Below are 121,806 nucleotides of genomic sequence, written 5' to 3'. Positions count from 1 at the left end.
GTGTTTTAGATGGCGAAAATATTCATGTTTTGGCAATGTCATATCCAAAATAATAATCATAATAATAATCCTTGACCAATATAATCTATCATTTAATGCGGTCTTCAGGCTCCTATACTTATTTTGTGGAACGTTTTAATACTTCTTATGAAAAATAGTAAAAAATATAAGAAGTTTGACTCTCGTATAATGAAAATTGACCAAGATTTATAATTTCAAAATTTGCAATTTTTAATGTCATTTTCAACTTGCTTCGAGAGATTGGTTATTCGAGTTTTATTAATTCGATGAAATTAGTTTAAATGAAATGACGCCAAAAATGTGTATAATACATCTTAAAAGGAAATACTTAGATCTTAAAATAGATTTTAAAAGGAAGTCATATGGTGTTCACTTCAGACATTTTTAGACTTAAAATCCAGACTCGTTCTATTCTTAACTTATAGCGTTAGTGAAGAGTAACATAATTCTAAATTAATCAATAATTATTAATTTTATAAGCGAACAATCCAGACACACTGACGAAGTCAGAAAACCTCGATCAATACATTAATTTTAAAATGAGTAAGAAGAGATATATTTCCCTTTTCAATTATTTAAAAAATTGTTGCGGAGTTGAATTGAAAAATGAAATGCAAGCAAAGAAGTATCACATAGTGAGCGATGATAAGCGACAATTCAAGAATTCTAAATGACCAACAGTAAACACGAAGCTCATCCACAAAATTCTACTTCTATAGGTACTTTTGATTTTATTTACAAAAATTTAGCATACATCAGGAATTTTTTACTTTAGAAATGTGCATAAACATAAATGAATGAAAATTACATACATTCGTGCTGTCTTGATTTGATGTGGCGCATTCACATGGTCACATCATCTTGACCTCACATGATATTTCCATCGAATTGGCAAATGTATCTGTATATAATTTTAACACAAATGTGTGGTTACAAATGAAAGGAAAGTTAACTTATTAGCATATTTGTCCATATATTTTAAAATTTTGACGAGGATTACATGATTTCGTAGTAATTTCATTTCTCAGTTAAGATATGTAAACCCAAAGTGATTATTTTTCAATTATATAAAAATAAAATTATAATCCTCCTACCTAAAAATTTTTAAAAAGTACATGTTACAATATTTTGTGGATGACAAAGGTGTACTTTAACATTTTGATACTTGGAACATAAAATAAAAGTAGTGATTACTTTATCAAGGGTATCGAAAGAACAAATTTTTATGTTTATAAGGAAATAGTTAATTATAAGGAAATTGAGGTATAAAGTGTGTTATTTTGCGATATTTCGACATTTTAAAGGTACTTTTAAGTTATTTTTCAGTCTTTGCGCATAACATTTTTACTAAAATCTATATTTTTGTAGTCCTGTAACTTAACATTTTATAAAACAAATTCATAATCAAAATCGCTTTTGCAGATTATCGAAAAATAACGAAGATGTGATTTTTGCGTAAATACTACTAAACTATACGAACTGCTATTATCCATCCAACAATGAATGTTTCTCATATGCGGAAGTGTCCCCGTCTTTTCGATTTGTGTGGAACTGTCCATATGTGGAAATACTATCAAAGCGCTGTCAAGGATAATCTGGGTATAAACAAAATGCTCCCGCTCCTGGAGACCAAAGCTTGGAAGCACTGCGTTAGTCGTAGGTTGGCGCCTCCTTTTATTCTTACCTCCATGCCAGGAGATATGCAGAACAATCAAACAAGGCAATTAGTGTACAGGCCTATTAGCAACGGAAGAAAATCTAGAGAAATATTCCATAAACCACCAAGAGGACAAATATCATAATCATTCCGTATTATCTGCTTATATTTAAAAAGTTATCGTTCTTGGCCACAAACAATCCATAGCTGACGTAGTTGATATCGTCAGGTCTTGTCAGTGCCAATCTCATACATCGCAAAACGCTTATTCCTATAATAAAAACGGTGCAGGATTTACGTATAAGCTACACAAGCTATAGCTTAGGGGCCCCACTTTCTTGGGCAGCCCCCCAAAATTAAAATGCAGTATAAATGTTACCGGCAAAGTTTGAAATCCGGTATTCTATAGAATGCTTAGGCATTATATATAATGCGTAAAACTAGCCGGCAAAGTATAAAACGATTCATATTTCATACATTTCCTAGGCATTCTGTAAAATGCCAAATAAGAAACTGGCAAAGTATGAATGACATTCCCGATTCGTTTGGAAGAACCGATATTACATACCAGAATTTAATAAACGATGCAGAAAAGCTAAAATGGCTACTAAGAATGAACCACGGGCTGCCGAATCGCTAAGATGTGATGTTTGTGAGAAGCAAATATATATTCATTTATCCTGTTAAAGTCTCAGTACTATACAGTATTATGTCACGAACGCCGAGTTATTTCCCGTACTGCACGAAAATTCATTTGAGTACTGCATACGGACGACGTGACAGAATTTTCAACCAAATACAAAAAGTTACACGTAATGATATTGAACTCTACAACCATCTTTGTGAGCCCTGCCAGAAAAACGAAAAGGTATTAAACAAGGCATTTTTGTAAAACTTTTGGTTGTTTATGAATTTAATTTCCGTCGTCAGGTAGATCTTACCGATTCCCAGTCTCAGCAAGATTGAAAATATAAATTTATTATGGTGTATCAAGAGCAGCTCACTATTTTTTTACATATTTCGAATAACAGTTTTTGAATGTCACTCTTTCATTAATTTTTCGAAAACAACATTTGCATTTTTGAGGAATGAACGTCTTTTAAGCAATAGCCTTATCATAACCTTTTTTCATACTTTTTCCTAAAGAGCATTTGCCATGCTATAGAATGCCTAGGTATTATATACAGTGCCCAGGGAAAGTATGTAATAATTCTCATATTTCATACGTTGCCTAAAAACGTCCAGCATGATATACAATGCCTAGGCATTCTACAGAACGCCGGCGTTTCATACTTTGCCGGTATTTTCTTCCTTCACGTTCGTACGGGGTTCGCAGATTTAGAGTGAATAACGACGACACTTGATGAAGTATCGAAAACAGTTTTATTATTTTATTAACCAATATTAACCAGATAGCTCCAAAATCACTTTTACAGTCGTCGAACTGTTATAAACAAGCTGATACGTTCAGCGACACGGCCTTCACACTATCAGGCAATAGCGGTGGAGACAGCTTCACCGCAAAGCACCCGAGTACAGCTCTTAACTATGCTTGGTCGTTATCGGAACTCCACGTACTCTCAAGACTCTCCCCGCGATGCACTCGACGATACACGAGAGTATAGCTCTCGACTCAGCACAGTCTAAGACAAAACTCGACGATGCCCTAAAAGACTCTCTCGATGCACTCGACGACCCACTCGGCGCTAGACTTTGAGACACTCGCTCAATGACTGACTATTAGCTCGCTAGACGAGGCACACACACTAAATGACTGCGGACCAGCAAGGTTTATATAGCTTTCGGCTTGTGTTCGAGAACATTTCGGGCTAAACCGGTAAGAATTCGTTCCAGAAGGTTCTCCATCCGTCCATGGCATATCGCAATTTTGGCGACAAATGTTGCCAAATGTGCGATTTCTCGCCAAATGTGGCAACACTGCCTTCCTTTGGCATTTTATGGCAACCCTGCTTTGCAGGGAAGCCATCTTATCGCGCCTGTACATTTCGTAACAATATAACAGACTTATAAAGGGCCCCATATCTCAAATAGCCTTATCAAGTCTAAATCCGACTCTGAATAAATAAATAAAAAAATGATCATGCGTGAGGGAAATGTATTTTCCTATAGAGGTCACTGTAATTTTGGGAAAACGAATGCAAATGATGATAGTGTGTAATCGCATCAGAATGAAGGAAATTTCGGCCAACTCCTCAGATTTCGAAGGGATGCAGATGATGCATTAAAAAATAATTTTCAATCTTGTAAGTATAACGCAACGTATATTTCGCCAAAAATATAAAATGAAGACATAAATACATGCAGTAATGTAGTTTTGGAACATATTGTTGCGTGCGTATATTAATGTATTAATCATCTCGGAAATAACTTTTTATTTAATCTATCCTTCCTGTTTACTAGCTCGGACAAGTTTATTTCCACTATCTTTTGGATTCTAAATAATTTTACTATTCAGGGTAATTTTATTCGTTCCTGTATTTTCTATCAAATGCAATGCATTTACTGCACAGAGCGGTTTGATTTTATATAACCACTGGTCAAGAGTACTCTAATCGACAAGTAAAAACCCTTGGATTGAGTATTTGAAGCACTAACAAATCACAAATCACGTAGTTTGAATGCGCCTAAAACCGATAGTAGCTTCATAATATTTTATCAAAAGAAAATCTTCACAGTTTTGGAACACAGCTCTTGATAGTATCACAGAATACAATCGATAATTACATTTACTAAACTACTAAGAATTTTAAGCGCATCTAAAAGGCAAAGCGCTTTCGGACATCTCAATGCTCAGAATTCAGCTATAAACTAGCAACAAATGAGAGCAGATGCTCTGTCAGTCCAGAGATTTTTAGTCGGCCGCAGAGAGATTTCTAGTAAATTCCATTTCTCGAAGTTACTGTAAGGTATATACGGTTAAAGTCACATCTAAGGGTTGAATACGGTTACAATTGCATATATAGATTAATTACATTTATTCAATTGCAATACCCATTACAGTTATACAGGCACCCGACCAAAATGTTGCCAAATTGGCAATTTATAGCCAAATTTGGCGTTGAAAATAGTCGCCAAAACTATGATTAACTTGGCAATATCTCGCCAATTTAATCAGACAGTCATTTTACCTTAATGTTTAATAGACTCGCCCCTGTAACCTTATTTTTTCGGCAAGGCTTCGTCTCTTTCAAGCATTTGTTGTCTTGTCCATGAATTCTATGGAAAAATGGTTGCCATAGCCCGAAGGAGGTTGGACTTTTATTGCACCCCAATTTTGAGAGAGAACACCCCGGTTCTCCTACCCCTATCTATTACCACCAATCCGCACGAGAGGACTTTTGGCTCGCCATATATTTAGAGTACCCCCATGCTGCAAAGGCACTATACATTTACAAATATCCATGCCTTCTCCGGGATTCGAACACAGGCCCTTCGGTAGCACAGTAGGCTTCCCTAACAATTATACTGTCTGGGTGGTCTTTCAAGTATTTCATCTGACATTATAACAAAATACTATAATTTCCACATTATGATTTAACTAAAATTAGCTACTTATATATACAAAAGTTCATAACATTATCGTTGAAAAAGTGAATGGAAGCTAATGCTTTTTAATGACAGGAGATTAAACTGGAGGCATTTCTTTAAAAGCTAGTACTGATTTGTGTGGGATATATGGAGGAAAAAAAATAAAAACTATTTTAATAGTTTCTCTCTCTCTCTTTTTTTATAATTATAATATAGGTGAAACCAGTGTGGCCGCCCCGGGAGGCAAAATTTAAATGGGAGGGAACAAAATGAAAAAAAAAAGTTTAGGTAACACAATAAAGATAAATACTATTTTTAAAAGAAATAAATAAGCGGCAAACAAACAAATAAAAATAGCAGTAAAAAAATAAATAGGCAATAGTGTTTTAAAAATTAGGTTCAACGGTATTAGATGCATTCATGCCTATCGTTATTTTACCACGCACAGTTTTCATTTAAGACTCAGAGAAAATAATACTAAAATCCTTCCAATGTATAACCATAACTATTGCTCCCCAGAAAATCTCAAGTGACCTATGGTCATGTAAATGCCAAGTCACTTATGTAACTGTTTGATGTTTTATCATTTTATAATGCATTTTTTCAATTGTCAATCCTGATCCCATTTATAGGAGTTTGTATGTACTTTTTTACAATGAACCTGTGTGCATCTCTGAAGTATTTGAACCATGCTAGTGAAATAATTTTGAATTTTAGTATTTTATACCTAATAACTTGGACCTGTGAATAATTTTAAATTTTACGATGAGTTTCGACATAGGTTGAGCCCTGTGTCCTAGTACCCTACCATTCAAACTCCTGTGAATGTGATGAATTTGAAATACGCTTTTTCATCGTCGAAAGAGATGCCGTAGAGTGACTACCCCCAAATCTAGCGCGAAGCAATTCTTGACGAATGACTTTTTTATAAGGTGTAGAACTGAGCTATTCTAAAGGAGGCTCTTGAGCCTATAACCTGTGCTTTACAGCTGTCGAGTTGTTAGAATAAATTACTCAATTTCATTTCATGATCTTTCGAGCACACATTTTTAATGATATCTCGTTACTACTTTGAAAGGTTTAACACAATTAATTAAGCATCACTAGCGTCATTTTGCGATTTCCTTACGTCCCTCGAAACGGAGTAGTACCGATTTTATTACATTGAATACACTTATTTTTAGATTTACAGTTTCTAGATGTGTGACCTATTCGTAAAAAACAAAAACAGTCTCCTTTTTAATCAAAATCTTATATTCAAGTCTCAAGTTTATAGCCATAAAACACTCCTGACTTAAATGACTTTATCACTAAATAAAAAATTAAAATGTCACCTACCGTTTTGTAGAGATCATTTGGCGCGAGAGACTTCAGCGGCTCCCAAGTGAATAGTTGTTTGCTCGTGTCGCCATCTATTAGGTCCAGTGAGAAGTGCTGCAGCTCACGAGTTTCGCATGTCCTTGAAGACGGTAATGACCTTGGGTTTCGATCCCGGGTCTCTTTAATGCGAGTCAAATTCTCTACCACTAGCACAAAAGAATATCACCTTTAGCTTCGTTGATTAGTCATGCTACCCAATGGCGCGGAGGAAGGTATTCTAGTGTACTTTTCTGGTCTCTTTTTTCTTAACATTTGAGTTAGCTCCAAAATCGCTACGAGAGAGTAAAACCAGTTTCAGAAAACACATTAAGCTTCTCAAAGATCCTTTTTGACAAATCAACACAATTTCTGCTCCTTTCCCACGTAATAAGGACTCATTTAGGTACACACGATTCGATAAGAGGTGTTAAGAAGTCACCATATTTTATTGAGTCTTTCCAAAGGATTGTAATGTTCTGACTTTCCGTTTCGGTTTATCATATAATGTAGGAAGATCCGTTTGAGAACATGCCGACATAGCACTCCTCATAACCATATTCAGATCTCTAACATAAATTTGCATTAGTAGATCTTCGCTAAAAAAATATGCTTTGGGTAATTTGCAGCAGTAGCTGGTAAAATTTCTGTGACTCTTGCAGCTTTCCATTTCGGCACGACATCATGCAATCAGTATTGAAAAAGGCAAACTTCCATCGGTGTGTATTTTTTCGAATTGTAACCAAAACGAGAGAAATTCTTTCGCTTGTCCACTAAACCTCTCTCAATTTTTTTGAGTTTAAAATGTCTTTTTTCGGTATAAAACTCTTCCCGTCGATGATTCCTTAACTTTGTTTCCGATTACACATCATTTTATTTTGCAAGTCAGTTCGTAATACTTATCTCTATATGCTTCGGATTTTGATAACTCTTTATAATTTTGTTTAGAATAGTCGTCAGACTGCAAAATAGCGTTTTCCAATTCCTCTTGGCAGCTTGCCAGCCTTTCGAACTTGTCCTTGAATTGCAATTCTAAACCGAAAATTTGTTGACATCTGGATTTTCTTTCAAAAGTGCAATATTAATTTTATATGAAAACGAAGTAAAATTCGTTCTTAATCCTTTTCGTTTGACTATTAATTTCGGAAAGGACTGCGTCGCAGACTCGCATACATAGTCGAAAATCAAAAACAAAAAAGTCTCTCTTCAGTTCAGTTCTTTTACACTGCTGGAAAAAAGAATTCATATATCGTTTCACTTTAAATCCGGTGAGACTAGTTGGGCTTGGATTGAGGCGAACCGTAAACCACGAAAACCTTAAATTTTGCAAACAATACTAACTTTCAAACAGTTGAATCGTGTCAGGGTAATTTAGAGCTCCACACAGCATGCGAAGTCTGTACTACAAATGTTTCCTCATCATTTCACAGAAACATGGTGGAGATCCGTTAATTCTTTATTTATAGCTTTTATATTCGAACGGGCTATAAAATGGCTGAAAAAAGAAATGATTTTAAATAACAACCAATTTTAGTGACGCCATCCAAAAATAAACAACTGCCTAAAAGCAAAGTATATATTTTTTTTTTCGCTCTTTCTAGTACAAATTGAGCTTTCAGAAAGTTATCAGTTATATGCAAACACAAATTTTGGGATAAACTGCCTAAATAATTATCAAAATTCAGTTTTAACAAGAAATATTGCTAAGATTAAAAATATTTTAAGTAGCAGGTTTATTGCTTGCCACTTATTTCCACTGAGTACATTAAATTTTTTTTATAGTATATGGAATAGACTACTGAAAACCTATTACTGATTAATATTAGATGCTTAAAGAGAATATTATAATATTTTTATTAGAATTCTTGTCAAATAATAATTTATTTCAAGCAGAAGGGCAGAAAAGTTGGCCTTGATCTTGGATGCTCGTATTGAGCAAAATTAATGTGGCAACGCTCCGTTCAGTTTCATTTTTCCACTTTTCCGTATATCCGTTATAACGATTGATAATTAAATTAAAAATATGAAAACCTAATGATTATAAGATATTATAGTATCATATACTTCTGCTATATCTTTCCTTTTACAAAATTGCAATCAATGAGTAATTCTAGATGAATTTCTAACCTCAATGGCGGGAATTCGCAATATTTTGGTGTTGTGTAAGTAAATAATATGCATTTTAGAGCAACTCCGCAGTTTACCGCTAAATCTGCACCGTATTTATTGCATCCTCATGTTAAAACTTTGCATGCGTGTTTCTTTATTTTAATTAATCTAATTGTTGGTTTCAGTGTTAGTGTTGCTTAGTACAGTTGCCAGTAACCGTGTATTAGAGTTAAGCGACCGGTGAGTATTTGATTTTTTACTTCGTAATCTTATTATCCTTTTCAAATTTTTACAGAAGATCTGAAAATATTTTTGTAATTATTTTTAATAGTTTACAACATAAAATATTATTTATTGTTGTATATAGTTACAGAAATAAACAATGACAATATGATAAAGAATATGCCTTCAAGAAATAGTACTGTGTAATCAACTTTGAATATGTAATCAGTCAGAATGTTTTAATGTTAGTGTAGTTCAAAAAATATTAGTTATCATTAATTCAAATATTACTTAATGTTCCACTATATATTGTTACTTTAAGTTCTTTGTTCGTGTTTGTGAGTTTTCATTGAAGCTAATTTGACCCAAGAAACGCTAATCATTTGAAAATTTTAAGACATCAGTCGGCACGTTTCATAAATTCCCTTACTTTTCTTTCAATAAATGGTTTGCCTTTTCATGTAACCAGGGCTGTGGAGTCCGTAGGGAAAATGACTGACCCCAACTCCTGGAATTTTAATGACTCCGACTCCCTCATATATATATATATATGTGTGTGTAAACATATACACATGGGTTACAGCATATTTTTTTTATATAAAAGAAGTAATAGATGCTGAAAAATGGATGGTATAGCAAATTATTTATATTAATTAGCATTTATTATGAAATGGAAAAACTGGCATTAGTTATTTCAAAGAAACAGTATAGCTTCAGCAAGGTTTTCTTTGTTGGAGGGCCATAGATCCGATTTGATAAACTTCAGAGCTGAGAAGAGTCTTTCCATTACTAACTTGAGTAGGAGGAAGAGCTGTTACTGTTAGGGCTACTTCTTTTAACTTTTCAGGATAGATTTTGAGAACTTCTAAAAGAGGAGGCTTGCAAGCACAATCATATTTCTCTATTTCTTCAAAGGCTGTGTAGAAATATTTTTTGTATTTTTTCATTTTTATATCTGAAGGCTCTTGTTTTTTTTATTTTCATTGCTTTGCTTTAACCTTTTCAATATTATCCAAAAATATTTCTCAAAATCTTATTCAGCAGTGGAAAAGGATGATAGAGAATCAGTTGCAATGTCTGACTGTCTTGATTCGAATTCTCCAATTGTTCTGAGAATAATTTCATTCTTAATGTTAATATAAGTTAATAGATGACTTTTGTTTGCCTTTTTAATTTGTTCGTCATCCAAGAAAATTCGGTATTTTGGATTTCCGTATATGGAACCCTGCAAGATCTCATTGTTTAGCAAACTAGTTTTTCTTTTCTTCATTGAAGAAATGATTCCTTCTGCAATAAACCCTCCATTTCAGAAAGAACAAACATTTTATTCTCACCTCGTGTCAATTTTTCAGATTGCGGTTTTTTTGTGGCTATATATGGTATAGAAAGAAGAGTTTCTAATTCTGTAAGATCATTTTACAGTCTTTCTGTCAGTGAAGCATTAGGTTTATATACATCTCCTAAAAACGTTTTTAATTCTAAAAACCTTTTTATCATCCCTTAATCTGCAATCGCCGAAGTCCCGACGAGTCCGGATTACGGACTTTGTTTTGTATTTCAATCAAAGAAAATTCTATCTTATCCTTCTCCAAAATGATGAAATAGATGACTTTTGTTTGCCTTTTAAAGTATGACTGCTTAAAAATCAGAATTAACTTTTTTGCTTTATGAAACATTACATATGCTTACAGAAATTATATATATATATATATACACACACACACACACCCTTTATGAAACATTACATATGCTTACAGAAATTATATATATATATATATATATATACACACACACACACACACCATACTGTGACATCTCATATTCACCTTGCTTTAGTAGTCTTCATTATTTGGCTTTAAATAATTTGAGTATAATGTCTGGTATGGCAAGAGGAAATACAGGTGATGCAGTGATCTTAAAAACACAAAAGAGGGGAAATAATTCTAATAAGCTATACCATGCCCATTTTGAAAATCAAAGCATTAATTTAATTTATAATCAGCATTCCAATTCAAATTAGATGTCACTTTATAGTCTGAAATATTAATAGTTGTCAATATTTTGTCATATCAGGTATGGAGGTTTATTTCTGGTGGAAAAAAGTCTCATTATGACAGTGTCCCTGAAGAGAGCTGATATATTTATTGTTTTACATTATAAACGGAATGTAAAAAGAGATCATATCTCAGGTTTAGAGGTACCATATTCTTACAGATCTTATAAAATCTGTGCTGTTTTGCTAGCATTGCTTTTACATCTTTTTTTCAAAGTTTAAAGAGATAGATTCTCCAAGTTTTTAGGCAATTTAGTTCTTGTATGAATGAAAAATGGCAAACAGAATTGTCTTCCATGATAGAAAAAAAATTGGCTGGAAGAAATAGGTTTTTCTCACCCTCTAAAGTGGAAGAAATGTAATAAATTAATTTTTATACTAATTTCTCATTTATATAGTATTTATACATTAAGTACCACTGTCTTTTTGATAATTAACTTAAATATTTTCATAACGTGTGTAATTTAATTAGCATAATTTCTAAACTTGTAGTAACCTCTTTTTATTTTCAATAAAATCTCTCTCTGTGCATATTTAAAACATTTTTTCTCTCTATATATGTAAAGTATAAAAAAAAACGATGGCTTTGCTCTACACGAACAAGCAACCTCTATTTAATTTTCTGCGATTTCAGAATCTTTTTCCTAGACCAATATTTTTTAGAATATTCAAGCATATTACGTAACCATTCCTATAAATGAAGAATTCATGCCATTTGTGTGTCAAAGATTGCTTTTCTTCGCCTACCGCTGTGACAACTTTCTGCTGCCACTCTGTCTTTCTTTTTTTTAATAGTATGGCACAGTAAATTTAAAGTTAATCTTATTTAGTAAAGAATAATGATCAGCTGTTTGAATTGAATAAAGCTATGGAGCTATAAAGTTAAATTCTTCTGTGTCATTATTGGATTACAGTCAGCCACGACAATGTCCGGAATTCTGATGTGACCAGATTGCCAACCTGCACTCATGTGCCCGACTGCCACAATATTACATATATATTCAGAATTAATTTGCCAAGTTATTGTAGAGCAGTAATGTTTAATATAATGAATTTTTCATATCCAAAATGAATTGAATCTACATCATCATTAATAGAATTTAACACAGCATAATGAAACAGATTGCTGTAGCATGCAGTGAAATGTTTTGTAATTTTCAGTTTGTAAATCCGAAAGAAGAGATTTGTTCTAATTCTACTGGGACAGCTTAAAATAACCTTATCTATGTTGTAGAGTTCATGAGCAGTCATATTGGGTTAGCACATCTAGCGACTTGAGACACGAAGATACTTTTCTGAGAAATAAGTTTCTCCCCAGCTCTAATTTAAATGGGAGAGTTCCTAGTTGAAACAGTTATCTTTGAACTATTTCCTGGCTATATACATGAGACATTCTGAGACTTCGGTGAAAATGCTTTGCTATGCATAGTCTGTCTTGCATAGGTCTTTGACAGTGGTTTTTTTACGATTCAACCAATTAGATGTCCTGGAAGCTGAAATTGCCAGAAATAAGTTATTGAGGGTAACTAGTGGGTCTGATTGCAGTTTCAGAAATTGCTTGATTTCCTTTCCACCATATAACAGAATTTAATGTATTGTGGATAGTATCAAGTAGAGTAAGGTTCTGAAAATGACAAATTTGTTGGGAAGGGTTTATTTTTAAAAAATTACTACATGGTAAGAATAATTTCCATATTAAAAATTCTGTCCCACTTTTTATTGGATTGAGAAAGATTTATTATTTACTTTGAATTTTATTACAAAAGTAATAAAGCGTTTATTTTCAAATAAGTCACAGTGTACACTGTATTAGTAAGATTTTATGATTATAAATTTATGAGGATTTAAATTTTTCTTCCTAATAACATATTCAAAATTATTATTATTATTATTATTATTATTTGGTGGGGGAAGCTGGAGGAAGTAAATGAAAAGTAGGTAAACATTGAGTCGGAAATAATTCATTGTATGCAGTTTATTCTTTTTTACTATACTTTTCAGATTTTAATCTCTTACGAATCTCCATATTTGCTCTGTTTGTCCCTTTTCTTCTCCTCCCCACACTTTTTTCAGGTCATGGAAGAAATCCATTCCTGTTGACAAGATGCATATTTAAATTGCTTAATTTTATAATCATTAATGAAGAAATTTTTCTTCATAATAAATGACATGCATGTCATTATAATTTATGCTTTAGGATATTGCAATTAATATTATATTTGAATGAAATCTATCATACATTTTTATCTTCTAGATTTCTTGAAGTTCGTAACAATGGTGTTTGGTTAGTCATGGTAAGTTGAATAGTTTATAAGCAAATATATCTCTTGGTATACCGAAATATATTTAATTCAAAATGGAATAGAGGATTCAGAGCACAGATGCCATAACTCCTCTTTTTTATGGAAACTGAGTCAAAATATACATGTGTATATGTATGAAGCAACAAATTTTCAACTTGCTGTGTAACTAATACCTAATGGATGTCAAGCTTTATTTGCACCTCCTTTTTTTGAAAAACAAGCAAAAAAATCTGTTTGCCCATCACAGGAATGGATTGCAAGAAAATTGCATCATATGTGCTTATTATAAATATATTTTAGGTGATGGATTTTGCTATAGTAATTAGAAAAAGGTATGTTGGTAAACAATACAGTGGCTGAAAGTTAGGAAGCACAGTATCAGTTGCCATAAAATTTTAAAAAAGTTACAACCTAAATGTTAGACTTGATTAAATAGCATTAAAACCATTTAATCAAGTCTAACATTTAGGTTGTAACTTTAACATTTAGGTTTATTAATTTCTAGTGGCTTTTAAAACAGAGATTAAAAAACCAGATGTAATGTGATACTTTTCAAGAAAAATGTGTGTTTAATATCATGAAATGTATTACTTCTTTATGCCATTCACTAAAAAAACTTTCAGTTCTATTAATTTTTGATGAGATTCATTATATCAGATGTCTAATGCAGAAATTGTTGAGCATTGTTTTCCCTCCTAATTTACTCCAAACTGATTCACTAGACACAATATGCTTGCTACTCTGTACAATTTTACCTGAGTGTGTATATGTTGTCAATAAAACTGTTCTGGTTTCCTCATTATTTTTAATTGCAGTTTTAATGAACATGCTATTCTCTCAATAGTATCTGAGAGTCGGTTATGACACTCATGCTCTGAACCCCTCAAATGTAATTAATTAATTAATTTTATTATAACAGTTTGGATTGGTTGGAATCATAGATTTAAATTTTTCATTCTTGTAATAAATATGGTGTAATATATCGGTCTACTTCGTATAATGTTGTTTAAAAACTGTACTATCTTATAGTTAACATGACCTTCAAAAATTTCCTTAAAGCAATATATCATTTATCACTTAAATTGTGTACAGTCAAAAGTCGTTAATCCGGACTCGTCGGGACTTCGGCGATTCCGGATTATCGATTTTTCCGGATTATAGATCATCAGTTTAAATCTCGTAAGATGGCATGCAGAAATTCTAAAATTAAAAATATGAAACCGTAATTTATGAAATAAGGAACAATTATGATCTAAAGGGTATCAAAATTTACAAAAAAAAAAAAAAAAAAAAAAAAAAAGCTTAATATTTATTTGTTTACTTTATTAAACATTTCTTTTAATGTAAGTTGTTTAAACTGCTTCGTTTTATGTGATAATACTTTCTCTTTAATTCTATAAACAGACATAATTTCTTGTTCAGTTACAAAGTTCCGCTGTTCAAGTGCCGTAATTGCTGTGCCGAAAATACCGACTAACTTGTCAATCGAAATTTCTTCGTTTTCACTAACCTCTCTGTCACCTTCTTCATGTCTTTATCCATTTTTTTGCAGCAATTCCACTTTTTGTTTGATGGACATCGAAAGATACTTTCGTTTTCTAGATCCTTTGGGAGCTCCAGCATCGGAAATTCTATTTGACATAATCGAAAGTTCAAGTTTACTTTTATAAAATTGCTCTTACAGTCTGCAAAAAATAATAAGCCGGATCCAATTCGAAGATTAAGGAACAATGCAATCATCAACATTAACTCAAATAGATAATTAGATAATTTTAGCTTATGCTGTCCGTTATACATAAAACGCGCACGCGAAAACGTATTCTGCGCTTGCGCAGTTGTGAAGATCTTACGCGCACGCGTAAATGCCTATGCGCATGTGTCAACGCGGCGCATGCGCAGAAAGTTTTTAGCTTTGAGGTCTGGATTATAGATCATTCCGGATTATGCGTGTCCGAATTAACGACTTTTAACTGTATAAAGAAAATATCACCTCGTGATAAAGCAGGGGTGGATTCACTGATAGTGGATGGTATCACAGTGCTTATTGGGCATTGTTCTTACCCACAAAAGTACATAATCTGAAATGTATAAATATTGGTCAATTATTCATTAAAAGTAAATTACTAAATTCCAAAATGAAATTAGCTGTACAGCTGTTAATGTTCTCTTTCCCATCGACTCCTATTGAACTACAAAAGTAATATTCGGGAGGAGGGACTTTTTCCCCCCCATATGTGCTGTTCTTATTTTTAATGCTCATTTAATTAACATAACCCTATGAACTTTTCCTCCAAATTAAACAGATAAAATATCAATAATTGTTTCTGTTAATTATAATATTGGTTAATCTTCTTACCTGTGTTTTTTCAACTGCGATTAACCACGATTTGGAGTTTACCATGAATGTCATTTCCGGTATTATATTATGCGGTTAACTGGGTGTCTACTATATTTAATTTTTAATGAAAATGTGATATTTATATCAGTAATTAGCTTTCTTGTAAAATTTCTTAAAACATATTAAACTCTCATAGGCAAGACCGTCTTAGGAACTTTTCTATTCATGGGAATGACACTCGGCACAAACCACAGGGGTTGGCATAAAATGTAGTTAGATAGAGGCAATCCTAACGATATGTAAAGCTTTAATGAAAAGAATAACTATTTTATTAAATTCAGACTAAAAGCAAAAAATAAAAACGAATAAAAGATAGAAAATAGATTTAATGTGTGCAATGCTAACTAACTAAGCTGTCTTTGACACTGAATTTGTACAATTCTGTTATGTTTTGGCTTAAAAAATAATCACAATTGCAGGAATTCAGCATCCTGTGCAAATTTGGCAGCTGCCACCCTGTTTACAGAAATTCTTGTCTTTTTCTTTCTCTTTCTTCACTTTTATCTTTGTAAAAAATAATAAAAAATGAGAAAGCATTTTGTGAAATGGATATTTTTCTTGATGCCCGTGCATATGTATGTACATATGTATCTCACATAATTAAAAAAACGATTAGCTGTAGAGCATTGAAACTTCATATATGGGACTGCTGTAACATCTAGTTGCACCTCCCTATTTGGTTGCAATCGCGAGTACCGAAAGTATGTATATGTATCCACCCTCTTTATTCGCTATCAGTATTCACAATTGTTGCTCATAGTCATATACTTCCAATTACAGAATTGTTTTAAAGGATGAAAATATTCATGTTTTTGTAACTTCAAATTTAAAAAAAAAAGAAACTAATTTAAAATTAATAACGAAATTTAAATTTTTGCGTGGTCTTCTGATTTTTATACTTATATTTGGGTAAGTTTTATGCTCGTTATGAAAAACTAAAATTATAAGAAATTTGAGTCCCATACGACAAAAATCGACCATGATGTTTAAATTCAAATTTGCGATGTTTATTTTGCAAAAATTTGCAATGCTTGATGTCATTTTCTAATTTCCTTGAGACACTAGCACAAGAGGGAGGAAATAAGTTTAAATGAAGTACAGCAAAAAAATATGTATAATTTTACATATTTTTTACTGTACAAGGAAGTCATGCAATGTCCACATCAGATTTTTTTTTTATGCTTTACCCATGTGCATTGGATATGTAGCCACTTTTTGCTTGGCATGCATCTCAAACTGAAGCATTTTACATCATAACATCAATGATTTTACACCTACTGAATAATATATATCTCTGACACCAATGTAGCGAATCATCATTTCTTACTTTTTGCTTTTGTCACAGCATGACCATCAACCACGCTAGGTGATAATTATACTGCGCTGTGAAGTGTTAAGGAGAAGGAAATTAAAATAATTTTTTTCTTTTCATATGGGAAAAAAAAAGTAGATTTTTTAAATGATACTTATATAGGCTATTTAGTGCAATTTCAGTTGAGGATAACTGATTTGTTATTCAGATAAACCCAGGGCCGATGGCAGAATTTAGAGAAAGCAAAATGGGTTGATCTTTAAATTATGGTAACTTGGCAATTTTTTGGCGAAAATTTGGCGACCTACTCTGCTACAGCAACCCTCTATTTTTTTTTTTCGCCGCCATATTGTCTTCACGAAGTAAAGACATGTTTCTTTTCTTTTTATTTACTGAACACTTTTTCCAACAATGTACTAGCCGAATTACACTTATGCTAGAAATTTTATGTAACAAAACTGCTTAATCATGACAAATATTAACTGCAAAATTGGAAAAAAGTGCACAATCGCAAACTCCTTGCGCGTTTTTCAGAATAGCACATACACATAAACCATTTACACGTCGACTTATTTTTACTTAAAAAAACATTCCAGAATTGCACAAAAATGGCATTGCACACACTCTTAACTTTATCCATCTACACTGCTATTTTCTCATAAATTACAAAAATTTGCACGAAAATGCAAAAAAATTCTGTGAATCTTTAAACTCGGTAAAAAGCACATATATGAAATTACCTGATCGCGGAAAAGTATATACCCTTTCCAAGGATGAACATTTCCACGTATAAAATAAATAAAATATTCAAAAACTTTTACCTCTAAATTATCTATTATACAGTCAAACGTCGTTAATTCGGACACCCATAATCCGGAATGATCTATAATCCGGACCTCAAAGCTAAAATCTTTCTGCGCATGCGCCGCATTTACGCTTGCGCATAGGCATTTTACGCGTGCGCGCAAGACATTTATGACTGCGCATATGCGTCTGCGGAAGCGCAGAATACGTTTTCGCGTGCGCGTTTTATGTATGACGGACAGCATAAGCTAAAATTATCTAATTATCTATTTGAGTTAATGTTGATGATTGCATTGTTCCTTAATCTTCGAATTGGATCCGGCTTATTATTTTTTGCAGACTGTAAGAGCAATTTTATAAAAGTAAACTTGAACTTTCGATTATGTCAAATAGAATTTCCGATGCTGGAGCTCCCAAAGGATCTAGAAAACGAAAGTATGTTTCGATGTCCATCAAACAAAAAACGAATTGCTACAAAAAATGCATTAAGGCATATCCTTTGTTTATCTAACCGCACCGAAATCTGTTTATCAATTTCACGCTGTTCTGCGCGGGGGGGATGTCTTGGCGCGCAATGAACTGGAAGTTGATCTGTCAGCACTATCGTTATCTTCAGGGCAGATTTATTGTTTTTTTTTTAAGTTTAGATGTTTAAAATGATCTGATGTTTTTATTTTATTCGGCTTATAACTCCTGACTAAATGTAGTATTTAATCTCGATGTACTCTGTCTTTGATATGATTTAAATCAAATTCATCGTCATTATAAATATCACGAATACAAATCAAATAGTTTTCTGGTTGCAATTTTCTAATTTCGGCTATGCATAAGGTATGCTTTACGCATGCGCGTGTTGAAAGAAATGTTTAATAAAGTAAACAAATAAATATTAAGCTTCTTTCTTTGTAAACTTTGATACCCTTTCGATCATAATTGCTCATTATTTTATAAATTACGGTTTCATATTTTTAATTTTATAATTTCTGCATGCCATCTTACCAGATTTAAACTGATGATCTATAATCTGGAAAAATCGATAATCTGGAATAGGCGAAGTCCCGACGAGTCTGGATCAAAGACTTTTGACTGTATTATAAACGTCACCAACGAATTCATACCGCAAACATTACAAATGTTTACAAATACTTAGTGTCAGATATTTAAATTATTTCCATACACGTTTACTTCAACTGAAACGTATACCAAATTCCTACAAACATAAAATTCACAAAATAACTATCATTTAATTAAAATATCACTAAACCATGTACACGTTGACTTATTTTTACTTAAAAAAACATCCCAGAATTGCACAAAAATGGCATTGCACACACTCTTCACTATATCCATGTACACTGCTTTTTTCTCATAAATTAGAAAAATTTCACGAAAATGCATAACAATTTTCTGAATCTTTAAACCCGGTAAAAAGAACATATATGAAATTACCTGATCGCGAAAAAGTATATACCGTTTCCAAATATGAACATTTCCCCGTATAAAATAAATAAAATATTCAAAAACTTTTACCTCTACATTATCTATTATATTACAAACGTCACTAACTAATTCATACCGCAAATATTACAAATGGTTACAAATACTTAGTGTCAAATATTTAAATTATTTCCATGCACGTTTACGCAAATTACTTTACTTCCACCTTACATTTAGAACAAATGCATAAAAATAATATCCTCAAATAATTAAAAATACTAACTTACCTATTCTTCTTCAGAATCTTGATTACGTGTCCGATAAACTTTTCTTATTTCTGTTTCAGGATCTTTAAAATCATACTTATAGTTCACACCAAGGTACCAGGTAAAATAAATAACTTAATAAAACATCTTCACTTCTATCTCACACAACCTTAAAGAAACACTGGTTGATCTTTACATTATGGTAACTTGGCGATTTTTTGGCGAAAATTTGGCAACCAACTCTCCTACAGCAACCCTCTATTTTTTTCCCCGCCGCCATTTTGTCTTCACGAAGTAAAGACATGTTTCTTTTCTTTTAATCTACTGAACACTTCTTCCAACAATCTACTAGCCGAATTACACTTATGCTAGAAATTGTATCAAACAAAACTGCTTAATCATGACAAATATTCACTGCAAAATTGGGAAAAAGTGCACAATACCATACTCCTTACGCGTTTTTCAAAATAACACATACACATAAACCATGTACACGCCGACTTATTTTTACTTAAAAAAACATCCCAGAATTGCACAAAAAGGGCATTGCGCACACTCTTCACTATATCCATGTACACTGCTTTTTTCTCATAAATTAGAAAAATTTTACGAAAATGCATGAAAATACTCAACGTATTCTACTCAAACGTATTCCAAAATACTACAAACATATAACTCACAAAATCATGATCATTAAATTAAAATATAATTAAATTAAAAACACTACTTAAAATATAAATAAGCACATACATTAAATTAATAAAAAAGATTACAATTCTAATTACTTTAAACTAAATCATTGCTAATAACAATTTTCCAATAATATCATATTAATTTATTTACTCCTTACATTTAGAACAATGCATAAAAATAATATCCTCAAATGATTAAAAATACTAACTTATCTAATCTTCAGAATCTTCATTACGTGGCACGCACACTTCCACTATTTCACACAACACACAATGAAGCTTAATACAAAATAATATAGTACTACAGTTTTCCAAATTCCCCCCTTTTCCGATTAAAGAACTGTAATTCGTAATGTCACATGACATATCTCATGATCTCTCATTTCCCTCACACAAAATAATGCGTAATCGGAACTGAGTACTTCCAAAGCCCCCTGAAGATAACATTTCAAGCGGCTTTGGTACTTCTCACATTATTACCAAAGTCCTAGGTAGTAACCTTTATCGCCTCAAAAATGTCGCCAAACTACCAGTTACCATATTCCGAAGATCAGCCGCAAAATGTTTAGAATTTTGAGAAATACCAAGTAACAAAGTTAAAAGATGGCAAAATCTTAAGAATTTAAGGAGGCACTTGAACAAAAAATTTAGTGGCAACAAAATTTTTAGAATTTAGGGAGGCACTGGCAACAGAATTTAGGGCATGTAAAAAGCATCGGCCTTGGATAAGTATAGATAGCAATTTATTTATTTAGGATTCAGATAAACATTCAGAATGGGAAGTAGATGTAAGTATAATAAATAACTAAAATGATATAATACAGGGTTAACTCGTCAGCTCGTAAAAGAGCAAAACAAAATTTATCTGAACTACAGGCCTTTAGTTGCCAATCTCATGATACATCGCCAATAGTGTGTAGAGGATGCTGACTAATGTTTATGATTATAGCCACAAATTTGAAGGTTTTCAGATATTGCAAACAAAAAGTGAAATTTTCCAGTTAATGGAATATGGGAAGAAGTGTGGAGACGTGGTAATAAATGAATGTGACATAACAAAAGTTTTTCATAGCGATGACAGTGCCTCAAGCATCAATCAACTAATGCACAACAAAATCTGTAGTATGTAGTAATCTGTAATCTTTTAAATAGTGCATGTTCTTTAGAGTTTTTTAAAAAATTATTTATTTATTATTATTTCTCATAATAATTTATAATTTATTTTAGTTTTATGCTCCATGGTGTGGCCACTGCAAAAATTTAGAACCAATATGGAATCAGGTTGCTCAGTCTTTGGTAGACACAGACATAAGAGTTGGTAGATTAGATTGTACTAGATTTAGCAGTGTTGCAGTTGAATTTTCAGTATCTGGTTTTCCTACAATATTGTTGTAAGTGTAAAATTTTATTTAATGTTTATTCAATTTATAATGTTATAAATTATGTTTTCATCCATTAATAAGAATATCTAAACAAACTTTAAATTGTTTAGACAAGAAATAATTTCCATAGAACATAAGTCAAATTTTTTTGTTTTGTATTTTTTAAATTAAATGAGCTGGTTTATTTTCACTTATTTTAAGAACTTAAAGTTCATTAAATTAATTGTCATTCTTTTGATTTTTTTATACATTTCTGTGCATTGAGTCATTTATATTTGTATTTTTTATAGTATTAAAGGCCACAAGACAGTTGAATATAAAGGAGACAGAGAGCGATACGATATTGTTGAATTTGCTCGAAGAATGGATGGGTAATTTAATTTATTTCTTGTTATATGAAGACTACTGTGTTAAATTGATGTGTGAGTTGAGCAGAATTTTCTAAGGATAATTTGCTTGAAGAATTCTATTACATACTATATTTGTTTTTAACTTTTAAAAACATTTGAAAAAACTTTTTAACTTTGTTTTACTCACAACTCCATCTGCTTATGCTTATCATTGTTACATAATAAAAGAAGAAAACTATTTTATTAAATAAGCATGTTTCTGATGAAATAATATTTTGTTAATGTAATTAGTATGCTATATATAGTTAATGTAATTAGTTTGCTGTATATAGACATAGTAAATGATGTTAACCCTTTGCGGTGCAAAGTCAACCTTTGAAACCACCTGTTAAGAAAAGAATTGTTTTCCTCAGTTGTGTAGTAGTTTTATTGTGGTAATATGTTTTTAACATTCAAAAGAACCAAGAGATGGCAACACTAAACTGAGCCTTTTCCCTGTATTGATTTATGTGTAGATAAAAATTTAATAAACGAAGATGAAAAATAATAATAATAATAATAAAAAAAAAAAAAAAATTGTAACTCCATAAAAAAAAAAGCTTGTAGTTACCCAGGTATAACTTATGAACTTTTTATTTACATATTCTTTTATTTGTAAAAACACTAATATCGAGAGAAATCAGTAATAAATTTTGCATTTCATTATTATTATTCAATATATGGTTTTTCTATTGAAACCACCGTCCTCTTAGAGCTAAAACATTTCTGTGTAATTTTTGATTGCTGGGGTATAATAAAAGACTTCAGACTATCAGTCATAAGGCAAAAGATCAGTGTCCCTTCTGTCACCAAAAAAGACCATCCAATAGTTCGACTGCAGGGAAAAAAAGTCTCATGTGCCTGGAGACTTGTGCATGGCAAAACTGCCTCACATACCAGTAAACAGCACATCATGAAGATGTGCCTTCTGCAGCACAAAAGGGAGCCACACAGAACAAAAACTATATGAATTGTGTTTGTATGCATACCATGTAATTATCATGGTATGAAAAGCATCACATGCTTTCAAAAGTATTATATTTGTAAAGCTGTGTTAATATATGAGTAATGATATATTTTAGATGATTTCTACGTACTAATTTTGTTGAAAATACGAAGATAGAATGATATAAATTTTACATTTTTAGCATTTACTTAGTATATTTGTACATTTAGAATAACATCATATGAAATTTCCTCCTGAAATAAGATCAGAATAAATAGCATTATTGGTATTGTATTTAAAAAATTATTGAGTTAATTTTCATAAGTTATATATTCTTTTAATATTTGACTAATTATATGTATTATTTTGTTGCAAAAATCAGTGTGTAAAAATTTGCAGATTTCATGCTCTACATAGGTTTCATTCCTAAACCACCACTCATCTAACTTCCATGATGTGCAATATTTTTTCCCCAATATATTTCACATTTGTAAAACTCAAAGTTAGTAGTAATCAATTAATTTCATTAAAGCTGAAAAACTTTCAATGTGCTCCTCAAAAGGTTAACTCATTTGTCACCCTTAAGTATTCTAAGACATGGTGGTCTTGCTGATAAAAGTGATCTGTGAAATGATATAAAAAATTATTGCTTCTACTAAGATATAACACAGAAATTTTTGGATTATATCTTCTAATACAGTAAAAAAAAAAAAAAAAAATTGTTGTATGTAAAGTACAGACCAAAAACGTACTGCGTAGTTTGAGAGTGAGAAGTGCTTGTGTCCTTACTTATTAATTAGTGTTTCAAGGCTTTTCATACCAAAGATTAATCTCTAAATCACCCTACAAGACACTATGCAATGTCACTCAAAATCACACAAGCCCTTTCCTCACTGATGCAAAAGAAATAACATTGCAAATCAGAATAGAATTAAATTGCAGGAAACGGAAAACTTCCATTATCAGTAACTTTTGCCCATTTAACTGCAGGAATATATTATTTGTTAAGTATCTTTTGTATTGAATGACTTCAGAGATTTTTAGATTGATTCTTGGTAAGTGATGCATAAGTGAGGCAGTTAATTGCTATCATACTGCTACAATATTGATTTTACATGAGTAAAGTAAAAGGTGAAAAATAATAATTTTAATTAATAAAAGTTAGTACCCACACAAATGTTTTGTGCGGGAAAAAAAAAATTCAAAATGGATTAAACAAAATATTTTTTTATTTCGTTTTTAGTGATTTTGATCAAGATCCATTTCAGTATATAAATTGTGTTGGTTCTTTTATAGTCCAGCAGTTCGTCACTTTGTCAACTGCGAACAGTTTCAAGTCATCAAGAAAGATAAGAAAGTGTTCTTTGTGTACGTGAATGGTGCAAAATTAGGCGAAGGTGAGGAATTAAAGGTATGTATTTTAACATTTTGCATTAAAAGGGTATATACATGAAAGAAAGCATGTTGTATATGTTTGCATAAATGTATTATATACTTGGGGTTCAAAAAAAGGAATAGGGTAGATTTTATTTTTCAAAATTTTTGTTTCATTCTATACAAAAGAATATCTTTATATTATGTATAATATAGAGAATCAGATATGAATATTCTCAAAAGAATATAGAGAATTAAATCAACTGAGGGGAATAAATATAATAATATTTATATAAGTTCACATATTATATAATTCCAAGATGTACAGCTGTGGTGAATAAAAGTTCAATGACAATTGTTCAGAATCTTTTATTTCCATTTGTGGATTTTAAATTATTTCATTATTATTATTAATATTTTATTTCCATTTTGGCTCATTTGCTACTGAATAGCTTTGTCAGAATTTTTTCATTTATGATGCAAAGTATAAACTAAGCTTCTGATATACCTTTAATTAAATATGCAATGTCAATGAAACATTTACAGCAATATAATAAAATTTTTATACTGTTGCATTGGCCCTCCAACCTTGATAAGAATCACTGGGCACCTTATGTCGCTAAAGTAGGTAACTTAGAATTTTATGAAAGTGTATTTATCTGGAAGTGGTTTCTGTTTGTTGTAATTAGTGTGTGTAGTTTTATTTTCTTGTGCAACCACTGTGGGATTTACTTCCTAATGAAATGAAAGTGTTGCATTTTTAAAGAAATATGGCATTTTCCATAGTAATGGAAAGTAAGAATGCATATTCCTTGGAAGTTAATTTGTGCAATTCTTTAATGTTTTTTTTTAATTAAAACATGTCAAAAGGAGAGTTTGCTCTGCAGTGCCAAGAATTCTGCATTCCCATGATATTAAATTAAAACAGATTGCTGTGTGTATTGACAGAAGACAGGAAAAAAAAAAAAAAAGTTAACTATTTTATTATGTGTGTTTTGTTGCATTTTTAATTTAATTAATTTGTTGCTGTTTATGAAATTTTGAGTATTCCATTGTGGATGTCTGATTTATGTAATTTTTTGCATTTCATCATGGATGTTTCTTTTGTTTTTAATTGTGTTAATTTGCTGTTATTTTATATAATTTTTAATGCACTGTTTTTTAAAATGGTTACTATTTTTCATGTGGTGTTAAGTTGGCGAAAAGTTACCCATCAACTTAAGGAGAAGATCGGGCGGATAATGCAAGAGTACCATATTTTTAAAGCTGTACATTTTTCTGTTAATTTTATAAAAGACTATTGTTATTATTCATTAACCTCTTAATGCACTCAACTCAGTTAGCTTGGCTACACTTAACTAAATAATTTTTAGTAAACATGCTCAAGAATTTGTTTTTCGATATGCATGCAACACAACATGTCTGCTACAGTTTTAAAATATAGAAAGGGATTTAAAGAGATTGACTTAAAATAAAAAATAAAAAAATTGGTGGGAGAAGACTATTTTCTGAATTTTGATTGGCTTATTAAGGGGTTAAAAAGTTGATGCAGTCTTTGTCCTTTCTTTTAGGATATTGAGCACTGTTATCCTTAGACACATATTATGCAGTGGGGATAAGAAAACAGGGGGAAAATATTAATGGGAACTGAATTTAATTTCATTACATAGCTTTAATTGCTGTTATTTATTGTTCAAACAATTATGAAAATTTTATAAAAAATTAATATTAAGTTGGAATGACGACTTTTATTTATTTATTTAACATATATGTTAGTAATTTTTTCCTTTTCTATGCTAAAAAGTTCTAGGAAAGTAATAGTAGTACAGATAAACATGTATACATGCTAAAAAGCCAAAACATTATAACTACGTACTCAATAATGCGTTGTGCGACCTTTGGCCTGCAAAACCGCTGCAACTCGCCTTGGTATGGATGTCACAAGTTCTTGGTAGATGACTGGAGACAGGTTGTACCAAATGTAGCAGTGATCACGCGAAGTCAAGATATTCCGACATGTGCTTTATGACATCCCAAATGTTCTCTATCAGGTTAAGATCTGGCGAGTTAGGTAGCCAGGACATTAACTGGAATTCATCCTTATACTTCTCAAACCACTCCAACACAATTCAACATGTGACATTGTGTTCTTCATTGTGACATGGGGCATGGTCCTGCTGGAAGATTGCATTTCGAGTTGGGAAGACAGATGCCATGTAAGGGTGCAACTGATCCACAGTTGTATTTACATAGTACACAGCTTTCATGGTCTATTCTACCAACATTAAGTTAAGTTCTACCACTAGAGCCACCCATGAGAACCTCCCCTCAAAATCATAATACGGCCACTACTAGCCCTTTGTACGGGGGGGGGGCAACTGTTTACCCGAAAGACCCTGACATGACCATTGATGGGGTGAATAAGAAATCGTGATATTTCTGACCAGGGAACTGTCTTTTTCACATAGCAATGGTCCAGTCTCGATATTCCCGGTTCCATTGTAATCATAGCTGACAATGACGCTTGGTCAGCAGAGGCAGACGAGTGGGATATCTGCTGAACAGTCCCATATCTAAAAGTGTTCACTGAACTTTGTATTCCGAGACACTTGCACTTGGACCTTGCATTGTATTGGGGCTGTCAGCTGAGCCATTGTCTTACACCAATTTTGCTGTAACAAGCAGAGCAGTCTCTGGTGTTCTTTTTCTTTGATGACACTTTGGACATCCAATGACTTAGCGTCTATTGCTGGATTCATCTTCATTTATCCACTTTGTATAAATACTAACAACGGCAGATCGTAAACAACCTACCAGTCATACGACTTTGAAGATACTCGGTCTGAGATACTTGGTCTTTATTGTTTTAAAAACCTTTATTAAAAGTCTTTATTACTAAAATAAGTGAGAGTGTTTGTCTTTCTTTCAAGTAAGCATCAAATTATATTTCTGCTAGAGCCAAATTAAAAGTCACGAATGATACTAATCAGAATAAAGACATTAGTCCATTTAAGCAAAAAGAATTCAGAAACAAAATAAATTAGTAAATAATCTTTCAAATTTAAATTGCTCATTAAGAACACAACTAAACTAAACTGAAAACAACTAAAAGGGATGCTTAGTTTAGAAGATGTATCCTCGACACTCTTATTTTCAAACTCAAATCAAGCAAGTAGAATGGAAAATTTACTGAACAGTATTAACATTTAAAGTAAAAAGCAAAAAATTAATTATTTAAAGAAATGAGCTGCCTGCTAAAAAACAAAAAGTATGAAAGTGAGGTGTATATGCGAGGAAGCACTTAATAACTTATATGAACATGAGCATATTAATTTAAAATTAAAAACCTAAATTAATTGAATTAACAGCAGAAATTAAAATTTAATTTAAAGAAAAATTAATGTTTTGTAGAGACATTAGGTTATTTCAAAGCAGGAGAGATGAAAAATGAGCAATGCCCTCGTTGGGACTCGAACCACAGACCTCTTGAATTCGCGTCGAGCGTGCTGACCACTACACTACAAAGGCATGCTAAAAAGGCAGGAGAAATACCTTATAGTTTAAATAATTGATAATTAGCTATCCAGTTTTAAAATTTTTGTTAAAACTAAACTATGAATCTAAGTACAGTCCATAACTTATGAAACCAACAGAGACTGAATTTGTGATGAACATATGTAACTGTGACATCACTAAAATACATGATCTCTGACATCATATGGTACTTTTTGCAGCTTTTGGGTTCTTCTCCTGCTACTTTAATTGAAAAAGTTCTTGCTGCACTGCCAACAGTTATGAAAGTGACCAAGAGATTTTTGAGAATGAAAATATTTTGATGACAGTTTAGTGGGAATTCTCAACACAGCAGTTATATGACTTTGTAATTGAATAAGAATTGATGTGCATCGAAAATTAGAGAGAAAGAATTAGCATAACAAACAAACAGCTTAAAAAACTGGAAGAAATGTTTTATAAAGCAAACAAATACATTTTGAGCTTTTTCTGTAAATTTTGATTCCTTTAAAGTAAAAAATAATTCATTATTTCACAAAAACTCTTTCATATTTTTGATTTTATAATGCCTACATATCATCTTAGTAGATTTAAACTCATGATCTAAAATACGTAAATTTTGGAATCGAGTACGGATCTTGGATTTTGTGTTGTGTATGACTTTTAGGTACTAACATATTATTCCACTGACTGGAAAAGTAGTGCGATTTTATGAGATTTATGGATGACCATGTCCTTTAGAATTCTTCAGTAATGACTGCTGATAATTGCCGAAATTTCCGCCAGTGGTTAATGGGATAATACATAAGTACCAATTTATATTATATGTATATATTTTGTTTTATGTTCAATTATGTTTTATGTATTATCATATCAAATATCTAATGCAAAATGAAGATTCTTTATGCATATACATGTTTTTATTTGTTAGTTTTTTTATATTCATAGGATAATTTCACAAGAATTGCTGAAGAATTCCAAACAGTAATGAATTTTTATACTGTCCCAGCCCAGTGCATTTCTTTGGTTGATGGTGTCGATATGCCTAAAGAACCGTCAATATTCGTTTGTAAGGATGGGTCCTGTTTCCGGTATGAAGGTTTGTTCTTTTTCTACATTAATTGTTATTTGTTTATGAAAATTGTTTCCTGTAACTTTTATTTTAGAATATCTTGTGTATTTTCACATATTACAAACTATTGAAAAATTAAGATTTTTCTTCATTTTCATTTTGAGCAATATTTAGATAAAACATTTTTATAAAATATACATGACATGATTAAGCTTAGAAAAAAAATTTTTTTTTATATAAATACCCTTAAAATATAAGATTTTTAATATTTAAAAAAATTCCATCCTTTAATGACCTACTGGTTGTAATAAATGATATTTGTTCTGGGGGGAGACACGATTGCGTACATAAGGTGCCATGTATTGCATCTAACAGCTTTAAATAATAACAAAAAAACTGTGAAAACCTTGCAACAACTAATGGAGTTGTGAAATAATATTTTACATAAAGGTATATACTGCTGTGTATAATACAGAAAATATGGACATTAATGAGCTTTCTGTTGAGTAGACTTCCATGACATGCCTCACTATGTTCTGCGAAATGGAGTTGGAGTGCAGCCATATTTGTGCTTGCTAGTCTGTTGGAACCAAATTATCCTCCAGTTATTGTGCCCACAATTCTGCCAATCTTCACTCATCTGCTGCAAAACCTACTGAGCATCTGTGACAGAACTTATTTTAACAAAGACATCTACTGCCATAATCTGTAAGTGCAGTAGTGAATGGTGCATGGTATATTAATTAACAGAGGAGTAGTAATTGACTCTCTTCTGTGGTATTATTCCATTGATCGTAAGACTGTCGCCAAGCAGCATGATTTGATGCCAGACATGAATGAGTATGGCATCATGGAACACTCATAATCACTGCACTTTCTTTTGATATAAACTCGATTGATTCTCGATAAACCATCTTTTGTTTTTATGAATCATGATATAAATTTACTGTTTTTGCTATATTTTTTCCTTGTGTTTGGAAAGAAATTTTTAAAATTTAAGGCATGCCTTTTACAGAACAGCAAACAGTGGGTTATTTCCAACCGTGACATCCTACCATGAAAAAAGTGTGTTTTAATAGACAGAATACGGTTAGCTGAATATGGACAACAAAACGGTAATAGATTTAATTTTGTTTGATGTAACCTTGACCAGTTCTCAATAAATAACATTTTGTTTTTGTGAGCAAGGATATGAATAAGCAGTTATTGTTGCATTTTTCTTGCATTAAAAAAAATAAAAGAGTTTGATTGTTGTAGAAACACATTTGTGACTGCATGCCAGTTCAGTTGCAGCCGTTCTGGAGAATTTTTGTCTATTGAATGGGGAAAAAAAAACCCAGCTGGGTATGGATGACAAAACAGTAATAGACTGATTACATCTGGAAGTTTACACTCATAGGATTCTAAGCAGAGCTTCCAGTAAAACCAACTGGAAGGGCCAACAAAATAGTAGAAATCGAAAAAAAGCCATTTTACGAGGCAGAAGAATGAACAGTTGAATGTTATTATATATTAAGTAAAGAGGCATCAGTTCCTTGAGAATTTGATAGGAATGATTGCTACAACTTTTACAGGATATCTGCTAACTTTCACAGTTTGGCGGTAGCCAATTTTTGTGATCAGTGGGAAAATACCTAAATACGGCAGTTTCTGTCATATTATTTTAAAATCTTTACCTCTCATTTTCATAATTTTTAAATGACAGTAAATGTTATATAATGGAGTGTTTAAAATTATTTTTAAGCAAAAGCTAAAAATGTAGTATAATTATGTTAAAATTAATTTTATTTGTTTAATTTTGACCTTTTTATGAAAATTGTTTTTATGTAAATGCTCCAGAATATTCAAATATACCTTAATTTCCTCCATAAAATTTAATGTGCACTTTTTTTCAGAATTTTTTTTAATGATTCTATTTTACATTTCATGAGACTTATTTTGTGCGCATGCCCACCTGGTTTTGTTATAATTCATCTTTAAAATAAGAGATAATAGATCAGCATTGTGAGTCTTGAAATGAACAAGCTATAGTCCGGTTTTGGCAAACATTTTAAATTTTGAAGATGTTATATTGTATGATAAGGTGATAATTTCTTTTTGTCACAATATTTCCTTCTAAACATAGCTACCATATTTTTTGCCTTAACCTTCTGAGCTTTATGGCCGGTTTTATCCGGTCATGAGATTTTTTGTCATTTGTTATATATTAGTTTATAATTTATGATATTTTGCCTTCTTTAATAATATAAATATCATCCTAATAAAGGTAGGTTTATGAAAATAGAGCCTTAAGTAAGAAAATATACAAATTTAGCTAATAAAGTGTCTTTGAATACAGGTCTTCATGACAGATCCAAAAACCTGTGTCGCTCAGAGGGTTAAATATTGTAAGTATATTAGTGCTTGGAGCTTGTTTTAAAAGTCAAAATTTTTTATTTTATCTATAGCAGAAACCCAAAAGAGCAGAAACAAAACATTATACGATTGGGTGAACAAAGAAAGGTTTCCAAGTTTTATTAAAGTCACTCATGGGAATTTTTACCAGTTGATGAAAAGTGGAAAGTATGTGGTAATTGCAGTTTTAGAAGAAAATCAAATAGGTGGGCTAACACTTAGAATGTCTGAGTAAGTATTATTCCTTAATTTATTTTTCAGATGTATATTTTGCTTATTGATGAAAAATGAAATATTTGCATTTTTTTAAACTCGGTCGAGAAACACTCATAATGAGATGGAAAAGCATGTATTAGAAGCTAGGTATCTGAGAAAGCAGTCATTTTTGTATGATTAAATAAATGCTTACAGAATGAAATTACTTTGTCATGTGCGTATATTTTAATCTTTTTATTTCTAGATTCAGGGATGTTTTGGAAGCTATTGCTGTTAATAATAAAGATATATATCACGAGTAAGTAATGATGTAATTTATTCTTATTTTTATTACATCTGTGAGTTTATTTCTAAAATATAAACATCATATATATATCTTCAAGCCCTTCTTGTGATAATGTTTGTTTGAGTTACATTTGAGCACTGTAAGTTCAGATCACATTTGAAAATTATATAAGTCGTGTAATTTAAATTTTTAGTAATAAAACTAAATGCATAAATGCAAATTAAAATTTAATTACTCAACAATGTAATAAAAAGTGAAACACGCTTCATGTCACTCAGTGAGATTTTTCAAAGAGTTTTTCAATAGTGGTATCTTTATTAACATTTTCTATCAACAAGAAAGTTCTAATGCATAAAATTTATGATTACTTTCCAGATTTCTCATTTTCTATTTCTACAGTTCTTTGAACAATTTAAATTATATTTTGTGATTTCGTGTATCGTAATATGTTATCTTAATCAGTATCTGGGCTCACTAGTGGCCGAGCGGTAAAGTCTCCTAATACTGGTAGTTCAGTCCGAGATTCGAATTATGTGAATGGGCTGGATGCACAGGTGTTTTCATAGTTTTTCCCGCATGTAACGTGTATACGAATCCTTCCCCCAGACAGCCCTAGTGTGCTTTGCGAAAATCAAATACGCACATACAGTAATCAGTATCTGTATCATTTTCAACTTTATTAAGCTTGCTCTTACTTGTTTCTTTAATCATATCCAAAAGATCTCTAGTTTTTTTCTTTATTTTTAGGTAATTATTGCAACATTCTAAACATTCAGCAAATTTTTTTGAGAAAATTCAGATTAAAAAAAAATTATCACCTCTGCACTTGTAGCTTATGCTTTATTAAGCATATTCAAGGAATTCAAAATAAAACTTGTCTTTTTAATTTCTTGTGACGTGCGTTTAAATTTTGTTTCTATCAGTTTCATGTCGCTATTTTTGCAGTGGTTCATCTTTGCAGTTCTTTAATAATATTTGAAAACTGATGGTTTTGTAATTTAGAGGGGAATTAATGAAATTATGTTTCTATTCAGGATATTTCATGTTCCAAAATAACACATATTTCAAAATGATGACATGTCAGTGTGCAGTAAAGATAAAGCTTTTCATTCTTAATTCTTTATTCTTCTGATAAAAAAAATCTAGGAAACATTTTTAAATTCATGTAAGCAGTTTCATTGTTTGGGTAGGTGACTGAATGGTTAACTTTTAATTTTTCTAAAGCACTTGGTATTTTTGTAATATACGTTCTTGATAGCATATAAGAAATACAATTATCTATTGCATAACATAATTGCATCTTAATTATTATAAATTTGATGTAGCCTTTAATTTTTGAAATATACTAGTAAGATATTTTCATCTTTTTCTCAGTTGTTTTGTGACCTTTTGTTTTTCCTATTGAGCTTGTAGTGAACTACATTATAGTGCGAGTATTTTGGTCGACTGTACTTCATATGAATAAAATTTTCCTTCAATATTTTTATTAATTCTGCAGCTTTTCACATCAAGACTGCTCTTACAAGTCCCTTTTTTTAAACCTTTTCTCTTATGAATCATTCCAGCAGTAGGCAGTCATCCTTGTTTGATAGCCCATTTTATTTTTACCTCTTATAAACAGAAAATTGATTCTTGAAACATTAAGCTATCTTTTGCAGACTTAGACATACTGAAGAGCATAGTGTCTTAGTGAAACAAAAACTGTTGCCAACTTAAGCCTCTGGCCTCCATTAATCATGTGAAACAGAACCTGATTGGATAATATAAATAATTAAAATTTTATATTTAAAAAAATACCTATTATGATGTTGTGCCTGGATAGTATCTTTTTATTCCTGTATTATGCACTGCATTTTCGTATGCCACAGATATATGAATAATAAATAAAATGTAATTCAGTTTTTATATTTATCATTGCATAGCATTTAATACAAAATAAATAATGTTTCTTGTAATTCTGTTAGTTTTCTTTATAGAAAACTGATCTGTTAATTTTTTTCAATGTGAGTCTTTTAATGTACCAATGTGCACTTTGTTTTTAAAGCCCAAAGGGACAATTTACCCAGGAGGGCTATTAATTTCATTATGGCATTTTTTGTCATCCACTATAAAATGGAGTTTCACTTTTCAAACTGTTGTCATCAAATATTATCAGTCTATATTATATTAACGAAATTAAATAATGAAGAATCTGCATGAATATATGTTTCTCTCGTGAAAAAATGACGGTACTTAGAGCCATCCAATTTTGAATAATGTAATCCTCCATTCGAACATGGGCGTCTAAATGCCCGAATTTTGATTTTTTTTATTATCTATTTCATATTTTGTAAAACTTTAATGAATTTTTGATTAACAAACTCGATGATTTCAAAGCAAGGAGTGGCAACACTGCACAGAAAAAAATCATTTTTATCTGTAGCACGCGAGACTGTCTATTGGAAATTCTAAAGGCAGGCCGTTTTTTAATATTTTTAGCCTAAAGGAATATTAGCTCAAATGCTCTCGAAATGTGTATTTAAATGAAAAAAATGTCCCTTTGGGCATACTATAAAATCCAAAAGCTTTCATTCCCCCCATCTTTAGCTTTAAAATAGCTATATTTTGTGAGATAAATTTTCTTTCCTTCAGTTTAAAAAAAAAGTTTAAATTACCTATGCTTATAGTCATGAATCTTTTGTTTGTTGTCATTATATTGAAATAAAGCTTTGTTTAAAAATTTTTAAACACTATTTGATTATTCTCACATGAGGTAATGATTTTGTAATCTAGGCATTTTATCTTTGGATGGCTTGGGCAACCAGAAGTTGCAAATAATATTGCTATGACAACACTTTCCATACCAAGCCTACTAGTAGTAAATTCTACTACATATGAATATTATTTGCCAGTTTTAGAAGAGGATGAAAAAGTTCCTTCACCCCAGAGTATCTTAGAGCTTTTAGACAAAGTGAAAAATAATAGTGCTGAGGTAAATATAATTTTTACATGTTATAAGTGCAGCTTAAAATATATCATTTTTTTTGCTTAAGTTCATCATTAATTTTATGCTATACACATTTAATTTCATTATTCACAACAGTTATTTTAATATGTGGGGTGTATTTAAAATATGCTGCATAAAAATATTTTACGTGCATCTCTGAGCATCAGATTATTGTTTAGTGCAGGGTTTCTTAAACTGTGGGGGTTGCCAAAACTTTTAGCATTTTTAATATTTCTTTAAATTATTATAATAATTTTACAATTAACAAATATTTTTACACAGTGTATCTGAAAATAGATAAAGAGATAAGATAAAACAGACAAAGGGGAAAAAAAAAAAAAAAAAAAAAACGAAAACGAAAACATTTGGATGCATTCTTTTTATAATATAAACGTTCATTGTCCTTGCTTTGCACGTAATGCTGTCATCTCGTCTGTTACTTATGTAAAATTTTCACATTGTTCTATGTCTTAAAATTAGAAATTAAAGGTAATGATCTAAAACTGCAATAGTATATTACAGTCCAAAAAAAGTGAAAAAACTGACAGTTTCACTCACACACATGTCGGATTTGGGCAATACATACGGTTTCCCACAAAATTTTTGTAAATATTATGGAGCCCTGGGGGGGTCATGAAAGAATCTCAGTGATAAAAGGGGGTCGCGACTGAAAAAAGTTTAAGAGACCCTGGTTTAGTGTGATTTTTATGGTTATAGAGAGTTTACACTTTATAATGAGTTTTCTCTTGATAAACCACTGTAGGTTGAAAATGCATCTAATACAAGATTTAGTGTAATGCATCATATCTACTGTAAGTGTACTTAGAATGCTTAGAACATCAGCTTACAGGCATGCAAAGTCTATTTTATAATTAAATTTAAATATTTGATTTAACTCGTTGAATGTTTTATTGGAAAGGGGGAAAAGGCATGAGTGTATGGTGCTTACTATTAATATATACAACTGAAAACACACTAGGCCTAATAATATTTTAAGTATTAAACTTCAGTCAGTTGCTGAATGGAAAGCCTGCTGGTGTAATGGGATTATCAAGTTTTTTTTTTTTTTTTTTTCAAATAAATAGAAACAACTTGTATGTTAACCAGTTTTGTTTTTTTATTCCTTTGCATGTAGTATTATACCATAATCACAAACACTGGAAACTATATTATACATTCTGCTTTTAACCGCGAGTTTCTATTATCTTTCAACAACTGAGGCAATCTAATAGGCAGAAATAATTAACAGTAAAACAAATAGCAAATGCAAAGGTTCCCCCCCCCAAATGCAATTTAAATAGGCTGAACAATAAACTGGGATAGTTTAGGGTCTGGAAATAATAATATTAATAATAATAGTAAAACTCTTTAAAGACTATAGTACAGTCAAAAGTCGTTAATTCGGACACCCATAATCCGGAATGATCTATAATCTTGATGTACGTGTGAGTAACACGTGCATACGAAAATATCCCTAACATTAACTAGGAAAGCCGAAATCTTAGTTAAGATAGACATGTTACAATTAATAATCAAATTTAATAAGGAAAAGTAACAGTTGCCGGGTATATTATAACGGCTTAAGAAATTCAGAGCACAGTACAGATGCGAGTACACAAGTTTACATATCTCGGCGAAAACAGAGACGCGCACATTTGTTGAAGTAGTTCCACTTGACTGCCGGGGAAAAATCTTCTCTCTCCGTCAGCCTGTAGGTTTGCCAAACGGGTTTACTGTTTCGCCAATTGGCGCTTTTCTGTACAGTTTTTAAGTCTGTATCGCCTGTTTGGCGCTGCCGCTGCATACTCCCTCCGCAGTGTCAACGAAATGTGACATACCGATGCGGGGGTTGGATTAATCGTCCAGAACGGGTGATACAATTGTCCGAAGTTTTTTTCACACTCTTGGAAGCAACTTGAGAAGAGTCCATGGTTACAAAAGCGGGTTTCAGTCTATCTATGGAGATCGTTTGCTTAGTCCCTTGTATTTCGAGATCAAGCGTTTTATCTCGTCTTTCTAGCACCTTAAATGGTCCATCATAAGGAGTTTGAAGTGGTTTTCTAACTCCGTCGTGTCGAACAAACACATATGTGGACTTGTGAAGGCGTGGATGAATGAAACATGTTCGCTGGCCGTGGCTAGAAGTCGTGGTCGGGCGGACACTGGCAAGGTGAGATTTTAAATCCTCCACCAACTGTTTGGGGGACGCATCCGGAGGTGTCGGATTGAAAAATTCTCCTGGGAGACGGATAGTCTTTCCATACACCAGTTCAGAAGTGGTTGCTCCTATGTCCTCTTTGAGAGCGGCGCGGAAACCCATCAGCAGCGTTGGAAGGGCAGCCACCCAGTCACTGGTATCGTGCGCTTTTAAGGCAGCTTTCAAAGGACGGTGGAATTCCTCGATCAGTCCATTTGCCTGTGGGTGGTACGGAGACGTCCTGATCCTCTTGATTCCCAATAATTGGGAAAGGGCTCGAAATAAGCCGCTTTCAAACTGTCGCCCTTGGTCGGTAGTAATAACAGTCAGACAACCAAATCGAGTAATCCAGTGGTCATAGAAAGCCTGTGCTACTGTGCGTGCTGTTATGTCTGGTATGGGTACTGCTTCGGGCCATCTAGTAAATCTATCTATCATAGTTAGACAGTAATAATTATTTTGAGAAGGAGGTAGGGGACCAACAAGGTCAAGGTGGACGTGATCAAACCTCTGTGATTGGTCTGGAAACTTCATTAACGGGGTTCTAGTATGCCTGCTGACTTTTGCTTTCTGGCACGGAATGCACTGCCGTGCCCATTTCGCGCAATCTTTGCGGATGGAAGACCAAACAAACCGTGAACATACTAACTTTGTTGATGCGCGAATGCCAAGGTGAGACAAATTGTGCAAGGTGGCAAAAACTTTCTCACGGAATGCCGGAGGAATGTAAGGGCGGGCGTTACCTGTTGACACATCGCAATATATCGGTAAGCTACAATTCGGTAAGGTAACTTTTTTGAGATGTAGAACTTTTGACTCTTTAAGCAATGTTTGTAATTCTGGGTCGATTTCTTGCATTTTAGCGATTTCCTCATAGTCGATAGGGTTAGGCATGCTTATTGCTTCTATACGCGAAAGTACGTCGGCAGCGATATTCTCCGAACCTTTTATATGGCGAATTTCAGTGGTGAATTGTGAGATAAAGTCTAACTGCCTAGCCTGACGAGGTGAACACTTATCCAAACACTGTCGGAATGCATACGTGAGCGGTTTGTGATCGGTGATTAAAGAAAAGTTCCGTGCTTCCAACATATGCTTAAAATGCCTAATAGCAGCATAAGCTGCCAATAGCTCTCGATCATACGCACTATAGTTCCTTTCCGCCTGCGAAAGCTTTCGTGAGAAAAATGCGAGAGGCTGTAAATTTCTATCAACTATTTGTGATAGCGTTCCACCGATCGCGAAGTCTGACGCATCAACCTGTAAAACCAACTGGGCATCTTTCTTCGGGTGTGCCAAAAGAACAGCATTAGCGATTAGCTGTTTGCACTTTTGAAATTCACTCCGCGCTTCCTCAGACAAATTCAGGATTGTCTTATCATTTTTCTTAGCCCCTTTTAAATACGAAGTTAAATGTATTTGATTCTGGGCTACGTTGGGCAAAAATCGACGGTAAAAATTTAAAAATCCTAAAAATCTCTGCAAATCTTTTACCGTTTTAGGAAGTGGGTAGTTAAGTATCGGTTCCACTTTGTTCGTCAGAGGCTTGGTACCATCTTTATTGATTATATGGCCTAAAAAAGATATTTCCGGAATGCCGAAAACACATTTCGAAGCGTTAATTGTCAATCCATATGAAGTTAATCTTTCAAAAACAGTACGTAGGTGAGATTTATGCTCATCTTCCGTATCACTAAATATCAAAATATCATCTAAGTAGACGTAGGCGAATTTTAGATCTCCAAGAATTTCGTTCATAAACCTTTGAAAGGTTTGAGCTGCTCCGCACAGTCCGAAATTTAAAAACGGAAATTCGAAAAGACCAAACGGTGTGCAAACTGCAGTTTTTGGTATATGATCTGGATGGACTGGTATATGATGATATGCCCGAACGATATCAATTTTTGAAAAAATTGTCTTTCCGCTAAGCGTATTATTAAAATCTTGTAAATGCGGGATAGGGTATCTGTCGGGTTCGGTGCACGCGTTTAGTTTTCGGTAGTCTCCTACTGGCTGTATGTCGCCCGAACTTTTAGAAACTACATGAAGAGGTGATGACCATGCTGATTTTGATGGCCTACAAATACCTTGATCTATCATAAATTGAAATTCTTTTTTTACTGCTTCGTATAACTTAGGGCTTAACCTACGCGGTTTACTGTGCACCGGAGGACCGTTTGTTTCGATGTAATGAACCGTACTATGCTTTACTCTACCCGAATCGGATTTTAACTTCAGTACTTCCGGAAAGTCTTTCAAGATTCTGTGATATGGTGAATCACCAGATATTAACTTTACCGAAAAATAATTTTTAGAATCGGAAAGAGAACCAATACGAGTTAATTTCGTAGTATTATTGATAAGCCTACCTCGTTTTAAATCGATTAAAAGATCAAAATGCCTTAAAAAGTCGACTCCTATTATAGGCACTGGTACATCGGCGATTAAAAACTTCCACGAAAAGTTTCGTCTAAGTCCTAAATTCACAGTTAACAATTTTGTTCCATACGTAGAAATTCTAGAATTATTCGCGGCAAATAATTGAAGTGAATCAGGATGCATTTTCTTAAACTTAGAAGTCGGTGTCACACATGAAACATCCGAGCCCGAATCAATCAAAAAGTTTAAATTTAATCTGTTATCGTAAACATGTAAACGACATGAATGCGCGACTGCCAATGAATTTCGATCGACAGCCGCTACTACTAGTTTGCCTGGGCCGTAGTGTTCTGAGAAAAGGAACAAGGTGCTCGACATTTTCGTGCATTATTACCGAATCGCGAATGAAAATAACAATAATTGTTCACACGCTCTCGGGAATGCCCACGCGAAAAACTACGTGCTGTGTTATGTTGATCCCGGGGGAAATTATTCCTCGTTTTTCCGCGGGAGAGTCGCTCGACTTGTTTACTTAGGGCAGAGATTTCACTCCTTAAGGCCTTAAGCTCCTCGAGGGGGGCACCAGAATCGTTAGGGTTTCTGGGGGAACTCGCCGAAGCTGCCTGGACCGTGAACACGCTGTTGTTCGTTGGCGTGCGCACTTCAGCTATCTTATCAGCCATTTTTGCTAAATTGTCTAAGGATTCCGAACTTATTGATAAAATGGCATGCACCTCGGAAGGTAACCTTTGCAGCCATAATGATTTTAAAAATTCGTCAGTTATACAGTTTCCACCTAATTCTCTCATTTTTCTCAATAAGTGAGATGGTTTGTCGTCCCCTAAATGCAATTCAGAAATAAGTCTGCGTATTTGCTCGCTTTCCGAATCTGAGAATTCTACTATTAACCTAGCTTTAAGGGCATCATATTTAGCCGTCGCTGGGGGATTAAATAAAATATCTGATACTGCGGAAAGAGTTTCAGGGTCTATCGAAGAAACCACGTGGTTGTATTTTGTACTATCGCTACTAATCTTCGCTAAAGCAAAGTTACTTTCAACTTGAATAAACCAAAGTTTAACATTTTTTTTCCATAAAGGGGAAATTTTAACTGCCACGTGTGAGATTTGTGGCTCCTGAACCGCCATATTCGATTCCTCGTTGGTTTGGCCTTCCGATCCTGGCATGGTTGCCAATTATAAATATATCGTAAATCGTAAACTTAATGTTTTGCACTATACCTTATCAAAATAGTATCAATTTAGAATAAAATAATGAAGACATTCAATATCTCAATAAAAGTGTGAGCACGAATATTACCCAAAGATCAATTTTAAACAATCAATAATTAAATTAAAACTATAATTTTAGAGCAAAACATATCACAAAAACATAATTAAGACCAATCACAGATAATTAAAAAAATTTGACCACATACCTGTAAATCCTCCTTAAGTGTGATAAACCACGTGTAATCCGTACGATAAAATGAGGAGGCAATAAATAGGGTTGAGCCTTTATCAGTCATAAGGAAGAGCATTGGCATCAAAATAAGGCATATTTTTAGTTTTTTAACAAAGATTGAGACAGATAGTCATTAGGGATCGAAACAGAAGGAGCGAGGGACAGGGTCACCAATGATGTACGTGTGAGTAACACGTGCATACGAAAATATCCCTAACATTAACTAGGAAAGCCGAAATCTTAGTTAAGATAGACATGTTACAATTAATAATCAAATTTAATAAGGAAAAGTAACAGTTGCCGGGTACATTATAACGGCTTAAGAAATTCAGAGCACAGTACAGATGCGAGTACACAAGTTTACATATCTCGGCGAAAACAGAGACGCGCACATTTGTTGAAGTAGTTCCACTTGACTGCCGGGGAAAAATCTTCTCTCTCCGTCAGCCTGTAGGTTTGCCAAACGGGTTTACTGTTTCGCCAATTGGCGCTTTTCTGTACAGCTTTTAAGTCCATATCGCCTGTTTGGCGCTGCCGCTGCAATCTGGACCTCAAAGCTACAAACTTTCTGCGCATGCGTCGCGTAAGACCTGCGGCTGCGAATTTGCGTGTGCGCGTGCGCAAAATACATTTACGAATGCGCGTTTAATGTATAACGGACGGAATAAGCTAAGCTAAAATTATCTAATTATCTATTTCAGTTAATGTTGCAGATTGCGTTGTTCCTTAATCTTTGAATTGGATCCGGCTTATTATTTTTTGCAGACTGTTAGACCAATTTTATAAAAGTAAGCTTGAACTTTCGATTATGTCAAATAGAATTTCCGATTTATATTTATTAATATGTAACGGATCTACAAAGCGAAAGAATGTTTCAGAGTCCATTAAACAAAAAGTGGAATTGCTGCAAAAAATGAATAAAGGCATATCCTTTGTTTATCTAAACTTTAACGTTTGTTTATCTTTAACACCGCGGGGGGCGCGTGCAATGAATTGGAAGTTGATCTGTCAGCAGGGCAGATGTTTTTATTTTATTTGGCTTATAATTGCTTACTAAATGTAGTATTTCATTTCGATGTACTCTGTCTTTGATATGATTTAAATCAAATGCCTCGTCATTATAATTCGCTTCCAATAGCGAAGAAAGCGACAGAGGTTATTGAAAACGAAAAAATTTCGATTGACAAATTAGTCGATATTCTCGACACAGCAGTTATAGGACTTGAACAGCGGAACTTTGTAACTGAACTGATTATGTCTGTTTATAGAATTAAAGAGAATGTATTATTACATAAAAAACAAAGCAACTTAAACAACTTACATTGAAAGAAATGTTTAGTAAAGTAAACAAATAAATATTAAGCTTTTTTTTTGTGAATTTTGATACACTTTAGATCATAATTGTTCTTTATTTCATAAATTATGGTTTCATATTTTTAATTTTATAATTTCTGCATGCCATTTTACCAGATTTAAACTGATGATCTATAATCCGGAATCGCCGAAGTCCCGACAAGTCCGGATTAACGACTTTTGACTGTACTACGTTGTCAAATAAACTAAACAGTAAAAAGTTTCATTCAGAAATCTCTGTGCAAGTTTGGTAACTGTGGGATATGCTCTGTTTGATGAATAAATTTATATAGCAGTTTATGGTTTCATGTACCGGTATGTAAAATGATAAAAAAAAAAAAAAAAAAAAAAAAAATTATAGATACTAGAAAGTTAGGGTGATATGGCTGAAGACTGCTTAGTAACATTTAATTTGAATATTATAAATTTTCTGCATATGTAGGAAGGAAGCTAAGGATTTAAAATGTGACAAGTTTTCAACTATGCACTATAATAAAAATGAGTTTTCAGTATTGACTGGGAGGAATGGAAATCATTATCTATCTATTCTGCTGTCTGTTACAACAGCAGTTGCAAGGCTGATGGACAATTGAAATCACGCCATACTGATGTCACAAAAGAGATCGGAATTAATTGTACAGCTTCTACTGAATGTGTGAACTGTGCAATAATTTTGCATTTTTAAGCTAAAAAGTATTGTTTTTATTAAAAGAAATTGTAAGATTTTGATTCTTTCACCAAAATATTTGTATTTTTTTTTCTGATAGCTTTTATTTTTACAACTAATAAAGTCTTTACAAACAATTAGTCTTTTAAGTTTGGCACCCCGGTGATTACTCGTACTTCTTATATGGGCAGTGAACATGTTAAAGTAGTTATGAGCAAACTTCTTTGGGAATAGGCCAAAAAAAGAATGAAAAAATAACAGGTCAATATAATTTATTCTAAAACTGAAAAAGAGATTGTACAAATATTAATGTGATGAATGAAACTGCAATTGCATTTTTAAATTCAGGTTTGAACTGTGATGTGATGTTAACTGCTCACTTGTCAGTGTAATTTTTCCATCTAATGGAATTGTTTACGTGTATAGCAACATAGCACTAATTTTCTGTAAATGAGGTATTAAATTTGTAACGATTTGTAACGAAATTTGTAATCTATAATAATTTGTAAAACTCTGATTTTGGAACACTGAGAAACAACTGCTTGAAATGATTGTTAGAGTGTATCTGGCCTCATTGCTTCACAATTTAAGTTGAAAGGCATGTTGAAAATATCCAGTTCTTTGAATGGCATTCATATCGTCAAATCTGCATTCAGACTCAAAATGCAAAATTTTTTAGATAAGTTTACAGTCTCAAATCCTTTTCCTTTCATACAACATCATAAACATGGACACATCACAAACATGCACTGTTTAATGACTTTATTATTTTTAGCAGTATTTTATACTAGAATGTGACCTGCATATATAGCTTCTTCCTGGATACTGTTTACTTTCTTAAAATAAATTTTCTTCTTTCAACCTTTTTTTTTTGAACGAAAAGTATATTATATAAAGTAATTAAAATTAGGACTTTATATAATAAAATCTAGCACTTAATCAGCTTAGATTGTTTGAAGTTTAATTTTTATAAATATAATTTTTCACACTAAAAAGATTATACTTGTTTTAATGTAGAAAACAATTAAATATAATACATATTTTTTTTTAAATTTGTGTTAAGCCCTAGTTTGCCCCTCGTGGTTTAAAGTGTTAAGAACCATATCATTAAACTATCAGCATCTACTTACATAATATGTAAAGTGAGAAAAATTGGTAATACTTAATTTAGTAACATGAAGTTGATCCATGATGTGTTAGGGCTTTGCATTTTCAATTTTCAGTAATGTTAAACTGTTTAACCTTTCGAGGCTGGGGCTTTGGTAGCAGTAAAAGCTACCAAAGGACGGGGAATCTTGAACCGAATGCTTTCCCCCCTTTAAGAAATCACCTCCTATTTGCAACAAAGATTCTGTGTAGTTTAATGGATTTTCAGAGGGGTGCATCTATGTCGCAAAAGGAAGACCTTTGAAAGAGAGAAGTGGTTAAAACCCCAGGGATGTCAAATTTGACATTTCACCCCACTTTTCAGCCTGGAAAATGGGGGAAAAAGACATGGCCACTAAAGTGGACAACCCCGTCTTTTCAAAGAGAGGACTCTATGGCCACTATAATGGCCATCCCGTCTTCAAAAGGTTAAATTAGTTATACTTTCAATTTTCAGTAATGTTTAACTGTTTTAAAATCGGTTATAATATGTGAATTTTATATTCATCTATGTCATATTGGAAAAATTTTCTTTCTCGCAAAATAAAATGCTGCTGCAATTTTATGAAGTACCTAAAATTTGCATATTGCATATGTATATTTTATGACCAAAAATATATGAACAGACCAAAGGTCTGCTTGGAATTAATTTACAGAAATTTTCTAAAATTTTTTTTGTGTAGCTTTTATAAACTTTCTTGAAGGCCGTCCACTATGTCTGTCCATGGACTGAGGTTGATTTATTGTTCAGTGCTTACTGTGTTCCTTGCAAAAGCTTTGCTTGTGATAACATCTATGGGGCAAAATCAGAAAAGCAGTACGAAAGATTGGATTGACCTTGATGTATGGAACCTGGGTCTGTTTCATGCAGTTGGAATTCTCTGCCACTAGCGCAAAAGAGCTCGTGTGTGCTAAATTCAAGAATTCCAGTTCTTTCAAATTTGCGAGATTTGAGTGGCTGCACAGATATCACACAAGCAGTTTGAAGCATTAATATATAACAAATTTAAAATTGTAAAAATGTTTAAACAATTAAAAAAAGCATCATCTTTACATTACTTTTACTAATTTTTGCATAAATATAAATTCCCCAATAAAAAAATGAAGTTGGGGAGAATTTAGAGTAGAGTATAAGCTGCAATTTATATCACTGATAATTATTTTTTCATTATTATTGATACAGGTTCAGTTTTAAGCCCTTTTTCCCTTACAAATAAATATATAAACAAATGATTAAAAATATTTTACAGTTATTTAAACAATTTACTCATTGTTTGATTTTGTATATAGGCTCATGGAGGTGAAACATTCTTTTACCGATTGTATAGAACATACTATGGCGCTAAAACTTCCTTGATGGTAAGTTAGATTTTATTGTATAGATAAAATAGTAATTTTAGTGGAAAGGTTCATTATCTGTGTAATAAGAACTGATTTCTTATTTGAAGATGAATATGTGAACAAGTTTCTGATTATGATTGATGTATTAGAAACAATTACACAAATTAAAATGCCAATATTGTAAAAACCAATATTATAATAATGAAGATGAAATTTTAGAATGAGGCATTAGCTGTATTCATTAATTTATTTGCTTTTTGAACAGAAATAAAGATTTGCATGCATTATTGAAGGATTTATTTTAGATTTTTTTCTTTTTTATTGAAGGGTATGTGGAAAGGGAATCCAGTTCTAACTACTGTACTTCTTGGGCTTCCTTTAGGCCTCTTTAGTATTATCTGTTACACAACCTGTTGCACTGACCTTTTAGACGCAGGTGATGAAGATGATGAAACAGAGACAGGTAAGTCCTTTTGAATACATCTGTTACAATCTGTATGCTAAATATATTTATGAGTGAACAAAAAATTAAAAGAAATTACCACTTCTGTTATGCAAGCCTTGTGATCATTTACTGAAGTTTTGAGTAAGGTGCTCACAAAGTCTGTACAGTAGTCTCACAGTTTGATGTGTAATCTGATCTACACATCAAACATCTGTTGCAGTTGTGTGAGAATAGTGTTTTGATTGGGCAGAACTGATTTCTCCAGATAAATGAATGTACTCTGTATCATATCGTAGTTCAGTTTAAGGTATAGATGAACACTACATATTCATATATGTTTTGTTTACTATGAAGTTCTATAAAGGTCTATTTCAGTACATTATTTGCTGCATAGTTGTAGCATGTAATTGGGAATTTTTCCAGCAAACAAAAGCTATGAATAACAAAGGCAATTAATTTTGTATCAGTTCTGTTACCATTAGAAGACTGTGGATTTGCTGATATGTCTAAATATGTTTATTATATAATCTAATTACAGTCTCTACTGAACACCATTCAAGTCTAAGATAATTTTTTATTTCTGTACTTTCATTATAAAACTGTAGGTGAAATCTGAAGTTAAAGAAGTTTTGAAAAGTTAATTTTAGTATATATTTTTTCAGAATTGAAATGTAAATTTTAAAATTAATCTACAGAATATTTACACATTTTTAGTAGAAAATAAACAACAATAAACAATATTCTGAATATAAATTGCTGTTATCAGTGACATTAAATGAAGGTTAGTTTGATTTTTTATTAGAATAATAGTCAAATCTCTGTAAATGCACATTCCACTTTCAGTCATTTTTAGTTAACGGACAATTTCTGAATCCCCAGGTCTTACAAGCAGAAGCTGTACACTCCCTTATAAGAAACAAAAGCATAGGTTCCATGAGTATATGCTAACAGGAGGTTCAACTGCATGTATTTATAAAACATATAGTGTAGAAAAATATGGCTCCATCTATAAAATTATAGTTGATGTATTGGAAAGATTTTTGTGAAGTTTAATGGAGGTGCTCTTTTCCTTTCAAATTAAAAGTTGTGATGTGAAGAAAATTTATATTGTTATAATACTGTCACAAATTCAATATGCCTGATGTCTAATATTTTATATTGTGGAATATTTTTACAATAAATGTCTGTGACAGTTGTGAATAATTTGTGAACTATAGTCAAGTTATAACAAAATAAATTTTTTTTTTCAAATTTTTCAGTACATTATTTTTTATGTTTTCATTCAAAAGTACTTTGTGAATAAATTTTCTGATCAAAATAAAATAGCATTTGTGGGACTCTGATTTGAACTGGCAGCATCTTGTTCATAACACTGTATAATACCTACCATACAGCACTGATGATACATAATATTGGTGCCTTTATTAAAGGGAAAAATTTAAATAACTTGAATGTTATTCAGAACTTAAGTGTTATTTTTATTTTATTTGTTGAAGTGTATGCTTTTACTTTACATGTATACTTTCATTAGGTTTTGTATAATAGGCAAAATATAAATGAAATCATTGAATCCAAGTTATTGCCGAGATAAATTTATTCGGAAATACTTCGCAATTTTTTTTACATCATTTCTAATTGGAATTTTGGCTCTATGAGATACCATTTAAAATTTAGATTTTACATTCCGAGAACTCTGCCGTCCAGATTGCTGAAGCTATTTTTGTGTTAAATCTTTGTCATATTTTGAAGAACTTAGTAAGTGGGAGGCACATGTCTAGGATTAATATCCAAGGGGAAAAAAAGGCCTATACCACCGTTTTTAAACATGTTTAAATAAACCGACCAATAAAATTTATATAAAATTAACATTCATTCTAAAATTTAATAATCATTATTGTAAACATGTAATTTAGAGATACAATTTTTGTTTTCAGTGGATGAAAGACATCAGAAGAGAGAATAACACTTATCTGCTGTGATATTGACAAGTATTTTTTATCGCTTGTATTATTTTGTAGAAATATGCATATTTATTTCTGTACAAATGTATATTTGTTTTTTATTCATATGCATAAGTAATCTGATTTTTTAACTGCAGTATTGAATTCGATTTATGAAAAAAAAATATCTGAAGACATATCTGCAATATATATAATGCATTTTTCTTTTGACATCATCATATGACTTGAATTAAAACCATTCTGTTGGAAATATGCTAAAAGAAAATAGTTGTATAATACAGAAATGTTTTGTACATGGCAACTTAGCAAATATAAAAAGCTTATTCATTCTGAAAAATACTCAATGTAGAAAATTTTTTCAAGTTGAATAAATATTTTATAAGTGCTCATACATAAAGTCATGGTTAAATTATTTCAATTGATATCTTTAACTTTTTGTGAATTCTTGGCGTTTTAAGTGTAATATTTGCACAGAATTTCATACAAGAGCGTGTTGTAAAATAATAAAACTTAAATCGTCAAAGTGGTTTCGTCAGTATAATTCTTTTTAGAATATTTTACATGCAAGGAAGAAAAATAATAAAAAGCCACAATCTATAAAATGAATATTATTATAGCACCTTTAATATGTATCTGTTTTAAGATGCACAAGTAGAGAAGTTTTCTTTTAAGCTGTATTTAATTAAACTTCTGCATGAATGAAAATTAAATAATTATGGCAAACATTACTAATTTTATCCTAAATGTATACTTATTTCTAACATATTATTGATAATTTCATTCGTATAATGGATTCCCCCCCCACATACCACATTTTCTAATATTAAAACTATTTTGAAAACATAAATCATTTTAAATTTAAGTATTACTGAATGGTACTTCTGTATTCTCCTGCTGACCATTGCCAGAAATTTTGGCAATGATTGCAGTCTTTACTGCGGAATTCTAATTCTGTTGTCATCTATATTAATAATAAATTGTGCTACTTGGCCAGTCGATGGGATAATGCATAAATACGTATTTCATAATTCAGCTTAAAAAAATTAAGATCAATTTTTGAAAGAAGTAAACCCAAGATTGTTATTGTTAGCAAATATGGTATTTTTATTTCTTGTATTACTGTTTTAAAAAGTGTGTAATAGGCCCACCAGCGGCCGAGCGGTAAAGTCGCTGAACACTGGTAGTTCGGTCCGAGGTTCGAATCCCGCGAACGGGCTGGCTGCATGGGCGTTTTCGTGGTTTTCCCCATGTGTAACGTGTATACGAGCCAGTTTCCCTTAGAAAGTCCTCCACGAAAGGCATCCCTCCCCTTAGGCAGATAGCCCTCGTGTGCTTTGCCATAATTAAATACACACACATTAAAAAGTGTGTACGCAGAGACATTTTCTGACAATCTTGGAAGTTACACGATATTATTTCTTAACCATGCAACATTTATTAAGAAAATGATAGAAAAATGCTAATAAAATAGCTAATGAACTCAAAATAAAGTGCGAAAACTCATGGATGATGAACATCCCTAAAGATGTGCGAGGTACTGACTTGAGAAGTTTCTAGCTCTAAACTTTCATTACCAATTAACATGAGACAGTATTGTTACGAATTTGGTATTTAATTAGTTAATGTTAGTAGATTTATAAATAAAATTGTTTTACCCGTGCAGTGCAGTGCATGACGTATATTAAAAGAAGGCTAAGTTGGAAAATTAAAAATACAAGAGCGCGTGCATTTAACATTTAATAAATAAATCTCTCTTTTTGATTTTGAGAAAATACCAGAAAGTTCTCGCACATTTAAAAAGCTTATATAAGCGGCATGAAAACCTCTCAATTCATTGTTATTTAGTCGATTGTTGTTTTAGGAGTTTGTTTAGAAAACTGCTCTTGTTGACTGTAGCGAATTTGCGGATTACTTTCTCTAGCTGTTTTGAATTAAGTTCTGTTGAACGTTCGAGTATTTGACAGATAACTACTGTGAGATATTGTAATGCAGCACGAATATCTGAGGAAATTTAAGAGTTTTGTTTTATTTATTTGTGATAATAATAAATCTTATTCATTTTTTTCATCGGACTTGTGCATTCAATTCATAACGAACCTGTACACATGCAACAATTTTTGGTGTCAGGAGTGGGGTTTGAATGCCGATAACAAGAGCGATGGAAGAACGGTTAAGACAATTGATAGTAGCATTTGCCTTGTTTAAAGTAGAGATGAATCTAGCCAGGAAACGATGGAAGCTGGCCAAGCATTATTTAAAGAAGACATGAAAGATTCTGTTAAAGCAGAGATGACATGCGTTAAAGAAGAGATTAATGCGAGACAGGAAGCCGTTCAAGAAAAGATGGAAGCTGTTAAAGCAGAAATGAAAGTGGGCTAAGAGAAAATTAATAGAGAAATCACATGCCATAATAGAAAACAAATTTGAAGCTGTAGAAGACAAAATTGACAAGGTTTAAAACAGAGTTGGAGAAATTAAAGAAAAGGTTTCTGCTGTCCAACAACAAATTGATGACAGGGTTTCTGCTGCTGTCGCCAAAGAAGTTGACAGCCTAAAGAAGTGCATAGTGACGGCAGGAAACAATTCTGAAGGTTTTTAATTTCTATCTATGCCTGCTCATCCCTCTCTGAAGCTATCTACATATGATGGGAAGACCTCCTGGCAAGTATATATGACACAGTTTTCTATAGTTGCAGAAGCAAATGGCCTGTCATCTTGCTGCTTCTTTGAGAGCAGACGTGGCGGATATCCTTCAGACTCTTCCTGAAAGCAAAAGGCTAGATTTCGAAGCTCTGTCCGGCACGTTGGAGCTCCACTTTGGGAAGAAGTGTTTAAAAGACTACAGCAGGCTTTAATTAAAATCTCGACAACAGAGGCCCACTGAAATACTTCAGGAGCTCGCCACGGGTATTGAAAGGCTGTCCCATCTCGCCTTTTCGAAGTGCCCGACAGAAACAAGAGAAATCCTGTCCCTGCAATACTTCATCGACAGCATCCGGGATTCTGAAATACAGAAAGCTCTGCGAATGGCAGATGTTAAAAGATGTAAAAAGCGTTCTCTTGTACGCTGTGAAATTGGAGGCAGTTCAGCAAGCAACTCGTAGAGAGAGCTGTGCGAGTACACTAGCCAGTCAGAGCTGTGCGAGTACACTAGCCAGTGAATCAATTGATGGCTCGTTTAGATGATTTATCCAGACAAGTCAATGCTTTACGCTGTAGGAATGAGAACAAAGTGGCTCTAAGGTGTTGGAAATGTGGTGCTGAAGGGCACATGCGACGGCATTGCAGAATACCCCAGGGCACGTATAATAAAACAGATGATTTAACAAGACCCGTGAATGCCTTGAGATGGAATATTGGTGAGAAGAAACTCTAAAGTGCTGGGACTATGGGGTTAAAGGCCACATATGAAGGAACTGCAGAACACCCCACAGCACGGAAAATAAGAGAGGCGGGTTAAATAGACAATTAAATGCCATGGGACAGAAAAGGATTGACAAGAAACCAAAGTGCTGGTACTGTGGAACTGAAGGCCACGTAGCCAAGAATTGCAGAACACCCCAGAGTACGGAAATTGAGACCATTTCTCAGCAACGACGCAGGAAACAAATTAATGATCATATCAAGGAACGGAGGTTGCCAGATAATGAGAAACCTTGTTTTAAAGCACTCAATATTTCTAGAGTGAGTGGCAACAATAACGGACTGCCCATCAATGGGCATATCGATGAAATTATTTGCAATATGATCATTGACACAGGAGCTAACGTCACCATCATTCAGAAAGATTTAGCTCAACAGTTTTAAGATAAACTCATTTGGACGCCATCCTGTGTTACCCTCCAAAATGCTTCTGGCTAAAAAAATCTCCATAGCTGGGAAGTTAAACGTGAACATCACGTTTGGAAGTGCCGCCTACCATCGCACGTCATATGTGGCGGATATTACAGATCCATGCATACTCGGCCTAGACTTTTTAAGGAAATACAATATTTCCTTAGATTTCAAAAACAACAAACTGCTTTCAGCATCTGAGGACATGACTATCCAACCTCAGAAGGGATCCTCACCAGAAAATGCCGACGCCTTGTCTGAAAGATCCAGTTCAGAAAGCTGTCAAAATCATACTAGGATCGGAGAGAAACACCAGACTACCGGCTATTCTCCATCCCAGATGCTCTTCGGTCCAGACCTTTGTCTGCCTTGTGACCGCCTATTTGTTCGCCCTACGGATGCACCTTCATCGTCTGAAGAATACATCCAAGATGTCCAGGCCCGGTTTGAAGTGATGCACCATTCCGCATGAGAGCGAGTCAACTTGGCGACGGAGAAGGTGAAGACCAGATACGACACGAGAGCTATTGGACATCAATTCTAGGAAGGAGACAAGGTGTGGTTGTGGAACCCGATTCGACGAAAAAGACTCTGGCCTAAATTACAGTCACCTTGGGATGGTCCGTACACAGTCCTAAACAGGCTGAATGACATCGTAGTTCGGATCCGTAAGTCATCGAATTCTAAACCTAAAGTCGTTCATTACGACAGGTTAGCTCATTACTATGGCCATAGTACGTAGTGTAAATAGTATTAGACCATGGTTCTGTTTTGTTTCTAAATGTATATTTGATTTGTATTTAGCATTTCATTTGTTTAAGTTAGTTATTGCATTTATCGTTCATGTTGTTTGATATTGTAAAGTAATGTTTATGCCTCAGTTGTAAATTTGGCTTCCTGTCCAGGGATTGTACTGCCCCTGATGTGCAGTCCTTGGGAAGGGGGCAGTGTTACGGATTTGGTATTTAATTAGTTAATGTTAGTAAAATTATTTTATTCCCCATGCAGTGCAGCACGTGATGTATATGAAAAGAATGCTAAGCCAGAAAATTAAAAATAACAAGAGCGCGTGCATTTAACATTTAATAAATAAATATCTCTTTTTGATTTTGAGAAAATACCAGAAAGTTCTCGCACATTTAAAAAGCTTATATAAGCGGCATGAAAACCTCTCAATTCATTGTTATTTAGTCGATTGTTGTTTTAGGAGTTTGTTTAGAAAACTGCTGTTGTTGACTAGCAAATTTGCGGATTAGCTTTCTCTAGCTGTTTTGAATTAAGTTCTGTTAAACGTTCGAGTATTTGAAAGATAACTACTGTGAGATATTATAATACAGCATGAATATCTGAGGAAATTTAAGAGTTTTGTTTTATTCATTTGTGATAATAATAAATCTTATTCATTTTTTTCATCGGACTTGTGCATTCAATTCATAACAAACCCGTAAGCATGCAACAATATTAATGCCCTAAATTAAAAAAAAAAAAATTATAATAATAATAATTGCTTTAAAATTCAGTCCACTTCAGTTGAAGTGCAGGAATTAATTAATTAAATATTTCAATTTTCTTTACCTTATACACATATCCTATAAAGAGAAAAAAGCTTATCTGTATAACTTCTATAAAAAGAAATAATATTTTATGGATTATGCATAAAGTATAACTGCACATAGAGCATTTTAAAACAAACGAGATTTCTAATAAATTATCGATCTATGACACTGAAGAAATTGATGCTAAAATTTTATATATTATCTGTTTTCTCCCCAAATTTGGGCATATTTTAAAAATATACAATCTCACATGGCAGTCAATAGTATACAAGCATAGCAAATTTTGTGTAAATATTGTGAATTCTTTACAGTTGCAGTGTATTTTTAAATGTGTGAACTTTTTTTATTTTTTGCAGTAACAGTACATTTTAGTTTTAATTATATATTATTTCATGAATATTTAAGGCGTCTAGAAACACTAACAAATTTTTGAAAATTACTTCAGCTTCTGTGCAATTAGAGATGTTCATAATATGTATTATCTAAAAATTGCTAACATGCTTTACCTTCACAGTTCGTAAGCAGAAATAAAAATTCCCAATAACATCGAAGAGTCTGAATCCCACAAGTTAAATACAGAGACATCTGGTGGCAGTGAATGCAACTGACCACAGAATTTCTGTAAGCACAAATCTAATGCAGTAACGTAAACAGTCGTCCGTCTGCGTATGCGTTTCTCCCGACACTACGAGTTCGCAATGCCCTAATGGAAATGAGGCTTATCTAGTAGAGTACATAATTCCTTCCCACTGCAAATAAAGTTTTATACTTTCGAGGGCATTTTTCAGTTTACACGTCTTAGTACTATCATCTATCTTTAACGATAATACTGAAATTGACAATAGATTATTTAGAACTAATAGATGTTATCATGGTTTATAGGCCCACCAGCGGCCGAGCGGTAAAGTCGCTGAACACTGGTAGTTCGGTCCAAGGTTCGAATCCCGCGAACGGGCTGGCTGCATGGGTGTTTTCGTGGTTTTCCCCATGTGTAACGTGTATACGAGCCACTTTCCCTTAGAAAGTCCTCCCTCCCCTTAGGCAGATACCCCTAGTGTGCTTTGCCATAATTCAATACACCACACCATCATGGTTTAAAGAAATTTTTAGTATCTAAATTATTAAGCTTCAAGACAAAAATAAATCCTTATAAAACTCTTATTAGACCTATCATATTTTATGGTAGGGGATGTTGGCCATTGACAAAAACATATGAAGAAAGACTTTTTTGAAAGAAATTGAAAGAAAAAGACTAATTTTTGAAAGAAAAATACTGTGAAAAATGTATGGCCCAATTAGAGAAAATAATAGATGGAGAATTTTGTTTAACTATGAAATATATAGAAGATACAAACAATCTAATATTGTCGGAGTCATCAAATCTTATTATATCAGATGGCTTGGACATATTTTTAGATGTGACCTTTGAAAATGTAAAGGGTACCAAGAAAAGAGGAAAACCTCGCACAAGATGGATAGACTGTGTCGAGGCAGATCTCACGGCTCTAAAAAACAATCGTTAGAGGACCATAGCAACTAATTGGATCCGTTGGAGGAAGCTTGTTGAGACAGCCTTGGCCTGTGATAGGCTGTAGTGCAACTGAAGAACTCCACAAAATAAAACATGCAAAGAATCACACTACATTATGTGAATATTTATCTTGCAAATTACGATTCTTAACTATTGAACACATATACATGTATATATACACAATTAAATTTCTAAATATAAAAGTTTTCATCTCAATCTAGAATTCACATACAGTGGTGGCCACATAGTGAGAAATGCAACATTCAGGTGTTCTACATCTTTTTTGCATATCCCCTATTTCTTTTTTAACTGCATAGCATTGTCTATTATCATATCAGCCAGTCTGTTTAGCTGTTCCTAGACTTCTTTCCACCACTAATTAAAATTTTTACTTTGTAATTGATCTTACTTTTTAGGAACATATTTAATAGTTGTGTGTAAGCATAGACAATTTGTTTTCCTTATCTAGGCTTCTTCACTGGTAATATAATACCAAGAAAAATATTTATTTGTATGGCATTTAGCTTGTTAATGTATAATTTTTTTGCATTGTTCACTCCGGCACCACTGTGTATATATGCATTTCTGGAATACTTTAACTAAATTTATAATAAACTAAAAAACAAATATTTTTTATTCTCATAAATAAAAAGATAAGAAATCAAAATGTTTCTTCATTAATTTATTTTTCCTACACACTTTTCTTAAAATTTTTAATTTGTAGTCTTCACTTTGGAGAAGACGATTATAAGCAATACTTAACAGAGTTTAATACCAAGTATTTCAACTAGTTAAAAGCATGTACATAGAACAATGGTTCTCAACCTTTCTTTTCCCCATACACCCCTTTCAACACTGATAGATTATGCCTCTTACCATCCTTTAGAGAGGTCGAAAAAGACATAAACACAATTATTTTGATTGACAGATTTTTTAACATGTTTTATAAATCAAACGATAAGGGAAATGTTGGTCATTTTTTTTAAGTACATAGTTACTGCTTCAAATTTTTTAAGATGTCAGCAAAATTTTGACAGTTAAAATCCTTTTACTTTCATATGAACGAAAAAAATTGAAATCTGCTTCTTAAGCAGTCAATAAATATGTTCAAGAAATGAAACCACATTATGCTGACTATCTTCATGAAAGCATAAAACTGTCACAGACATTATATCATCATGTTTTGTAGATTGCAGTTACAAGCTAAAAAAAATGTGTGACCAGTGATTGCCAGAGATCTGCCGAGCATTAAAAGCATTGTGATGTTAGATTTGTTCCATGAAATGGAAATAAAAGAAAATGTATGACTCACTGTTTACTTTTCCTCACATACTGTTAAATCTTCCTTTTTTTTTTTAAATCAACTTGTATTTTTCTTAGAAGGTTGCTTTTGACTGCCAATAAAATATTCTGAAGAATAAGATTTTTAACTATTAGAAATACATTTTTTGTTCTTATTCTAAATAAAGACAAATAATTTTCAGATACAGCAAAACTTCAGAAACATTTTTATTAACAAAGTCATTGACAAAACACTTTTAAAGAATAAACATGTTAATACAAAAACAACTTTATAGTAGCTCTAAACCACAATCTAGCAACAAATTAACTATAAACTATGGATCAAAATTACAAACAAAAACGTTCAGCTCTGGAATTCAGAAAATAACCTTTGGTACTCTAAACGCATTTCTTAGCTGGACAGAGCAAATCATGATCAATTCAAAAGGCCTCTGTAAATTATACTGCAAAAGATACATTGCATTGCTGCCATCCTCATATTATAAAAGCAAAAGAAAGCAGCAAAACAAAAATTTTAATATCTTCCAAATACATACATAATTTCCACTTTCATATATTGTAATTATATTAATGTAATTAATGCTATATAGACTAATTAATGACTAGAAAATAATTCTCTGGTGTATTTAGATATATGTCGAGCGCCTGACAGAATAATTTGCTATTGAAAGACATCATAAAATACGACACATCTTACAGAATGAAAAGTATTTTTAAGAACATAATTAAATAATGGTACCAACCACTATTTCCACAGTAAACCAGAAGTATCTGAAATCACTGCTAGTAGCCTTTACCAGATTTTATTAATTTGTTCCCCCCTCCTTTCTGCTACAATTTCTGTTATGCCATCATATACTATGCTCTATATGATAGTATGTATCATTAACTAGCTCGGAATTTCCACTTGCATTTGCTTCTCTATCACATACTTATATATGCATATCCAGAGACAGTAATAATGAATAATCATTATACATGAAATTTATGATAAATGAATGCTTAACATAAAAGTGATACACATGTAATGTTAAGTAACTTGCCGAAGCTTACAAGCTTATTACTGAGGTAAAGAGAATCACAAAATTAATAAAATATATTTTATCCAAACGTTCTCTGAAAGACAAAACAGTATACTTAAAAACTTACGTAAATAAAAGAAACTTCCTCCTCCCCCCCAAAAGAATGATTTCTAACTTATTTTTCCATGTTCACATTCCTTCAATTTTTTCTTATACTGATTTCATAAATCACATCAGTCGTATAGAAGCTATTTTTTTTAACCGAAAACTTTCTAGTTAGCAGCATTTTCTTTTTATTTACATAAAAATATTTAAACATTTATCTGCTACATAATTTTTTTTACTGCAAAAATAAGGATATTTCTTAAGCATTTTTAACTTTTGAAACAAATCAATAATTTTTTTTTTGGGGGGGGGCAGGCTAGCTAAGATTGAAATTTAGCTCATCGTATAATCACTAACTCGTTCATTTCTATTTAAGGACTACAATAAATCTTTTTTTCAAAAGGCAGTATTAGAGGCTCTTTAATTTGCGCTCAAGGTAATTTTTCCCCTAAGGTATTTTACAGTACTAAATAAGTTACTTTCTGAATTTCTTTTTGGTACATTTTACCAACTCATCACATTGTTACAAAGGAAGATAACACAAGAAGGAATTGAGAATAATTGGATAACAAAAGCAAATATTACTTGAAAATAATTCATACATAAAAAATCCAAAATGTTTACAATACATTATACTTAAGACAGCAGATTATTAATTAATGTTGTTTATACAGCATGTTTTAAACTGGTTCACTAATAAAAGACAATAAATGGAAATTGCATTTTGTTCGCAACAGATAACTTGTAAGTTATTTTATGACAAAAATGCATTCAGGCAAACCCTATACCTCTATATGCAATTAACTTTACAAACCTTCATATGAATGTTATTAGTCTCAGGACACTCTTTCATGGCCTACAAACAAGTTTATCTCTCTGGTATTCCTTGACATTTTTTCCAGCATTTCAAGGACAGCTGAGTACTGCAAATGTTTCTCTTTGGGAAGTTGCATCTGGTACACCCCCCAAAAAAGTAATTTGAGTTGTTAAGCAACATCTTTAACAATTTATGAGATGCATTATACAATGCTATCAATTGCATTTCATTAATGATATATTTAAATTAGTTTTTGGTTTGAACAATTTTAGTAAAATTATTTATAACTTTAATTCTAGCTGCTGTTCTTCTCTTTAAAAAGAATGCCATTGAGTTTGTTTAATAATGCACGAAAGCCTGATTTTGCTATGTTTGCTAAAAATGTGCTGTGTATCTTTTTACTTCGCCACTTTTTTAAAAACTAAATAGTTTAAAAATAAAAATAGTCCCCATTTAATAAATACATACAATGTGAAGTCCGAATTACATTATAAGCAAGAAATAGTATCGGTATAGTTCTGAGAACTTAATTTATACTATTTGTGGATATACCTTTGTTATATAAAATTACCTTCCAATTAAAAAATCGTCATCTTTAAAATGACGATTTTTGATGAATAAAAAAAATATGAATTCTTTTTCTTTAACATGATGTGATTTTTTCTCATAAGCTTAGCAGCAGTCAAGTCAAAACAGATGTATATCAGTTCGTTTTACTCTGTCACTTAAGCAGTATATCAGTTTTTCAGACAATAACAAAAAAGAAGGCAAATTTAAACCACTTTTTGGGGGTAGTCAAATATTTTCTGTTCAACTATGCAGGATTAAAAAAAAAAAAAAAAAAAAAACCCTTGGGAGAACTGGCAGCTATAACATGTTAACAATCTAGAAGCTGTTTAACAAGCTTTTCAAGTTTGATTAAATAGAGTTTTACTTAACACTACCTGGAGATAGGGATGAATTACGTAAACTATATAATTTGAACACTTTATTCTGGATTAAGGACATTATTTAGAATATTTTAAATTAGTATTTGAAAAAAAGTCATACAGTTCCTTAATGCACTAGTCCAGTGATTCTAGCCATGTACAAAAATCACATTTACTGCAATACTATGTTAACAGTAAAACAAATGAATGAAGATAATTTTGCAGTTAAAAATTTAAACAGACAATACCATTTTAAGGCAAAGAAAGAAAAGGATTCTGTAAATTTCACTTGCAGGTTGGAACTTTTTAATGTCAATGGCTGATACGTGGATTAATTAAAATAAAGGATACTATTTTAAAAAAAAAACCTGCAAGTTAATTTTATTAAAAACTGACTTGGCATTCATACAAATAAATACAGAATAATATCAAATGGACGAGCTGTGTCATTAAAATTAAAAATGAGACATTCTTTTTTTTTTTTTTTCTTCTGTGCAATGAATATAGTAACCATGTAAATAATTGTAATATTATACAAAAATCAAGTCTCCCTGGAACTGTGGCCAACTTGGTCACCTGACGTAACAAAACCGAACTTTTCCCTGAGAAAAACACTGAAGGAGAAGGTTATGGCTGATAATCCATATAATGCTGTAGGAGTTACTCTCTGCAATCTTAAATGATATCCCTCCCCAAAAAATACTATATACCCTGAGAAAAACCTTCACCAACAGAAGTGGATGCAACCAAGTTAGGAGGTCAGTGGAGACCAATTTCAACACCTTCTGTAGGAACGAATGCAATGAGTTAAATAATGATAGGGCACAGTAACTTTTTGGACCCCCAATATTTGTTCAGCCTCATAAAAAATGTGCAGAAAATGAAGTTCAAGAAATTCACCAATTCATGCGCAATATCCCAAAGTTTTGTATTAACTAATTCCTAGACCAACAATGTTAGATGAGATGACATTTTTTTTATACAGGTACAATGTTTAACTAAAAAGGATCACTCTAGACAATCAATTTTTACCATAGAAATTATTCATTTGGACCAAATACAGTTATTATAAAATGATTTATAATAACTGCATTTTATGTAAATTTTTTTAATACCCACTGGTGAATAAAATTTACATCATACGTTTTCAAGAACATTTTTTTTTTTTTTAATTTCAGAAAACCACCATTAGCACAAAGCAGAGAAAGTATGCAAATTTATGTATCTAATTAGCATGCAATTTTCCTCGTGTTTTTATACAGTTTAGCTTTTCACTCTTCAAATGTTCATATTTAAATAATGAATATTTAATTATTAATCATATTAAAATTAAGATTCTTTTCAAAGAACTAGCATATCTAACTCATAAAACACATACTGGCACTCTTAATAAAATGAATTCTGTGCATTGTATACCAACCGAGTGTCTCTAAATGATCAGGCATCTCTAAACATAGCCCTATCTTTTCAACACAAATTTCAGTGACGGTTAAAAACCTAACATTTTCAGTGTAAAATTTAAATTATTCTTTGTTGCATGCCATTTATGACTTAAAAAACAAATCTGGCAAACTAACCCATTTTTCACAAATTTCAATCATTTGTTACAAGAGTTTCATAATTTGACATCCTGCTAAACATGTTTTTTGAAAATTCAATAGCTTCATATAGAAGCACTTTTGTCAGAAGTAAAGCATAAATGAAACAAACTGAAAGTAAATAAGAATTTGCTTTTTAAATACTGTTATTTATAGTATTTTTTTAAAAAAGCTTTTAAATGAATTAAATTCCTTTCTACATTAATAAAGTAAACATTAATTTTCCAAAAAAGATTTAAAATTCATAAAAAAATAGCTTATTTGAAGCTTCCACTTCTATCAACTCTGACCTTAAAGATACAATTAATTACATAAACCAAAACATAAGCTCCATTTTCTATATTAAAAATGTAACTCAGTTATATATCTTCAACAACAAGAAAGAAAATTAAGTCTTTTCTTTTTTACACTTTACAATTACACGTCAGCTACCTGCATTTTCAAGAACACAAAAAACCTTTAAAAGTTTCAATAATCATATGATAATACAAAATCACTTCACGGAAAAGTTATTAATAAACAATATAATGTTTGCATTCAGTTTTATTTGAAATCATATACAAATAATGCAATATATATATATATATCACAGTAAATTACAACACAGCAAATTAGTTTTTACACAAATACTCCTATCTTAGTAACATATTAGAGCTTTTTAATAAAAATCTTACATACAAAATATACACATCGCTTTACTAAAATGCACTTTTTTGTTTCTAAGTTTAGTTATAAGAGATGGAAGAAAATGAACATGACAGCAAATAAACCATTATGCATTACATTTTTGATTGTACCTATTATCTGAATACAATCATTTAAAAAATTTAACTTATGTAGTGAAAAAAGGAACAATTCATAAAAATATGTATTTAAAGACATTATACATAAAAAATTTTTCAATTGATTCAAGGGTGGTAAAACTGAGACATAAATTATAATTAAAAAATTAAAAATAAAAATATACATAGACTGACCTTTGTAATAACCAAATCAAAAATGCATAATGGTATATTTAAAATAAATAATCAAAAATAATCTTTGTTAAAAACATATTGCAAAACTAAAAGCTTCATAAAATAACAATTATTTACATTATTTTCTTTGTAATATGTACACACAATAATATACAAAAAAGTAGTATCAAAATAAGGGAGATAAGTCAAACAGATCACACATTCCTTCAGTTTCATCTAAATTGAAGAAATAATCCCTGGCTCCAGGTGGAGGACTCAGTCTTAGGAAAGGAGAAAGAGCTGAAAAAATAATTATATATATATAGAGAGAGAGAGATAAAACTTTTAAATTACATTTTTATGTGTCATTTTGTATGTTTAATATATGAGAGAGTTGATGAACAAAATGATAGGACATAGTGAAACCTAAAGGCTATGCCCTTGAGGGAAATAATTTTCTTTCTTATTTTAGACAGAGAATTGTATATATTACACAGAATGTTTATCTTCATTTGCTAATCCTCCAATGCTTTTCTATCGCCAAGCCTTTCTCTCTTTGAAGAGATATATGTAAGATAAAAATATGTAAAGGAAACTTCTAATTTAAATTGGCAAAACTATTATTAATTGATTAATCCTTTAATTTTCTTTTAATTTGGACAACATATCAATCTGCAGTTCATCATTTCAAAATTAATCCCCATCACGCTTTTTTACGTAACCCTGTATTGCAGGTATATTATATAGCCAATCAGATTCAAGATTTCAGCTGAATCTGAATCTGTTTGGACTCTTCTCTTCTATGCTTCTTTTGAATATGCAGTCACTTTTTGCTTCTGCTTTGCTCTTGCTAACATGCACCACTCCCTTCTCGGTAACGTTCATTGTCTGAAGATACACTAAGCAATAAAAAATATAAGGTGCATACTACGACCATTATGATGTGAATCAGATTATGCATCTTATGAGCTTTATCAATAATAATATATCAATATGCTAAACGTGGCTATGTCTAATGTGTGCAGTCTAACCTATGCAGAAAACACTTGCCATGTTATTACAATGCAACAAACTCTCCAATCCATTACAGTTATAGCCATGATATTACTTATATATATATATGTATATATATGTATTACAAAATTTAGTTAGATTGGACTTTTAAGTAATAACCTAGTGTGGCAGATCTCAACTTTTTGACTAACGCATACCATCTAAACAAAAAATTGGAAAATTTTAGTACCAACATATTTTTTAATGATTATTTTTCAATTTCTCAATAGAAATATTACAGAAAAATATATCTGGCCATTTGCACAACCTATTGGTTATATGTACAGTACAAGGGACTTCGGCGATTCCGGATTAAGGGTTTTTCCAGATTATAGATAATCAATTTAAATTTGGTAAGATGGAATGCAGAAATTATACAATTAAAAATATGAAACCGTAATTTATGAAATAAAGAGCAGTTATGATCTACAGGGTATCAAAATTTACAAAAAAAAAAAAAACAAAAAAAAAAAAAAAAAAAAAACTTAATCTTTATATATATATATATATATATATATATATATATATATATATATATATATAAACCCGTTTGTGGCTTTAAGGTCTGGATTATAGATTGTTCCGGATAATGGACGTTCAGATTACAGACTTTGTACTGGATTAAATATGCAATCATAAAAAACATAAGCCTGAAAATTGGTAGTCATTTTAATTATCAAAATTTAAGTTATAATACTTTAAAATCTAAAATTTAGTGTGAAAAGTGGGCCGGTTTTCGAGAGATAATGTTTTCATTTTATTTTACTTAGTTTTTAACAATAAATTAGAATCTACTTTTAATTTTACTCTGTATTTATTTTTCAAATATAACATGGAAGAAAATCTTTGTTCACACAAATAAGTTGTGCAAAAAGGAAAAAAAAAAAAAAAAAAAAAATTAATAGCTTTATTTGAAACGCTTTTAAGATCTTTTTTTAGTTTCAGCCAAATGTTAATAAGTGTGTTATTTTGAAATCATCAGTAGGAAATTTCTATCAAGTGTTCTTTTTCTTTATGAGATTTTTTTTAATTTAACAATTAAAAGTACTTTGTTTCTTTGCATACCACTTATTTTTCTCTTGTGTACCACTGGTGGTACTTTGACAATCACTGATCAAGTGTTAATATAACTTGAATTTAGTTTATATTAATTAATTAATCAAAAAATTCACTTAACAAAATCCAAATAAATTTATTGGAAAAATAAAATGTAAAACGCAAGTGAAAAATTCTTTTGTATAGAAAAAAAGACAAATAACTATAGTAGTAGAAAGCTGTATTTTAGTAATTAAAAACAGCCTCAGATAATTAGTTAAATTTAAATAAATTACTGATGATTTTTTGTTTTAAATCGACTCCTCAGAGGGTGTTAAGGTCATACTATCATTCAGTAATTTAAAAATTCTGATACAGTTTCTGTCCTTCTCGATAACTTGAAAGTGCATTGATCAGTACAAATAATAAATAATTTGAATTAGCTTTGAAATAATAAAGAATTATACATGTTATATACACAATTACATTGATTACAATCAATCATGTAATGAATTTTGTAAGGATTATATTAATTTTATTAACAGTTAAATTTTGAGTTAAAGTTCCTTTCCTATCAATTCTTAACTTCAACTAACTTACCACTTCCAGCCAGAACTTAGTTTTAGAATAACGTCTGAATACATAATGTATGTATGTATGTATGTGTGATTATGGCAAAGCCTCGAGGGCTATCTGTCTAAGGGGAGGGATGCCTTCGTGGAGGACTTTCTAAGGGAAACTGGCTCGTATAAACGTTACACATGGGGAAAACCACGAAAACGCCCATGCAGCCAGCCCGTTTGTGGGATTCGAACCTCGGACCGAACTACCAGTGTTCAGCGACCACTCGTGGGCCGAATACATAATGAGGAAGAGTGGTATTTAACCACGTCTTAGGGAGAGAGATACCAGGTATTCTGGCTGTACGCGTCTGCCTTTTTAGGCTACTCTCTCGTAAGCTATTATCACACTCGGCCGTACTTTAGGCCTTTATTAGCTTCGCGGTCTATTAATGTTAAACGGCCAACTCCGTTAGAATTTTGATAGCTTCGGATACACCTTTTTAATTTAACTAATGCTTAGTATCTTAAGTTCAAGCCAAAGTGTTGGCTTTATTGTACACTCCAAGCTGGAGTTTTGTTAATACTTAGTTGGAATAATAAAGTGTTAGTTACCCTTGTATCTTGTTGTTTCCTGTCACGCAAACTCAAGCGATTATTCGCTTATCAGTTCTTAAGATTCTTCATTTCCAACAGTAACTTAGTAATTACAAAGTGAGGAACTCTACAATTTTTTTAAAATTCTGAATTTAAATTATCTTACAACAATTTATGCAGGTACTTTAACCAGAATTTGCCTGCTAAAAAACTTCATCCCTACTTTAGGGAAAATATTTCATGAAATAATAAAATTTGAAAATCTTAAATCCCCATTACACGAATCCTCAGGACTGTAGACTCATTAACCTTCTTTTTTGAACAAACATACAAAAAGACGCTTGTTCACAAAACTTAACTGGACAAAATTATTATTTATCAGTCGATTCCCCCCCTTTTAAGTTCTTAAATAGTATTATCTTGTATTAGCTGATAATAATAAAACGTTACCATAACAAGGTGAAATTTTTTGCTCTATGAATTGGAACTCAGCAATAAGCAATAATTTTATTTTTTAAACATTATATAATTTGAAAAAATGCATTATAACATGCATTCTAAACAATCAGTGAATTAATTTTTAAATAATACTACACACGTGAACCATTATAAATTATCAAAGAACAAAAGACATACATAATAATCATTTCTGTGACAAACTAGTGATAATGGCTTTTTCAGTACAAATATTTGCGATCAGAATAGCAAAGAAGACAATCACAAAAAAGTTCCATTAACAGTACATGGGGGTTCCTCGGTACACGTCCATTTGAAATATGTCCAACTTGGTATACATCCTGTCTGGATGCAAAATGTTAAGCATATGATATTTGTTTATAATACAAATCAAGCTCTATCGGTCATGGCTTGGCACACTACATTAGTTTACTTCCTTCGAGACAATGCTGCTCATTAGCATCAGTACACCTGTTACTACTTCAATAAATAAGTTGTCCTACAACTCCGATTTTTCAAGTGATTTTGTGTTTTTTCACATAAATGTTTTATTTCATTAATAATGAGTTCTAGAAAGTTAATAGGAAGAGCCAAGCAATGAAGAAAATTACTATGAATTATTACCATGGAAATGAAAAAAGAGGCCACTGAAAAGCATGAAAATGGCATGCAGATCCAGCCCTTAGCTGAGTACAATGGTAAAATACAAAGCCATTATTCTAAGTTAGCCCTTCACAAAGTTGGTCAATTTAATGCTAAAATCGTGAAAATTTACAGTAGACTAAAAACTCAAAATAAATAACGTGACACAATTACAAACATATCTTCAAACAATTTCATTAATGAAGCAAAAAATAGAAATTTTTCAAGTTATTAAAAATTAGTTTATGCTTCACTACATCGTTTAACAAAGTGATCTTTTTTTTTCGGGGGGGGGGGGGGGGAATTTTAAAATTAAAAAAATAATAATAATTGCTGGAAAAGGAGATTTCAGTTCGGAAAATTACTACACTTATGTTTATCAAGACAGTTTGATGAAGATAATGGCTTTTCATTTAAAACTTCGAGTATCAGATTAGAACAGAAGTACCTAAAGTATGCACGTTAATAAATAGATACTGATGAACAGGATGAGAAGGAGAAAAAAAGTTTTGATAAAATATCCAGTTATTCAAAAAATAATCTCTAAAACAGAATCCAGGGTTCGTACACATTTCCTTACATGAAAATTAAGGACTTTTAAGGACCATCAAAGAAAAAATTAAGGACCTATCAGCAAACAAAAAAACGAATAGAATAAAGCAATTATCCTGCAATTATCCATACAACCGACTTCATGCTTGTAATTTCACTTTAAGAAACTAACAGAAGTGTGTATTATGCACTATTATTAAATTCACTTTAATACTTACCATAAAACAATTTTGAAAATTAAACTAACTCCCTACAAGTTATGAAGTATATAACATTGAATTAGGAACATAATTTCTTTAAAAACATGTATAAGTGTATTTTACACTAATAACAGTCACTATTTTAGAGATTTACATGATTATTATTTAACTTGTTTGATATTTATTTAAACACAGTCAATTGCTATTTATAATCACAATGTAAGAATATTTTGCAGATTAAAATAACTGATTTGTAAACATACAATTTATTTCCTTGGTTTTTTTGAAAGATACCAGAATAATAAACTGTACAATAAAAGACACAAAATATTTGTGTTTTTTTAAAATCTGAAATCTTTTCAGCTATTTTAACATCTAATTTATTAATGTCTATTTCCTTTTCTTTAACTATTCTTCTAAGTTCATTTGCTTTGATAAACAAATCAATGTTCATGCTGGTCTCAGCTTCATCTGCTAAAGCATCTACTTCTTCATTGATACAGGGTTCATAGCCACATTTTAGTTAAAAAAATAAGCACCTGTCTAATTACAATATACACAACTGCATAACCTTAAAAATTAGACTTGTAATTTAAAATATGAGAAATGAAGTATTTATTAAGAGAGAATACTTTTTTTTTTTTTTTAAATTTTGAATAACAGTTCAATTTACAGAACTAGTTTACAATGAGAGGGAGAGGGGGAAAAAAAAAAAACTTTGCAGAACTAAACTATATTACAAGATTTAATGATGAAATTTCAGTTCAAAATAGAGAAAATAAATAATAATAAGGAATATTTATTGTATTCGCTTGGAACCTAATAATAAATACAATTTATGTTTCCACTCATATTGATATTTAAATAATTTAAATCTAAATTCTGAACATTTTCTAAATTTTCATTGTATATCAGTTTTCCCTTAACAGATATTGCAAGTAAAGTAATTTAAGTAAAAAAGTGGAACATTTCTGAAATCAGAAGACAGAAATTTGCTTCAGGCAAATTTCCTTTAACAGTAAAAGCTTAACTAACCCGCATACTTGGAAATTGGCGAATATTCGGACAGTCGAGCGTAACTTGAAAAAGAGGGGCCGGGGGGGGGGTAGACTGTAGCCGCTCTTTAAATTTTCCCCCTAAATAAATGCTTTTGACATTTCAATATGCGCATCATATAAAAGTAAACCAATGGAACTGAAAAATATTCTGCTTAGCAAGCACAGTAAAACTCTTTTAAGTGTTCATAAACAAATCTCGGACAGAACATCAAAATTAATTATCTCTTCAAAATATTGCAAACGTTATTGCAAAATAGGTTCGCTGTAATTCTTCCCTACGTGATATTAAGCAATCGGAATCAACAGCTGCCGGTATTGGGAGAATAAAGAACTAAATAACTGGGGTGTTTTTCATTCTAATTTTTAACAGACAGTGTTAAATTTCCGGAATAGAATAATTCTTCGCTTGGGTTGACAGACCGCAGAACTTTTAGTCCTATTCAATCCAGATTGGGGGAAAAAAAAAAAAAAAAAAAAAAGAAAATTCCGTTGCTTGTTTTGCAGCGAACTATAATAGTTTCAATATTCGAGATTTTGCGGAGAAAGGGGAGAACCTCCCAGTCTTCGTACTGTATAAGGTATTGCCCCCCCCCAATTTTTTTTTTTTTTTTGACTATTTGATTACTTTCCCTTTATTTAAGCCACTCCGAATATTATTCCTTGGAAAGCTAATCTGTGTTAAAACACAACCATTTTTGAAAATTTACTATACTTCAGCAGTTACTGCAAATATGTTATAAACATTCATATATATGCTCATAATATAACGATCGTAATAAACACAAATATGAACTGACCAAGCGGAACGAGAATGCAAATTATTAAGATCTTGATAGAAATTCAAACATGTGTAGTATTTGGGTGGGAGGAAAAGAATGCCGAATGTAGCGGAATTTTCTACTGCTTTCGCAATTCTTTGACCAATAGAACGACGGGCACCTGTCTGTACTCTTCGTGTACACCAAAGGTTACGTTAATGCAGAGAAAGGGGAAAAGTTATTTCCGGGAGTATGATTCACCATCTGACATTCTATATTAGGAAGAAAAGTTGTTTATTTAATTTCGGCTTTGGTACGGGGAAAAATAGCGCGTTCATTAAAAAAAAAAAAAAAAAGCACTAAAAGCAAAATATAAGCACTAAAAACAAAAAAATAAGGGCTTTAAAGAAAAAGTAAGCACCTATAAGGGCCTTTATATTTTATTTTCAAATATAAGGACTTATAAGCACTTATAAGGACCGCTACGAACCCTGTAATATCTTTAATGTCCCTTTGAAGAAATTTTTTCTTCTGCTTCATATAATCAATTTCTTCCTCAATGATATTTCTTTTCCTCTTTGAATTTTCAGATTTAGTTAAAGATTTTTGTTCTTCTAAATACTGCATATATTTAGACCTTGCAGAAGCTGCTGCTGATCTCATTTCTTTATTAATTTTGATATTAAGAACACCTCCAGAAAATTTTATTTAATCAAATACTGTGCGTTGAAAAATGTATGATGGGTCACTTAAATTTTCAATTTCAATTGCTTTATTTACAGAGAAGCCCCTTTCCACAGTGAAATAGTGAAAATGATAGTTCCACAGTGAAATACTGTGCGTTGAAAAATGTATGATGGGTCACTTAAATTTTCAATTTCAATTGTTTTATTTACGGAGAAGCCCCTTTCCACAGTGAAATAGTGAAAATGAATAGTTCCACAGTGAAAATAGTGAAAATGATTCTTATCTTGTCACATGGACAGGCCACAGAGGCCTGTCCATGTGACAAGATAAGAATCATTTTCACTATTTTCCATACTTTTGAATAGTGAAAATCATGAAAATAAGAAGTGAGAAATGTGTCAAGAGAAAGATTTTGAGGATCAAAATTAGAAAATTCATGTAAATTTGTCTTAACTACTTTGTCTAGAAACTCTCCAAACTGCAGCAGAATTTCATCCCAATCATCTTGTAAAACACATTTATTCTGCATTAATACCGTTAGAACTATTTTCATTTTGTTCTGGGCTTTTTAACCATCAATCGCGGGTCTATACAAGATGCATTTCGAATAAGAGAATAATTTATTGAACATTTAGACATTAAGTGTTGTACCATTGTTAAGACACATTGTTGACCTTCTTGTTTCAATGCAAAATTTTCAGCTTGTGAAATGTCCTTCTTGAGGCATTTATCATTCATTAACTGCTCAGCAATGAATCCCAAATAAACTTTACTTTTATCATTATAACAATTTGGATAATTAAAATTAAATTTATAAAGATTTTATGCTTTAGTTATTTTTTAATATTCAAGTTTCAAAATTTTAAAGTGCTGAAGGCAATTATTTACAAGTTTTAAGATATCTTCAGCAAAAAAGGGAATAAGTGGTTTATCACTGATAATATTCAAGGAAAGGCAATAATATTTTCGACAGAGAGAGAAAAAATTTTAATTTTATAAGAAATGTTTTATCTTTAGTTGCCTCCAGAATATTTTAAAATGATTTTGATGAATTTTTTTTAAACTTCCCCATTTCAACTTCTTTAATGTACAGTAGGAAGTCATCCCATATTTCAATGGCTCTTTAAACTGCTGGGACATTTTGCAAACATCAGTAAAAGCAGAACTTCGCAGGTAGCTTTTTAAAGCCAGATATACTTAAAAAATCTTCATGTCTTACAGGAGAATCTTTAAAAATCCAATATAAGGAGGAAAAGAATGATGGAATGTCCCAGCCAGTGGATGACATCCTATGCTTGAAAGCATTGTTAAGAATGTGTAAACCACATGTCCCTAATGTCAAGCATTGAATGTTATATTCCTTTGCCAAGTCCTGTTGCAATAAATCATAAAATTTCCAGTTTACTGCAGGACCATCCATCGATATTTGTAAGAGTTTTGACAAGTCTAGTTTTTCAACACATTCATAAAATTTGGATAAAATAATTTCACTTGTTGCATGCCCTATAAATGCAGAAGTAAGGTACTGAGTTCTGAACTTATTTTCGTGATGCCAGTACCTCACATAAATATCTAGTTGCTTCTTTTTATTTGTCAGATTAAGAGTCTCATCAAATAGTAATATAAAACACTCAGCATTTTTACAATGCTTTAGTAACAAAGTTTTAAAATAAGGGACAAGACCAAAATAACAGATAAGCACATTTCTTTTCACCACATGAAAACCATTTTGCAATGGAACTATCCGGGAACATTTTAGTGAATAACGGCCCAATATCATCGCACGATTTTAAAGAATAGTGGCTTTTGAAGCACTTAAAAGCCCACAATATTTCTGCATCTGTAACTTCAGATTTGAAAAGAAAAGAATTGATTTTATTATTTTCTACACTTATTGATGTTGAATTAGCAGTTATATCTTTTCCTGAAGTAGATGGTTCTTCTAACTTGACAAAATTCATGATACTGTTAGAAGAAACTCTGCAGTTGAGAAGGGAAAGATGTTTTGCAGCTAAAAGGGGCATTACATGCAAGGCATTAGTAAAAAGTATCGCATATATATGTATATAATGTATATATATATATAATAAGAAATGTATATTGAAAATATACATTTTTTACTATATATATATATATATATATATACAGTACAAATTCCGAGATCAGGACATCCAATATCTGGAATGATCTAAAATCCGGACTTCAAAGCCACCCCCAATTTTTTAGGGCTTTTTTGGAGGGAGGTGGTATGCTTTACGCATGCGCATTAGATTTTTTTCCTCATCATAAAAAAACATGCTGGAAATCTCGATTCTTAATCTCAGTTTGGCACTAAATAAAATATCTCATTATTGAAGAAATAATTATTTTAGCATAAATTTGCATGATTAGTAGCTTGACTCCATAGCTGCGTATCTGCTTGGCATAATCTCAAACCGAAACATTTGTTAATTTTACAGCAACTAATATTTTATATCCTTGATGCAGAAATCGCAAAACATTATTTATTGTATTTTGCTTTCATCACCGCATGACAACTTGAGTGATGACTCATGCAGCGACGCCAAATAACAGAGTATTATCCGATTACAGATTTAAGTTTAATTCGCTAAAATGTTGACAAGTGGAGATTTAACAGAAATTTCTTTCCTTATGCTAAAAATAGATAAAACGATTAGGACAAACGATTATATTTAGTGCTATTTGAATTAAGAATAACTGATTTGTTATTCACATAAAGAGAACCAGCGCCAGAGCTCGCATGGCCGCACCAGGCGGCAGAATTTAGGGAAGTTAAACAGAAGTTTTTCATTGCGATGACAATGCCCCAATCATCAATCAATTAAAGGAGGACGAAATCTGTAGTATGGTTCTAAATCCAGAAAATACAGCTACCAATAGTGAAGAAAGCAACAGAGAGGTTACTGAACGAGAAAACATTTTGATTGACAAGTTATTCGGAATTCTCGACACAGCAATTACAGGACTTGAACAATGGAACTTAATAACTCAACAAGAAATTATATGTCTATAGTATTAGTCTAAAGTATTAGCAGAGAAAACAAATCAAACAACTCACATTGAAAGAAATGTTTAATAAAGTAAACATATAAATATTAAGCTCTTTTCTTTTGTAAATTTTGATAGGCTTTAAATCATAAATGCTTCATGATTTCATAAATCACGATTTCATATTTTCAATTTTATAATTTCTACGTGCCATCTTAGTAGATCTAAAATGATCTAATATCCGGAAAATTCTCAAATCTGGGATCGCTGAAGTCCCGACCTCGGACTTTGTACTGTATAAATATATATAATACGAAATGTATATTTTCAGTTAAACTTCTACCAATAACTTTAGTAATTCATGAAAGTTAATTTTGCGTCTAGTTAATTCAGGAAAATTAGTTTCAATTAGTTGTTTTCAGCTTTAAAAATATTAAAAAATTTTTAATTAGTTATTTTCAACTAATAATTGTATCGCCATTAGCAAAAATTATGCATTACTATCAACAACATAGGTTTAAACCAAATACTTAATTGTCTATTGAAGCTTCAAAACGTATTTCCGAACTTCACATTTTCTCGGCTAGCGTTACCGAATTTGCCCTTGGCGACCTAAAATCGAAATGGAGCCAACAGATTTCCCGCGAAATCGATAACAGACCCTCTGCAGAAATAAACTCATAATCCCGATATCCCATACATATAGTAAAAACAAATTGAAATGATAAAACGAAACTTAATTTTCATGTAAATTTTCAGCGCTGACTCTCCCATTATAGAAATTTCAATTTGTTTCAAACAAAGACCACATTTAGCTTTATAAGGATTGTCATCCATCAATATCCAGTCTTTGTAGTCAGCTTGATGAAGCCACAGTTTATTGAAAATGCACTTTAGAGGTCGTTCCTATTGGCGTCGGAAGGGTTGTGGCCTTCCAGGTGGGGATTGCTCTAATTTTGGCAAATATTTTCAGAATCCCCCCCCCGTTTTTCTCAAGCACCTTCATCATCACTTTTGCTCCTTAAAGAACTTCGAGCTTCACGCTTTCATCACAATCTGCCTAAATTTATGGATAACACCTGTTTCAAAAGATTGGGTGAATAGCCAATCAGACACCGATACTTTCGTTTGGGTAGCTAATTTTTTTTTTTTTTTTTTTTTTTTTTTTTTTTTTTTTTATCGTTTGCAACGCAAATCCGCCAACAGATTGGTTAAGAGCCATGCAATTTTAATTCCATATTCACGAGAAATCGAAATTCACACATAGAATGGCAATCATTAGAAATGATAAGAAATGTCAAACGAGCAAAATTAAGGACCGTTTATTCATTTTAGCCAAAATTAAGGACTTTTAAGGACCAAAAATCATTTTTGAAAAAATTAAGGACTTTTAAGGACCGTACGAACCCTGGAATCCCAAGAGGGGTTTTCTGACTCCAAAACTTCTCATGAATTTTTGCTTAATGAGAATAATTCACAGTCTTCATAGCATCCAGGCTACCAGTCTTCAAGGATGTTTCACATTCTGTCATAATATCACCCAGACAATCAACATTAAATGCACTTTCGACATTTGGATCCATGGAAGCGAGTCGTTATCGATTTAATCAGTTTTGACAATAATGGGTATTTCTATTTTCCATCTCCACCGTATAGCACGGTTTTGTTGTGTAGTATTACTACACAGAAAAATATCTGTGACAGACTAACATACATCAATCTGGAAAAAAAAATAAGTTAAAACTAATCTGCCATTACGTAAAACGCTGTTACGTAGATGTCCGATGTCTTTACCTACCATATTTTTCCCTTTCACAGAACTCTATTATTAAAAGCCCAAATTGTACCCTTGCACCAAATTATTTTAGAATTACTACTATCATGGACACAAAGAACTACAGTCAAAAGTCGTTAATCCAGACTCGTCGGGACTTCGGCGATTCCGGATTATAGATCATCAGTTTAAATCTGGTAAGATGGCATGCAGAAATTATAAAATAAAAAATATGAAAATGTACTTTATGAAATAAAGAACAATTATGATCTAAAGAGTATCAAAATTTACAAAAAAAAAAAAAAAAAAAAAAAAAAAAAAGAGGGAGTTGAATATTTATTTGTTTATTTTATTAAACATTTCTTTGAATGTAAGTTGTTTAAGTTGCTTCATTTTTTATGTGATAATACATTCTCTTTAATTCTATAAACAGACATAATTTCTTGTTCAGTTACAAAGTTCCGCTGTTCAAGTCCTATAATTGCTGTGTCTAGAATACCGACTAATTTGTCAATCAAAACTTTTTCGTTTTCAATAACCTCTGTCACTTTCTTCACTATTCGAAGCGAATTATAATGACGAGGAATTTGATTTATATCATATCAAAGACGAAGTACATCGAGAGGATCAATTTTTTGCAGCAATTCCACTTTTTGTGTAATGGACTTCGAAACATACTTTCGCTTTGTAGATCCCTTACGTATTAGTAAATATATATCAAAAATTCTATTTGACATAACCGAAAGTTCAAGCTTACTTTTATAAAATTGCTCTAACAGTCTGCAAAAAATAATAAGCCGAATCCAATTCGAAGATTAAGGAACAACACAATCTGCAACATTAACTGAATTAGATAATTTTAGCTTAGCTTATACCGTCCGTTATACATTAAACGTGCATTCGTAAATGTATTTTGCGTGCGCGCACACGCATATTGGCAGCCGTAAAGGTCAACCTCGATGCATGCGCAGAAAGCTTGTAGCTTTGAGGTCCGGATTATGGGTGTCCGAATTAACGACTTTTGACTATATACTGAAGAGCTTATAAATCCCACTTTGTGGCTGTCGTAAAACATTCAGAAGTATGAGGGAAAAATTAAATTTTCTATTTGTATGGTAAATATTTACTGTCATCACGCAGTCAAAAGTGCACGATCTGAAGTGGAAACTAAACTACAACAGATTTTTTTCTTTTTTCACTATTTATGAAGAATGTTTAAAACTGCAAATTTTAACTACGATAATTCAAATGTTTTATTATTGTGTGCAAGATATATATTAAAACATAAATCCCATTCATGAGAAACAGTAAAATTAATCAACATAACAGAATTATAAATCAGATCAAACATCATTCACTCTATGCTCGAAATTTTGACTTCTATAATTCAAACGTTTTATTGCTGTGCACATAATGTTAAATGTACATTAAAACATGCATCCCATACTTGCCCTACCCATGAGAAATACTCAAATTAATCAAAATAAAAGAATTATAAATCAGATCAAACATCACTCTACTAAAACTTCGAAATCAAATTAGAAACAACAGACATCACATTGCACAATAGGCCATTTCTGCTTTTTAGGTGTGAGGAAGGTAAATGTGTTATGGGATCCAAAACATTTTCGAACATTCCATATTATAAACAACACAATTATGTTACCTGTCCTCTAACAAATGATGTATTATCTAATAGAAGAAATTCAATCCTGCTCAGAAGATAATTTTGAGGTTTTATTTTCATATCTACGGAGACTTCATGAAGCGAAAGTGGAGATTTAGGGCTCTGTGCAGCACAGTCAAATAAATAACTCAGACAATTTTTTAAAACATAACTCAAAGTGACCATGATACATAGTTACATGTAATACCTTACATTTTGTTTCATAAAATATATCAACAAGTGTGCAATTAAGTAGAAACTTACTTTCTGTAGATATTAATTCATCTAAAATTTGCTCTTGTAATTTATCATCTGGAAAGAAATAATAATAAAAATTAGACTCAAAAGAGATAAAATGCAAAATTTGATGCTTGATCATATGAAAATTTATAATCAAATTACAGCTCAATAACAAAAATAAACAGAAAAACTCAGAGCAAAAATTTCATACCAGCGATAGGATCAAATAGTAAGTCTTTTGAAATATCAAGAAGATTATCAGCTGTGTCACAACTGGCTTCACTGTTTGAAATGGTAGGTATATTACCTATAAATGATAAGAAAAGTACTTAAGATATCCTTAACAACACTGAAAATTATTTTGAAACTTAATATAATTTCAATATCTACTATAATCATAAACGGAAAAAAAAGAGGGGGGAGGGGGTGCAATTTGAAGTTTTTAGCAGAGCTGTGGAGTTGGGCAGATTTTGAGGCAAAAGGAGTTGGAGCTGGAGTCGCTAAAAATAGGTTGGCACAGACTCCAGTTTTTGTTGGACAGATTGAGTTTGAAATGAATTGAAAAAAAAATTAATGACAAGTTGAGTTATTATTTTTATTTACGGACTGTATACATTAGTAAATAGTCATTTTCTATTTTATTGACATATCAATAAATAAATATAAGGATGGATGTGATATTTGCCATTAGCAAAACTGATTCATTTAGTTATAAATCTCACTGGTAAATTTAGGTAAGCAGCAACAAGAACTCCTAAAATGGATGCCATTCTTAGGAAGCGAGCTGTAAAAGGAGCAATTATTGATCAAGCAAGGCAATAAGGAAGTACATATTTGATGATAAAGAGTTTTTAGAATTAAGAACTTTTTTAGAAGTAGATAACCCTAATGTTTCACAAACAAAAAAACTGTGGAATGATCTTGCAGAATTGGAAACTCTTCTTTCTACACAGTATAGAGCCACAAAAAAGCTGCAATCTGAAGAATTGAAGGAGGTGAGAATAGAAGAATGGGATGTTTGTTCTTTCTGAAATGGAGGGTTTATTGCAGAAGGAATCATTTCTTCAATAAAGGAAAGAGAAACTAGTTTGCTAAACAATGAGATCTTGCTGGGTTCAATATACAGACATCCGAAACACCAAATTTCTTGGATGATGAACAAATTAAAAAGGCAAAGAAAGTCATCTATGAACTTTTATTAAGAATGAAAATATTCTCAGAACAATTAGAGAATTCGAATCAGGACAGTCTGCAACTGCAGACATTGTAATTGAGTGTCTATCATCTTCTTCTAGTGACGAATAAGATTTTAAGAAATATTTTGGGATAATATTGAAAAGGTGAAGGCAAAGCGAATTAAAATAAAGAACCAAGAGCCTTTAGATATAAAAATGAAAAAATACAAACAAAATTTCTACATGGCCTTTGAAGAATAGAGAAATATGATTGTGCTTGCAAGACACCTCTTTTAGAACTTTTAAAAATCTATCCTGAAAAGTTAAAATCTAACTCCACAGCCCTGGTTTTTACACTAAATATTTTTTATTCTATAAATACTTTTAACAGCTATATCTCCTTAAAAATGTAGCAATTTTAACCAGATACCGTAAAAAAATTCTACTACATACAGGACTTATTTTGAATCACATTATCATAATGTAAACCATAAATATATATATTCGGTCTATGGGAGGGAAACAGGGTTCATACACATTCTGCACATGAAAATTAAGTACTTTTAAGGACCATTAATGAAAAAAATTAAGGAGCTATGAGCAAATAACAAATTAATAAATTCAATTAAAAATATTATCTCTGCTTGAGCTTCCCTTTTGTAATACTATCCCCCCCAAAAAGGATGCATTATTATTAAACATCACTTAATTAACATAATTATTAATAAGTTTGAGAATAAAATATACTTTATGCAATTTATCAAATAGTATTAAATATTATACACTTATAATAGTTCGGCATATTTGAGAGAAGATAAATAGCAAGGTTAAAATAGGAAGTAAAATCATAATCAGAATGATTTATAACAAAAGACTGGGTGTTATCACCACTGCTCCTTGCCTAGAGAGAGAGACCTGATAATCAGAACAAAACTGGAAGGCCTGATGTGGGCATGGTTCACAAGTTTTGAAAGTTAGTTGGGCTCTATCTGATGCAGTTAAGTCATAGCTTTGTGTAGAGTTTCAAGGGTTGTAACCCAGTTAATATATTTTAAGGTTTCAATAAGCCACTAAAGCAACAGAGGTGATACTAAATTGCTTTGTATTATTTTAGGTCTCACTAGATACAAAGAATAAGTTTTACATGAATTTTTACATTTTTGTGTTTTATCTTGTACCACGGTAAGGATTAATGAAAGGCAATAGCTCACTTTAATATGCAGAGGTAATTTTTAAGGGTGAGCAGTTATAAATAATTGATGGTTGGTTGGTTGACTTTTAATGGCACAAAACTTTGAAGGTTATTATGAGCCAGATGAATGGTTAATAAAATCCAAAATGCACAAACACACCGTATCAGATGAATTGTTGAAATGAACCTGTAATGCTGATGAAGGCATGGAGAATGCTCTAGCAACAGGTAGAGCAGGATAAAAGGGGGGGGGAACTTCAAATCATATGGTAAAAAGAGATGCCTTTTAAAAATCTTATAAGAGTTTCTTCCAATGAGATCTGTAAAGTTAATATTATTAGAGATAAAATGATATTCACATTTCTGACTAAAAGCAGGACAGCACGTTAAAATAAATAATTGAATTAGGTACTTATATAACCTTAGTCATTATGGATTTACATGACCACTATTAAATTTTACTTATTTTTTAACAATATTTGTTAAAAACACCCTATTAAAATCACAATCTAATAAAATTTCACAGTTTAAAATACATGCAATTTATGTCATTGATTCTTAAACTATATTAGGATACTGATTCAGAAGTCAAACAACAAAAATCAGCGTTAATTCACAAAATTTTCACAGGACTAGTTTCGATGGTTTTACTGAACCATCATCTTCAGCTGCAAAACCGCAAATGAACAAGGTAGGAAATAATGTTTAGATAAGATAAGAAAGCCTGGACAAGAATAAGCAAGTGGCGCCATCTGTTGGCGAAACCAGAACTAAAACATAATTTCTCTAAAAGCCGAAGGCAAATTTGGATTGGAATTAGGATCATTAACCAGAACAGAAAGATTTTTATGAATGTGAAATGCCTCTAGAAAATCCAGTTCTCCAATGGAAGATGTTTTTTGAATAATTTTGGCAGCAGAAAAACTGAAACTGTGGTTTTCGGACCAACAATGTTGAGCAACAGAAGACTTCTGTGTTTCCTTTTCTCTAACATATGCCTCATGTTCCTTGACGCAAAATTTTAAGGCTCTTAGTTTGGCCAAATTAAACCACACTGGCAAGGAATCCTATAAATACCCCAGGAATTCATATCCGGAATGGGGTCCTTGAGTATAGAACTCGGAATTTTATTGATGGGAGAATAAACAACCCGAAAGTTAAATTTCTGCAAAATATGTGCAACTTTATAGCTAATTGATGGAAAGAAGGGAATGACAACAGAATTTTTATAATCTCCTAAAATAAGAGTGTGGCTTTTAGTGTGTTGAGATGAGAATTTTTTAACTGCTTGATTAATAATGTTGGGTGAAAAGCCCCTGTCAATAGCTATTGCTTTTAAATAATTTAGTTCTTCATCAAGGGCTAGTCTGGAGGAGCAAACTTGAAGAGCATGGAAAACATAGGAATAAAATGAAGCTAACTTTTGTTTAGTCGGATGACATGATTTAAAGTGTGGTGGAAGGCAAACCGATGAAGGTTTACGGTAAACTGTAGTACTGAAGTTGGATGTGTTACGTGTGACCAGAATGTCGAGAAACGGAAGAGAATTGCAAGTCTCAAGTTCAAAAGTGAACTGAATAGCAGGATCAATAGAATTCATTGTTGAAAGAACTCTATTTAAATCATCTTTATTACCTTCAAACAGGGTAAAAGTATCGTCTACGTAGCGGAACCATGCCGGGAAGTTTCGGCGTGTTATTGTGTCTTAATTATATTAGGATAATCATACATTAAAAGCTACAAAACATTTATGCTTTGTAGCAACAACACTCAACAAAATATTTATGCGTTTTTTAAATCTGAAGCGTGCCCAGACATTTTGGCTAATTTATATTGATTTCCTTCTCTTTAAGCACCTTTTCTAAGAATTAAAAATTTCTTTCAATATGCAAACCAATGTTCTCACTAGTTTCTGTGTGCTGTATCTCCTAACTTGTCAACCTCTCCACAATGTACCTATGAGGGTTTATTTGACCTGGTAAAAGTTAAATAGTCCAACCCCCTCCCGACAGACATGAAACCAATTATCGCTATGTCTGAAAGTAACTGCAAAGTCAGACAAAGGTATAAATAAGCCTCTTATTTAAAAAGCACTTAAAAGCATGTTCTTATGCTAACCAAATCAATTGCAGCTTGTGGTGATGTAATTAAACAAGAACAGTCAAATTCAAACAAAAAATGTAGACTAGCGGTCAAAGACTGTACAATTTAATTTTAACTTAAGATGGCTCAGTAACTTTATCATCATAACAAATTCAAATGTCGGCAGCGATAACGCAGACAAAAAATTACAAATTATCAGAGATGGCAGGAATTAATGCAGTGAGCAAAGCAGAGATTAAAAACATATTGTCTTCCACACCAAAAACCTCAGTTTAAAAACTATTTAAGTGATTTGCACTCTGGGAAGGAAATAGAAACGGGGAAATTATAGTAAAGGCTCAAATTATAAATAACTCAGTAATTCACATAATAATAACTGTATATATATTTGAAGAATAATTTTCTTTCTCTGTATGTATTTGGTTTTTTTCTTCAACACGTTTCCTTTTCATTTTAGAATTTTTGGATTTAATTAAAGATTTCTGTTATTCAAAAAAAAAAAAAAAAAAAAAAAAAAAAAGCTTAATTCATTTAGAATGCATAGAAAAAGCTGCTAATTTTATTTCTTTAGCAATACGAACATTTAGAAGAAATATGAAATATATATGGTAAGGGCCGGTTACAGAGCTGGTGTGGCAGAATTCTTAGAATTTAGAGCAGGCACTAGAAGCAGAATTTAAAAGGGCACTAGTGAGCAAAATTTAGGATCTACAGATATAAATTTAATATTCCATGCGACTGTACCAGGTGGGAAAATGCCTAGCGTCAGACCTGTGTATGATGTATTAAAACATAGAATCTTTTAAATTGACAGTTTCCAATTTCTTTATTAATCAAAAAATTCCTTTCTATAATGCCTGCCCATGTGAAAAGATTAGAAGCAATTTTAATATTTCCCATGCTTGTGTCTAGTATCAGAAGTAATACATTCAAATATCATGTTTTCATTGTTGTTCCAGATGTTCTCCAAAAAGTAAGAAATTAATCGCAAACTTTCTGTAAAATATATCCATTGCGCGTTGATACCAATGGAGACATTTTTCATTTTGTCACATTTTTCTGGAATCTTCTAGAATTGTGGGTCTATAAATCTTGCCTTCAAATCCTTCTAAACTTTCCAAGTTGCATCCTTCTTCAAGTTGTAATGTCTAATGTCCCGAAGAAAAATTACCCCTACCAATTTTGTAACAGCAAACAGTCAAAAATATTTAAAAAGTGTACAATTAATTTTATAGAGAAAACTGATGCATATTCTGAGAATTCTGAGACAATTACAAGAGAAAATTCTTATCCTGAAAAAATTAAAAAGGAAGATATTTTAAATTAATTACATAGGTATTTTGCTTTTGCTAAGAACTTTTTCGTAAATTGTGCATTATAGCTTGTTTATTTTTCAGATTCAAAATATTGTAAAATAAGTGGCCAAAGTAGAACTTTATAATAATATGACAACGAAAAATAAAAATGTTACATTTTAATGTTATTTTTAATATAATTTCAATATATTGCCATTATTTTAATGAAACTTATCGATGTTACGTTTAAAAAAAAATTGTTGAAAAATTGCCAGATCTTGGAATTAATAATTTACCATAGAAACTTAATTAAAAATCGCCAAATTTTAGAGCCGTCCAATAAAAGAATTCCCATCCCCAGAAGCGAAAAGTTGTTTAGGATCTCTACATTAGAAAAAGTGAAACAATTTTGAAATGCTTATGTTTCAATTCTTGCTCAGAAACTCGAATATCCCACCATTTATATCAGAAATAAGAACACATTATAACCCATTAAAAAAATAACCATATTTATCAATGAATCGCTAGAAATATACTTTCAAAATGCCAATTCACACAAAAGATTTCAGTCGTAAAAACAGACAGAAATTTCACATGATTAAAATTAAAGACCTTCTTCCGATTTTGGCTGAAATTAAGGATTCTTAAGGACTGTACGAACACTAAGGAAAGTTCTGTCTGTTTCTATGACAACAATTTTCAACATGTAAGTACATGTTTATTTGGCACATGTTTGACTCTCTATTTTTATCTTTAATGTATACATACTGATGTAGCAAATTAACTAAAACAAAGTTGATTCCCGTTAGTTTTAAGTGTTAAGCGACAGTGTACCCATTGCTACTGATAAAGTTCATTTACGCCACTGAATTTCAACAAGGCAGAAATGCTACAGAAACATGTAGAAATTTATTGAAAGTGTTTGGTGAAGGTACAGTTTCTGATAGAACATGCAGAAGATGTTTCGAAAAATTTAAAACAGTTGATTTCGACCTTTCTCATAAGCCATGTACTGGGAAACCATCTTTGATTGACGACGATGTTGTAAAGACCATGTTGGAGCAATATCCTTCTCTGACAACATTGGAGATCACAGAAAGGCTTAATTCAGTTCAGCAAACCATATTCAGAAGAAAGGATTGGTGTGGAAATATTCAAGATGGGTGCCACATGAATTAAGTCAGAAGAATTTGGATGATTGAGACGTCATATGCATATAGTTTCCACTTGCTCGGAACAAAATCGAGCCCTTCTTGAACCAGATGATAACTGGGTATGAAAAATGGAATACCTATGAAAACATTGTAAGGAAAAAGGCACATTGTGAGCCTGGAAAACCTAGCTCTTCTACCTCTAAACCCAATTTGATTCTGAATAAGAGATTGTTGTGTATATGGTGGGACATTCGAGGACCAATACATTATGAGCTTGTACGAATGAATACATTATGAACAAAAAGCTCAATTCGGAGAAGTATTGTCAGGAACTGGATAATTTAAAGACAGCAGTCCAAGAAAAGAGGCCGGTGATGTTCAAGAGGAAGGACATTATATTGCATCATGATAATGCCAGGCCACATGCTGCTTTAAGGACTTGTCAAAAAACTGTACAACTAGGCTAAAAATTCTGCCGCATCCACCATATTCCCCGGATTTAGCACTTTCCGACTGTCACTTGTTTGAATTTTCACTGTCACTTGTTTGAATTTGACTGTCACTTGTTTGAATTTGACTGTCACTTGTTTGAATGTTTGAAATTCACCTCAGAAAATTTTTTGAAGGGCAAAAAATTCAAAAATGAAGAATATATGAAACAAGCACTGGCTCAATTTTTCGCATCAAAAGATACAACATTTCTCAAAAATGGGATATACAAATTGCCCTCACGCTGGCAAGAAGTCATTAATAATAATAGCAAATATATTATTTAATAAAGTAAGAAAAATTTGTATTTTAGACTGAATATATATATATTTAACTTCTCTATTTTTAATTCTTATGATGCAGTTACAAACTACCAGAACTGTATATATGAGAATTAAGTCAGAGCTTTCAGTGAATTTAACAGCCATAACAGGTGAGCATTTTTTAGGTTATTACCATCTCAACCAATATAACCTCAATTTTTACATTTTTAAAAATATATAACATTGAGTAATTACAACTTTCGGCATTTAAGAAAAAAATTCATAAACTACTAACATGCTAACAAATGAAAATAAAAGAAATTTAATTTAGCTAACCAAGATAATTATTTATTTCCATTCCTTTACCTTTGCCTGAAAGTTAAAAATGATAAAGTTAACTTTCATTTTATAAGAAATATTTTGTAATAAATCTAAATTCTTGAGTCACATAATCTGTAGATAGCCTGAAAATGATTCCTACTTTGCTTTACAACATTTAGGGTCTTACCTTGCTGAGGTGTATCAATAGGATCTGGTTTAGACACACTTTTCTGCCTCCTCGTCACAGGAGCTGAAATGTTTGTTAAAGGCTGTGGAGGAGCTTTTCTGGGGGAGTGTCGAGTAGCCATTCGATTTGTTGAAGAAGATGCACTTTCTTCTGATGCCTATAGAGAAAAGGAATATTAAGTCAATTCTCAGTACAAGCATCCATATTTATTTTGACTTCATTTTTTTCTTTTTTAAACATTTGAATTTTGTGTATAAGACTTCCCCCCCTCTAGTATCATCTAAATGCTTGGCTATCTTTTGAGAAGAGCTAGATTGCATGCAATGATCTTACCTGTGCCCTTTTCAGTGAATGTTTTTTTAACAGATGCATATATATATTATATATAAAGAGAGCAAATATCTAGACAAACTGAGATCACATATTTACCAGATAATTAAGTTTTCTTGCAATAAAAAAAGAAAGAAAAATATTTTTATTCAAAGAGGAAAACAGTTTTTTCCCCCCACTTCCTTGTACGAGGTAAAAAAGAAGTATTGTAATCGAGAAAAGTTTCAGGCAGCATATTTCAAAGAAAATATCCATTTTGACAGCTATCAAATGCTAGTTAACGACGTTTTTGCACGACATTTGTACGTAAGGACAGAATAAAAGACTCTTTTCCTCCCAAAAAATTTTAAAACTGCTTTAAAATGAATTCTGAAGAGAATTTTTTGTGGTGTCTGTACGTACGTACCTCGCATAACTCAGAAACGAGTTGCCTCAGAACGTTGAAATTTTGTATATAGGACTGCTATAATATGTAGATGTGCACCTCGTATTTTGGTTTCAATCGGCCACACTAAACATAAATAAATATATTTATATGTATATATCCACTCAGTTACCTGGCTCAGTGATAGGTTTCTTTACTCTTATATGTTTGTAAATTGTGCATTTTTTGTTTTAAAAATGATTGAATTATGTTGTTCTTATCTTCCAGTTAAGGTTTTTATGTCTTTAGTAATTCTGCATGCAATATTTTTAGAGTTATCAACAATTTAAAAGTTGTTTAAGTGCAGCTAAGCCTAATTATTTCTGCGATGGCGACCATGTTTATTTACATTTTAAACTTGGCAGAATAACAGATTTGTTGCCAATCTAGTGAAACTAAGCTTCGCAACAACAAAGATAACGCCTTCTTTTATTATTGCGAATTAAATCACGCTTAATCTATTCGAGGAAATAAGTGTTTAAGATTTACTTCGTAATTTTTAATATAGATATTTTGAGTTTTTATGTATTTTTGCCTTTTCGCGAAGTGAGAACTAAATTAATTGAATGAGAAATACCGAATCATCTGTGAAAAACTGTTTCTTTTTTGTTTTGTTTGCTTAATTTCTTTTATACATCATTCTAGATTTATTACAGCAGCATTTCCCAAACATTTTTGACCGCTGCCCGCTACGAGATTTTTAATTTTTTCACGACCCACCTTATAAAAAATTTTATTTATGTTCATTGAATGTGGCCAATATGTCGCACAAATAAGCTACTTTTATTAACCACTCCAAATCGTGGAATCTATCCTTAAATGGAAAAATAGCCTCTTTTTTAGATGGTGGGTGTTCATTCAGAAAAACCAACGCTTCGTCTTTTACCTCAAACAGACATTTTAAAACGCTTCCTTTTGAAAGCCATTGTGAATTACGATACAAAAGGAGGTGTTTATGGTAACTCTCCATTTCCTTGCATAATATGATAAAAAGTCTGATATTTAATGGACCGAGACTTTATGTATTTTACAAACTTGACCCATTCTTGCAAAATCATGTTTAAATTTAAAGGCATTTGTTTTACCGCCAATGCTTGTTTATGGATACTACAGTGTACCCATACACAATTAATTGCTAATTCTTGAATTTGTTTAAACAAACCTTTATGACAGCCTGCCATTGCACGTGCTCCGTCGCTACCTAGTCCAACACACTTCATCCAATCAATACCGTGACAAAATCATAGGTAGCCTTAAAAATTTCATCTGAGGTCATTCTTGTCAGTAGCCTTTTAAAAAAACAAAAATTTTCTTGTATGGTGTCTTCGTCAATATAGCTGATAAAAGACATTAGATTTGCCTTATCCTCAATATCTGTGCTTTCATTTATTTGCATGGAAAAAAAACTTGCTCTTTTTTTTACTTGTGCAACTAGTTCTTTTCCCAAATGTTTCGCACAATCATCAATTCTCCGTTTAACTATATTATTTTAATAATGTATCGCCGAACATAAAAAAAATTTTTTTTATTCCGCATAAATTATTTGCAACAATTTTCAAAACGGGAAGTATTAAATTTTTTCCAGCACTATGAGGATACCCAGTTTCAGCTATTAATTTGGAAATTTCAAAAGATGTCAAAGTGTGGTTTTTATTTGACTGGTGAGGTAAGAGTGTATTTAATTTTTTTTTTTGGGGGGGGGAGCATCAATCAATTCATTTTTCTTATCAGTTAAAAAGTTAATTGGCTTATCAGAGTATTCAGTGTTTAAACGGCGTTTTAACTTTGACGGTTTCATACTTTCATTTGAAAGATGCTCATTGCAAATAACACATGGTGGCAAATTATTTTAACTGCCGCCGGAAGTGAACCCACAATAGTTGCGAGTCCAAGTAGCTTTACGCTTGTTATTTTGGCTCTGCATATCTGCTTTAGGCGCTTCAGGCACAGTATCTTCAAAATCATGATGTTCAGCTTTGCTCGTGCTTGGTTGATTATCATTATTTAAATCTGTGGTTTTCTTGATTAACCATTTATCCCTTTTAAAAAAGGTTCAAAGATTTAATAAAAAGAATTTGTTTATTAATGATTTATAAGAAAACGTATTTTTATTACTTACCAATATGAAGTTGCTATAAATAATAGGTAATAATAACTATTGTCAAATAAAATAGGTAAAAAAAATTAAAACATAAGCTTGTTTTGACACATGTGAGTTTACGGCGCATGTACCGGAGAAGGCACTGAATGACAAATCAAAATCAGCCAATCAGAGCATCTGAATTTAAACGGTCCGGTAGGAAACAGTGGTAAAACGTCTGCAGTACTTTAAAAAGTTTCAAAAATATTAAATTTAGAGCAAAATGTTAGATTTTTTGTGTTTTTACAATTTTGCCACGACCCAGCTGAATTTTTCTGCGACCCACACTTTGGGAAACACTGTATTATAGTATTTGAATAGAACATGTGGCAATGATTAGATAATTCTTCAAATGATATAAATTTTGTGCATTTTAAGTTATAATATGAACAAATTATAATGCTGTGAACCTAGAGCCAGAGTGTCACTATGGTAAACAAAATATAGTGAATTTTAAAGCGTGCATTTATGCTATTGTGGTTTATGCGCTATCAACGAAATAGATTTAATTCAATCCCAATAAAATTTAAATGAAATGCAAGAAAAAATGTATATAATTGAACATTCTGTACAAGGAAGTCATGTGGTATACACATCAGATTTAAAAAAAAAAAAAAAAAAAAAGAAGAAAGAAGAAGAAGAAGAAAAGGGGGGGGGATATTTTAATTTGGCTAAAGACAAAAACCATTTTTATTTCAAATACAATAAAATGAAGAAAATGTTTACTTAAAGACATCCTACAAAGTGAACACAAACCACATTTGTTCTACCTGATTTTGAAAAAGAAATACTAGCTATATCTAAATAATTAAATACTGGAATAAACAAATAACTTATACCTATAAGTGGTGACTGCATTTTTTCTACCTTTATAAGCTACATATTTGCTAAATGATGCAGTATGCTACTGATGTGGGATAACATTAATGAATTCACCAATATGAATGTGTATATGTTATGCTTATTTATTTTTCATTTTTCTTTTAGGCCACTAAACCTGTCACACATTCATTTAAAGTTTCATTCTTCTTAAATAAATACACATTACTGCTTTAGCTTTCAGTATTATTTAAATCAATGAAAAATTAAAAAATACATAAATATATTAACAACAGTCTTAAAATTACAGAACTCAAAAGAACAATATACAATTTAGAGGTCTGGAATTCTCTTAAATTCCAAGATCCTGCATCAGTCCACAACCTTTTTTGACATCCTGCATCCCTCAATTTTAATATAATCTCGATTATGAAAAACATATCTTAAATACAATTTACCTGAATACATTTTCAATTTATATGGAAGTCAACACAATAAATGAAATAAATTTAGTTAATATTTTTATAGCATAATTTTTTTTTAAAGATTCATACTTCCAATTCCCTTTTCTTCTGTAATGACCTGCTGCCACTCATTACTGCAGCAATGGTTCGTTTAACTCCAATGGAAGCTTGTCTTGTTTGCCTGCTGTATGTCCTAACTGGACTTGAGGCTTTAGGAATTTCTGGCTCCTCTTTCTTTTCTTCTGGAGGTAAGCTACTGACAACTTTCGGAGGTTCTTCAATTTTACTGGTTTGAGGCTCTTGAACCTCAGCCTCAGCAGGCACTTCAGGAGGAATAGCCTTAATGCACATAAATAAATTAATACACTATTATATTATATATCAGTATTACAATAAAAACAGTCAAAAAATTAGAATTACCATATGATATGGCTACTTCTGTTATATTCAATAAACACATTTTTGCTACTGAAATGTACATTATATTGGAAATAGTATGAAAACATATATATATTAGCATATTTTGTATTTTGAATACTTTAATAAAGATTTCATTCATTTTTTCACTCATAAGCTTATTTATATATACACTTCCTTGTAAAAGTTAAGGAACACCGTGTTTTTCAAAGCTCACCATTATAAAAATGTCAGTAACACTTAAATTCACAGTTCATATGCATGACAGTCACAATGTTTAAGAAAATATATTCAAAAACTATAGCTACCACTTTTATTTTATAGAAATGAATACTTATACAGGAGTTGGAGGGAAAATTGCAAGGCTTGTAATTTTTGTTCACGAGTGTTGATAAATGGAGATGTCACAAGCAGATGCTGCTAGACATCTCAATGTCTCTCATAGTATGGTTCACCGCCGACTATGGAATCAGTTTCAGAATCTGAGGATTCCGTGTTTAGAAGACATGTTCCAGGCAGACCTAAAGTCACAACACCTACGGGAGATCATTATTTAGCTCTTTCGACCCAAAGGAGGAGTAACATTACTGTGTCTCTGCTCATGGTGATCATTTAGTGGCAATAGGAACAAGAAGCTCAGCTACTACGGTCCACCTGCGCAATAGGTCTGTATGCAAGATGATCAGTTGTTTGCGCTCCCTTGACCTGAGAACACAGAGGTGCCCGTTTATGTTGGGCAAAAGAACATGTCTCCTGCACCAGTCAACAATGGACGTCTGTTCTCTTCACAGATGAGCCCAGGTTCACATTGGAGAGTGATTCAGGTTTACAGCTGATCTGGAGGGGAACAACGCACCAGATACAAACAATCCCACATTGTGGAAAGACAGTAACAGAGGTGGTGGAATAATGGTTTGGCTGGGATCTCTCTCGGTGATCACACTGACCTGATTGTGTTCCATGCAGGAACTTTGACCAGTGACCAGATATTGAGACGAGATCCTTGATCAATATGTCCGCCTATATGCCGCTATTATTGGTCCCGGATTTCTTCTCATGGACAATAATCCGAGACCGCACTGAGCTCAGGTTGCTGAAGAATATGAGGGTCATGGAATGGAGTGGATGGAATGGCCAGCTCAATCCTCAGACCTGAGTCCGATAGAGCATCTTCAGGACTACCTTGGGAGACAGATTGCTGCTTTAAGTCCTCCTCCAAGGTCGTTAGATAAGCTCGAACAAGGATTACTCCATGTCTGGTGTTGCTTCTTATTTCACTAACCAACAACTTAATTGACAGCATGCAACGTCGCTGCCGCAAATGTACTGCAGCTAGGGTTGTACACATTCCTTATTAAAACACATTTTTATAATATTCCCACCCAATCTTTTCTAAAAAAACTGCGATATGCTGTTTCTCCAAGATTGGATTTCTCTGCAAAGAGTGTAATTTTTTGTTGTAATTCATGTTAGTGTTGAACTTTAAAAACATTCTATGTCGCATTCATTACAGAAAATGTCCTGCAAATTTCTTGTTTCTATGTTGCTTCATTCTCAAATTAGACACAAAAAAACATGCTGTTCCTTAACTTTTGGAGGACAGTGTGTGTGTGTGTGTATATATATATATATCAAGCAATTCAAAAGCAACAAATAAAAGTAAAATTTCAGTAATTTGAAAAATACACACAGCAGCATGATGCACATTTTACAAAAGCACACTGAAAAAACATAGTATTTTTTCCCAAAAAAACATTTACTTGCAACTTCGAGACATGGGACTACCTTAAAACTAGCATCACATCTACAAGCTACCCTCAACAGTGCATCACTAGAAACATTTCCCAGAATTTTTATTTTCATGACATCTTATTGGTTGCCAGTTCTCTGTAGAAATCATGCAAAGGACAAAGCTTCAAGTGATACATTTTCAGTTCAGTTTCATAATGTCCTGTTTAGCTCCATGTGACACAGATTTTAATTAAATGTTTTCTACCTGGGAACCCTCCAATTGTAGGTGATGGACAAGCTTGTTTCTCGGAAAAGTTTCTTCTACCCTCGGGAGTCGTTAAGATGTGATAACCTCTTAAATCATTAGTGCATAAAGGTTAGCTGCATTACAGTTCATACTGGAATATTATTCTCTATCATGTGACAACTGAACTCGCTTCAATGCTATGCAGAGTGTCGTGTCACACTGAAAATTTCTAAGTTTAGCTGTTGCAAACTGTACTGCACTATTGTATGAACTTGAGATTCAAGTCTTTCTTTACATTTCTGAAAAAACGACATCAGTGTCAATACTTTTCAAATTACCAAAGTTTTTTTCCCCTCCTGTTACTTTTGGATCATCTGAGAGAGAGAGCATGTGTACATACATATATTACATAATACAAGGAACTATTATTAACTAAAATAGTAAAAAGAATTGCAAGTATAAATTATTACTACAGACCAATTTTAAGGATAATTTTGTTGTTGTTGTATATGCATGTTTTATCTATAATACTGCCTTTCCAAGTTTCAAATCTTGGATCAAAATCAATAACCAGGTATAAGAAAATAAATAACAATAATAAAAAATAATTTGGATGTTACAATGTTTTTAAGTAATAAAATGGAGAATAAAGATATTAACCATATAAATGACGAGAAATATAAATTACTTGTAGAATAACGAAATATTAAGCTTCCTTAATCTTTAATCTGAAAGACATTGTTTATGAAAATAACTTCTAAACAATTGATGAACTTGAAAAGAACATTGATAAATATGGTATCCAGCACTGATGCTTTGCATAACATTATCAGAATGTGATTTGGTGTTCAAATAGATGTTTAACCCCTTCGTGCCGACTGTCACGTCTACGTGCCAGCAACGAACACACTCACTTCCCGGCCGACACGCAGGCGTGCCAGAGCATTTTCCCGTTTACTACCGACTGTCATGTATTTGTGCCAGTATCCTGGAACGTTTTAGAAACTATAATTTCTGCCACAAGATGGCACTGTATGTCCATATGGTTTCAGATACATGTACATTAGACCTTCTACTCGAAATGAGAGAAGCATGACTCACATACACGTGTTTTTGATTATATAAACAAAAGGGGAAATAAATGTTTCCTCATGGCGTGATTTATGACGTCTCTTTAAATCGCACTTTATTCGCACGTGGTAGTTGTTTATTTAAGTAGAGAAGTTTTATTTGTGCTAAAGCGTTGGGTATTTCAGTTTGCAGTTCAGTTTTTAGAAAATAATTAGATCTTGTTAGACGTGAATTCTTTCTGTTTTTACCGTTGCAATGTCGAAGCGTCGAAAATGTTTAACAGAGCATGAAATAGCAGAAATGATGCAAAATATTTCAGATATTGATTCTGAAAGATTAACTGAAAGACATTTTCCAAAACTTTTTTCAGAAGAGACTGATAAGAAAATGAGACGACGATGCTTCGTTTGCTCGCATTCCCGGCAAAATCCTCCAAAACGGCAAATGAGTTATTACGAGTGCAAGGAATGTAACGTAGGACTGTGTGTAGATCCCTGTTTTCAAATTTTTCATACGAAAAGAGAATTTTAAGTAATATATTTAGTTTTCAGATGTATAATGTTAAAAGTCATAAAATGGTGAGTAATGAAAATAAAATATGTAAAATATGCATTTAAACAAGAAATAAGGTAATTAAAGTATATAGTATAAAAATATCTATAAAGCATAAGCCGTTTAAATACTCTATAGAGCATTATTAAACAATGCGTTGATACTTCGGAAATTTCATGGATTTAGGCTTAGTAGCAAAAAAAGCCCCCGGCCCTGTACTGCGTAAGACACTGCCAACCTCCGCGATAAGCGCGCGTTTGTGCTACCCAGCTTGAAGGGGTTAAAAGTTTAAAGAGGACATTTTGGGCACTGCCTATAAAACTCTTTCAAAACGTTTGTAATTATCAACATAAAAATTTCATTTTTTTTGTGGGGGGGGTGAGGCTTATGTAAGTTACATCCATACAAATAAGTACAGTACAAAGTTCGTAATCCGGACTCATCGGGACTTCAGCGATTCGGGATTAGGGGTTTTTCTGAATTATAGATCATTATTTTAAATCTGGTAAGATGGCATGCAGAAATAATACAATTAAAAATGCAAAATATGAAACTGTAATTTATGAAATAAAGAGCAGTTATGATATACAGGGTATCAAAATTTGCCCCCCCCAAAAAAAACTCTTACTATTTATTTGTTTACTTTATTAAACATTTCTTTCAATGTAAGTTGTTTAAGTTGCTTCGTTTTTTAAGCTAATACTTTCTCTTTAATTCTATAAACATATTTAATTCTCTCTTCTATAAACAGTATCTCTTCTCTTCACGCGCATGCGTAGCGGACGCGCGCATTAAACGCACATGCATAAGCATATTATGCACATGCGTATAAAGTTTGTAGCTTTGAGGTCCGGATTAAAGACTTTGTAATGTACCTCTCTTCACACATATAGAAGAAAATAACCTCAGATTCTACATACAAAAATACAGGTTATGTCAGTTTTCAGGTATTAAGGTGAAATCTGCAATATCAGAGTGTGAAGACTTTGCATTGTTTACCTTTGAAGCGAGATTTGTCATAGTAGCATCTTTATTCACCAATAAGACATTAATGGGTCCAGATGGTGAAGTCATAAACAACTGGTACTTGTTACGAGTATCAGGATCCTCACTTTGCTGTAAAAATAATGATTTTAATAACAATTTAATCTAAATTAATAATAAGTTTGAATATTAAACAAATCACAACGACAGGCAAAGATAAAACAGCATACTATAGTATGTGTATGAATAATAAATTTATTGTCAGATAAAATTTCTAATCAGCTATTCTTCCAATGATTGTACATATTCAATAAATTACAATTATACAAACACAATTTTCAATTCGTCAATGGATAATTCGTACTTGCAGTTTTATTTAATGATACTGCTATTATAGCACATTTTTAGTACAAAAAATTTAAAACCTTGAAAATAATTAGCTAAAATTATCTTCTGGTATACCTACAAGCAATCTACATAAAAATTATGAATTCATTCAAATTACAGGTAACGTCTGATGGTATGTGTAATTTTGTTAGCTATATCAACCTCAGATGTCCTATAAAAATGGGAATACAATGCCTGCCGCTTATTTAACTCACTGGGTAATAAACACAGCCATTTATTGCATTCAAATTTCCAGGATCCAATATGAATATATACTAATCAACAAAAAACAACCTTTTACTAAACTCATCTCCGGTGCTTTAAAAAAAAAAAAAAAAAAAAAAAAAAAACTAAAATTGGCAAATGTCTGTTTATTCTGATCCAGAATAAACTGTTTGTGGCTGATAAAAGCTGTTTGTAGTTCATTTATTTAACTTTCAGTTATGTAAAAATGGGTTTAGCAGAAATTTTGGCCAGTGTAGTTAGAATCAAGAACCCCAAGGGTGCTGAGTAGACTTCTCTAGTTCCTGTCTTACTTCGGAATTCTCTTTGTCTGGACAATAACCGAGAGCAACAGAATACTTTTACCTTATAATTAAGAGCAAGATTTACAAGCAGCCCTGTCGAGGCATTGGAAAGAAATTCATTGACTATAAATGAATGAGTGTTTCAAATGATTAAAGAATAGGTTGTGCTCAAGTGAACAATTATTCCCTTTCTTGAACACCAGCTGATGGGGAATGGACATGCATACACACATTAAGTTTGTAAAGTGTTCTTAGAAAACATATTGAACGTTTCCTTGCATTATCGGACATTATCAGTCTTTGAATAGAGTAAAAGGGGAGTGGTCATTGTAAGCTGAAGGAAAAAGAAAACAAAGCAATGATTAAGCCTATAATAACCATGATGTGACAGTGGACTTGACAGAAAAAGGTGTGATCATCCTGCTGGAAAGAAACAATAATTCTGAATTTGAACAAATCACTGGAAGAGAAATTTTTTATTTGCTTCGTGCATGACTTGTAACATCTAAAATGCCTAAATAAAATTATTTAAGCCTGAAAGAAAAGGAAAAATTGCTGAAAGATTATCACACATTTAGTTAATGCAGCTAAACAGAAGCAGCTTCTAAAATTGGGATTTTCCAAACAGCACAGTGGGGATTTACTTAAACAAAGAAATAAAAAAGTGCTAGTAAAAAATGAACATTTCTCAAAGAAGCACAATATGGATGGAAAATCAAGAAACACTGCAACCACACTTGTACAAGAATGCTTTCAAAGCTGCTACACTAAAAAATGTTCCAATCTCTTGACCACAAAAACTTTAGAAGTCGGTAAAATGCTAGGAGAAAATTTTGTACCAACTGAGAAAATACAAGCCATCTCTAAAAGAATACAAGCCATCTGAAATTAATCATGCAGACGAAACTGGCCTGTTTTATAGAGCATTAACACAGTCCACATTAATATTTAAATGTGAAAAAGCAGCTGGTTTTAGGAAACTAAAAAAATTCATTCCTGTGTTATTAATGTGCAATATGGATGATAAAATAAAAATGGTGCCAACTGTTATTAGAAAGAGCAGAAAACCTTGATGTTTAAAAGGGGTTAATGTACCTTTAACTTACTATATGTATATAAAAGAACTTGTGGATGATAAGCAGAATTTTTACCGATTTCTTTTTTAAATGCGAGAATAAACTGAAAAATGAAAAAAATAGTCTTACTGTTAGGTAACTGTGCTGCACACCTTTCTGAAATCATTCTGGAAAACATTACATTAGTGTTTCTTCCTATAAATATGACTCTATCACATTCAGCCATTAGACCAAGATAGTATAAAAGCTTTCAAATATAATAAATGAAAAGATGCCATTCAAAACAAAACTGAATGCTCTAATGTATTCTTCATTTTTCAGCATACAAATTTTATGTTTAGAATATGGATAGCACTGTGAAATGTAAGTTAGTATCTGCTACAGGCTAAGCATATCACAGTTTTCAACATATAAAGCAGTCTCACAAAACACAGTTTGAAATTACTTCAGAAAATGTGGTTAGAAAAAGTCACAGAGAAATTACAAACTATTTCTAATATGTCAGAGAACAGTGAGAGAAATTACAGAGATCCATTTTCAGAATATTTTGTTACTGATGACAATACTGACATAGCATGTGAAAACACTGACTGCAATACTGTAGAAAATATTTAAAGAACCACAGAAAATGAAACTGATATGGGAGAAAGTGACTACATGTCAACCTCAGATGACTCGATAAAAGCACTGCAAACTCTTAAAAGTCTTGAACTGACAGGTGAAGATCAGAAAAGCTACCAAAAGTTTTATATACTTTGAAAATACAATCGCAAGATTTTTGACGAACAATGTGAAACAAATACAAAGTCAGCAGTTCTTTGTAAAAGTTTTAAAATTTCATCAGGTATGTAATTGTTACATATGCAAAAAATAATAAAAAAATTTCCCAGTTTTGCAAGTAGTTTAATTTTAGCATTAGTTTTTAATTAGTAATTTATGTTACTAATTAATATCATATACCATGTTAATTCAACATCGTAGCTAACAATTAATTAACAGTATTTAATAGAGGAATTTATTTTGCTTGATTTTAAAAATTAATATAAATGTACTTGTCGAAAATATAAGAAATTACTAAAGCCATGTCCTTCCTTTAATTTTATTTCTTATGATGTTTAAAATATATCATGACAAAATATTAAACTATCAATGTTTGATTTATACTAGTTCCAATGTAAAAAAAAAAAAAAAAAAAAAAAAAAAAAAAAAAAAAGAGTAAACTTTATTAATTGATAAGCCTAGGGCATCTGATATTACAATTAATGTCAGAAAATTAAATGTTAATAATTACCATCACTTTTGAATTGAATATAGTTTTAGGATCCCGACCATCAGCCTGATCACATTCTGCATATGTTGGTGTCAGAGGTTGCAGAGGAGGAAGCAAAATATAATGTAAACAAACAGAATCAATTGATTGTCTCTTTACCTCAACACGATATAAAAATTCGTGTTTCTGATATTCTTTCGAATCCTTTTTTTTTAATTCTTTTTTTGCTACTATATAGAGTCTTTTAGGGTTAATATGCAGAGTTCTATTATGCTTTGCATTGCTTTAAGTTTGTGTACTTCCCTTTTTACTCCGGAAAGCATTGACTACAGTTTATGGCGAGAAACCATTATTTATCAGAGGAAGGATATACTCCCATGGTGTCCTATAGTGTAACTTCGTCAAATAAACAAGACCTGTTCTAGGCTAAATATTTACTTATATATATACACAACTATAAACAGATTACATTTTAGAAAAACTTTAAAATACATTTTCATTACAGTAGAGAGTGCAAACTAGCGTTTGCTCTTTTTTTTTTTTTTTTTCACATCTCAATCCCTTCTTACTCCCACCTGCGACCAGGGGGAAAGTCCGCTCCCCTCTTCCCGCAGAGGTGAGAAGAGGGTTCTCTGTCCCTTCCTTTAGGGCGGGTGACTAAGTGTTCTTCAGAGAAGGGGGATGTTAAAATGGTAAATATGCCAAATAGTAACATAAATGAGAGTGATGATTCATTTTTTAAAGAGTTAGAGACCAATATTTCTAGTGATATCCATAGACATCAGAGACTGAGTTTACCAAGTGTCAGCCTTCTATTTCCTGTGAAAGGGTTTCTTACTATTTAATCAAAGTTTATTAATGTATTTTGTCAACTACAAAATAATTTGAATAGCGCTCCAAAAATTATACCTCACAGTAAGCAATTTGTTCCCATATTTTCATGTAAAGTAAATGAAAAAGCTTATTAAATCCTCATTTCAACATATATGATAGCTTTAGTAATAATCTACAATAGTACCAAAAATTGACATTAGACTTAGTGACACAAAACTCCCGTCCTGCAAGATGATTCCTTTAGGATATGGAACGTCTTAAACAAAGGTGTGCCACAGCGAAAGGGTTAAGAAAAGTAAATTACTGTACAAGTTATTTAATATTTTATATACTTACTCGATCAGGAGCAGTAACTGACAACTGAGTTCCAATAGGAGCTTCAACTGCAATCATTGTATCCCCTTCAAAGCTGTTGCATATATCTTCATACAATACATAAGAAAGCTCTGCATTTTCTGGATCATCTCTAATATTACATATACTCTGCATAATCCATTGCTCGTGCATCTCCAGCTCTTTCTCCTTTTGATCAAGAAACTCTAGTTCTTTCTTCAATACTACGAGCCTATCCGATATTTCTCGTGTATTGCAACCTGGACCAGCACCCCTAAAAATGCATCACATTAAGAAAATAAATGCATAAAAGCATTTTATTATTTATTTTTTAATTACACTGGTAAATAAAAAAAGACATTTTTAAACAAGAAATGAAACTTTCATAATTTAAAAACTCAGTTCCTCCCTTTCTGAACAAAATTTTATTGATTGGTTGTAAAAGTAAAACCTCTAACTGTAGCACATGATTTATCAAGGAATATTTCAAAATGATTTAATTTATTAATGTTTTAGTGACTTTTTTAAAATTAACTGCAAATGATGCTAAATGAAACATCCAGGTCGTATTAACTGTGATGCCAAATTAAAACATTAGGAAATTTTTGGTAGAAGTATGAATGCAATACCAATAATTTTTCAAATAGTTTTCAAAAAATCCATATTTAAATAATTAATTCTACAGACATCTATCTACACATTCAAAAACACTGCTTTATAGCTCCAAACAAAAAGAACAAAAGGCTCGCAAAATACACACAAATTTAACAAAGGTCTTGTGCAATGCCCTATAAACTCACACTTGCTTAAAACCAGGGTTATGGAGTTGGTAGGGCAAATGACAGATTCTGACTCCCTCATATATATATATGGCAACATGATTACAGCTTATTTTTTAATATAAAAGAAGTAAGAGATACTACAGAAAAAAATAAACAAATAAATTGCTGGCATAGCAAATTATTTATGTTAATTAGCATTTATTATGAAATGGAAAAAATGGCATTAGTTATTTCTAAAAAACAGTATAGCTTCAGCAAGATCTTTGTTGGAGGTCCATAGATCTGATTTGATAAACTTCAGAGTTGAAAAAGAGTCTTTCCACACTAACTTGAGTAAGAGGAAAGACTGTTACTGTTAGGGCTACTTCTTTTAATTTTTCAAGATAGATTTTTATATGTTCTTAAAGAGAAGTGTTGCAAGCACAATCACATTTCTCTATTTCTTTAAAGGCCGTGTAGAAATCTTGTTTTTATTTTTTCATTTTTATACCCTTAGACAGTTACGAATGGGCCAAGTGCAATCATTTCAATCTATCTCTCAACGGACGCTACACACGTCCGTCTGGATTCTGCACTTTTCCAAACATTAAAAACACATGCAGATCGCATTCTAAAGTAGTCGTTCCTTTTACTAATAGATGGCCGCACTAGACTGAATAACAAATTTGAATATTTCACAAGATTTAGAAAGTAAAGATGAGTCAGATAATTTGGATGAAACACAAAAATGTTTTGCATGAAAGCGAGTTAACTTGGCGAAATAGAAGGTGAAGGCCCGATATGACCTGAGAGCATCGATTCAACAATGGAGACAAGGTGTAGTTGTGGAATCCGATTCGACAGAAAGGACTCTCTCTTAAACTACAGTCACCTTGGGATGGTCCTTACACAGTCATAGCACGTTGTGCATATAATGTAAATAGTCTACGACCATGGTTCTAGGTATTTCTATTCTTGTATTTTTCTGTGTAATGTAACAGCTTTCTCTTAAAATTTGTTTCACATTACATTAGGTAAAAATGTCAGAACGGTAAAAATACCAGGGCAAGTCTGTTTAACATTAAGTAAGTGTGTATCTCGGTAATTTGGTGAGAGATCAGCAAGCTAACAACTTATTTTGTCACCAAATATGGCAAGAAATAGACAAAAGTCGGAAAATTTGGTGCTATTTTGGCCCTGTATCACAATAATATGCAAGTTGTTTAGTTATTGTTGTTGTGAGTTGTTAGTTTCATGTCAGCTGAGATAATCCTAATTAGCTTTATCTTCAGACGTGCTTTGCATTGCAATGTGTTTAGTTCTTAGTAGTTTGAAGCATAACTACTGATTGTACTGTGTGATACTATGGACACCTGTAGAAGTATTTCTGTGGAAAATTTCAGAACTTTGAGATGTTAATTTTGGTAAAATAAGTTTTATTAACATATCACTGGAACTGTATGCATTGAATCTGCTACAAAATCATGCACATGCAACTTATTATTAATTTAAATCCAACAGTATATAATTTTATAATAATTCAATAAATTAAAGACAAGTCTAGCAATTTTTCAAAATATTCTGTCGTAAGAATATAGAAAAGTATTATTTATTAATGTTTCTTCGAATTTTTCAGTTGCCCAACACAATGACAAGTGAAATTTACATTAGAAAATACACAGTTTTCTTACCGAGATTGACACATAAAAAAAAAATAAAAAAAAGAGGGAAGGGGGTGTTAACACGAATGTATTATAATTTTGAGATATAAAAATTATTAATTCAAATTATATCTTTCAGTAAATTTTTAACTGCAGTAAGATATAATTTGGATCCTAACATTTTACACAACTCCACATTTACAATATATAAATATTTCAACATTTTACAACTTACTTCCATTGTATACTGTTTTTTGATTTCTTTTCAATTAATCCTATACCTTCCAGAACATTTGTGATATCATAAATCCTTCTCTTCTGTCGAACTGCAAGTGTATCAGCAGCCTGAGAGAAAATATGTGATTAAAAATCTAATCTACAGCCTTCATGATCTTAAGCACACATTTAAAAAATACTAAAAGACTAGTATAAAAACTGAACAAATTAAGCTTTTAAGCATTGTTTCCAAATTTCTGAAGTATAACACATGCATCATAATTAAACATGAAAGCAAATTCTTCTCCCATTTTATGAACACAATAAAATATGGTAAAAGTATATTTATTATGGCTACTCCTTGGCGGTACATGGATACCAAGTTTATGAATTCTTCGCTTTGTTATTTTGGCTTGTGTAGCGGCAATGTTTGCGCCAAAAATCGCCACTACACAAAACCAAAATAACAAGACAAAGAATTGCACAAACTCAGTATCCATGTACACATTGATATATATTCACTTTAAAAAAAATCACAGAATTGCACAAACTAAAAGCATTGCACACTCCCTTGACTTTATCACGTACACGTCAATCTACTTAAAAAAACATCAGAGAATTGCACAAACTTGGCATTGCGCATTCCTTTAACTTTGTCCATGTACACATCGATATATTTTCACTTAAAAAGTCAAAAAATCAGTCAAAAAAAAAAAAAAAAAAAAAATCTCATTAAAGTACATTTTAAATCAAACAATGAAATAACATTAAAAAAATCATTGCATAAATTTACAAAATAAGAGTCAAAATTATCCTCTGTAGCGACATTCGACTGTATGCATTTCCTTCCTACAAACAAGACACCTAATAATGGCTTTTAGGTAAGCCTTCATTTACACACCAGTCAAGTAATGCTCTTTTCCTCTTTCTTTCCAAAACGTACAGAAACTTCAAATTAATCTTACAACATTCAGCCATTTTACCATCTAAACCATAGAACAAGCAATATACTTTGTAACCAACACACCTTACTAATTTAGAGCAATCATGCAAATGATTACATCATAATAGGGTTTCCATAACATTCAACTACTCAGGCTACCATAAATGAAACAACTTGTGATAATACAAGGCGTACCCTTTTCTCTACTGTAACCTAAAATATTAGTAACTACTCATCTATTTCCTCCATCTTTTACTAATTGAAAAAGTCATGAAAAAATTATTATTAGATCATATAGTACGGTTATTTATTCTTAAAAGAGTATCTTTATTAATAGAACTCATTTAATACTTTACAGATTTGGTCAGAGTTGACTTTAGGGTACCTCTTGTATTATCCCGAAGTTGTTTCGTTTATCGCCAAGTTGTATCATTTATGATAACCTGAGTAGTTGAATGTTATGGAAACCCTATTATGATGTAATCATTTGCATTATTGCGGGAAATTTTGAATCATGGGATATTTTGCAAGGGCTTTTGTGGTGGGTGTTGCTTAGGAACTGCATTGCTTGTTTCATTGTTTAGACGGTACAATGGCTGAATGTAGTAAGGTTAATTTGAAGTTTCTGTATGATTTAGAACAAAAGAGGAAAAGTGCATTAATTGACTGGTGTGTAAGTGAAGGTTTACTTATAGCCATTTTCCGAACAGTCCGGAACTACATAGTATATTTTTTACTCTTATTTTTGTGAATTTATGTAGCAACGCCAATATACAAATTCTAGTTCAGATAATTTTAGGAAGTTTTTGGATGCTGTTATGGTGTGCCATAGACCGAAGACGAAGGAATTCCTAAATAAGGTAAGTGAATATTTGCTTTGTGTAGTGCTTAAATGCATAACAGGTTGTTCTTTTTTTATGTTATTTTATTGTTTGGTTTAAAATGTAGTTTATTAAGATCATGTATTTTTTGTTTGCCTCTACTGTAGAACTGGGTGCTTCTTTGACGTTTTAAATGAAAATATATCGATGTATACATGGACAAACACAGGGAGTGCATAAGGCATAGTTTGTGCAATTCTCTGATTTTTTTTAAGTGAAAATAGGTTGATGTGTACATGGATAAAGTCAAGAGAGTATGCAATGCCATTTTTGTGCAATTCTGGGATTTTTTTTTAAGTGAAAATAGGTCGATGTGTACATGGATACCGAGTTTGTGCAATTCTTTGTCTTGTTATTTCGGCTTTGTGTAGCCGCAATTTTGGCCATAAAAATTGTCGGTACACAGGACAAAATAAGTTCTACGCATTCGTACGAGGGCTATCCAGAAAGTAGATTACGTTTTGGAATAAAAAAATAAACAAAGTATAGGAAACAAATTTTATTATATACAGATGAAAGCCACACTCAAATACTACTTTTCTACATAGTCACCATACAAATTAAGGCATTTATCGTAGCGATGTACGAGCTTGGAAATTCCTTCGTCGAAAAATTCGGCCGCCTGCGCCTTCAACCACTTCGTTACCTCTTCTTGCCTTCCATCTTGCACAAAACTTGTGGTAACCAAGCTTTTCGCTGATGATTTCGTGCAACAAACTTCGCGAAATTTGTGGAAAACTCAAAGAAAGTTCCGTTATTGTGAAATTTCGATTTTCACGGACTTTAGCATCGACTTTTTCGAGAAGTTCGGCGGTCACTATGCTGGGTCTCCCACTTCGATCTTCGTCGTGAACATTGGTTCGGCCATTTTGAAATCTTATGACCCACTGACGCACTCCACCTTCAGTGATAATGTTGTCCCCATACACTTCACGAAGCTGCCGATAGATTTCTATCGGTTTACAGTTTTTTGCAGTCAGAAACCTTATTACTGAGCGCACCTCGCAGCTCGCGGGATTTTCAATTAACGCAGACATTTCAAACCGTCACAGTATCTGAACGGAGCACAGCACGAAACTCTCACTAGCACGGCTAGATGCAGACTGAGCTGCGCAACGCTCTGACCCCAAGATGGCCGCGCTAGCCCCGCCCCTAGCGGACACAGACGGAAACGTAATCTACTTCCTGGATGGCCCTCGTATTTGGGGGGGGATGGGAGGGGGTTGTGTTTTCTTCTGTTCCTGCATTTTACTTTTTTACATGGTCCTTTTTGCATAAACATTGCAAGTTTTAAAGGTACAACTCTGATATACGCCCTAATTTCACGAAATGTGGCAATATGTGTTCTGTGCTGGTTTTGGACACGATTGTGTGTTGTATGGCAACCCTGTTGATGTTGCAAAATCGTTCGCTGGAGCTCGTTGGTTCGTGTCATGCTCTGTTTCTGAGAAGATACAGGGGGAAAGATAAAATGTTGGAAGTTGTTGAATTGAAGTTCGGCAAAAGGTAATATCATCGTGTTGAGGGGCAGTAGGTATTTGGAGGTGTGGAAAGAGGATCTGGAAGATTATTTTTTGTGGCTGTTGCATGATAGATGTAGGGATTTGTGATTTTATTTGTGAACCATAGTATGAATTTTCTGGATAGTGTGTCTGGCTGTCATATAAATACGATAGTGATTACGTGGCAGCATATTAAAGGCGGTATGAAATTTGTATTTCTGCTGTTCGAAAAAGCATGAATTCATCGTAAGTGCATTTTATTTTATTGTTCTTATTATGTAGAATGTTATGTTCATTGTTTTTTTAGTACGAATTTCTGTCGTTATTGTTTTTTTAAATTATTTGAAATTTATTTTGTTGATTAGTGTGTAGCGTCTAGATTGCGCAATTCGTAGATGTTTTTTAAAGTTGAAACAGAATGCTGTGTACATGGTATTCTTTGAAAGTTATTGTTGTTATGTTAATTTATTAAAGCTAGGTGTGCGTAGTTCATAGATTTGTTTGTTGCCTAGATTTTGCAATTCGTAGATGTTTTTTGAAGTTAAAACATATCGCTGTGTACATGGATTCTTGTCAAATATTTTTGGTTAGAAACTCTGCGTTTTTGCTATCTAAATTTTTTGTGGTTAATCTTTGGATTATGGTAACTTGGCGATTTTTTGGCGAAAATTTGCCCAGCAACCTACTAGTTTTTGTTTGGACGCCATTTTGTTTTCACGAAGTAAAGGCATGTTTTTTTTTTTTTTCCCTCAACATTTTTTTCCAACAATCTGCTATCCGATTTACGCTTATGCTAGAACTTTTATGGATCAAAAGTGCTTAATCATGACGATTAGGTGCGAAATTGGGAGAAAGTGCAGAATCGCAAACTGCTTGCCGCATTTTTAAGAATTGCACATACACAGTATCCATGTACACGTCGACCTATTTTCACTTAAAAAAACATCCCAGAATTTCACAAAAATGGCATTGTGCATACTCTTTACCCATGTACACTGCTAAAGTCCTAGCTAGTTACTTTATCGCCTTACCAAAATGTTACCAAACTACCTGTTACCATATTCCAAAGATTAGCCTTTTTTGTTTTTGTTTCGGATTTGTAGCTTAAATTGTGTATTCAAAATGCGGTTTTTGCATGTGCGAAAAAGGCATTTTTGGAGACATTTTAGACATAAAGTTTAGACAAAAAGTTTAGATAGTAATATGGCAGCGTGGAGGCGAGAAATTTGGCGACTTGAGGGTGCATATCAGAGTAGTTCCATTTAAAAATATTAATTTTTAAAATATACTTAATTGTTTTTATGCATTCCCCCCTCATATATTTATTTTACACGATTTCTTCTTTACTGCATGATAGTTTCATATCAATAAACAATGAATTCTCTGTTTTAGAATACTGAGAATTTTTTTTCTAACAATGAGGATCTTTATTGCACCGATCGCCCATGCACACCTCTTGATCAAAATTTCATCGACACCGTTGAGAAGCCACGTTCTAAACTATGTCAGTTCTTATGCTTTTAATAAACATTTACTCAGCAAAAAATAAAAAATAATTTACAAAAAAAGTTGCATAACTCAAAAATCGCAATAAAGCAAAATTTGACAATCTGAAAACGAATATCATTTCCCATCTTCCCACCCACTTGAAGAACAGCGTTGACAGCTGTACGCACAAAAACGAAACTAAGTATTTTTAAGTGCTTTCTCAATAGATAAAAATTATACTTTTTAATTGCCTTTCTAGTAATTCAGATTACATTTATATCCTCAAACTTTTAACTATATCCTTTGGGTTAATGCGTACTTATGTAAAACAAGTATGTTCCGAAACATGATACACATAAGATGTTCTCAAATCGAAGCTTCAAACTAAAACGAAACTCCTTAAAAGGTTTAAGTAAATAATTATAAGATAAGTTTCCTTAAGATATATCTAATCAACATAGGATAAGGAAAGATCCGGGCAATTTTCGAGTCACGGGTCATAGCTGTTAGTAAACAATGTCATACAAGTATATTAATAATTGCTCAAATGTTGTTAAATATCTTTACAGTAATGACATGCAAAACTAAATGGTATTTCAAGTGCTATTATAAGTACAAACAGTACGTTTAAAGAATGCAATAAATGACAACTTTTAATTACAAACGCGTGATTCAAAACATACAGCACAGCGGCAATTTTGAGTTGAGCTTTTTAAACTGGCGCCATTGCCATCCCGTTAAGCTGATAAGTATAACATTATAAAACAATAATAAAAATTTAATAAATAAAATTGGCCTCACTGACCACTTTGAGATCCAAAACACCATCTTTGGCTTCCTGTAACAAAGATACAAATTTTGTTGTTAGTAAACCTAAACTTTTTTCATGCCTACTTGGCATACCAATGTCGGCCATTTTGGTAACGGTCATAACCAGATCTATTGCCATTCAGATACAAATAAAAATGACACCGACCTTACTAAAACCGGAAGAAATATCCCTTATCCTGATTGGTTGCTTCAAATTGATTCAGAGAAGGTGAAGAAGCTCTATTTTTCTGTTGTTCTGTCCTACTTTATTTCTTTTTTTAAATTTTTTTTATCCTACATTCCGTAGATAGATTTCAAGCCCTGAATGGAATAGGTTAAAATAAAGCGAAGTTTTCATCCATGCAACTGAAAGGCTCCAGCGAATTTTAATAGGAAAAAAAAAAAAAAAAAAACATTTTTATATTAATTTCAATTTTGGAAATTATAATCCTGTACAGTAAGCAAATTGCTTGCATCCACTGTGTGAATTTCCGAAATAACAGTTTTACATGGTGATATTCTTGTTAAAATGTAAATAAGCTCCTTACGGATTCTTCAGCAAAGTTATACTTCATAGCATTAGTGTTCGAAAAAGAGTCTGAGAAATTGTCATTGACTATATTATCTCTGAGTATCTATTTGATTCCTTTTATTCTTCTGTTGGATCAATACGTTTCTAAGTCTCTATACAATAATATTTTAAATGAACTGAATTCCAGCGAAAAAAGCAAGTTGCTAGGCCACTTATAAACTAAGCTCTTATTCTAAAACTCTCGGTTTTAACTCGGTGACAAACTCTTCTGAACTTCTGAACGCCAGCAGTATCTCCTCACTGCAGACCTTGTGAAAAAAGAAATTAGAGGCATGTTGGATTAAATATAAAGCAATTTATAGATATTTTAGGAGCTTTAGTAATTACGGTTAGAAAAAAGAATTTGCAGAAAATTCTACACTAAATTATCATTAAGAAAATTAAAATTTTGGTTGCCTTTAAGAAAAAATAATCTAATAGCAGGCACATCGAATAATCCTTACACCCATATTTAGAAAGAAATTCGTTTTTAGAAACTCAAAGAAACTGATTTATTTGAACTAATCTGTATCTGAAAGGTGAAACCACAAATTATTGGTAGACAAGTCCGATTGGTTTTTAAGTTAAAGTTTTCATAAAGCAAAGTAGCTGAATATTATTAATTTTGAGGTTTTGAATGAGAATCTGACTGCAATTGAATCATTTTCACCATCAGGTGGCGGGCCATTCTAAGCTTCATTAGATTTATTTACTGTTTTTGACTTTTTATGAAGTTTTGGCATCAAAATTTGTTATCGTTTGATTTATTCGTTTCTTTATGTAGTAGCCTTAAAAGTCCGATTGCGACTTTTATCTCTAACTTCCTGTGTTTTACTATAGCCGATAACTGTGATTATGTTGACAGTCATGTAATTCGTCACTGAAATAGTTAATTTTATTTCTGTAAAATAAAGTGTAATAAATGTTTGTATTATAAATATATATATGTATATATATATACAGGATTATAAATATATACAGGATTATAAATAATCCTGTATATGTATATACAGGATTATAAATATGACAGTCTATGACTCAGGATTGACTTCAGAACAGCGTCGACGTCGACCGAAAGACCTGTCAGGTAAATGAGATTTATTAATAATGACGAGTTTTCGAATTTTTTACACGGGACAGTAAAGTTTGCTTTGGCTTTGGTTCTCAGTATGCCCAAATGAATGGTTTTATTTCTCTGTATATCTCTCTGTATCGCTATTGTTTCTTTTATTTATAACAGAACGAATGCAGCAGGAAGACAAAATAAAAATATGATCCACTTTCTCTATTTGTTTGATATTAAAAATAAACGAGAAAAGGTATTAAAACTCTGTCTCGTAAAAATCAGTTAAGAAGAATATAAGTACCAGATATGTAGCAATTTGAAATTATAGCTCTAGTCCTTTATTTTCAATTACTTTACAAATATCTTGGATATTTCCCAAAGTTTAAATATGACACATTTTTAAATTAAGCACTAAAAAAGAAACATATAAAAGAATTTCACCAATTCCAGAAAAATCTCAAAACCCAACATTTTCAATTGATACCAAACTGAGGAACTCATTTAATCTTTGATAAGTAAACAAAAACTGCAATTGCTAAAAAGTGAAACCATAAATTAGTCTTTTACAAATACCATGAAGTTGACACCAGTTACCTTCGCACAATGGAGTAAAACCAGAGCCAGATTTAGACTTGATAAGGCCCTAAGCTATCTGAGATATAGGGCCCTTTATAAGTCTGTTATAATATAAAGCTAAATCTTTGGAAAAGTAAGATACTGGGATTTTCGTCTGTTAGGAGAAATGCGCATGCCTACATAAAAATAAAATAGGAGTTTCACTGAATTTTCTTGTTCCTACAAAAGGATAGATTTAGAAAATAAAGAAAAATTTCTAAAAACGACGGTTCATTACCTTACTCTTACTTTTGAAAAGTTGATAAGCTGTCATAAGAAAACGTTTTTTTAACCGTATACTGCTTATAAGAAAGGATTTGTTACTCGTGTGTTATATTAATGCATTACAAGATTTTACATTTAAGTATTGGTAAGGTTTTACTGTTCCTAATGGGTGGGATTTTCTTAGTGTGTACGTGGATATTAATTGCATTTTCCACAACAACGCTTGGGGGTAATTTAATAATGAATCTCATGAATATTCTTTTCTTTTAAAAATCCTAATTGAAAGTTAATTAAAATTATTTGGATTATTATTACATGCATGTAAAATGTTAATTGTACTACAGAATGATTCATGACTTTTCTGTGTATAGACAGAAAAGTCTGACAAGGGTAGATAAAGTGAACTTCAGGTTTTTCCTACTGATAGTAAATCTGGAATCTATAAGAATCTGTTAAGACTTATTTTTAGGTAAATAATTTGCTTTCTATCGCACATTTTCTAAACATTTGTTGGGGTGCTACTTTGGTAGACGGTTGCGCGGATTTTGGCGATTTTTTGGCGGTTTTTCTTTTGGCGAGTAATACAACTTATGTTAAACCCATAGCTGGATAAGTTATTTATGGTAACCGATACTTTGTTGTCATTTTATTAAAAAAATAATGCGTTTTATTATGCATAACTTACGTGTTTTAAATATTATTTATGGCTTCCAAATATTAAAAATCAATTTAATTTTACATTTTTATTTGAAATAAAAATTTTGTTGTTTATAATATTTTATATAATTTTATGTTGTGGATGATTTAATCAATGACGTCACCTTACTTAAAAAGTAATTGTTTTTATTAATATCTATAAATTTAATCTAATGTTTTAAACATTATTTATGGCTGTTAAATATTAAAATAAAATTTAATTTTGCATTTGTTTTAAAAATGATTTTATTATGAATGATTATTTAAATAATTTTAATTCTATGCGTGATGTAATCAGCTCCCTGATTGGTTACTGAATATTTGTGCATTACCGCGCCATTTTAAAATTTTATTATTCATCTCTTCGGATTCCTCGAATTTCAAATGGAATGGATATCTCCGTTTCTAAGACAAATGTTGTTATTGGTAATTACCAAGAATTATTGGTATTGGAATAAAACAAATTGTCCTTTGAGACTTTATTTTGGCCAACCTATCTTTCCTAATCAAAGATTTATTTATAAATTGTTAATAGCGTCAGAGGAAATTTTGTAGGAAACCTCACTAATTGCTTCTTCAATGAAGTGCGAGATATTTGGATAACAGATGAAGATGGTTAAAAGATCCGATTCAATTATGATTTCGACTTTTTTTGTGGTACTTATCAATAAACAAGAGGTTAAATTACTCAAAAAAATGTAAGTACATATTTTTCTTTTATTTTATAATTGTATACTTCAATTTTTGTTAAAAAAATTAATACACTATTTTCAAAAATTGCTGAGATAATTATTGTCACATATGTTTTAATGTTAATTATATTTTATATAACGTATTTTAAAGTATTTGAATTTAATAATATTCTAATTCTTTTAAATGTTGGTAGGATGGTTTTTAATTCGATATTCGATTTCAGTAATATTTTAATCTAATTAAACGTTGGCACAATGTTTTTATAGCAATGTTTTTATTCTCTTCTTTGCTATATGAAAGTAATAATAGCCTTACTTTAGTACTTTATACTCATAGTAAATGTACTTATTTACACTTGCCTGCCATCTTAAAAAAAAAGACATTTTCAACGAAAAATTAATCCATTACTTTTAACGATATTAATTTTTTTTTTAAGTTTCGAATACTTTACTATGCGTAAAAACAGCGTTTTTCAAGATGGTTGACGATTGTAAAAATCGCGCCAACGTAAATCGCCAAATGTCCGTGCAACCGTCTACCAAAGTAGCACCTTTGTTGGGAATTCTGGGTAAATAACGGTTACCCAGTTATAATAATAAATTCTGGGTATCGGTAAAGATTATATCCTGATAATCTAAACACTCTTCACTTTCTACAGTGAAAAATGCTTATTTCATATTTATTCCTTAATACTAGGAAAATAGTTCTAAGATAGTTATTCTATACTGTGAAAATACTGCAGGAAAGGATGAATGATTAAATGGTATTTGGAGTTTTTCTCTTCGAAAAAGGTAATATTTAGCAAATTACAGTTCTCGAAAATGCATAGAAAGTTCCTATAATGCAAACATATATGTACAATTATAGAAAATGTAACATTTATTTGGGTGTAATTTTATATTGAAAATGAGTTATTCCTTATTAAATATGTATTAGTAAGGATATATTTAACTGCTATGATGAGTATTGTGCGAAGAAATTTCTGTATTTGTGATGAAGAAAGTTAAAATATTCGAAATTATAGTGGAGATTTGGGTAAAATGTCTCTTACTCTTTTTCTCTTTGGTTCCTTCTGTAAATATAGGTATATTGGTAATGATATATGTTGTGTAAAGGTATGACAGTGCTTCCCAAGATTTCGTTCATAAGAAAATAAATTGGTAAATAAATCAATGCAAACTGACATTTGCGAAAAGAACATTTTAGTCTAAGAAATTAAAAAATAGTCTATATATGAAATTGTCTAGAGAATTAAGTTGGAACTGGACTAAGTTAAAAAAATGTGTTAACACTATGCGTTAGAAATAAATGCCTATCAATAAAACAGACTTTCAAGAGATGAAATTGTAACCAATGTGTAAAATCGATAGTCATTCATCTCTTATTCGATACTGGAAATGTTTATCTTAGAAATTTCTTTTATAGATGTAACGTCAAATTTCGTCAATTTCACATGAAAGTCTTTCATGAAGGCAGAAATATCCGTACTTAGTGTAGGAAAAGGTAATAAAGTGAAAATTTGCATAGTCGAGACATAGCCGAGACCATAGTGATGTAGAATGCATTCGATTAGTACAAATTACTCATACTAGAAACATAGTGAAAAAAAGAAATATAGGTAATATTAAAGAAATAAAAAAAGATCTAAAAGACGTTTTCTGCTAAATTAAAATGATAATTTTTAAAATATTTCTTGCCGTGAAAGATACACGAATTTAGAATTTTTAGTGTTTTATCGCTTATGTGATTTTTAGCAAAGAACTCAGGTTAGCTTTCTTTAAGTGTAATGATGATTATAATATATCACACCTTTCAGACATATTCGCAATTAATTTTGACAAAATGAGTTCGAGTAAAGTTTAAAACATTCCAGTGTTGATATCTGAAATTCAGTCTTGCTAATATAAAATCTGAGGCTAAGGCATGCACACAAAAGACAGGTCAAGAACATTTTATTAAACACCCTTTGTTTTCTCTATACAAAGTCTACTGTATACCCCTAATGAAATATCTTTTAAAAGATATAACCTCCTTTTCACCGAAACACAATTAATTTTAAATACGCATTCTGTTACAATTCGTTACTAATGAGCTTGGCTACAGCTTTGATGCCAGCGAAGTTCTCTTCAGCATTTGGAATGATTTGAGTGTTAGAAAGTAGAAAACCTTGTCTTCCAGTATCTCGTAACTCGATGGCAAAACTATACTTCACTTTCGCTCCTTCATACGCCCAGTCAACTGAAGATCCGGCTGCAGGATCTGAAATTAAGAGTTGTAACAGTTAAGTAATCAAGTATGACATATTCAGATATGGGATTAGTGGTGAAGTGTTACTTATTTATGTAAGTTGAAGTACTTTTTATATAAAAATCTGATGTGTACACCACATGACTTCCTTGAAATTATATGCATTTTTTCTTGCATTTCATTTAAACATATTGGATTGAATTAAATCTACATCGTCGATAACGCATAAACCACAATAGAATAAATCATCATATTATATTTATTTAACACAGCGACACTCTGAATGCATTCTACATCACTATGGTCTCGGCTATGTCTCGACACTTAATAGCGTTACATTTCGTTCATATTATAAATCAGAATGCATATAAATTTATATAATCTGAAGAATTATCTAATCATTGCCACATGTTTTATTCAAATATTACAATAAATCTAAAGCGATGTATAAAAGAAATTAAGAAAAAAAAAATAATAAAATAAAAAATAATAAATAAAAAAAAAATAAATAAATAAAATAAAATAAATAAATAAATAAATAAATAAATAAAATAAAAATAAAAAAATACGTTTTTTACAGGCGATTCAGTATTTCTCATTCAATTAATTCAGTTCTCACTTCCTGACAAGGCAAAAATACATAAAAACTCAAAATATCTATATTAAAAATTACAAAGTAAATTTTAAACACTTATTTCCTCGAATAAATTCCAGAATGGATTAAACATGATTTGATTCACAAAAATAAAAGAAGGCGTTATCTTTGCGAAGCTTAGTTTCTCTAGATTGGCAACAAATCCCCTATTTTGCCAATGTTAAAATGTAAACAAACATGTCCGCCATCGCAAAATTCATTAGGCTTAGATGAACTTAAACAGCTTTTAAATTGTTGATAACTCCACAAATATTGCATGCAGATTTACTAAAGGCCGGACGATACCTTAACCGAAAGATAAGAGCAACATAATTTAATCATTTTTAAAGCAAAAAATGCACAACTTACAAACATATAAGAGTAAAGAAAGCGAGATCACTGAGCCGGTTAACAGAATGGATATAGATATATACATATATTTATATACCTTTGGTGCGGCCGATTGCAACTAAAATACGAGGTGCACATCTACATGTTATAGCAGTCCTATATACAAAATTACAACGTTCTGAGGCTACTCGTTTTTGAGTTATGCGAGATACTTCGTACATACAGATGCCAAGGAAAAGTCTCTTTAGAATTTCATTTGAAATCAGTTTTTTTTTTGGGGGGAAGAGTTTTATTCTGTCCTTACGTACAGATGTCACGCAAAAACATCGTTACATCGTTACATTGCATTCGATAGCAGTCGAAATGGATATTTTCGTTGCAATATGCTGCCTGAAAATTTTCGTGATAACAATAGTTCCTTTTTACTTCGTACAAGGAAGAAACATTTATTGAAATTACTTTGTTTTAGATTCAGAGAACTGATGTTTGATAAGACAATGAAAAGGAGCATTGTATCAAATCTCATTTCTTAATGCTTTTAAGCCATTATTAATAGCAGTAGTAAGCAGATTATTGTATTCCACTTGACTGCTAACTTCAGTCAAGGAACGGCCATTATTGTAGCCGTGGCATCAGCTTATATGTTTGTCTAAGATCGAGAATATCATCATTGGACAACGAATGACTGGAGCTGTAAGGAATTATCCAAAGAAGCACGTTTTCGACAATTTCAGTTAAATGTGCTTATTCACATATGGTGATGGATTAGTCCTGTTAATAAGGTATTGCGTAAACTGTCTTCCAGAGTTACTCGGAGTGCTCAAGGACCCCTAACAAGGAGATAACATAATGCATAACTCGGACTGCACAAGAACCCCCAAATGAACAGCATAACTAAGAGTGGTATAAGCAGTCTGATTTCAGACTAATAGTCTTTAGTAGCAAAAGTTTCTACAGCAGGATAATGCTATTGCCATCATCTATGGGTGAGACAGAACTCTTTGAGTGAATACTCTATTGATTTCCAGATATTCGGTAGACCACCATGCTCTTAAATTTGAACTCTATGATGTCTTAACACAATGCAGAATTCACTGATAACTTGCACAGACCTATAACGAAATATTTTTGCATTGTAAATAACTATAGAGTACGCGTGGCTTGATATATCCTTGCACTGGTTCCAACATCGTCCCACCAACTAACAAGCGGTAAAGTCGCTGAACACAACAAGATGGAGCAAATTCTTACATTGAGAGTCAAGTCATAGAACTGCTTCGTGCTAACTTTGGCGAGAAACGTATAATATCCATAGCTTTTCCGGATGCCTGGCTTCCTCGTTCACCCGGCTTAAATCCCTGTGAATTCTGGTTATGGAGATTTCTAAAAGACAGTGTTTATGGAGGGGGAATTAGGACTTTATTCGAGTTGAAAGCTAGCATTGTTGTTGAAATCCCTCAAGAGTTTCTTCTTGCTACCACTGGACACCCTACAATACCTTTTCAACATATGATTGATGTCAATGGAACACACGTTGAGCACATTGTGTAATTAAATAAATTTTAGTGATTTTGACAGACCTTTTTGTTCTTCTTTCGGCGTCACAATTCCTCCTGGAGGTCAAAATTCGAACTAATGTTTTATTGCAGAAATCGTCTCCCCATTGTCCATATAACATATATAGTTTTATTATAATTCTGTGAGTAGAACAGTTTCTAGAGGGGTCTGGATAGAGTCACTTAAATTATAATCACCCTGTATAATATGTAAACCTAATCACATGTCATCACTTAACCAAGCTAATTAATCAAATACAGGAAAACACCAGCAAGCAGTGCTGAAACATTGTAAACTTTTTTTTAAGCCCAAATAAACTATTACTTTTTATCTGAAATTAATTTTAAGAGATACATTATTTTATGTTTGACCACGGTGTGATTCCCTAAGCCAGCAGATGTTTGAAAGTGACATACAAGTATTTCAGTCATTGGTGAAAATATTCTCCCGCTTTTGGAGTATTATACACTTTGTTAGAGGAAAAACAAATCTTGTGGTCTTTAGATCCGGATACTGGACGTGTGGATTTCGGACTTAGCACTTTACTTTATATTCAGTTTGGGCAGTATAACACTTGAGATATGGAGACTAAATAACAGGTTAAAAACTTTCATTGAATGTCATTTTTTACGCTATAAAAAACCTTCCGTATGACATTTAATAAAGTATATTTCCGAAAGATATGTGACTTTTTCTCAATCAAATACAGCCCTTTGTGAATATATAAATATTACGTTATAGTTCGTTATTAATTAATTTGGCAACAGCTTTGATGCCTGCAAAATTCTCTTCGCCAGTTGGAATGATCTGTTTATTGGAGAGAAGGAAACCCTGTCTTCCAGTGTCTCTTAATTCGATTGCTAAACTGTATTTTATTTTTGCACCTTCGTACGCCCAGTCGGTAGAAGAGCCGGCAGCTGGATCTGAAGTGAAGAGTTACAGTTAAATAATCTAGTATTACGCATTAAGATATTCTAAGACTGTGCTTTCAGACATGATGAAATAGTGTTCCATATCAAAGCAATAAGTTGAAATTACTTCCAATTGTGTTTCATTCCCAGTTTTCCAAGAAAGAAAGCGGTAGCTCTGTTTAGACGTCTGACCGAACATGACTGTTTGCGAGACTCCAATTCTGTAGAGGTGGATTTCCCAAACTGTGTTTTGTGTGACTCCAATCAGCCTATGATTTTTGGATATTTAAATCATTGTGTTGCACTCTCTCGGTGTGAGGACATTGTTAAAAAGTACTGGAGAACCCGTGAACTAATAGCTTAAGCACTAATATTTGGCATTTGTAAAATAAATAAATAAAACTTCGAAGTACGTTTGGATAATTTACTGTTATCTTAATGTAGCAGTTTTCACTGTTTGTTGCAGACAACAGGATAATGCAATTAATTTTCAGACTGTCAGTTCATGAAATCAAGCAAAATTGCACTTCATCTATTGTGCTTTGCATGTTATCCATTACATTGTGAGTTCATTGCGTCCACTCTGCTGGGTTTATTCTAATTTCCCTGCAAACTGATAGTACTTGTGTTAATATGTAGAATGTGTTCTGCTGAAGTACATTAGAATCGCTAAGTCATTTTGAGTACTCTACAGAAGTAACTTATACATTTTTAGCGTTGATGAAGCCTTTTGCGAACGGTATGTTCCCCGGTGGTGATGGCTTATACCGGTAGAATAATGCATCTCTCGCCATCCACAGGTAGCGCAGGACTATCTCAGTAAACACTGTTGACTTTCAAGATAAATATTGGCCATCAATTTTGCAAATTTAAGCCGTAATGAGCTTCTTTTTGAATGAAGTTCAGAGTTCACTAACACCTTGCAAAGATATCGGACAAAACAAGATTCTGTTTATAGATAAATACAGTCAAAAGTCTTTAATCCGGACTCGTCGGAACTTCGGCGATTCCGGATTATAGATCATCAGTTTAAATCTGGTAAGATGGCATGCAGAAATTATAAAATTAAAAATATTAAACCGTAATTTATGAAATAAAGAGCAATTATGATATAAAGGGTATCAAAATTTACAAAAAAAAAGCTTAATACTTATTTGTTTACTTTATTAAACATTTCTTTCAACGCGCGCATGCGTAAAGCATACATTACGCATAGTCGAAATTAGAACATTGCAACCAGAAAACTATTTGATGTGTACTCTTGATATTTATAATGACGAGGAATTTGATTTAAATCATATGAAAGACGGAATACATCGAGATGAAATACTACATTTACTAAGGAATTATAAGCTGAATAAAATATAAACATCTGCCCTGAAGATAAGGATAGTGCTGACAGATCAACTTCCAGTTCATTGCGCGCTGCGACGTTTCACCCCCTCCCCCGCAGAGCAGCGTGAAATTGATAAACAGATTTCGGAATGGTTAGAGAAACAAAGGATATGCCTTTATCAATTTTTTGCAGCAATTCCACTTTTTGTTTGATGGACATCGAAACATACTTTCGCTTTGTAGATACTTTTGCTTTCGAAACATACTTTCGCTTTGGCAGCTCCAGCATTGGAAATTCTATTTGACATAATCGAAAGTTCAAGCTTACTTTTATAAAATTGCTCTAACAGTCTGCAAAAAATAATAAGCCGGATCCAATTCGAAGATTAAGGAACAGCGCAGTCTGCAACATTAACTGAAATAGATAATTAGATAATTTTAGCTTAGCTTATACCGTTCTATATACATTAAAAGCGCATGCGTAAACGTATTATGCGCATGCGCACAAGCATATGCGCAATCGTAAAATTATTACGCGCGAGCGTAAACGCCTATGCGCATGCGTGAACGCATCGTGCTTTGACGCATGCGCAGAAAGTTTGTAGCTTCGAGGTCCGGATTATAGATCATTCCGGATTATGGGTGTCCGGATTAACGACTTTTGACTGTATAAGGGTATATCGATGTATCCTTGCCAATGTTATGGCATATGCATCTCATTCAATCGATGCAACTTGAGAAGGAGTAATTATTTAGAAGCACGGAATGTTTAGAGACATTCCCAGCCCAGTTTTCGAGATTTTATAGATGAGTTCTTTCCCAAATTCCAAATTTTTATTTTTTCTAGAATCAGATCAATGAATTACAACAATTTTGCATAAATTGTATGATGGTTAAAACGAGAAGAGAATATTATTAACAAAAATCTGATAAATCCAATTAATTTTTAGTACTTACATATAGTAGTAGCAATTGGTCCATATCTATAATATTGTCCGTGAACATTCCCGATAGCCGTTGCTGCTGCTTGTAAAGCTTTCATCTGTAAGATATGATATGAAAATTAAGTTATTTTAATGTTTGGTCTCAAAAATTCTTGAACAGTCCAATATTTAAAGAATAATGTTAAGTTATATTAACTATTCAGTAATACAAATATATCTTTTTATGAACTAAGCTCTTAATTTAAACTAGATTTAAATCCTTAAACTTAGGAAGAATTTATATTTCTGAGAAACAAGCATAGTAAATATCACCTAAAATATTAATTTAAGTAACATTCAATACGAATTATAATATTTAATATAAGTTGCCTAATAGAAAAAATTAAAAAAAAAGCCATTTAGAAGCATTTGTATCATTTCAAATTAATAATTAAAAAAAATGTGTCATAATAAATCAGTCAACTATTTAAATGACAAAAAAGTACAAAATATTCATAAATTTACTATTTATTTTAGTTTAGAGAAGATGGACTAATGTCCATCCAAAACAGACCTCGAAGAAGAAAGCCTGAACACAGCACTGCAACACTCGCAGTTACAGAGAATTTTTCTCACGCATAAATTCCGATTAAAACAGGTCTGAAACACTATTTCTTGGCTTTAAAGTTTTGAAATCTTATGTGCATCTAAATTTCATTTCAGCAATCAATATACAGTAGAACTCCAATTATTCGAATCAAGGGACCATTCGGATAATCAAAAATCTCGATAACTGGATTTTTTGCGAAGGGAAGGTCTACGTACACATTAATTAATTATTGTATGTACTGTATGTTGAAAAGGGGAGAAAATATTATTTTTAAAGAAAAAGACGTTTTAATTAATTAAAGTGAAAAGGCAACACTTTTACGTACATGTTATATAGCGTACTCTACAGGACTTACAAGTGCTGAAAATCATTGCTTGCTGAACATCTCGGTCAAAATAAGCTGTTTGACTGTCTTCATCCGTTTTCGAGCAGCCAAGTCGCGCATCCGCTCGACAGCGAGAAATTGCATTTAGTCACACTTGGGTTGACGCTCCATCGAATGCTGATCATTTGCGGTCAAGTCGTAAATTATAAAGTAAGAAAAACACGGGGATGCAAGAAACAGAGGGACTTCGCGCATCGGAATTGTGGAAAAAAGTGGGGGTCGTTTAAACATCTTATTTCTGTGCACTCAGCTGCATAGACGGGAAAATATAGAGAAACTGAATGCACTAAGAGACCGGTGTCTCATCATCCCCCCCCCAATAATGTTCGCGCTACGCCTACAATAGTTTCGCGGAAGGAAGAATAAATAGAATCATTATTTTGAGAATCGAAGTACGTTTCCGTCTTAATTTATTTTTTAAATTCTGAAAGTGATTCGGATAGTTTTACTTCGGATAATTGGAGTTGTACTGTATATCTATGGCCATGGTACAAAAACGGAGTCCTCATATTGTTATATTACTCATTCCATAATCCATTCTGTTGTAAAATAATAGACAAAAAAGACAATGCGTTTTGCCTTCTAGAATGTCTTGTTAATATAACAGTAGTTATGGGACAGGGGACATACTTATTATATGTGAACAACGTGCAAACAACAGATGAAATAGTTGAGACAACTGCAGGCATAGGACAAAAACAATAAATCCAGCTACTCCCCTACAGTTTCCGGGGCATAGAATAAGAAGAATCATTGGAATCAAACTGTACAACTTTTTTCAGCGCATAATCGACTAAACAGATGTAGGAAGTAGCTAGGTATTGTAAGCAATAATTTTAAGAGCTATTTTAGTTAGTTATCTGATGAGTATGTGAAATTTTCCCTTTGTTTCACTACTTATCATTATTTATATTACTATCATTGCGAACTCAGCATATTGCTATCATTGCGAGCTGTTTTTTTCTAACTGAGGCTCGAGAAATAAGTATAGAGGTTTAACAAAAAACTGTTCAAGCTTTCCTGTAACCCTGAAATATCTCACAATCATACAGACCGTACGAGCAATGTACGTAAAAAAGAGATCTGATGTGGACACCACAAGACTACCTTGTATGGCCTATTAAATTATACACAGTTTTTGCTGCATTTCATTTAAACTTATTTCTTCGAATTTCTTAAGATATATTTCTCATTCAATTAATTCAGTTCTCATTTCGCAAACAAAAATACATAAAATTCAAAACGTCTTCATTAAAAATTGTAGAATACAGAAGAATATTAAACACCAAATACAGTTAAATACAAATTTTACAATTAAAATTAGAGTTTCTAGGCAAAAACAAGCAATTCGGCCAGCGGGTAAGAAGGCAGATATTTCGGTGCACAAAACTGAATGTTTACTTCTGTTCCTAGTCAGCAAAAAGACATTAAAGGTTCAGAAATTGACTTAATTCACTATTCTACTGAGTTTCAAATGCAAACAAATGGCCGTCCTTTAAGCTTAAGTAGCCACTTAAACTTTTAAATTGTTGACAATTCTACAACTGTTGCATGCAGATTAGCTAAAGGCATAAGAACCTTAACCGAAGCATAAAAACCACATTATTCAATCACTTTTAAAACAAAAAATGCACAATGCGCCAACATATAAAAATAAAAAAACTAAGCTCACCGAGCCAGGTAACATATTGAGAATATATACATAAATATTTATATATAATTGGTGCAGCAGATTGCAACGAAATAGAGAGGTGCACAACTGCATGTTATAGCAGTCCCATATACAAAATTTCAACATTCTACGATTAGTCTTTCTTGAGTTATGTGAGATGCATACATACGTATGTACGTAAAGGCGTCAAGGAAAAAAATCTCTTCTCAATCCATTTTAAATGCAATTTACCCATCGAAACTAGTCCTGTGAAAATTTTGAAAATATAACGCTGATTTTGTTGTTTGACTTCTGAATTGGTATTTGTTCGGCGTGTTATTGTGTCTTAACTACTACTTATTTACTATCAAGCAAGAGAAAAAAGGTTATGGTGCTGCCATCTGTTGATAAACATTTGAATGGCAACTGCAAGTGCAATTTCGTTCTGATTTTTGAAAGTTAACCGAGGAGAGTCGAACATGTTTAACGGAAGAAGCAAAAAGCTTCTTTCCTGATAACAGCTTGCATGCTTGAAATGATTAAAATGGAATGCGCTAAACCATTCTACACGTTTTCTTATTTTATTCAAACCAAGATAAGTTTCCGAAGCCATGGAATTTAAATAGAATTTTAGAGGAAACGGTAAATGGTTTCGATTATGCAACTGAAGTACACTGATTACAAAAGAGTGTCTTCTCTTGATTCCAGATCGAAGGAAAATTTATCAGTAGCCTCGCATTATCGTAGAAATCGGCGTAAGATCTTTGATAGGTGTATCGTAGTTAAATATGCCGACTCATATTGTCTTAACAGAAAGACGGCAAGCTATATAAATTTAGTTTAATTATTGAAATGGCTCGATAGCTTGGAAGCTTGCTGATTTGCTCAGCCAGAAGTTCCAGTACCGATACTTATCCACCCTAAATAACAATTGGGTTGTTTAAACTTTTTTCATTTAAATATTTTGCCTCAAAACTTGACCTTTCTCTCGAACCATTTCTGTAAATATATTTATGTTATTAAGCAGAATAACTGAAAATGATACAGCGTATTCATTTAAAATAATCCACAACTTTCAAAAACAAAAATATGCGTTATAAAGGAAACAAAAATATACGTTATAAAGGAATAATTGCTTCCAGATATATCATATTTACTCGCAAATTCCTCTGCCTTGGGTATTTTCCCTCCTCATACCCTTATCAGTATATTATGCAAAAATTTTGATTTATGAAACAATTAACCAAGAAGATAATGCACATTGAATGACAATAAACATTAATTTATATACGGTGTAAATAAAAAGAGAAACAGTAATAACTTTTAACTGAAATATAAAATGCAATAATAATATTGCATCTATACCCCATATGTAAATTTTGTAATCCTTTAAGTTTTTCCTTTAACATTTCCCTTCAGAAGTAATGTACACTGCGTAATTTTCCCGTCTTGATTTTAAATAGGTAAAATTAGTATTAAAAAAAGATATTTAAAAATACTAAACAGTTCAGTAATAAACACTCATCTCTAATAATAAATTATCAGGTATTAAACTGCAATTCATACTGCAGAATTCTGGAGTAGGTGAAAAGAAATATTTGCAATGAATCTTACATGATCAGCATGATCAGGAGGGTTGGTACGAGAATGACCATAGGGCGT

The 121,806-nt window shown here is 32.0% G+C and overlaps 3 protein-coding genes across 7 annotated transcripts in view; 1 reads left to right on the top strand and 2 right to left on the bottom strand.

Annotated features, from left to right (window-relative positions):
- The first annotated feature begins 8,532 nt into the window (after positions 1-8,532).
- On the top strand, positions 8,533-48,218 carry Tmx3 (Thioredoxin-related transmembrane protein 3). 3 transcript variants are annotated; one of them, XM_035372038.2, is made up of 13 exons: positions 8,533-8,745; positions 8,878-8,932; positions 13,222-13,261; positions 21,407-21,570; positions 21,852-21,932; positions 24,193-24,307; positions 28,732-28,882; positions 31,303-31,480; positions 31,710-31,763; positions 34,524-34,722; positions 45,234-45,302; positions 45,612-45,747; positions 47,664-48,218. In XM_035372038.2, exons 1-13 carry the CDS (start codon positions 8,715-8,717, stop codon positions 47,690-47,692), a joined length of 1,302 nt encoding a protein of 433 aa, XP_035227929.1. In that variant the 5' UTR covers positions 8,533-8,714; the 3' UTR covers positions 47,693-48,218. The 3 variants fall into 3 exon arrangements, with proteins under 3 accessions (XP_035227929.1, XP_035227928.1, XP_035227927.1); XM_035372037.2 differs by lacking the exon at positions 47,664-48,218 and adding an exon at positions 46,609-46,980 and having other exon boundaries at positions 31,306-31,480; XM_035372036.2 differs by lacking the exon at positions 47,664-48,218 and adding an exon at positions 46,609-46,980.
- A 7,878-nt stretch (positions 48,219-56,096) lies between these two features.
- On the bottom strand, positions 56,097-105,802 carry LOC118200114 (transcription factor E2F5-like). Its single transcript, XM_085821258.1, has 9 exons — positions 105,670-105,802; positions 100,070-100,179; positions 97,416-97,686; positions 93,001-93,117; positions 88,074-88,322; positions 83,807-83,963; positions 75,839-75,934; positions 75,652-75,699; positions 56,097-61,640 (listed from the first exon to the last, which is right to left on the bottom strand). The coding sequence occupies exons 1-9, from the start codon at positions 105,793-105,795 to the stop codon at positions 61,528-61,530; spliced, it is 1,287 nt and encodes a 428-aa protein (XP_085677384.1). The 5' UTR covers positions 105,796-105,802; the 3' UTR covers positions 56,097-61,527.
- Positions 105,803-111,475: 5,673 nt separating this feature from the next.
- LOC118198985 (carboxypeptidase B-like) overlaps positions 111,476-121,806 on the bottom strand; it is a 74,225-nt gene continuing 63,894 nt past the window's right edge. For all 3 annotated transcript variants that reach the window (XM_035370763.2, XM_035370765.2, XM_035370764.2), the window contains exons 9-11: positions 121,759-121,806; positions 117,533-117,617; positions 111,476-111,799 (exon numbers count right to left, since the gene is read on the bottom strand). The exon at positions 121,759-121,806 is cut by the window's right edge and continues 155 nt beyond it. In XM_035370763.2, coding sequence (XP_035226654.1) covers positions 111,612-111,799; positions 117,533-117,617; positions 121,759-121,806 — 321 coding nt within the window. In that variant the 3' untranslated portion in view covers positions 111,476-111,611. The remainder of the gene's footprint in view (positions 111,800-117,532; positions 117,618-121,758) is intronic.

Source organism: Stegodyphus dumicola, chromosome 7, assembly GCF_044657685.1.
Source record: "Stegodyphus dumicola isolate Sdum_Otavi_A_Nest chromosome 7, ASM4465768v1".
Lineage (NCBI taxonomy): Eukaryota > Metazoa > Arthropoda > Arachnida > Araneae > Eresidae > Stegodyphus > Stegodyphus dumicola.
This window is presented reverse-complemented; position numbering and strand designations above follow the sequence as displayed.

Excerpts from the sequence above, each read along its gene's own strand:
- LOC118200114 (XM_085821258.1), bottom strand. The coding sequence starts at position 105,795 with ATGACCGTTACCAAAATGGCCGACATTGGTATGCCAAGTAGGCATGAA. Across the intron at positions 88,323-93,000 it reads TGACAAATCTCGCTTCAAAG|GCTATTCCTCCTGAAGTGCC; the intron begins GTAAACAATGCA and ends ATGTGCATTAAG. Across the intron at positions 61,641-75,651 it reads TGAATTAATATCTACAGAAA|CTCTTTCTCCTTTCCTAAGA; the intron begins GTAAGTTTCTAC and ends TTATTTTTTCAG.
- Tmx3 (XM_035372036.2), top strand. The coding sequence starts at position 8,715 with ATGGCGGGAATTCGCAATATTTTGGTGTTGT. Across the intron at positions 21,933-24,192 it reads TTTGCTCGAAGAATGGATGG|TCCAGCAGTTCGTCACTTTG; the intron begins GTAATTTAATTT and ends GTTCTTTTATAG. Across the intron at positions 28,883-31,302 it reads GTCCTGTTTCCGGTATGAAG|CAGAAACCCAAAAGAGCAGA; the intron begins GTTTGTTCTTTT and ends TTTTATCTATAG.